This window comes from Ambystoma mexicanum, chromosome 5p (genome assembly GCF_040938575.1).
Source record: "Ambystoma mexicanum isolate Mex_15411 chromosome 5p, UKY_AmexF1_1, whole genome shotgun sequence".
In the NCBI taxonomy this organism is placed as follows: domain Eukaryota; kingdom Metazoa; phylum Chordata; class Amphibia; order Caudata; family Ambystomatidae; genus Ambystoma; species Ambystoma mexicanum.
The window spans coordinates 198,406,619-198,550,797 of record NC_090930.1 but is presented as its reverse complement, the minus strand read 5'-3'; positions in this window follow the sequence as shown (position 1 = coordinate 198,550,797).

Genomic DNA, 144,179 nt, shown 5'->3' with positions numbered 1-144,179 from the left:
AGACCATCAAAAAGGGGCTTGGTGAAGATGTTGTACAAGGTAGGGGACACACAGGAGCCCTGAGGCACACCGCAGGTGATGGGTAAGGGGTCAGCGGCAGCTAAAGGTGAAAAGATGTGCATTGTTCTATTGTCCAGGAAGGATTGGATCCATCCAATTGCTTCTTGTGAGAAATGGGTGGCAGAATCCAAGTGGTTGCATAGGATCTTATGGTCCACTAAGTAGAACGCCGCTGAGAGATCAAGCAGCAACAGTAGTGCTACCTTGCCGTCGTCTCTCAGTGCATCTATTTCTGCCTTAAGATTGATAAGCGCAGTTTCAGTTCTGTGTTGAGGTCTAAAACCTGATTGACGTACTCCTAAGAGGTGGTTACATTCCAAGTATTGTTGGATTTTGATGTAGGTCACCTTGTCTAGAATTCTAAGTAGAAACGGGACTGTGGTGATAGGGCGGTAGTTTGTGGGTATTGACGGATCAAGTGTGTTTTAGATTATTAGGTATGGAACTGGTGGAGAAGGAGGCATTGATAAGTTTGGAGATGAAAGGGGAGAGGTCGCATGCAGCATCTTTTATGATCTGGGCTGGGCAGGGGTCACCGTGTTAGTTGGATGGTTTGAGGGATGAGGATAACTTTTTCAACATCTAGGATGGATACTTTTTTGAAGTTGAAGCAGGTTGTAGGTAAATTAGGAGGTGGCGGATTAGGTTGGGGCTGATGCATATGAATTTTGTTATGTTTAGCAGCAAGAAGGATGGTTTCTTTGTTATTATTGATCTTGGCTTGGAGGGTCGATGTCTTGTTACCTAGGGCACTCTGAATGCTGGTACACCATGTTTTGTCCTTAAGGCAGGTGTCCCGGGCTTGGATGGCTGTTTCTATCCTTTTAAGGATGGTAAAAAGTTCTTTAACGTTTGAGTTAGCTTCAGTGATACGTAGGTTATATGACAATTGTTTAGCAAGGATAATTTCTTTTTTGTAAAGGGTGGATATTTTACTAAGGTTATTTTTGTTGGTGTCAGAGGGATCTTGTCTCTAGGTTTGTTCACTTTTGCGCTTTTCTAGTCTAATTGATTTCAGGTGGGGAGAAAACCAGGTATTCACATGTTTTTTAGGTTTGCTCTTTCTCATTTTCAAGGGTGCTATGGCGTCTAATGAAGATAGCATTATTTTGTTGTAGTCCTCAACCATAGTGAAGGGATCTGTGTGGTCAGGCAGCAAACTCAGAGAGGGCAGAATCAAGGGAATTTGTTTTTCGGCTGTAATATTTCTTTTGTTTCTGGTAGGGATGGCAGGAGTTATGCTTTTGGCAGGTAAGGGATGTGTAGCTTCTAAAGAGAAGGAAATCAGATGGTGATCAGACCAGGGCTGAGGTGTGATGGAGGTAATGGATGCTAGGCAGTTGTGCTCTGCTATCCAATCGAGGGTCCTACCTTTAGTGTAGGTGGCGCCTGTCACTTTTTGAGTAAATCCTAATTCCTCAAGTGAGGCATTGAAATGTAAGGCGTTTTGATCTAGTTGGTCGTTGAAGCCTACGTTGAGATCTCCTAGGAGAAGGCATGTGTTTGAGAAGGGAAAGGGTGGGGGTAAAGTTCCCAAATATCCTACCAGGTCGGATGGGGTAAAGGTGTTACAGGGAGAGGGATACCGTGTCTTGCCATCAAGTGTCCCACTCCCACTCCCCGAAGGCCCCTCACCCAGGTGATCCTCCATCACTGTTCCACCCCCAGTGTCTGGATCCAAAGGCGATGGCCGTGCCCTGGGCACCTGAGGGAGAGAGAGACCCCAGGGTACTAGCGAGTGAGACACCTTCTGGTTTCTCACACTGTGCAAAAACTTTCAATTCTGTATCAAATGTGAGCAGGATAGTAACCATCCAAGCCTGAATGGCCTGATATAAAAAGTGCACAGTGTTAGTATCCCTACTATAGCACACTGATAGTTCCATTATGACCTGGGTGTCGTCAGCATAGTTGATAAACTGGGCACCCAGGTCATTCAGAAGTGCAAGAAGGTGCATGATATATATATTGAACAATGTTGGCCAGATACAGGAACTCTGTGGTAACACGCAGGTGATTAGAGCGGTAGTACAGCAAACATTGTCCACAGCCACTCTGGCATATCTAGGTCCAAGGAAGGATGCAATTCACTGAACCACAACAGGAGAACAGAGCACCTGATCCTCTAACCTAGTGACCAGCCGGGAGTGGTCGTCTAAGTTGAACTCTGCAGACAAGGTGAGCAGCAGAAGAAGTGCTGGTTTACCTTTGTCGGCATTGTCTGCAATTCTCAATTCCAGATCGAGTAACTAGTTTTCGGTACCGTGTTTTGACCTAGTGATGGATTTCCTAGAGCTAAAAAGAGTGTCGCTCTCGAGGAACCCCCTGCAGTTGAAGGTAGGCCACATGGTCCAATATTTTCAGTAGAAACGGGACATTGGTGATAGGTTGATAGTTTTTAGCAGTAAGTAGATCTAGGGTATTTTTTGTTGTTGTAAGGGTGTCATCCATGTCTCTATAAGAGCTTCCGGTACACTTGCTTCCTCGAAGGAGAGATTAACCAGATGAGTCAACCAAGGAGCCAAAGGGCCAATGCAAGCGTTAAAGAGGCTAGCACGACAATTGTCCCCCATACAAGAGGTGGGTTTCATTTTTGCCATAATCTTGCAAATTTGGTCCTTGGAGCAGGGCAGGAAATGAAAAGATGTTTGCAGTTTTTCTTTGTGTCTAGGCGGTGGAGAGATATTCAGAAGAGTGGCCTCGTGAGCTGTAACAGGGGGGGTTTGATTTTAAACGGGCATCAATAGATTTTTTATGACCTAAGATTTTGGAATTAAATTCATCATGTACTAACTGTTAACAGTCAGCATCCTTATGTACCGTGGCTTCAGCGGGGGATTTACCTTCAAAATCCTTTACAATTGAAAAACGTTCATGGATGTTAGATTTGGCAGAGGTGGGATTTAGTGTCCATTATGGCTTGTTTGAGATTAATTACTGATTGTTTGTAGATAGCATGGAGAGTGGGGTTAGGGTTTCTACGCCATTCTCTCTCTGCCTTTCGTTTAAGACAACAAAGACCGACAATCAAGTCATCAAACCAGGTGTTCTTGTTGGTAATAGGTTTAACTAATCTGTTTCTTATGGGTGCGAGTGTGTCCCAAATGTGGGTGAAATTATGGGTAAGATGATGTGCCAGATCATCAGATTTAGTAAAAGTGTGTGCGGGCTCAAGTTCTGACAGCAACTGAGAGGAGAATAATTGGGGTCTTAATGTGGTCAGGTTCCTAGCAGTAAATACTGGTCTGACCACGGACAGTGAGCAATGTTGATGAAAAGAAACAGAAACACGATGAGTCAAGATCCAGTCAAGGGTATGGCCGGCTCTGTGTGTGGGAGCTGATAATTGCTGAGAAAAAACAATGATTTTCAGAGCACAAAGTATAGAGATAGCAGATTTATCATTTGGGTGATTGACCCAAAGATTAAAGTCTGCAAGGACAATAACTGGAGTGTTGGCTTGGGTTATTTTGTTTACCAAACTGATAAGTTGTTCTTCGAAACACAGTGTGTCAGAAGTCAGGCAGTAGATCACTATGGCTGTTAAAGAATAGTTGTCATTGAACTTAATTTTGGCTAACATACTTTCACAACCATCAATAGCATCATGTGTGTTGATGTGTATATTAAGGTGAGCGGAGGCTAGCATGGCAACTCTGCCACCCTTACGAATGGCATGGTCTGCCCTGAAAATTGTGAACTCAGGGGGTATGGCTAGAGTTGCGGACGAGGGAGTGTCATGCATAAACTTGGACTCGGTAATGGCCATGAAATCATAGCAGCCGTGATCTAAAATAGCGTTGTGAAACTCAGTACCATGTTTAAGAAGAGAGCAAGTGTTTAGGAGTGAGAAACGAAGTGACGAATTAGAACACTGTGGTGTCGCCACTTTCTATTGTCATAGGATGAGTCCTGTCTATTGACACTGATCAGTGGGCTGCGACCCACGTGAGTAGGAGGAGGCGGAGTTACCGCCAAAAATGTTGGTTAGAGGTTGATGCAAGTGATTAAAGACGTGTTGCACCCCAGCTCCAGTTGTCTGTGTATCCTTACCTGTGTGAGCGGATAATCAGGTCCACCATCACGACATTACATTGGCGATGTCATGTCTCCCAGCGTTCGTCAGCATCACCCACCAGTCATTCACCACCATCGGAGCTCACGTGACTTTCGTGTCCCTGCACACGAACGGCAGAGATATCCCGCCAAACAAAGGAGACCCGTTCATTACGGCCCGAGGGCTCTTCGCCCCTTTCTTCACTGGCACCTCCCATGGAGGTTCTCGCACGACTGGCGCTACCGCTTGGGCACACACAGGACCATGTGTCACGTTTCGAGGCATCCACAACGGCCTTCGTCATCATCACGGGTCATGTGACACGGACCCTCACGTCCCCCACGTGATGTGGATCAGGTGACCCTCCACACAGTTAAAAGAAGCAGGGAAACACAGAAGCATGTGGTGGTGACAATCACTACAAGGCTGTGTGTTTGATATTCCGCAGCAAGAGGAAAGGGGCAGGAAGAAGTGGAAAACTCATGAACGAACTGGAGCAAAACCCACCCACACAGCATCACCGGGTTACCCACCAATCTCATGAACAAGGACGTCACTGATACCTCGATGAACAACCAGAAAGAAGGCAAGACAAAAGGGACTGGAGAGAGAGCAAAGCCACACCACACAAGACCAGGAGGAGACCCAGGAGGTACGTGCGATGCCTCGTAGAACAGTCACCATCAGAAAGCATGTCAAGTACATCATCGGAAGAGAGAGCCCGCAGACCGGAAAAACACGAGGAAACACCACGAAGAAAGGGATACCTATATGCCCTTGGAAACAACACAGCAAAAGAACATAGCCCAATTTTGAGGATACAAGTCTACCAAGCTACGGCCGAATTCCTGATAGACACAGGAGCAACCGTAAATGTAATCAGTGAGGAAGTCTATGAAAGCATACCCAACACCCCTCATCTACAGCCAGCACGAGCTCTCATCTACCCATACGGCTCAAAAACACCACTGGCATGTAGAGGATTCTTCATGGCATCATGTCGATACAGGGAACATGAGAAAAACATCCCCATGCATGTGCTTGAGGCTGCCACTGAGAGCGGGTGCATTCTAAGCTATCGAGCAGCCATTGAGATGGGACTTATCCACAACTTATATCGCCTCATGGTGCACAAGTACATAGACCCAACGGCAAGCATCGACCAAGTCTTCCCAGCACTGTTTAAAGGCCTCGGAAAACTGAAGGACAGGCAGATTGAACTTCACATCAACGCCAGCGTCCCACCAGTAGCACAACACTACAGGGGCATCCCCATCAACATTCAACAGCAAGTTGAAAACGAACTGACCAAACTGCTTGAGGCGGACATCATTGAGCCCGCAGAAGGCCCCACGCCCTGGGTCTCCCCTATGGTGCCAGTGCCCAAAAAAGACTCCCCCGACATCAGGATATGTGTAGATATGAGAAGACCAAATGAAGCCATCCTGAGAGAACGACATCAATCCCCGTGAATAACAGACATGGTACACCTGTTGAATGGAGCAACTGTGTTCTCCAAGCTGGACTTAAACAAAGGCTACCACCAGCTGGAACTCAGCAAAAACTCCCGATATATAACAACGTTCACCCACCTAGGTCTATTCCGTTACAAACGGTTGAGTTTTGGGGTATCCTCAGCAGCCGAAATCTTCCAAGCGGAAATTCACAATGTCATCAAACACGTGCCCAATTGCTTGAACTATAGCGATGACATCTTGGTTTTCGGCCAAACTCAAGAGCAGCATGATGACACGCTAATGAGGGTCTGCACGGCCCTAGAAGAAGCCCAGCTAACATTAAACAAAGAAAAGTGTGAGTTTCGCAAGAAAACACTCAGGTTCTTTGGACACATATTCTCCGAGAAGGGAATGACACCCGACTCTGAAAAAGTAAGCGCACTCCGTGAAGCTGAACCACCCGCGACAACCTCAGACCTCAGATCCTTCTTAGGGCTTGCAAGCTATTGCACAAGATACATACGGGATTTTGCGTCCATCAGTGAACCTCTCAGAGCCCTCACCAAGCTAAACACCGAATTTGCCTGGTCCCCAAAATGCCAAGAAGCATTCCAGAGTATTAAGGACCGCATCTCTGACGCCCGCAACATGCCATATTTTGACCCCAAGAAGACCGCAGAACTCATCGTTGACGCCAGTCCCGTGTGGTTAGGCGCCATTCTCACGCAATTGGACAACAAAGAGGGAAGTGAGAAGCACATAGTATCCTATGCCAGTCGAAGCCTCTCCAAAACTGAACAAGCCTACTCGCAAGCGGAGAAGGAAGGTTTAGCGGTCGTCTGGGCCTGCAAGCACTTTCATCTTTTCCCATACAGAAAACCGTTCATAGTGGTAACAGACCACCAGGCACTCATCTTCATCTATGGAAATCCTCAGGCAAAAATGCCACCCAGAATAGCCAGATGGGCACTTCGGCTACAGGACTACCAATTCACTATCACACTCAGGCCCGGGAAAGAACAAAATCTGGCAGACTTCCTCTCTCTCCACCCAAGAGAAGAGAGTGGACCAGAACCATCCATCGCGGATCAGTACATAAGATACGTTATCCACAACAGCACGCCCCAAGGGCTTGACATGGAGCATATAACACGGGAATCCAACACCGACCAAGGAATACAAGTCATCCTAAAATGCCTAGAAACAGGGCGATGGAAACACGCAAAGCAGATCCGTGAAATAATGGACGATGACACAAAACAAGACATCGCATGCTTCCTCGCTGTAAAAGAAGAACTAGCCAAGACAGAGGAAGGACTACTGCTAAAAGGGACTAAGCTTGTAATCCCGAGAAGCTTACGACAGAAGGTTCTAGAACTAGCCCATGAGGGCCATAGGGGCATTGTATCCACAAAAAGGATGCTAAGACAAAAACTTTGGTTTCCCCAACTAGACACATCCGTAGAAGGACTGTTACAGAACTGCCCCACCTGTGCCATCATAAAGCTGCACACATTCCCTGAGCCACTAAGCATGACGGCGCTGCCTGAAGGGACATGGGAAGAAATAGCCATCAACCATTTCGGGCCCATGGAAGGGGGTGAGTACACACTGGTAGCCATGGATGAATATTCAAGGTATCCTGACCTACAGATAGTCCCGTCCACCTCCGCACCTCACACCATCCCAGCACTGGATTGGATGTTCGCAATCTACGGCATACCAAAAATAGTCAAGTCCGACAATGGGCCTCCATTCACTGGACAAGACTTCCAGAGATTCGCAGAATACATGGGTTTCCGCCATAGAAAGGTAACGCCTCTATGGCCTCAGGCAAACGGTACAGTGGAACGATTCATGAGTACAATCAAGCGCACGACACAAATTGCACGCCTCACAGGAGAACCCGTCGAAAAACTGCTGTGCCAACTCCTGCGAGATTACAGGAACACACCACACAGCACCACCGGGAAGTCGCTATCAGAAGTGATGTTCGGACGAATGATCAGAACGCGACTACCTCATGTAGCTGCAGAAGAAGACCAATACGTGGATGACGCAGAAATGAGAGTTAGAGACACCCTCATGAAAAAGAACATGAAACAAACTGCCGATGCTACTCGCCGGGCCAAGGGAAGTGACCTGACACCAGGGGACCTGGTAGTGGTCCGACAACCTCAACAGCACAAAAATGTGAAGAACGATTCATCATAGTAAAGAAAAAGGGATCACTTGTCACTGCGGAAGGAGACCACAGGTCCATAACAAGAAACTCATCTCACTTCAGGCGAATGCCTGACACTCATTCCGCAGATGTTGCGCACATGAATAATTTGTTCTCTCACTGGGACGCTCCCTATGAAGGTGATCGAGAAGACTCTGAGAACGACATGGGACCAGAGACAGGGACCGATCTGCCGGCAAGAGTGGACTGTCGACCCCAGAGAGCAAGAAAAAAGCCCCACCGCCTCATTGAGGAGATGAACTGAGGGTACTACTAAATGTTAAGTAACAGGAGGGTGTGGTGTCGCCACTTTCTATTGTCAGAGGATGAGTCCTCTGTCTATTGACACTGATCAGTGGGCTGCGACCCACGTGAGTTGGAGGAGGCGGGGTTACCGCCAAAAGAGTTGGTTAGAGGTTGATGCAAGTGATTAAAGACGTGTTGCACCCCAGCTCCAGTTGTCCGTGTATCCTTACCTGTGTGAGCGGATAATCGTGTGGTAGCGTGAGGAGGTCCACCATCACGACATTACAAACACACTGCTTCATTTCCATGGTTTTGTAACTTAGGCTCTATTTGTAAAGATAGAGGATTAACCGGTTCACTAACCAAACCAGATGAGTCTGTGATTGTGGTTGCACAACCAGAAGACATGATGCAAATTGTGTATTTAATGAAAAGAGAAGGAATACCTGGATGCCTTTAAGAAGGAGACCTGCGTCCACCACGGACACAAACTGGCACTAACTGTCTTGTTTTGAATGCACCGGCGCAAATGCACAAGGGGGCTCACAAAATGTGCACCAGAACTACAAGACAGATGGGAAATGTAGTTCTGTGCTGCGTCAGTGTGAACTAAGCAGGTAAATTTGTAAATGTGCAGGGGGAGAAGAGCAGGTAGAATGAGTCAATATAAAAATGAAATAGTTCCCTAAAACGTTCAACATGACTTTTAAAATATATTAAGGACAAGGTAGCAGCAAAGGTAACTGCAATGTGTGCCAGATGGAAAAGAGCAGTAATGGGAGTACGGAGGAGGCAAGGTCGTAAATACCGGCACTAACTAGCTTGTTGCGAACGCACCAGCACGAATGTGCCAGGGGGCTCACAAAAGGCCCACCAGAAATACAAAACCCTCTCATGAGGAAACCCAAGGAACCTTCTGTGAAAGGTTACCTAGACCAAATAAGTAGCACCCCTTAGGAGTTTTTAAATCCGATGTGATATCCTAATAGTGAGGATTTTGTCTTGTGTGGCAGTCTCTTAGCTCTAATGTGAAGTCACACATCCATTCTATAACATTTCCTAACTATGATAACATCCAGTTCAGTAGTCCCAGAGAAATGAAGGGATATAAAAACCTCAAACCCACTATAGACTCCAATATCAATAATGCCTCTGGTACTGGGACGAGGAAGAAGAACCAGTCAATGAGGATCAGAAATGTCATTGAAAAGAACATGCAGTTTAGTTGTTTGGATGCGAGGCACCTGAGTTGGACCTTTCATACTGACGATGAAACACAGCTGTGGGAAGTAGGAGGTGGAAGCAGAAGGAGCAGGAGAGACTCTGCTCGCCTAGGCTGCAGTTTGGGACCAGAGCATGTGCGGAGCAGAAGGTGTACAGGAGAGTGAGGAAACGGCAGAGACAGTGTCCATGAGGAAACCAGGAGATTGGGAGAGCCACGGTCGTGGGGAGCTGGCCAGCCAAGGCCCCCTTAGAGAGAGACACAGACAGTGCAAGAACCGGAGAGGTCCCAGAGACACTGAAATTCCGCAGAGAAGGGTCACTGTATCATGCAGTACGCAAGAAGGACAGTGAAGCCACCAACAGTAACCAGTGACCCTCAGAAGGACCACAGGGCACCGGGGCACTTCATAACGTTTTCGGTACCCTTGAATAAGTCATGGGGAGTCCGGCAGCGGAATAACAGGAGGGAGAGGCAAGAACACATAAGTGAAGGGCTAACAAATTAATACCCATTATTGGCAAAATATAAAAAGGCAAAAAGGGCATAATTTCCCATTTATGAGAAGTCAAATTGGGGAAACCTGTAACCCACATTGCGGACAATTAAGAGGCTATCTGAAAGAAGTGAGCTTGAAAGAAGGGCGCAATTTCCCATTCATGAGAAGTCAAATTGGGGAAACCTGTAACACACATTGGCAACAGCCAGAAGGCTGTCTAGAAGAAGCAAGAATTCAAAAAGGGAACAATTCTTCATTTATGAGACATCAACTTGGGGAAAACTGTAATCCATATTGCTACTAAAGAAATCAACTGTAGTGGTAGGAGTTCTCTTCCTGGCAGGAGGATGAACCACCAAGAAAGGGACCTGTTAGAGTTAGTCATGGCAGGAGAGTAGATCAGGAGACAAACCGTTGATTGAAATGAATGTGGTTAAGAGCTATGTTCTTTTTACAGCGGTGGTGGGTGTACTATCCTGGCAAAAGATTTTCATTGGAAGAATCATTGTGGTGTGCTAAGATTTACTTTGAAGTCTGAGAAAGATTGTGTGGAGAAAACAATTGCCTTGGTTTTAAACTGCCATTTTGTGAAAGAAACATTTTCTTTGTCAAGACAGACATTGTGGAAGAGAACTATTGCTTTGGTTTCTGAATAAGTGTTTGTAGAGAAGACATTTGCTTTATCAGGTTCAAACGATACAACAGATCGAAAAAACATTTTGTGTTGAACTGAACAGATTTCTGGTGAATCAGAACTTGTTTAAGGTTACTCCTGAATTGATGCCAGGTAATGGAGTCCAACCTCGGTCACAAGGAGTGCTTTAAAAATCATCTAAGTGTGAACTTTTGCGTTGTTTTCATGAATTAAAGTTAGACAACTATTCCTTGTATATTTGTGTTTTATGTATTAGTCTGAGGGTCAGAAACTATAGGGCATTAGATCATCTTTCTTTAGTTTGAGTTTGCTAGGTAGGTTGTAGGTCATATGGTCGAAAACAAAAGGATCGAATGCCTTTTGATCGACAGTAAACTGATCGAAAAAAGGGTTGATTTTTTTTTATTTTTATGGGGGGTTGCCCCCCAACCCCCTGTTTTCTTTATTAAAAACATTGTTCTACCAACCCAAACTAAACAATATATATAAATAAATAAATAAAAAAATTCAACCTTTTTTTTCCGACCATTTGACTGTCGATCAAATGGTCATTCGATCCTTTGTTTTTGACCATTTGACTGGAAACCTGCTAGGTACAGATACTTGCGTTAGGATAGGGAAAGATAGGCGTGTATGGTATGGTATTGTTTATTTATAAAGCACCTATACACAGGCAAGTGTTTAAAAGCGCTCAAGGAGGGTGGGAACATGGGGAAAAACACAGTCGCTCAGAGCCCTTGAAATTCTGAGACAATAAAAGTCTGCACAGGCAGAGTAAGTGCATAAAAACATGTAACAGTTGAGACACAGCAAATAGGCCTGACAGTTTTACCAGTGCAATTAAGGGGTGTGGACAAGGGAGAACAGACAGACAATCTTCAGGCACGGTGCAATCGGATCGTGCAAGTGCACAGAAAGTCACAATGAGGGGGAGGTCCAATTGCACCCGGCCGGTGGAGACTGGGGTAAGTGCAAAGGGAGCAACTCTCTTGGGTTATTTCTCAAGTGCAGTGAAGGTGTGGTGTAGGGCCCTGAGGCAAGTGCGAGAGAGGACTGGCTGGGGTGCCCGGCACCTGTGAGACTCTGAGGTGCACCAGGCGGCCAGTCAGCAAGCTGTAAGGAAGAGGAGGGGGAGAGGGAAAGAGAAGAGTGCTATCTTAGCAGGGAAGTGGAAGAGATAAGGAAGAGGAGTAGGGGATGGTCATTGAGAAGTTTCGAGAACGTAAGTAGATCTGGCTCAGGACAGAGGGCGGCAGGGAGACTATTCCAGAGGGAGGCACCTGCTGAGGATAAGGATCTCCCTCCAAATCTCTGCTTGAAGAACCGGCTCACTCGCAGACGGTTGGAGGTAGATGAGCGGAGGGCTCGTGAGTGACAGTATTTAGGTAGGCAGCGTTACAGGTAGGTGGGTCCCAGGCCCCAAAAAGCCTTGTGAACAATGCAGAGGGTCTCAAAATTGAACCTTGCAGCCACAGGGAGCCAGTGAAGGGAGTTCAGTGCTGGAGAGGTGAAGTCCCTGGGCTTGAGGCCAAGGATAAGTCTTGCGGTTCTTTTCTGGATGAGTTGCAGAGGGCTCGAGGCAGACAAAGGGATGTTGAGGAAGAGGCTCTTGAAATAGTCCAGCCTAGAGAGAGCCAAGGCCCTGGAGACAGCGAGCAGCTGGGGGAAAGTAAGAAAAGGTAGTGTACCTCTGAGGAGGTGTAGCAGATAGTTAGACATTTTAGAGATGTCTGAATGTGAGAGGTGAAGGAGAGAGTGGAGTCGAAGATGACCCCAAGGTTGTTTGCCTTGCAGGTGGGCGCGGGCGCAGGGCCAAGGGAGGGCGGCCAGAGTGAAAGTTGCAAAGCGGTAGCTGTGGTTCCAAATGCGAACTATCTCAGTCTTACTGGTGTTGAGACAAGGGCATTTGCAGCACACCATGACTGAATAGCAGACAGACAATCAGAGATTAGCGAAGAGGAGGAGGCGGCTGAGGGGAGTTTGTGTGTTACCCGCGTAACACTGGAAATTAGAGGTAAAAGTGGCAATCACACGTTCCATATAGATGTTGAAAAACCACGGGGATAGGTTAGACCCCTGGGTTACGCCACAGGTTGAGCGAGCTATAGTTGAGAGAAAGGCTCTGAGTTCTACCTGGGATGGGCGGTTGGAGAGAAAGGAGGTTAACCACACCAGAGCCTGAACCATGATTCCCAGGCTCTCCCTGAGACGTGCGATCAGGATGTTGTGGTTAACAGTGTTAAAGGCAGAAGAGAGGTCAAGGAGAATAAGGACAGAGGGAGTGTTAGTGTCAAGATTTGAGAGCAGGTCTTCACGGGTGTTCAGAAGACCAGTTTCCATGCCTCTGGATGCTCTAAAGCCAGATTGATGGTCATGGAAGCAACCAATAGATTCAGTCTGGAGGGTCAGCTGAGAGATAGCCAACTTCTCCAGGAGTTTGGCAAGGAAGGGAGTGATGGATCGGCAGAGGGTTTCTTGACCACTTTTATTCCTATAAAATGGCAAACATTGCTAAAACCATACCTTTGTGTCCATCTCTCATTTCTGACCCCTCACAGTACATTTGGGCCAGTATTGCAGGCATTCTTTATTCACTTTTTGCACAACATCTTCAGGTTGTTCTAGGGGTACTAATGCCTTGCATCCTATTAAACCTTCACCCCATCCTTCGGCTTTAATTGTGTAGCCCTTTATTTGTAATGTTCCCCTATTCCATCATTCCTTTCCTTCTGCATCGTTACACTTCAGCATTATGTGATCTTATCTCTTTATTCCTTCTCATTTCGTATCTATTGGTAAATATTTTACTACTTTGTGTTGCATTTCAGCTATTTTCATATTATTTTTTAATTTTATGACATTATCCTCCCGTTGGAATTTTGCTTTTATCACCCACTCAATGGAGGCTGTTACGTCTTGAAATTGCCCTTGAGTCATATGCAATGCAGGGTGTGTCATAAAATGGGCTGCCCTTTTGGGAACCTCTGTAGCTACAAATGTTCGGGATGCACTCATGGCATAAGGGATGAGGGAACACACAAAAAAACTCTCTCCGGGCTTCCCTCTCCCCACTCTGCTCATGTGCTGATGCCTGAAATTATTACTAACATAAACAGATTCATGAGCATATTTGCTCATGGACTCTGGATCATCTAATAAACTTTTTTAAGTCTTTTCATCTGTGTGCTTACTTCATGTATTTGTATAGTTGTTATTTAATCTATCATTGTTACATTCCAGTATACTTGTCAAGCCACATTATGAAGGACCAATTCTCTCAGCGTCATGCGCATGATCAAATAAAGGCAAGGCAATGTAAAAAAGGTTGCAAAGAGCATTAAAGCTAGCGTGTCTACCTTTTGCAGATAGCTGGGAGTATTGTTTCTTATAAAAGCTAATATGGTTAAACAACCCCATTCTTTTATCCAAGGGTAATTCATTTGAGTGTTTTAGGAAACATTGGTTACTTATTGTGCTTACCTTAAGTGTCACACCCTGGTTCATGTACGTATAGTTGCAAGAAGGTTCCCTTAATCTCCATATATATATATATATATATATACATATATATATATATATATATATAGGGAAATCTTCTTGCTGCAGAGTATTCCTTATCATTGATCTTGTCTGGACTCTTCTCATTTCTTGTTCTACTTCAGGTTCAGGATGGTCTGGCAGGGGGGTCTCTCCTTTGTAGAGCTTAACATCACCAAAGTGCAACCAGGCCCTTCTTCCGTGTACCTTTATCACTCTTGGGGTAACTGCTTCTATGGTATTGAGGCCGTCAAACCGCTGCTTGTGCCAGTGAAGTGTGAATGTTCTACAAAGAACGGTGTCTCTTGGGAAAAGAGTTAGTGGTTTAAGTACCGCTGCTGGATCAACTTGTTTATTTTCCTCATCAGTCTTCTCTGACTCCCCCCTGCTCCGCTTGAAGCTGTCGAGACTGAGCTTAACTAGCCTACCGCGCGCATCGAACTGCACTACTAACCACACTGTCAATGATCCTCTCCAAAAACACTGACTTGATAGAACAGAATGCATGTCACTGCTCTCCAACTAATTGCTCTCTGGACTGCATTGACCTTTATCTTTGATCCACTCACCCACGACATTACTTCTATTAATATGGCCAGCAACACTAGGAACCGCACACCAAGCATGAAACATATCCCAGTAGAGATATCTAATCTTAGCCAGATTCTGAATCCACCCAGAACAAACATCCTGTGCAACCTTATACACAGAAACACCAGATTTTTATCTAGACTATCCAAGCTATTCAAACCGCCTTCCAGTCATAGCACCAACATCACCCATCAAAGTAAGCACCTTGCTAACAATAAAAATGTTACCTTTAATAAGATGAATCATACCTACCTAATTGCCTCCACTAAACCCAACCCAAGAACACCTAAACAGATTCATTCCTCAATATCAATGGCCGATCTAAATAACAAGACCCAGCCCACACCATAAACGATCCCCGCGCCCCTACTTAAAGGAGCGCTCATCATTGCTAGGTCCCTAGTAGCCCATGCCATAGTAGTCGTTGACTTGATATTGTCAGAAAACTATGACTTCTTGGCCATCACCGAATCCTGGCTACACCAGGCAGCAAGCCCCGCCCTGATGCTTGCAGTACCAGCTAACTATACCATCCTCAGAGAAGATAGAGTTGATACCCGTGGAGGAGGCTTAGCTATTACAGCTAAATCGAGCTTAGCAATGAGTCTAGCAACCCCTTTGCAAATCAAATCTTGCAAATGCCTCACAGCCAAATTACCCATATCTAACTCACAAACCATCACCCTCCATCTAATTTATAGACCTCCAGGCCCCATTGGCTCATTCGAGGAGGACCTATCTATGATCTTTTCGGACAACCTAAAAAATGCATCACAGGCACTCCTATTGGGAGACTTGAATCTAGGCTTCAAAGATCCTAAAGATTCACAAGCTATATCTATGGCTAATGATCTATCAAAATTGGGCTTCTCACAAAAAGTGGCCCAACCTACCCATGAGAAGGGCAGGACGATAGACTGGGTGGCTGCCTATAACTGTGACACTACCATTACAGTCATCAGTCCTCAGATATGGATGAACCACTCATTTATAACTTTCACACTAGATGCCAAATTAACTACCACTCAAAACAACCATATAGCACCCCACACCTTAACAAGGAACAAATAGAATATAACTACTGACAAACTACTACCATTGATACTTCCTACCTTAAATTCACTACCAGACACACTAGACCCCTCAATATTAGTTAACAAATTTAACAAAGTCATGACAGAAGCCTCAGACTCTATTGCCCCCCTAGAAATGAGGAATAGTAAACCCAGAGCACACTTAAATGCCTGGTTTACTCCATATCGAAAAAAAATTTAAGGAAAGAAAAACACAAAAGCAAATCCATCTGGAGGCTAGAGCGATCTGAGGTAAATAAAGCTAACCTCATCACTATCTGCACTAGATATAAAACTGAAAAACAGCAAACTAAAAAGGAAAGTTACGACAATAGGATATCACAAGCAGATTCAAATGCCAAGGAATTGTTCACTATACTAAAAGAACTTGAGAGCCCTATCTCCGTACCTGCTAACTGTGTCAAAGATAAGACCTGGTGCTCTAGCATACAGAAGGCACTCACAGACGAATTTGCCACACTTCAAGTCAAGATTTCCAATAAAACAAAGTACACCTACTACAATTCCCCAAACTGGCATGCCACCCATTCCACCTAAACTAGCACCTTGCTTTAACTTCTCCAAAATCTCAGTTTTAGAGGTTAAAAAAATCATACTCTCGCTCAAACCATCAAATTGTTGTGGAGACAAATGCCCTGCCCAAATCATAAAAGATGCAGCGAGAGACTCAGCACCCTTTATATCCAAGCTGATCAACGCATCTTTTACATCAGGCACTATACCAAATATTCTCAAGGAATCATGGGTCCTCCCTCTCCTGAAGAAACAATCGCTTGACCCTTCCATGCCCACGAACTACAGGCCCATTACTACAGTGCCATTCCTCCTAAAGATCTTAGACAGGGTGGCCTATCTACAAATATACAAATTATTGGAACAGAACCAACTACTGGGCAATCAGCAATCAGGATTCAGGCCACAACATGGTACTGAGACCACGCTCATCAACCTCAAAGCCCAGGTAGACGAGCTGAGAGACAAAGGTGAATCTGCTCTACTTCTACTCCCAGATCTCTCAGCAGCGTTCGACCTGGTTGACCATAAGGTTCTTTGTAATCACCTTGAGTCAGCAGCGCACTTCTTGCAACATGCCATAACCTGGATCCAATCCTTTTTAAGTAGTAGGACAATGAGAGTCTTCTCTGCCTCAGCAGCAGCAGACCCCATCCTCATCACCTGTGGTGTCCTTCGGGGATCCTGCGTGTCCCCTACCATGTTTAATATATTCGCCAAGCCCCTTTTTAATGATCTGGATTGTCTTGGTGTCACCTACACGAACTATGCAGATGACACCCAGATTCTCATTCCACTTACAGGGGACTACCACAAGGATTTGGCCTTGGTGAATAGAATATACCTCATCATCCAGGCATGGATTGCACTCCATGGCCTATGCCTGAATGATGACAAAACAGAACTCATCATCTTGGGGACTACAGCAAACATTAACAAACTGGGTCCCAAATACACTACATTTGATATAGACGGCAACACAATAAAGGTGACTAAGGAGGTAAAAATGCTAGGTTTTTACCTGGATTCCAGCCTCACCCTGGCTAAGCAAGTGAATGCTATAGCATCATCCACAGCCTACACATGTAAGCTGATCGGGTCAGCCAAACCCTTCCTTTCAACAAGCAGCTGCACCACACTGATACGAGCACTTGTGCTGTCCAAACTGGACTACTGCAATGCCTTATACCTTGGATCCAACCAATATATCACCAGGAAAATCCAAACACTCCAAAATAATGCCTTAAGAGTAGCATTAGGAATGACCAAAAGAGAACATATATCGGTGGCAAAGAGACAGTCCAATTGGCTATCCACTATTGATAAAATACAACTAAAAACTACCTCTCTAACATTCAAATGCCTGAACAACACAGCACCATGCTCCCTGACAGACAGAATTGTTAGAAAGCCCACCCTACGTCCCACTAGACCTGCCTACACTAACTGCCTGACACTCCCTACCTTCAAAATGATGAAAATAGGCGGCAACAGCTTCTCTGTCAAAGCTGCACAACGTTGGAATTCTCTGATCCCTTCCCTAAGGGCAGACCAAACTTACTCTAAATTTAGATTAAACATTATCAAATGGTTCAAAGAAAAGGATCTTTAACTTCAGCACGACCACTTAAATACTCATCACCTTTATCATATTTACACCCTCTTATCCAGACATTGTCCATAGCTACAACTGCATTGTACTTCACTTGTCCTAGCTACAGTCGTATCACATGAGTTTGTCACCATGACATGTACTTGGCAACCTACACCTATGTACCTCATAACTTTACCTCTCCTGTCTTGCCTACTTATTCATCACCTATGCTGTATTCTGCATTAATTGTAACCTATGCTGCATTCTGTATTGCATTTTGTAACTATTGTAAGCTTAAAGTATCCTTGTACCTGTGCCCTGATACCCCTGGCTCTAGTGCGCATTATAAATAATAAGACAAACAAACAAACAAACAAACATACATTTAATAGCCTCCGTCATAGCAACCAACTAATCATGCATTTCAGTTTCCAATACATTACCAACATTATGTGCATCAGTTCAAGCTGGAGCTGGAGGAGCAATGGGTATGTCCATACGGCGTCCCGTCACCAGCTCATGTTGAGTCAGGTGATGGTCAGTCTTGTTTCATAATGCTTTTTTTCAGGGTCACTTTTAATTTGCCAGTTTGCTCTTTGAGGAGGCCACTGAGTCATTTGCAAATGCTGTTTGTTTGTGGTTGATAAGCGTAGGAAAATGTGTGTCTAATACCAACAAGAGAGTAATGTGCTCAAATTCTTCATTTACAAATTCTGGTCCATTATCAGATTTGAGCACTTTGCATGCACACTCCTCACCTTGGAAATATCACTCGTACGAGGAACTTTGCAGGACATGTGGCATCTGGATGTGTGCATGGACCTGCTTCAATCCATCGAGAAAAGGGACATATGACTACCAACATGTATCCGTAGACATTACAAATTTGGAGCATATCTACATTGCCGACATGCAAAAGGTAAAATGGTCTGGAAGGACGGGTTATTGCTCCTCTCACTTTTTGTAAAGTGTGTTGTGAGTGGTCAGTAGTGCGAGGCGGACAACTGCTTGTAGGTTTCTCAATATTTGACATTTTATTTCAAACAAAATGTACAAATAAAACCTAACTAAGCCTACTCTACCATGGAATTCCCTAACTAGTCTAGTATCTAAGAGAAAAGCTCCTAGCATTCACAAAACTGGCCCTCACTCTAAACAAAAGAACAATCAAAACAAAGCATAAACAACATAAATAAAAGATTACTTTTTATGGGCGCCAGCTACCTTTTTTTTAAAAAAATGTTGCACGGTACTTGGGGTTGATCAACCTAAGTTACCTGGGGGAGCCCAGATGTGGACCCCCTGCTGACTGTGCTCAGAGTGGCACAGCTCCACCTCACTGATGAGGCCCATGAAGGCTGAAAAACATGTATGGATTCGCTGTAGGTACTCTTGTTCAGAAGGGAATTGCCATAACATTTTGGTGCTGGACTGCCCATGTGGGCGGGACAAAGACTGATTTGCAAATACATATTTCCCATCTGTGAAAGGTACACTGAGCAAAAAGTGATGGCTGCAGACTCTCAAAGTGGGATAAAATCACAGAACAGGTTATCATGCCATGTTCTTTCTAGAGAGGGGCACCTGCTACCATTTTTAAATACTTTTTTGTATTTATTTGTCAGTATTATACAGCTAACAATTAAGTCAACTTTTAACACCCCAAAAAACTAAAAATGTATGAGTCTACATTAAAACAATAAAAATATAAAACGAACAGAAACAAGCTACAATTATCTCCAAAACAGATTAAAATGATAATCGTCAAAGGCTCGGCTCATCAAACCAAAATGTCGATGATAGTTACGATTCTTTTGCAAAGAATAAGAAAATGAATGATACACGCTTCATGATAACCTTTCATGATAAGGGCACATTTTCCTCCATGCTGCTGCTCTAAGGGCCTTCAGTCTAAGCAACTTTAATGATGCACACACAGTGGTATTACCCAAATTGACCTTTTACAATGGACCTTTTGCACAATGGACCTAATTATAGTGGTCCTAATTGACCTTCTGCACAATTGACCTTTACATTATTTTACTCTTTTTATATATGTATTGGGTTGGTTTTGGATTATAAATAATATAAGGGTATTGGGTGGGTGGTTGCGGGGGTTTCCCCCCACATATATGTCCTAATTGACCTTCTGAATTAGGTCAATTCGTACAAGGTCAATTCTCCCGAGGTAAATTGTGAAAAGGTCAATTAGTTTACATCCCACACAGTCAGCAAGTGTTTAACAGATACTAATAACATTTCGGCACATAAGCAGCAGAATCTATCATTCCTCAGAATGTTCAGGCAGGCACCTTTCCTCTCGCATGTCTTCACAGTGTTGCATTTCAGTCTGATGTAGTCCCAGACCAAAGAGTTGCCCAAGAAAATATAGATATAACTTGGGAAAACTACCCAGTCCTGGATGCATTCAATGCATCTTGTGGCATTGGATTTAGAGGCCAAGTTGACGTTCAGTTGCTTCTTGGTCTGCTGTAGTATTAGATCCTTCATAGTTTGTTTAAATTGGTTGAGCGACATTGCCAGTACAATTTCTGGTGCAAACTCAAGCCACCAGTCGAGCAATCTCCCTGATTTTTACAATAAAACTGGCAGGCATTAGGCTTGCTCTGGTCATTAACACCCCAAGTGTCAATTTACTCAAGGAATTTTCTGGTGTGCTACAAATCTTCCAGTACAACACCAGACATCATAAATTAAATTTAGCACAGATTGGTAAAATGTCAGATTCCAAATAGATAATTTCCATTGAGGTGAAAGGAGGCAATCTCAATAATCTCTTCAGGATGGCGATCTGAATATTAATCAGCTTAGCTTTCAGAAGGCTCAGCGAAGACTGCAATCCGCTAGGGGTTAAATCAAGTATCACAATATCGTCTGCATAACCCATCCAATGTAAAGGGAGATGCCCCAGTTTCAGTGGATAGCAGATGGATTAGCAATGGCTATGCCTAAATACGAAAGGTAGTGATTAAACAACATGGGGGCAAGTATGCACCCTTGCTTTAGCCCTTTCATGGTAGGAATCCAAATAGACAGTCCGCCTTGTTGGTCTAAACGGACCTTGACCCTGGTATGTTCATGCAAAAAGATTATTATTTTCAACAGGCCTAGAGGGATATTCCAATTGCGCAGCTTCCTTCACAGTCTACCCCTATCGACAGTGCCAAAAGCTGCGGTGAAATAAAACAAAATAGATATACAGGAATGTTACTTATCTTCCAGGCCTGTTGAGCAACAATAACCAGGGCCAGTCCATTAGTCATAGTGCTGAAAACCAGTTTGGTTAATTGGAATGATAAATAAAATATTACCAAATAAGCAGTCTCTAGGATGACTTCTACTTGTCCTGGGTAGATCTCGTTCCCCCAGGAATGTCCAAAGTCAATTTCTTCTAAGGAAACAAAGTTCTAAATCAGTTTGTGTAAAGTTCCAAAGAAAAAGAAGTTCACCCAAACAAAAATCCACTGGTAACAGTTCCTTCTTTGGTTGCTAAAAAGATTCCCTTTTCAAGTTCCACAAAGAACACAGTACCAGTGGCAATCCTGGATAGCCTCCTTCCAGAATATAATGGATAGAAGTCCAAACAAAAGTACCTCTTCATTTTGAATGACATTTCTTCTTTTGTAACCTCTGCAGCGTTGTGAATACAATTTGTCAAGGTGCTTCTTCTAGGGCGTTTGCTTTTCCTGAGCAACCCCCTTATACAACGGGTAAGCAGGTTCCTTTGCCTCACGGTCTTCTAATGCTGCAACTACATTCAACTGAAAATGTTCTGACAAAATGATAGAAAACCACAGTTGCACTGCTCCTGCGGCAACTTGCTTTAAAAAGGTGTTAGGCAACTTTATACAAGACTCTTTGAGCTCTACAGGTTGGCAAGGTACTCTTATCACTATGTTATAAGAAAGGGTAGCCTCTTTGCTTTTCCCTTCAGTCTTGCAGCTACCACAAAAATATGTCTGAGCTCCCGGACTGCTTCTCTCTCTCTCTCTCTCTGCTTCACCAGTTTCAGCTTCACAGATTTTTAACAAACACCCAGCTCCCTTCCCCAGATATAGATACACCTTTCTGTTTCCAGTAGTTAGCCTTGGATAACCTTACCACCCTTAGATTGGAGGACCCTGGGTTTATAACAGCTTCAGCAACTTCAAATTCACAGTGTTCAGTTCTTAATTTGGCTGGCTGGTTTAACGTTAGGAAGGCTCTGTCTACTGGCTTGGGTGATGCTTCTTCTGTGACTTCAACAACTTCTGCAATTATTAAAAAGGGGGTTCTGAGTATTGCAAGAGTCAAGTTACTCTACAGAAACAGATTTAGGTATACGTGATCTTCCTTTGATGAGGAGCTTCAATTTATAAACATGCTCCCTTTTATAGGCAGCATTCTACACAATAAGTTATAACCAACCTTTCTTTGATGTTGAATGTTCTTGTGACACTTTGAGGAAGTCGACTACTGCTTCTTAAACCATTACCAATACCATTCTCCAACTTAATAGGAGACATGCAACCTCTTCAGTAATGATTGTTGTGCAACAATGGAAAAAGGAAAGACTTCTTCTTACGCAAAAGCAGCCTCAGCCAAATAGGGTTTATGAGCACAGCACCAACTCAGAACCTGCAAGTGAAACCTGCTCTTCCTTCGCACCGGCGTCTCTTCTGTGGTCACACTTTCTAGTGAACTGCCAGCCTCATGCTCTGCTTCTTTTTCTGCTACTGCTGCTGAGCTTCCTGCTCCTGCTTCTTTCTACTGCTCTCTCTCTCTCTCTCTGCAGCCTGTTATGCCCCTCAGGTGGGTTATATGGCTTCAGGTGCAGGCCCTTAGAGCTAAGTGCCTGACCTTGCAAAAAGCTGTTAAGCCTGCCTGCCTGCGCCTGGACTCTTTATGCCTCTTCAGCCTTCATCTTCACAGTTCGTGAGGAACATGTAGTCCATTTTTGATAAATTCAGTTTACTTTCTTCTGTATATGTTTTAAGGATGATTTTTCTTCCCTTGATGTTATTAAAAGAGCGATTATAGGTTTTAACCTTTTTTGAGACAGATGGGACAGGAAAGGTCATATTTCCATCATTCGTTTTGGCATACCTTTGGCCTTGGAGAGGATATGGGATTTTAGGGGTACAAAAGGCTTGTTCTTTGGGTGCAACTCTTTGGTGGATTACGCCTTTAGAGTTATCTACCCGTACTTAGTAGGAGATCAAGATATATCAAAGTGGCAATAGGCCAATTCCTCCACTAATCCCGTGGCAAGTGTATTTCTCTTCAAGGAGAAATATTTTGTTTCACCCTGCAAATTTTCCCCACCGCCCTGGGCCTTGTCTCCACCCAGTTGATCCTTCTGCAGTACAGGCCCCCAGGATTGGGACCAGGAGGCGTCTCCTCTCTCCTGGATGCCTGGGAAGATATTTCTGGTAAGGTTTTAGTGGGGAAGCGGCGGGATTCTCCACAATGTCCAGCAGTGAACAGTGACAGTTTACAATAAATTCTCTGATGTGTTCGGCCAGGTTAGGAACAAACCATTCCTCCTAAATCATGACTGCAAGACAATCTGTCGATGTGTGTGCAATTGATCTAATGCTACTTTGAGAAACACTAGTGGCATGACTGGTTTCCCGGTGCTGTCCTACCACCACATTGCATCTGTGGGGGACAATGAGAACCACCTTTGTTTCAGTAGTTCTGTTCTTCTGGTGGTACCCTTACCTGTAGTTCTGTTATTTGAGCTATGGGCAGTTTATTGTAGACCTCCTACATTACCATATTGCTTAAATGTGTGTGTTTATTTGGTGCGGTCTCAAATTCATATATTTTGAAACCATATGCTGCTCTTTTTGCTTCGAATTCAGCGGCCTCATTGCCGCATTAGATAAAATCTGCACCTCCAGTGTGTGCTGAGCACTTCACTACGGCGATGGCCGATGAGAGCTGAAGTGCGTTTATGAGCCTATCCAATAGTGGCGCGTGCTGCACTGGCATTACGTCTGCATTTAAGAAGCCACGCCTCTTCCAACGTGACAGTCCTGCATGTACTGTTGACGTCACGTAGGCAGAGTTGGAGTACACCGTTACCGCCTCATTTTCTTGCGCTCCAAGTGCCAAAATGAGCGCTACCAATTCTGTTGCTTGTGCTGAGAAATGCAATGGCAATTCCGCAATTACCACTGTCTCAAAGCTGTCATTCAGTTTTGCTTTCACTACTGCTGTCGCAGTATGTTTTCCGCTTGTGTCCTAGCCTACAGATGATGACCCATCAATGAAGAGAATTGTCCGCCCCTTCTGGTATTTTATTTAACATGTGTTATCTCATCAACGTACTCAGTGTACTTTGTGCAATCGTGCACATTGTCTCCCTCCCTCACGGGCTCTGCTATGAATCTCGCTGGGTTCACTATTCTGCACCTGACAATTTTGATCAATGGGTTTGAAATAATTACCTCATAGACAGAGGCTCTCTGTGTAATCAATGTGCTTTTGGGCTTTTCAAGGATAGCAAATAGGGCATGGTCAACAAATAATGTTACTGCACAGCCCATCGTGATGATGGCAGATTTCTCAGTCGTGAAGGCTGTTTCTGTCAACGCTTGATCACATGGATAATGACCTATGTGAAACAGGCCTGTTATCAAAAGATGACACAGACAGATAAATCGATTTTCAAAGCCTTTATTTTCAATGGTAAAGATGGGAAAATGCTTAACTTGCCTACTTTTAAGGTGGGAATGTTACCTAATGAAAGGAAAACTAATGAAAGGCTAAGTCTGTCAGTCAAAATAGAAATATGTCTGCTTCAAAACCTACTCCTGCCCTCACTTCTACAGAGTAACAGGGTGTATGGGATTTGGCCAACTTAATATCATTCAAAGTAAAGTTAATGTGGCAATGGAGCTTTTCCATAGCTCCCTTCCCCAAGTTCAAGGAACTCAGGTAGTGTTCAAAGTAAAGTTCCACAGGTGCTCAGGGTTCACTTTGCAACACAGATTGTCTTTACAAAACTTCACTGTACCTTTTTCTTGTCAGGATGCACCTCTGAAATGGGTCCCTCAAGCTTCAATCACTCCGAGCCAGACCATCTTGATTCTTCTTCAACTCAAAATTGCTCAACTCGTTCAATGTTGCCTCCTGTTAAATAGTAATGTTCAATTCACAGTCCTGCTTGAAAATCTCACTCTTCTCTTGGTTCCTGGTGTGCCTTCCCCACTCTGCACCAAGTCCTTTCAGTTTACAACCTCTGTACTTCATGCAGATCAGTTTCACAGTTTGGGCTCCGCTGGTCGTGGCGCAGTTGTCACACCCTACAGTCCACCCACTACAGGTCACGCAACCAGGTGCCTTACTTTGTATAAGTTGTCATGTTCTCTTTGTGGGGTCTCTGGAACCCCCCTGGATCAACCTCCTTCCTGTTGGCCAGCCCAATGCTTCTTAACAATATTGGTTTAGCAGAAAGTCTCTTTTTCCTTTACTTTCAGGAATTTTGCTCCCAATACATTTTTCATACAGCTGCCCATTTTTGGGTCTCTAATTTCCCTGGTTTTCAGTGCTGCGCACAGCACCCCTTTACTCATAGGAGCCTCCTATTCAGCTATAGAGTCTTTCCATAACGTGTTCTCCTGCACACAACCACTCTGTTACTTTGTATCAGCAGAATCTTCTTTGTCATTTTCACCCGACGCATCTTTCACTATACCCGCTCGAATGATAACAGCTTCTGCAGCAAACTTTATTGTTGCTTCTTTAACAATTTGGGAGTTGGGGCTTCTTTGGGTTCTCTAGATTTGTTTCTCTACACCTGTAGGTAGTAGTTAGGGGTGCTCAACCCCACTCTGCCACTCAATGATCTTCAGAGATATGCCCAGTTCCACTGCCAGGTACCGCCTCAAGCGTCTGACAAGCCTTAATTCATGGGCCGTCTCCCGCTTCTCACATCAAGGTCCACCAATGACACCCCAGGCTGGATCCTCACACTATCTCTGCTTTAGATGGTAGCAGTGGGCACCACACTACCCTACTTGCTCCTCCTCCATCTGGCCCTAGAGGCGACTAGTAATAGTGATTCTCACTCTCTGTCCCATGGCAGTTCCCTAGAGTATTTCCGCTATATGTTGGGGGAGGGGATTGAGGGGGCACAGACCACCCACTAGTCTCTTTTGTTATCTTTTCCCCACACCTTCACCTCCAGTTTCCAGAGTGTCCAAGATTGGTACCACCAGTCTGTGGGGGGGCTCTTCCTCCCTGTACACCTGCCCTGGGGCCTCTCCTCTTCAACATCCTGCTGTATGGACCACAGCAATGATGCCATTCTTCAGTTATGTGAGCAGTGCTCAGCAAATTCTCTCCCACATCCACCTCTGCTATTTGCCTCATCGTCCCCAGTCCGTCGCGCCTCTGATGCAGAAAGCTAAAAAGTCCAAATACTAGCTCGTTTATGGAACTCCCTCCCCTCTCAGACCAGAAACGAGCCATCCCACCAGCGCTTTAAGAAGACATTAAAAACGTGGCTTTTTGACAAATTCTAAAAAAAACATTGGTAGGTCTTCCTGTCCGCCCACCTACACAACCCCCAGCTATGTTTGATGTATTTTCACTTTATACTTTGACCCAACTGTACTGTAACTGTACTTGTGAATTTTCATGCACTAGTAATAACTTGGTACACATTTTAACTATGTGTTAATTGTAACCAGAAACTTAAGCTTCCGGTAAGTCAAGCCGTGGTCCTAAATGCACTGGTGACAAAACTGTATGAAATGTAACTTTTTTCCTCACTGTAACCAGCCTTTCTGTAACCTATGCCGTGATACCCCCGGGTTTGGACGTATAACAAATGCAATAAATAAATACATGAATAAATAAATAGCCCTGCAACAATGGGGATGTGACATGGTACCAATGTAATTCTCCCCTTCCCTTAAAACATGGTGTGAGGGGTCAAGCAAGACCACTGCCCTCTCCGCTCCTGTCAGCTGCTCTGTTGCTGGTGCTCAGTCACTCAATCTCTTTAACTGAATGAGGTGCCACTCAGCTGCGTCCATTATCCGAGGACCGACCTTTCGAGGTGCCCCCTGGATATATAGCTGTCAATCCCGCTGCCCAATCTTTGTCACCAACATTCACCACACGAAGGGGGCTGCTTGACTTAAATTCCTTTGATTGTTTGGTGACACCGTGCAGGAGCTCTCTCCTCACAATGTTCACGTCCCGGTGGCCATCTTTTAAAAGTGGCCTCACGTATGTGCTGTAATCAAAGACCCATGCCCTGCAATAATTACAAACTCTGATAAATGCTCGACGATCTGGTGTCCTTTATACCAACTACGCTGATGACACCCAGGTTGTCCTTGAACTGTCTGGCTCCTACCCCATAGACTCCAAGGCCATCTCTGCCATCTACTCTGTCATCCATTCATGGATGAGTACGAACTTTAAGGCTCTGAATGCCGATAAAACTGAGCTTCTCATTGCAGGCTCAAGCCACATGTTAAAAAATCTTTCTAAGGAATATGACTCATTTACCATTGTTAATGTATCTATTCCAGTGGCATGTAGCGTCAAGACTCTTGGCGTCACTATTGATGCAGAGCTCTCAATGCGCCAACATGTCGCTAAAACTAGGGCATCTTGTAGTGGGATTAACAAGCAACTTTGTGCAATGCGTCCTTTTCTCTCTGTCAGCAATATGCCTCTTCTAGCATCTGCCCTTGTTAATTCCAGGTTAGACTACTGCAACAGTCTCCTATCATGTACCTCTACTGCCAATATCACTGCTCTCCAGACAACCCAAAACGGTGCAGTCCGAGCCGTTCTTGGTCTAGCCAGGCACTCTTCCATCACTGAAGCCAGGAAGAAATTGCACTGGTTGCCCATCAAGCACATGGTATATTTTAAAATACTCACTATCACCTTCAAATGTTTGATTGGTTCTGCACCCATCTATTTGACCCAGTGCATTCATTGCTATGTCCCCGGCCGTTCATTCAGGTCCACCGAGCAAGTCATGCTCACTCAGCCACGATTTCGCTCAGTCAAGTTTGGCAAAACCATCATCAGTGTCTCAGCCCCTACACTCTGGAACACTCTTCCTCTTCACCTTAAGAGCTCCTCCTCACTGATCCAGTTCAAGAAAATCTCAAGACCCATCTTTTCAATGCTCCTTAACTTTTTTGCTATATAGTTCCTCTTGATATGTCCGCCTTTCAATAGTCTTGTTTAGTCTTGTCATGTATGTTTTATGTGCGCCGTGAGGCCTTCGGGCGATTTGGCACGTTATCAAGAATTAAAATAAATAAATAAATAAATAAATAAATAAAATAAATTGCTTTAATCCATTAACGGTATCTGGCCTGGGTGTCTTCTTAATCGGTTCTGCTCTTTCAGGTGTTACTTTCCTTCCTTCCTGTTATATGAGCTGAACTAGGAATAGAACGTCTTCCTGAGAATTTTGCATCTTATCTTTGTCATCCTTATATCCCTTCTCTGCCAATACTGTCTTCAACTATACTGAGACTCTCCTGCACCCGTCTTCTGTCTTGCTGCACACCAAAATGTCATCTACACATTGCATCACTGTATTGTCAAGCTGTATGTTTCCCAGGTCCATCTGAAGTACTGGGTTAAAGACAGATGGGGACTTGCAGTACCCCTCGGGCAATCAAATATGGTTTAGCTTGATTTCGGTAAGGGGGGATAGCTAAGAGGCAACATGTTCATCTTGGAAGCAAGAGAACGCAGCGCAACACAGGTTTTAATCCCGATCCCGCACTTAGGAACCAATCTCTGGTATTAAGCGCGTTATAAAAGAACAATTATAATTATAATCTTGAGATAGGTAAACAAGGTCAAATCTTGTGACTCTTCATGGAGTGGGATGGAAAAGAAGGCATTCTTTAAATCAATCACTGTAAAATATTAAGCTTTGGACGAATGTTACACAATATCGTGGCTGGGTTTGGGACCAATGGGAACTCAGCCTCAACAATATTGTTCAAAGAGTCTACATTTTGAATAATTCTCCATGATCCCCCTGTCGCTTTTTTCACTGTAGCTGTGTTACATGGGGATTCTGGTGGCACCAATATCCCTTGTCGCAGTAGGGCAGCAATGGTGTCATAAATGCCTCTGTCTGCCTCATTTGACATTGGGTACTGTTTTACCCGTGGTAAAATGGCTCCTTGCTCAAATTTTATTTTAACTGCCCCTACTCCTTTCAATAGGCCAAACTCGGTATTGACTGCTGGTCCACAATGTACTTGGTACCTGTGCCAAGTCTTTGTGGAGGAAGGTCGGCAACTTTTTTACTAGTGATATTCTCTGGGGTATTTCTCTGTGCTCAGTTTTGAGCTGGTACGTATGGTTTATATTAAACATTACTTCGTCATCTGAATCATCATATGGAAATAAGTCTTCATCTGTCAAATCAGTCAGTTTGTTGCCCTCATCAAGGGCTATTACTGTACTCAATGTATTCCTTCCTCATCAACTCTATGCAAAATCAACCTGTCTTCTCTCACTATTGCTGCCTCGAGCTCTATTGTGATCACTTGCCTTTCCTCCTTCCTCGTCCATGGGTACTGCTGGCCTGAATAAAAATTCTGTATACAGTTATAATACTCTACCCTGTATTCTTGGAAGCCATGCTAATAGTATGTGTACCCCATAAAGGAATAGGTCTGGGTCAAATGGCATGCCCCTTTGAGCTTTCTGGCCATAGAATGCTGTTATGAATTTGTGTGCATTTACATAATCAATCCCTGGGGTGGAACATATTCTGGCCGGTGAATGATATTGTCCTGTTCAACTTACTCATCAAGTCTCTCCCTAATATGTTAACTGGTGTCTCGTGGGAATTCATTAGTGGCATAGACATATCAAGTTACCCAATAGTGATAAGCAAAGAATCTGTAAAAGAAACCATAGTTGTCGACCCTAGAAAATTCTTGTGCATTCATGGCAATGTCTGACATTGGGAATCTCCTTTCTCTAACACAATATTGAGTCGCCGTCATATGTACAAGGAAGGAAAACGTTTTGTCATCTATGGCTACTCTGACTCTTGTTTCCTCTTGTGGGACTAATGTAACTGAGATGTAACTGAGATGTAACTGAGAGGAAGGAACACATCAATTCAGTAGGCTGTCCTAGTGTGGTTATAAATCCAGTCCTGTGCTGGGGAAATGATTCCCTCCTACTACTCCTGCACCCCTTATCCTAGTTGTGGGTGCCTGTGGTAATGTGTTTGTGTTCCATGGTACTGTTACATTCTATTGTGTAGCTGCTTGTGTCTATATCACTACTTGCTGTGTCTGCATTGGGACTTGCTGTGTTTGCACAGGTGCTTGTTGCGTTTGCATTGGCTTTCCTTGCTGTGTAGATTGCATTTGTGACACCTTTGTCTGATACTGTGTGTGATCTTGGGCCTAATAATGGTTCTGAGCTATTGTTATGAACTCACCTGCATGGAAATCCCCTCACACTCGTTTCCAGCTTATTATGCTGGGGCTCATAGACGTCCATGGAGACTACGGTGTATCTGATCAGGTTTCCATGTTATGCAGCGATCACGTGATCCATATTGCTTGCTATGTCCTTCCCTCTAATGCACCAGAGACACGTGATTCCGCGTCATCAGTCAGAATTGTATTTCAGCCGCTAGGCAGCACCCAAACAGCGTTCTTGCAACAGTTCCAGTTGTTGCTGAATCCTGGACTTCGGATGTGTAAAGTACCTTGATTCTTGTTATTAGTTGTGTGGGTATTTAGTTTGAGTTTGTCCTAGAACTTACATGGTTTATTAATGGATTGTACTGGAGCAACATTTGTGTTTTCTTCATTGCTCTTACTACTAATGTTTCAGGTACTATTGACATGCAAAATTGAACTGTTTTCCTGATAAAAGTCTGTTTACCCTATTAGGTGTTTATTCTATATATGGTGACCCTCTGCAGCTCCTGTATCCATAGACCTACTGATGATAGGAGATGTGTCCAGTAGCACTTCCACCAAGTGGAAAACAATACACTGAGTGGTTAAACCCTGCTGGGGGATTGTATTCTAACTGGTTGGCAGTGTCATTTCTTCATGCTCCTGAGATAACATCAGGCTTGCTGTCATCGCTAACAGCTTTATGGTGGGGGATATGCGTTCCCCCCTCTGGGATTGGCTGCTGGCCAATTCTTCTGCATGCCTCCTCTGCTACTACATACACATGAATTGTTTCCCATCTTACCACTTATTCAACATTGCTGTGTCTGCCCTCCAAATCTATATGCCCTACATTAAATCACCCTCCCTATGGAGCCTGAAATCCGAACCCTCTACCTCTTGGCAGACCACCTCCTGGGAAATAATGATATTCTCTCCTTCTGTCAAATTCCTGTTAGCTGCTTGTTGTACCTGTGGTGCACCTTGTGTAGCAAACACCTCCCCTCCACTTGTCAATGCTGTCCCTTCCACTGATCAATTCAACATTTTATGTCCTCAATTTTCTTTCTGTTTTTCTCTTGTTTTATCCGACAGTGGTAAACTATTGTCAGTTGAATCTCTGCCAATGGCTTTGCTTCCCTTCCCACAATCATTTTCTATTGTCTCTGCACTGCATCAGGCAACCCCAGGCATACTATGAAATCAAAAATACTTATGTTTTTGTCCCACAGTTCTCTTGTTTCTAGCCGCCACTTTTCCTGAATCTCTTGAATATAGGCAGCTGCATCCTCATCGTCATACATCTTGTGTGCCATGATTGTACTCATATCTGACGAATCGGGGTACTGGATCCTGAGGGCCCTCCATACATCAGTTCAGCAATTATTAAAATATGCTCCGTAATGATTGGTGTTCTGGGCTGTCACTTCAGGATAGCCTGCCCGCTTCCAAATGTCAACTGTCCAGTCCTCGAATATGGCTGCAAACAAGGTTTTTATGCCACCCACCACTAACATCTTTCCCTCTGGAATTCTTTCTAATTCATCAATCCATTTACCTGCTCCTGATTTCAACGATGGCAATTTACAAACTAAATTGTTTTTGTACATTTGTGGCCACGGAACATATTGCGGCTCTCACCCTCCTTTCTCTAATAAAGGGAACTGTGTAATTCGCATCCATTGACAAGTGCAGTTCTACGCTTTGTCTTTGTAGCCACGACTGTCATATTAATTTTCTTTCACTCCGATAACTTCCTCAACCTATTCACGTAAAGGGTTCTCTCTTCTAAGCTACTTTATCACATTTTTGTGTGTCTGGGATATTCAATGGCTTCTGGCCTTTTCCTTTCTTGTTCCACCAAATTTAACCATGCTATCTCTTTCCCTGTCCTCATGCTTGTAGAAGAGGCTTGTCCGGCCTCTTCTTCAGCTTCCTCTCTCTCATCATCTATAAACATTGCATTATCACTTTCATCTCCTTCATTGTCCTCCCTGTCCTGAAAATCTAATCTTCTGAGGGGACTTGTTATATATGTCATGAACTCCTGGTTCACTGATGAACTACAGTCCTTATGCTCCCGCAAAAGGGAGGCTCAAAAGAACTGGATAGCACACCCTAGCGATAACATAAAAAACTGCTTCAACCAAATCTCCCACCAGTATAAAAATGCCATTACTAATGCCAAAGCTAAATCCTTCAATGTCCGAATTACTAATGCAAAATCTCAATCCAAAGAAATCTTTGCTATCTTCAAGGAACTCATCTTGCCATCTAACACACCGGATGAGATTATCAAAGACGAAACCTGGTGCACAGGTATCCAAGCTGCCATGCTAAACAAAATTGCACTCGTTCATAACAAAATTCAGGGTCATCACAAAGCATTATCAAAAACTCCAGGACCTACACAACCAGTTACACAACCAGTCCCCTCTCCCCCTTAACTATTAGCAAACCACTTTCGCGTTTAAAGACATCACAGAACAGGAAGTCACTAATCTCCTCAGAAATCTAAAACCCTCTACGTGTAAAGGAGACATCTGTCCTCCTAAACTCATCAAAGACTGTGCTGACATCCTTGCCCCACTCATAACAGCATTTATTAATGCCTCCTTCAGAACAGGAACCATCCCTGACAGCCTCAAAGAAGCATGGGTTTGTCCCCTTCTAAAAAAGCCCACGCTTGACCCTGTCCAGCCAAATAACTACAGGCCCAAAACTACAGTGCCATTCCTCAAAATCCTGACCAAAGCCACTCACTGCCAAATTCAACAATTCCTTGAAAACCACTCCATTCTCGGAGAAAGGCAATTGGGGTTTCGTAAAGGACATGGCACGGGAACAGCACTGGTAGACTTAAAAAAACAGATCACTCAAATCATGGACAAAGGCAAGCCAGCCCTACTGCTACTCCAAGACCTCTCAGCTGCTTTCGATCTTGTAGATCACAAGATGCTTACCTCACACCTTACCCACTCAGCCAACATCTCCAAAGAAGCATCACTTTGGGTCACTTCCTTCTTAGAAGGCAGGGCAATGAAAGTGTTCTCAGACATAGCTAATGCTGCCGCAACCACTATCCACTGCGAAGTCCCACAGGACTCATGCACTGCACCCACCCTCTACAACTTGTTTGTTCACGAAGCCCTTCTTTGACAAGCTTGACGCCCTAGGTATCGCGTACACAAATTACGCTGATGATACCCAAGTACTTCTACCACTCACTGGCTCCTACACCAGAGACGCCAAAGCACTTCACACAATATACTCCACCATCCAGGCTTGGATGTCAGCCTATGGCCTCTGCCTTAATGGGGACAAGACCGAAATCATCATCCTAGGCCTAAAAACTACATTAGCCAAACTAGACAATTTGTACTCTAACTTCACCATTGACAACACCATCATCCCTGTATTCACCTCAGTTAAGACCCTAGGTGTCTACTTAGATTCTACACTGTCCATGTCCAGACAGGTCAGTGCCATCACCCCCTCCTCAGCTCCCACAACCAAACTCATAAATGCAGTAAAACCATACTTATCCAAGCCCAACTGCCTTACCATAGCCAGAGCACCTATTGGGGCCGAATTGGACTACTGCAATGCCCTTCTAGCAGGTACATCTAAAACAACCTCAACAGACTTCAAATTACCCAAAATAATGCTCTCAGAGTCAGACTAAGCCTTCCTAAAAGAGAACACATCTCCAAGGCTAGACAGGCAGTGCACTGCCTCCCTGTTAAAGAACGCATCAGCTTCAAGATCCTCACACTCACACATAAATGTCTTAGCCTTGCAGCACCTTCATATCTTGCGCAAACCATATCCAAACCTGCTCACTCAAGACCTATCAGGACCCATCACACCAACAAACTACTCACTCCCCACATCTACAGATCCAAAGGGGGAGGACTTGGTTTCCCTATTTAGCCCCAAAGCTATGGAACACACTACCTACAGACATCATATCAGAAATCTCTCTTGTCACCTTCCACAAAAAACTCAAAACCTCGCTCTTCATTTGGCCACCTGTATGTTCTGTTACGGCCCCATATATGTTCTGTTATTTCCTCCTCTTTGTAAATACTAATGCACTGCAATTGTTATCACCTATGTAACAAAGTAATCTGGCTGTAACCAGCGCCACGATTCCTCCGGGCAACTGCGCGCTCAACAAATTTGAATAAATAATATGTCCCACTCATTACCTCTTCAAATACGTTCCTTCCACCATCTTGTGGCAACCCTCCTGTGTTCCCTGTTGTACTACTTGCACCATCCTTTCTACTTCTGTATAACGTGTTAATCCTCCTTCGCATGATTCTGCCTCTCCTTCATCTGGAAGTATATTGAAGAGACGGGCCCAATGCCCTCTCTGGGCCTCTGACACCCCTGGACTTGGGAGCAAAGACTGGGCACCAAGCATGGAGGCACGCAGACACTCAGGCTGGACTTCAAAGTCATCTTTTATTGCTTTACAGGATACCAGGAATCAAAAAGCAGACAGTATAACACCAGCCGCACTGAACTCTCTTCTTAACATCAGCTGCTTTTATACAATTTCAAGGTTAATGTAATTTAATAATTTAATACACAATACATTCTAATTGGGTCTGATGACTAAAGACAAAGCCGTCTCTAGTCCAGGGTTGGTTGGCTAGACTGCCACTCACTCGGTCCCTATACCATAACTACGCATGCCTTGAGAAAGAACATCCTTGACATCATCCTCGAGGTAATTGTGGCAGGCGATAGCATGCTTTCTTGCCAAAAAGTCTACAGCTACAGTGGACTCCCCATGAACCCAAAAATTGTTGCTAGCTTTAACAGCTGTCTGTTGTAATTTCTACCTTCCTTGAATACTACCTGGCTGCCGCCGGCTCATCAATGACAACATTGCTGCCAGGAAGTTTGAACCAAATGTTCCAGACATGCCCTCCTTCAATGAACCTTTATGCATGATTTTTGTCTTGGATTTTTTGACGACATTCTCTAGTTAGGATTTTGAAAGTTATTTTGTCATTTTCTGATTTTGAGGATCTCGGTTTGTGTTCTGCTTTATGGAGGTCTCTCCTGGTTAGGCTGAGGTTGAACAATTTTTTTGCATTTTGTTTGGGTGTTTTGGTGCTTCTTTATTGATAGGTGACATGATATCAAGGGTTGTGGTGATTCATGAATTGCCTCTGTGTAGAACTGTTGTTGGCAGGTGATAGATTGGAGGAATTGCAATGTATAAAGTAAACAAACATACATATGCATACATACATATAGGCATCACTTTCATTTATCAGTACCTCGCTAGCTTTATTAGTGTAGTGTGAAGAATCCCACAGAGTCATCACTAAACCCCAGCTTAAAGTCTCCTCACATGTGGCCAGGGGAAGACAGCCGCTACCTGAAGCTGATCCTGGGGTGGTATCATGAGGGAGGATCACATAGGAGGAGATGGCTGAAAAGAGGAAGTGGTGACTTCATTAGGAGGGACGCAGTATTCATCTTCTTCTGAGGATGAGATTCCCTGAATGTCTAAATTTCTAATGGCATGTATCACTGTACGGTTCCCGCTTCCAGAACTACCTAAAGTAGAGAACATTTAGACCATTTTTACAAACATCAAAATAATAATGAGGGATCAGAGAGCTAATATTACAACTTCTAGATGTAATGATTCTGTGTTATATCAAAGTCCTAAACCCAAGGGTAAAATACCAACTCCTTTAACAAACATGAACATGATTGACTTCAAGTCCCATAAAGCCTATAGTACTGAGATGAGGAAGCGGGGCTCAGAGTTAATGAAGTGTTATGAGCGGTCTAGTTATTTATATAGAAAACATCTGAGTGGGACCTTTGAAAACATAAAGGACATTCAGGTGCAGAGCAGCAGCAGCAGGAGGAAGCAGAAACTGAAGGTGTCGATGTGGCAGGAGCAGGACGCTGTGTAGGAGTTGTGGTAGATGTCTGGGAGACGTGACCATGCAGAGAGAGAGCAGCAGGAAGCGGTGTCGAAGCAAGCCATGCCATGTGGGAGAGGATCTCCCAACACGGTGTCAACTGCTCTAGTATTGAATTTACACCGGAGAGTGAGCAGAGCTGTGAGAGCTTCACTGAAGGTAGGTTGGCAGCAGACCAAACAGAGCTGGCAGAAGCAGAGGAAACCCAGAAGAGACCCGCAGCAACACAAGCAGGTCAGAAGGAGATGCCAAGGCATACCGGTGAGTTGGCCTGAAACAGGTGACCCCTGGCGCTCTTTAGGAGACTGGTGGGTGATGATTCTTATTTTGAATACCAAACAATTGAATTGATGTAGGCAAGTTGAGCACAACTCTCCTAATCAGGGATGCCAAATAGGAGACAATTGTAACCTGCCTTGTCAAGCCAATAGAAGAGTGATACAAAGACAAACTGGGCACAACTCTCTCAGACAAAGAAGTCAATTGGGACATAATTGTAACCCACATTTCCAGCAGCCAAGAGGTTGCACAACCAGAAAACAAAGGCCTTAGGAGAAAAGCCCTCCTTGTATGAGAAACAAAGGGGGTGAGAACTGTAACCTGTATTGCCTAAAGCAAAAAGACAAGCAAGAGAACAATTATCCTTTTGTGGAATATCAATTTCGAAAGCAATGTAACACATTTTGTTAAAAGTCAAGGGACTATCAAGAAAAGCAGTTGTTGGTTCAAATCTCCCCACTTATGATCCCAGTGTGGAGAGTTTGGAATAGGCCTTACCACAGAGTACAAATTGTAGTAGTAGAAGTTGTATCCTGGCAGGTGAGTAAACCAGGAAAGGAACAAATTAGTCATGGCAGGCAGGTATACTGTTACGCTCACCTGGCTCCCACAGGGGCGTCGATCGGACCCGGACAGCTGCGACCTCCTCCAACGTGAAGCGTAGTGCAGAGATGACAGACTGGACTGGACCCCCTAATCTCGTCTGCTTGACCCGTAGAAGTATTCGCCTGCAAGTGGAGAAAGGGATTTAGCCACCCGTGGATTTTTGTACCCCGCTGTTCTCCCCACTAATCACCACCGATATGCACTTTCAGTAAGCTCACCTTATGTTTGTAAATGATGAGCTCTCCATCCTGCGTGGAATGCAGGGGCACGTAGATACCAGTTACTTCACTGGTTTGAAGGCATTGGAAGAGTTCCGGATGAATATTGACTCCGAGGTTCCAGGCAAGAACCCGTAAGTATAAAGTTCAAAACGTTCAATATGTCCGATGTTCACTCTTGTACCTGGGTCCAAGGGAAGATTGTCTTGTGGCAGCTGATGGTGTTCAGGTAAGAGTCTGTATTACCCAACACTGTCCGGCAAAAGATGCGTGCGTTTAAATTGCTGGTTTCTCTCTCCTTACAGGTGCGGTTTAAGAAGTTGCGGTTTGTTATGGAATAATGCCTCCGGTTGTTAATCAAGTAAGTCTATGGTGGAGAGGTTGTATTTGTTGGCTCTCTCGGCTCACCTTATGTTTCTTTCGTCCCCTAGATGGTGGAATTCGGCGGAGAAAATGATGGAGGCTGCGCCGGATCGAAAAATGCTGTGCGGACTGGTGAGTATGGCGCGGCGCTCCAGCTGGCGATGCGACGTGTGTAGAATAATGTCCTTTTCAAGTTTGAAGACGTGATGGATCCGGAATTCAGGTAAGGATTGAAATAATATCTGTTTTCTAACCTTTCCTTCTTCTTTCTTCTATTGCTAGGAGCTCTGGATTCGAGACAGACGTGGCTGAAGACTGGATGCTGACTGCAGGCATGGTGAGCGTTACGCTGCTGGATGCAGAATAACGCGAAGCATGTGCTGCTGTTCGGGCGTGGTTTAAATAGCCTCCAAAGTAGTTCCAGGTAAGAAGTCCCTAGAACCACACCCGAGTAAAAAATAGTCCCTGTAGTAAAATAGTCCCATCCAGGCCTCACAATGGCTTGGATTCATTTGCAGCATGGTCTGCACGAGGTAAGTAAAGTCTATGAGCCTGGCGCCTATGGCGCCAGGACTGATTTCTATTATGAGCCTGGTGCCTACGGCGCCAGGACTGAACCCAGACAGCCCCCAGCCGGGGCTGCTGAGGTTTTATTAAATATCTGGATGCCTGCTCCCGGGGCTGATGGGCTTGATCCGGATGCCCGGGGGTAGGCATCATGACATATACCAGGAAGAAGGGGATGATTTAAAGTACTGTGGTTGTGGTAAATGATTGCGGTGGAAATGAAGTGTTAATTCCATCACCTTGTATTGTTGAACTGTGGCATTTCAGAATGTAATTATCAAAGCATCTCAATGTGCTACTAAGTGCTGGCCTTTTGAGAAAAGAACACTTGCATTTGATTTATGGATTTATGTTTGGATGAGAAGCCGGAGGTTGTGGACAAATTAACAATTGCTTTGATTGGTGAACAAGCCTTTGGAAGAGAGATATTCACTTTGCCAAGTGAAGGTATATATTGAATGGAAAAGACTTTGTATACTATATTGAATGGAACTTTGTTATTACCCAGAATGTTCTTAAAACTGAACTTCACATATTCCTGAATTGATCTAGTGGAAGGGAATCCAGCCCTGGTCACAAGGATTACTGTTTATGATTCTTGAGTTTGTCTTGATATGTTATTTTGTGGAATTTAAGACAGCCAAACAAACCTTGTATAATTTTGTTGTGTATATTAGTGTGAGGGTTAGATACTTTTTGGACACTAGGTCATTTTTTCTTTAACATTAGTTTATTTAGGCAGGGTCATCCCTGTTAGGTTAGGGAAAGATAGGCATTTGTCTCACGTCTTTATATTTAATAAAATGGCAACTTGTGAGAAAATTATACCTTTGTATCCGTCTCACATTTCTGACTCCTCAGTGTACCTACTGTGAGGTAGGCATAGTTTCAGAAGGAAGACACAGACACAAATGAACAGTTCCAAAAAACTTTATTTAACTTTAACAGGAGTTGGAGACTTGGTATCTGGCCCTATCTCTATAATGGGAGCAGTCTCGATCATCAAATTAAACTAAAGGATGTCAAAGTCAGTATGTTAAAATAGTAACAGTGTCCGTGTCAAACCTAATCTTGCCCTCACTTATTTCTGCAATGATAATGTGTACAGGGTTAAGTCGAAACAAAAGAGTGAGTCAAACAATATCAGGATGGCAATTGAGTTAATTAACTTTTGTTTTTTTTAATTGATTGGTTTAACTTAAATCTTTCAATGTTAGACAATAATCTTTTTTCGTATCGAGTGGCATCTTTATGGTGCGCATTTACATGAGTAATCATGTTTAGACTTCTTGATGTGTCAGTGTTCACTTCGCGGAGGGTAAGTCCAATTTCCTCCAGGAATTTCACTGTAGCTAAAATCATTGATATGTTTTTCCCCATGAGGAGTAAGTCCCACCATTCTGAGGCGGGAAGAGAAGATGTTTTCTTCAGGATGTCTCCTAGGTGATTTGTTCTATTGTCGTAAAGTTCATACATTCTATTACAATGTGGTATAGGGATTCTATGGAGTTTCCGTTGTGTCACAACCGACACCAGGGTGAGTTGGTTCTGTCTCGGCTTCTGTATTTGAGGACTTCGGCTGTAGGTAATGTGTTCAGCTTGAAGCGTAGGAACAGATCTGTGTAATGACGTGATGGAAAATTAGATATGCATGGGGCAACTGTGTTGAGACATTGGGCCTCATTACGAGTCCGGCGGTAACCGCGGCGGTAAAACCACCTGGTTACCGCCGGACTCGTATTGCCATTCCGCCTCCGTGATTCCCGAAATTACCGGGTCAGTACAACCCCGGTTTTCCGGGAATCACGGAGGTGGAAAGGTGTTAATCCCCATTCCCCTGGAGTCCTATGGGACTCGATGGGAATGGGGAACATGGAAACACCGGCAGCATCTCGTAATGCTGCCGGTGTTTCCTCGTCCACCTGCAGGAGGGTGGTGTTAAACCCGCCAGGTCAGACCTGGCGGGAACATCACCTCCCGCCTGCAGGAGTTGTGATCGCCCGGCATGGAAACAACGGTGGCGGCGGTTTTACCGCCACCATTGTTTCCATACCGGGCGATTTGTAATGAGGCCCATTGTCTTTCGGAGTGGCAAGGTATGTAGAGCTTGTATATGGTCTCTGCTCTTGCGTTGAGATCCAATCATGTTCTTCCAATTTCTTCTTGACTGCATCCGGGTTCATAATTAGTGTATCTAATGTTGGACCTATAGATTAAATCCAGAGTGTGCAGTTCTGTGCCCATTCTTTTATTAGCATGTCTATACTCTGTTTCCCCGAATTTCTAACGCTTTTCATGGCTGGGATATCGTTGGTCATCCTGGTTTTCCTGTAAAGTGAAAGTGTTTTCCATCGCGCACATGAATCAAGTGATTAAAGTCCAAGTTCATACCTGATCAGTGCAATTAGGAAGCTGGTTGGGAGGTTGAGTGCTCTCCTCCAGAATAGCCCTTCAAGAGTATTCCATGTTTGCCAAGGGACGGCTAATGCTGTTTCTGCTCCATGTGTGATGATTCGTAATACCTTTTGTTTGTATTAGATTAATAATGGTGTCGGCGTGCATGCTCCATAGCGCTTCAGTATTGCTTTGGCTTGGGCAAGTAGGCATTTGATCTGGATTCTCAGAATCGTGTTCCAATCTGTGTTGTATCTTGATTTGTTGTAGGATACTCCTAGGTAGGTTTCCGAGTTCACTTTATCTAGTCTTTCAGCATGTAGTGGCCAGACAAAACCTCCCTTCTTTTTGTGTATGCATTTTCCTAAACTCGCGAGGTCCATTATGTTTGTTTTCTGGACATTTATCTTCATATAATTTCTGCCGATGTAATGTAGCAGGCTGGTTAATCCACGTTGTAGGCCTATCAGGGTTTTATTCATAAGGACCAGGTCATCGTCGTAGAGGAGCCACGGAACCCCTTTTTTGGGGATTTTCTCTAGTAGCTTGGGTGGCTAGTTCACACAGTTCAATGAGGCACAGTTCTTCCATGCTTCCCTTGCCTGGCTCAGAATTCACACAGTTCATCGGCATACAGTTCACTCAGACTTCCCTTGCCTGCTTTGGTATCAATTTCTCAAAACACAGTTTTCTAAGGCTTCCCTCGCCTGATTCGGCATCAATTAAAAATGGTTCACAATGGGGTATCAGGCTCTGGATAATCCTCCCTCTGACCCTCCTGACCTGGAATTCAGTAAAGCTGTCCTGGGTCACTGGCTTCTTCTTTCTTCGAAGCTTCTTAGTCTTCTCTTCCTCCTTTTCCTTCCTGTCCTTCTTTTCCTTCTTTCTTTCGTGGATATAAGGGTGGGCTCCCCCAGAGGCCACCTTGACCGAGGTTAGGAAATACAGACAAGGGGAACTCAGAGGAGCCAGCCCCGAACAGGGAAAAAGCCAATAAGGCAGAAAAAACCCTGTGTTGTATGTGTAAAGTATAGCAGGTTCAGCTTGTTCTTGGAGGTCTTGAAAGTGTCCGAGGTGACTGGGAGTAGCACTGCCAGCACTACCATGCGGGTATGTATGGAAAATGGAGAGAGAATGGAGAAAAATGGAGAGCAGAGAGGTGAAGTGTCGCAGAGAGGGGGCGTTGTGAAGAAGAGAGGAACAGCCCCACTGCAACTGCGACAGAAGAGGCACAGAAGAGAACGCAGACTCAGCTGACTTCGGCGATAGAGAAGCAGCCCGAAGTCTACGTGAGAGAGAGAATGCCTGAGAGATATGCTGAACGGTTTGCAGGCACCGTGGGGTAAGTATGCAGAGGTGCCAGCCATGCAATGGGACAGCGAAGGGACAAAGAGAGGAGATGCTTGAGTAGCAGAGTCTGAGTGAGAACCACAGCACGAGCCTAGAAACTACCAGCAAGGTAGAAACCTATGGGGAGACAGACCTGAGAGAGCTGGCTCTGCAGCACGTGGAAGGAGAGTGGGCGAGAGCCGGGGCGAAAACACCACGAGAGCAGGGGAAGAATCACAGAGAAGGCTGCGAAATGGGATGCTGCTTGTAGCGTGGTTAAACAAAGGAAGGCAGAGAGGTAACACAGGCGTAAAGTGTAGCACAAGCTACGAGCGTCCTGACAAAGTTGCAATGCTCAGAGCGGGGGCGTGGCTGGTATTTAAAGTGTAAGAGCAGAATAAAGACTAGACTGCTAGTAACGGAGAAATGTGACGGCCCATCAGTAAAGCTTCCAATGCTGCCATACCTTGCAGGGGCGGAGCGTGACATGGGGTTCCCTTCCCCAACAGTTCAATACTGGTTTCACACTTGGGTTGCATCTCCAACAGTTCAACAATCCTTCAATGGTTTACATGACAGAGACTTTCACTAACGCAAAGTATTCACTAGCCCTGTACGGACCACTCTGTCAGTGAGGTTTTCACACAATCGACCCCTTTGCACCTCTTTACTTCATAGTACAGTAACAGAGACTTTCACTAATGCACAGTATCTTGCTCGGCCCTGTGCGGGACCCCTCTGTTACTAAGGCCATCTATACAGTTCGTGCTCCTCGTATTATATTTCACCTGGTCTGTCTTTTTCAAACTTCACTTCGTGGGTCCCAGACCCCCCTCTTATTTCTCATTACGAGTCCCAGACCCTCTTCTTAATTCTCATTAGGGGTCCCAGACCCACTACTTAATTTCAGAAATATAACAGTTCTCATTGCACTTTCGCTCGCGCTTCGAGCCTTCTGTAATTCACAATCTCAAAAAGTTTCTCTTTACTTGTGTAAACGTACATGCAGCCTCGCCGTCACTTTGTTTCTCATCACACTCTTTCAACAATGGACCGTTGAAGCTTTCATCTTCATTGCGTCTCTCGTCATACGCTTGTCCTCACTTTGTAACATTGTATTTCATTTGCGCCTTTGACAGACTAGGCTCCCTTCTGCTTGGAACTCAACTAGAGGGGCAACTGTTTCTCATTATCACTTGGTGTGTATCGAGGTCACGGCCTTCTCCGTTGCCCCTCTAACATTCCCGAGCCTACTAGCACACCCGGGGGAACGAGCCCCTGTACCAGGCTTTCTCTTTTGGAGTTTGTTTCCTCAAGCGACCCCCTTCTGGCCCCTTGGCGACACAGCTCCTTCGCCACGCTTTCTGCCGTCTTTTCACCTCTCAGGCCCTCAGTGTCTCAGCTCTTCGTTCTCCGCTGACAGATTTCAGTACCGAGGCGACCCAGTTCACCTGCCTGCTCGACCTCCAACTTGTGTGCCTTCTCAGGCTCCAACTCCCTCACTGTGTAATTAATTCCCCCCCCCCCCCCTTAAACTCTAGGTAGCCGTTAATGTGTTTCAGGGGTGTGTGATTATGAATGATTGCCTGACCCTGCCTGGTCTCATTAAAGGGGCAGGACCATTGCATATTACTAGGGGTAATCTTCCTAATCTCAGTCGTCCTCTTCCCCGTCTCAGTAGTTGGGCTGACACAGAAAGGAGGGGAATTATGGGAGTTGTACTATCTCATAAATGTAGAGGGAATATGGGGTAAACAATTGTCGGGAAATGGGGGATACCATGTCTCGCCTTCAGGTGTTTATTCCCACTCTCCAAGGACCCCTTACCCAGGTGATCCTCCCTTGTTTGTCCATCCCCAGGGTCAGGATCCATAGCGATGGCCCTACCCCAGCCACTGTGCCTGTTTGCTTGAAAATCGTTTTTAGATGTGCCTGTTTGCTGCATTGAAAGTGCCTGTTTGCTTGAAAATCGTTTTTAGCTGTGTCTGTTTGCTGTATTGAAAATCTGTGTTTGCTTGAAAATCGTTTTTAGCTGTGCCCCCTTCTTGAATTGAAAATGCCTGTACGTGTGAAAATCGTTTTTGGCTGTGCCTGTTCACTGCAGTGAAAGTTGCCAGTTTTGCTTAAAAGATATTTTTAGCAGTGCCTATTTGCTGCACTTAAAACACCTGTTTGCTTGAAAACCACTCTTAGCTGTGCACCCTTCCTGCATTGAAATTGCCCGTTAGTCTCAAAATCGTTTTTAGCTGTGCCTGTTCGCTGCAGTGAAAGTTGCCTGTTTGCTTAAAAATCGTTTTAGCAGTGCACCCTCCCTGCTTTGAAAGTGCTTCTGTCCCCCACCCCCTGTATTTTTACCATGCATCCCTCCCCCACCTTCCATGTACATCAGCCTGGTAAATGTCCTCCTCACCATTGCAGCTAGCTATGTCACTATCTATCTCTCCTATCTTCTCTAACTGCTTCTTTATTTCCTATCCCTCTCCTATCACTAAATCTGGCTGGAAGAAACTTAAGAAGGATTTATGGGCTCTAACCCAGGTTTCCTATTGCAGACACCTATGTCACGGCTTCCACCAGAGAGACTCACAGACATCCACTTGGGCGTTACCTTATCCGATTGGACCCGGTCGCCTTTCTCTCTCCTATCGCCTCTTCTCCCATTAATGGTGGCACCCACTGGGAGGTCCTCCTTGACTTCGCCATTTCCAGGGTCATCATTAATGTCTATCTGAATGAAACCATCATAGCTCAGGGTCCTCAACCCATCCTTTGTCTCTTTGACAGGCTCCTACCTAGCCTCTCAAATCTTACCTCTCCCACTGAACATGCTCCCTTGCCTGCTGTGCATGTGCATTACTCCTCCTCTGCACAGGCTCCCTTGCCTGCTGTGCCTTCTTCCTCCTCTGCACAGGCTCCCTTACCTGCTGTGCCTTCCTCCTCCTCTGTACAGGCACCCTTGCCCAGCCTCACTGTCCCGGCTCTCTTGTCGGCCTTGGCCCCTCTGCATTCCTCCACTATCCCGCTGGTTCTCTTGCCACCCTTGGGGGGACCACCGTCCCCTGCGTCCCCACGCGGAAGACCTTCATTAATTGGCGAGCTGCTCCATATATGCCATGCTCAACTCTCGCTCTGCTGTCAAACACCCTTCTGATATCTGCAACCTCCTTGAATACATGGATCTTGATGTGCTTGCCATCACAGAGCCATGGTTCAAGGACAGCTCTGTCACAAGCTTTGAGACACTCCTCCCTGAAGGATACAAGATCCAATCTGTGCCCATGCCCAAGGGTTCAGGGGGCGGGGGGAGTGGGGTTGATCTTCCCAGAATAGATACCTGTGTCTATCATCCGCACTCAGGCCTACTACTCCTTGGAATGCCTAGACTGCAGGTTCTCACTCTCTCCTAAATCTTCTCTCCTTTTGGCCACCTTCTATCGGCCACCAGGACAGTCCACTCTCTTCCTCTCGGAATGGGCTGACCTGGCCTCCGCTCAACTCTTCTCCTTCTGTCTGGTGGGTGACCTCAACATCCATCTGGACTCTCCTGACTCCTCAGGACCTTTCCACAACCTATGTGATTCTCTCTCACTCTCTATCTTACCTTCTGGCTTCACACACACAGCGGGCCATACTTTGAATGCTCTCATCTCTACTGACATCCCTCTCTCTATCCCTCTCACTACCTCTCTCTCTTTGAATGACCACTCTCTTCACACTTGAAGCTCTCCTCTGCACTTGCACAGGAACACCCGGCGCAGCCACTCAGTTTCAAAGTCACCATACCCATGAAAAGAGTGACAGCGGCTGCCTTTGCCTCCACCTACTCTCTGCCTCCTACTCCTGCGGCTGACTCCCACCCTGACACAGCCCTCACTAACTTCAATCTCTCTATCGCTAACACTTTTGATACTCTTGCCCCTGTCATGAGGGTCCAACAGAAACCTTCCAAAAAGTGCAACTCTTGGTCAGACTCTGATCTGGCTGCCCTTAAATGCAAGTGTAGGGCAGCTGAGCTGAAATGGAATGCATCCGGCGGACCTTCTGACAAACTGGCCTGCCGCCTCCTTCAAAGGCAATATCGACTCTGCAGCCACACCAACAAAAGAGTCTTTATTCAAGCCTGCATCTCCGTGGAATCAAACAACACGGCCAAACTCTTCAAAGTCTGTAAGGAACTGGCCAATCCTGCAGCAGTCTCCTCTTTGTCACACCCACCCACAACCTTTGCTCGGCCCTTGCTGCACACTTCACCGCAAAAACCCAAGATATCCTTTCCTCTCTCACTTCCACACCACATCATGCACCAACAACTCTGGAGCCTCCCTTGGCTCCTCCACCACTTCTCCTCTCTTCTCTCACTCCTATCAAAACTGATGAGGTCAACAGACAAGTCCGGTCTATGAAGGCCTCATCCAAACAGGTGGACCCCTGCCCCACCAAAATCATTAAGTACAACATTTACTCTCTTGCTTCAGCCTTGGCTGATCTCTGCAATCTCACTTTTTCTTTTGCCACTCGAGTTTTCCCAACTTCTTTTAAGCACTCCCTTGTGCATCCTCTTCTTAAGAAACCCTCTGCCCACCCCTTCATTCCGGCAAACTACTGACCCATCTCTATAACCCATTTCCTGGGCAAACTCTTGGAGAAGCTGGCTATTTCTCACCCTCCACACTGAATCTGCTGGTTGCCCCCACAACTATCAGTCTGGCTTTAGAGAATCCAGAGGCATGGAAACTGCTCTTCTGAACACCCGTGAAGTCCTGCTCTCAAATCTTGACAACACTACTTATGTCATCATTCTTCTTGACCTTTCCTCTGCCTTTGACACGGTAAACCACAACATCCTGATCGCACATCTCCTTGACAACCTGGGAATCACAGGTCAGGCTCTGGCGTGGTCAACCTCCTTCCTTTTCCAACCGCCCATCCCTGTGGAACTTAGGTCCTTTATCTCTACTATCACTCTTTCAACCTGCAACGTTCCCCAGGGTTCTAACCTATCTCCCTGGTTCTTCAATGTCTACATGGCTGACCTGGCAAGTGTGATTACCACTTTCATCTCTACCTTCCAGTGTTAAGCAGATGAAACGCAACTCTCTTTCAGGCTACCCTCAGCCACCTCCTCTACCTCGCTCACATCTGACCATCTGTCTGCAATTCAATCATGGCGTGCTGCAAACAACCTCTGCCTCAACGCCAGTAAGACTGAGATCGTTCGCATTGGGACTCCTGCCTCTGCTTTCCCACTCTCAGTCTGGCCGACCTCCCTTGGCCCTGCGCCCTGATCCACCTTGGGGTCATCTTCGACTCCACTCTCTCCTTCTCTACTCCCATTTTGGACATCTCTAAAAAGTCCAACTACCAACTGCACATCCTCAGAGGTACTCTTCCTTTTCTCACTTTCCCCCAGCTGCTCACTGTTCAAAGAGCCCTGGGTCTCTCTAGGGTGGACTACTGCAACAGCCTCATTTTCAACCTCTCTGACTCTGCTTTGCGCCCTCTGCAACTCATCCAAAAGAGAACCGCAAGACTTATTCTTGGCCTCAAGCCCAGCGACCGCATCTCGCTGAAATCCCTCCACTGGCTCCCGTGGCTGCAAGGATCAAGTTCAAGACCCTCTGCATTGTCCACAAGGCTTTCTGGGGCCTGGCACCTTCCTATTTGTAATAATGCATACCTAAATACTTACTGTCCCTCCCGATCCCTCCGCTTATCTACCTCCAACCTTTTGCCAAGTCAGCCGGTACTCTAAGCAGAGATTTGGAGGGAGAGCTTTATCCTCAGCAGGGGCCTCCCTCTGGAATAGCCTCCCTACTGCCCTCCATCTTGAGCCTGATCTCCTTAAGTTCTGGAAACTCCTTAAGACATTCCTCTTCTCCTCTTCCTTCTCTCTCCCTCTACCCTGCTAAACTCTCTCTCCGTTCTGCTCCATCCCTCTCTCCCTCCTTTTCCACACAGCTTGCTGACTGGCCGCCGGGTGTACCTCAGAGTCTTACAGGTCCCTGGCAAACTCGCCATTCCTCTCGTACTTGCCTCAGAGCCTGCACGTGCCTCATTGCTACTGCTCTTGTTCAATGACCCATGAGAATGGCATCTCTCAGCACTTACCCAGTTTCTGACCGACTGGGTACAGTTAGATTTTCCCCCTTGCACTTGCCCCCCCCTCTCGTGCGCCATCTGTGCACTTGCATGATCTGAACGTACCATGCCATGAAGATCGTCTGTCTATTTTCCCTGTCTTCCCTCCTTGGTGGCACCTCAGTGCACTTGGAAAAACTGCAGAATCATCGTCAGACCTATTTGCTGTTATCTACACTGTTAATTGTATTATATGCACTTACTCTGCCTGTGCAGACTTTTTTTTATTTTTTTATTATTGAATATAGTTGTATTACAGCAACTTTTTCAATTTTATACATGTTACAAAAATCCATTCTTTCATAAGTAAAAGCAATAAATCAATAAAACAAGCATTTACAATTACAATTACAACCATCTTCCAAATCAAATTTCACAATTTAAGAGTGTTGGCTTAACATGATGTATATCAATCATTCCAGGTTTAGAGATTTTAAAAAATTGATGGTAGCAATCCTTATGCCCATACATTCAGTTGCAGCCAGAGCGACCCATCTGTTACTTGGGTCTATTTGTGCAAAATACACAAAATATTTGGCAAAGTGAATGTTTCTTAAACTCGAAAGTTTAGGGGCTGTGCACTCCAATAATAAATGTTGCAAAGTTTCAACAATTGTTGTGTTTTGACAAAACCTGCACCAATTGAAGTCTGATGTGATTTGTCTCCTTCTTACTTTAACTTCCCTAGTAGGCCAGATATTAAACCGCAGCCTCAGGATATCAGATCTAATAGCAGAGGAAGGAGACAAGCACAAATACGAGGCAATGGGCCTCATTACAACCTTGGTGCTAAGTGCACCAACTTTACCACCATGGTGTAAACTCCGTTTACACCATGGTGGATGGCGGATTTACCGCCCCATTCCAAGGTGAGTGGGGCGGTAAATCCCCCATTTCCCATTTTCCCTTCCCCATTCCCATTTTTGCCCCATAGGGCATAATGGGAGTGGGGAAGGCGCTAATTACGCCGCCGTAAATTACGGCGGCGTAATTAGCACCATGGCAGGTTAGCGCCATGGATTTTAACGCCTGCTAAAAGCAGGCGTTAAAATCAGAATCAGGCGTTAAGGGTTAACGGTGGCGTTAACCCTTAACGCCTGAGTTGTAATGAGGCCCAATGTCTTTATAAGCTTTAGGTCCAAATATTGCAGGATCAAAATCTTTATAGGTTAAACACTTTACTCGGGTCTCAATCCAGTCCATCATGTGGACTTTCTTCTTTGCTCTCTCTGGATGATCTAATAAAAGGCTCAGTGAAATATCGGCCTTTACCATAATAGAGAGAACATTTGAGGACCACTGTTTCGGGAACATTTCTGCTGAGTTTAGTATGTAACTGGAGATAGACGACAAGGCAGAATTGTCCTGTGTTGAAAGCAAACATTTACGAAGTAATGTGCATAAGCGCCAATTATGTTGGGTAATTAATGAAATTAAGCCCAATTCATAACGCATCATCACCCCAGGAATGCATTGCGGTAAATGCAGAATGGCTCGCCAAAATTTGGATTCTAAGTGATTAAGAAATCCAGTTGGTAAGATTTGCGTTTCCATACCATAAAGAATAGTTGGGACAACATTTTGATTCCAAAACAGAAGGGCTGCTTTGAGTGAGAATTTGCCATACTTGGATACAATTATTCGGGTCTGACAAATTGCCATAGTTAGCTTCTGTTTAGTTTTATTCAGCTGTGAGTCTAATGTAGGACAACCATCAAAAATAACACCCAAATAAACATAATTTGGAACTATCTTTATGGGAATTGTCTCAATTTGCCACTCTAACAAATGCTTGCGTAAACCTTTAGGGATAAACGTAACAATCTGTGTTTTGGCAGTATTTACAAGTAATTCATTTTCTTTGAAATAGCTGCAAAGTACTGACAGAAGATTACGTAGGCCACTAGGTGTTTTTGACACAAGGACAAGATCATCTGCATACCATAATGCACTAATTTTAACACCATTTAGCATTGGAGCGTCAGCCGCTATTTTAGTAAAGATCCAACGAACATCATTAATAAAAAAGTTAAACAAGGCTGACGCTAAGCTGCATCCTTGTTTTAACCCTCTATACGTATGAACAGGGGATGATAAAAGACCTTCAGCATTTAATCTTACAAAGATCTTAGTTTTTGAATGCAATGCGAAAATGATGTCTATAAGAGTAGAGGGACACTCCGCTTTGATTAACTTGTTAATAAGTTTAGGCCTTGAAACCGAATCAAAGGCGGAATGTAAATCCACAAATGCAAAATATCTAGGCTGTCTCTTACACTGGGCTTGTTGTCGGATAGCATTTAAAGTATGTAAGTTAACACTAGTACCCAGACCAGCCACAAAACCAGTTTGTGCTGGGTCACGTTGACAGGCTGCAGATGCCCAGAGATTGAAATCTCTTAATACTAACTTGGTAAACAACTTCCCAGGAGCGTCCAATAACGCTTTCGGGCGATAGCTTTTAGCGTCCATGCGATCACCCTTCTTATAAATCGGGATAATCACGGACGAGCGCCAAGAGTCTGGTAAACATTTGGTTTGTAAAATGTGATGAAATGCATTGTTAAGAATTAGAGCCCATTCATTTATGTTTTGTTTAAACATCCAGTTGGTAAGTCCGTCAAGGCCTGCTGCTCTTGACGAGGACGCTTTTTTTAATGAGGGACTGGATGATATTTTCAGTACATTGCAGCTCCCAACATCTTGCAGAACTGCCATTATAAATGTAGCTACTCATCTTAGAATCGTCATATAAAGTGTTGAAGTGTTTAATCCACACAGCTTCATGAACACCATTAAGTTGGAAGTACGCTTGTGGAGCTGTGCTACATTTATTTAGCAGTTCCCAGATCAAACCAGAGTTTTTATTACAACATGTTTGTAAAAACCTTTCACTATCTAGTTGGTATAGTGCGGCTTTCCTTGACCGTGCCCAATTTCGATTTTTTTGTGTTAACAGACCTGACCGCTTTAATTTATTCAAGTAGTGGTAATTTTCAAAGTTTTCTGATCTCTTTGCGATGGGCTTTCTTTCTCTCATGGAGAGCCATATCAAACCCATGAACATGACTTTTCGGCGGCCTGTTGTGAACAGGCTGGATATTTGCAAAGGTACTTAGAACATCTATATAGGACGTAGCCCCTTGTGCTCTTTGATTGTTTAGTAAAATTGCTTCATTCAAAGCCAACAATTTATTCGTAGACCACTTAAATCGATTTTTACCATTATTTACTGTCAAGGTTTGTTTATAATAACGTGCGTTTTTTAGGCAATCGGGCGCTGGGACTGACCAAGATAGAGCTAGCAGATGATGGTCGCTAGTTGTTTGTTTTACAACGACAAATTTAGAGGCATTCATAAAGATATTGTTAGATATGAAAACATAGTCAATTGTGGATTTTGAATTACCTCGCTCCCAGGTGTTCATTGAGGGGATATCTCCTATAATTGTGCCATTTGCCATTTTTAAGTCTAGATCTTTCATAAAAGACAACCACCGTACTCCATTGCGATTTTTACTCGTTGGATTATGCTCGACACATGAAAAGTTTAGATCACCCATTACAAGAATTCCAGATATATTGCCCTGAATAGAGATCAATTCAAAAAGAGACGACAGAGCTGTGTAAAAATTTTCATCAGTGATGCCTACAGGGTTTCTGTACACATTAATAAGGGCATATGTGCGCTTCTGAAAGGAAATTTTAACCAATTGTATGTATTTATTTGGCGCTCGCCAGGGGGAGATTTTATAACCCTTGCTTACTTTCACCGCAACTAATAGGCCGGCAGTGGGTCTACCTTTGCCACTATGTTCAGCTGGAAGGAGACTGAGCTCATGGTCATCCCAGACGGGCGGCTTTAGTAACCATGTTTCTTGTAATGCTACAATATCATATATATTCAATTGATTATTTGATGTCCATTGCAAATGGGAGGAGCCTCGGGTATTCCAGCAAGCTAGTGAGATTTCAGTAAGAGGCGAATTTATTAGTGGTTATGAGTTATGATTGACAGAAGCCGACAAGCCTGTGCGTAAGTCATTGGTACAGAAGTTACAACCACATGCTAATTGTGGTTTGAATTTTGAAGAATCTTTGTTGCTTAACTCATTAGAGGGTTGGCGTGCTGGATCTTGAGCTAACAAGAAACCAAGATTGAATAATTCCATTCTTGCATTCCAAAGAGTATTGCGGACTAATCCAGATTTAATCCATAATCTTACTACGGAGAGATTCTTATCACACAAGAACTCTATTTGATTTATGTCAGAAGAAGCAATAGCATCCAAACCTTCAATATCTCCAAAGATATTGAGGACACTAGCCCGACATAAGTCATATTTTGGGTAGGACCCGTCGCGACACTTCAAAATTAAAGTATGAAACAAGCTGAACTTCTTTGACAATGCAGTACTAACATCATCCGTGTGATGGTTGTTAATAGCTTTGCCAGTTTCTGAATTCATTCTAATGTTTTCTTTTGCAATATCTTGTTTACAACAACTATTTCCTGGAAGTGGATTCTGATTTAGACTAGTACCAGATCTATTGTTACAGGAAGGTGCTTCAATAACACTCTCATTAAGTAGCTTATGTATCTGAGAAGGAAGGGCTCTACCACTCGGAATTTCTGGCAGGGCCTCTGAGATTCTTTTTAATAAGTAAGAATCTACCGCAGCTCTTAATGAGGTTAAACGATCGGTACAACCTGCTAATGGGTCAACTGTTTGAGCATGCTTGACTTCCCTACTTAAAGTTGGTTGTAAATGTGCTGAAAAAGACGTCTGCACAACGGGCGAAGGTTGTATCTTGTTGGAAGATGTTAACAATAAATTTACCAACTCATTCAGGGGATCATATTCCACGGGCGGGATTAAAGCCTCCTTAGGGGCCACTTGTGGAATTGAAGAAATACATGACGTAGCATTAATTACCGAGGGTACGCTCGGGGTAGTGTCTAATTCAGACTGTATAGTATCAGCACCACTATCTATAGATATAATCGGTATACAAGAATTAATTTTTTGGGCTTCTGCCAGGGGACACTTTTGAAGCTGTTTTTTAGAGCCAATCTTAGTGGCTACAGCTTTTGATTTTTTGTTGTTCGCCGTTGTGCGACTATTCCTTTGAGGATTAGGCTTATGACAGCCGCGTGAGTTATTGTTAGCAGTATGTTGAACAGCATTCATAGCTGGAGAATCTATGCTAATCCAAGACTCATTATTTTTTGCAGTCCTGTTGTCTTCCGCACACTTGATTGGTCAAATGACATTAGAGAATGTTGGTAGTGCAGAGGTTAAGCTCACGGGTACTGCACTGGCGGCTTCCAAAGTGCGAATACGATGCATAATAGACGCACCAGGATTTTCGAGCAAAACTTGCTGAGATGAGACATATGTTTCAAGAAAAGAGACTCTTTGCTCCAAATTTCCTAAAGGCGAATTTGTATTGGATTTCACTGTACTAACTTTCATCCATTCACTAATGGTGTTTAGCTTATTTGTTTGAGCAATTATTTTCTGCTCCAAAGAATCAAAAAGCTTAAATAGGCTATAAATCGTGGTATTAATTGCCCCCAGAGTGACCTCTAAAAGGGCCGGGTTTGCAGCTGTAGGACTGCCTTGTTTTTTCCTATCAGTAGCTAGACAGCGACGAGGTGTTGGTTGTAAAAAGGACTCCTCGTCCTCTCTAGTTGAGTCCATGGTGCAGGGTTGGGCATAATCGATCTTAATTGAAGCCCTCGAGCTTTCTAAATCCCTGCAGACAATGGGATCAGAGTGAGAGGGTGAAGGAGATTTGACGGGACTAACATGTCCCACGGTTTCAATGATTACAGAAGCCACCGAATCATTCAAGGTTGATGTTTCATGTACTGCAATAAAATTTGAGTTTAATGGGTCTTCACTCTCATGCATTGATTCTTCTACAACTGTGGCAAAAGTTGAAATAGGTTTAGAATTTCTTGTAGGGGAATGTGATGCAGTTAATAGCGTCTGATCTGAGATGGTAGTACTTAAGATGGAAGCAGGAATAGCACTATTTAAAGGAATTACAGATGGATTCACATCAGTTATAACTGATTTAGGTATACCCAATTTTGCCGTTTTGGCCACCGGAAGAGGCAGGTTTATTGGCTCATTCAAAGTTCTCCCACTTTGAACTTTTTCATAAAATGTTCGTATGTCATTGTGGTTAGGGCTATGACTAATTGGTGTCAAGATGATATTTTTTCTTGACACCCGTGTACCACTTTTGGACTTCTCCTGTGTTTTTGGAGTATTCTTATTAGAAGGAGTTTGAAGGGGGGATGCTTGAGCCGATGAACTCTGCATTTCACTAGACCGAAGCACCATAGAGTCTCTAGTACTATCAGAGGGCATACCTGACTTCAAGGTGAACATTTTAAAGTGAACCAACAATTAATATACTACACCTATAAACCACAATATTGTGACATACAAGGGAGATGGTCTAAGATCAATTTAAATTAAAACCTAACAATAATTAAAAAATAAGAATCATCTGAATCTACCAATCGTTAGCAGAATCACCTCGCCACCATCCGCATAACAGCCGCACAACAGCAGCTGGGCTTTACTCCACCGGGCTTAACGCCGCAAGGGTGGCTGCAGTCCGTTTAAATTCACGATCAATGTCACGTGATTGCACACGTGGTCAGGAAAGGACCTGCCTCCTCCAGGAAGCGAGTCCTCGCACAACAAGAGCGTCACGGGCTCGCAGTGTTGTGTGGCGGCGTGTAGATAAATGTATAACAAGGTCCTCCGTGCCTTGTAGAGATGAAACAAAAGCGCCGCTCGGGCGGCTGCAGTCCGTTTAAATTCACGATCAATGTTACGTGATTGCACACGTGGTCAGGAAAGGACCTGCCTCCTCCAGGAAGCGAGTCCTCGCACAACAAGAGCGTCACGGGCTCGCAGTGTTGTGTGGCGGCGTGTAGATAAATGTATAACAAGGTCCTCCGTGCCTTGTAGAGATGAAACAAAAGCGCCGCTCGGGCGGCTGCAGTCCGTTTAAATTCACGATCAATGTCACGTGATTGCACACGTGGTCAGGAAAGGACCTGCCTCCTCCAGGAAGCGAGTCCTCGCACAACAAGAGCGTCACGGGCTCGCAGTGTTGTGTGGCGGCGTGTAGATAAATGTAGAACAAGGTCCTCCGTGCCTTGTAGAGATGAAACAAAAGCGCCGCTCGGGCGGCTGCAGTCCGTTTAAATTCACGATCAATGTCACGTGATTGCACACGTGGTCAGGAAAGGACCTGCCTCCTCCAGGAAGCGAGTCCTCGCACAACAAGAGCGTCACGGGCTCGCAGTGTTGTGTGGCGGCGTGTAGATAAATGTATAACAAAGTCCTCCGTGCCTTGTAGAGATGAAACAAAAGCGCCGCTCGGGCGGCTGCAGTCCGTTTAAGTTCACGATCAATGTCACGTGATTGCACACGTGGTCAGGAAAGGACCTGCCTCCTCCAGGAAGCGAGTCCTCGCACAACAAGAGCGTCACGGGCTCGCAGTGTTGTGTGGCGGCGTGTAGATAAATGTATAACAAGGTCCTCCGTGCCTTGTAGAGATGAAACAAAAGCGCCGCTCGGGCGGCTGCAGTCCGTTTAAATTCACGATCAATGTCACGTGATTGCACACGTGGTCAGGAAAGGACCTGCCTCCTCCAGGAAGCGAGTCCTCGCGCTACAAAAGCGTCACGGGCTCGCAGTGTTGTGTGGCGGCGTGTAGATAAATGTATAACAAGGTCCTCCGTGCCTTGTAGAGATGAAACAAAAGCGCCGCTCGGGCGGCTGCAGTCCGTTTAAATTCACGATCAATGTCACGTGATTGCACACGTGGTCAGGAAAGGACCTGCCTCCTCCAGGAAGCGAGTCCTCGCACAACAAGAGCGTCACGGGCTCGCAGTGTTGTGTGGCGGCGTGTAGATAAATGCATAACAAGGTCCTCCGTGCCTTGTAGAGATGAAACAAAAGCCGTGCAAACTGTGCAGACTTTTTCATTCAGAAATTTAAGGGCTCTGAATGACTGTTGTTTTTTCCCCCTGTTCCCTCCCTCCTGGAGCACTTTGAAACACTTGCCTTGTATATAGACGCTTTACAAATAAACATTACCATACCATACCATACCACCTGAATAAGGGATCCCGGGGCACAGGGTGTTCACTAAACCTGAAGGTGTCTCACCCGCTAGTCCCTGAGGATCTGTCGTCCAGGTGGCCAGGACACAGCTATCGCTTTTGGATCCAGTTTCTGGGGGTGGACCAGTGCGGGAGTATCACCTGGATCAGGGGTTTTCGAGGAGTGAAGGTGGACACCAGACGGCGAGATGCGGTATCCCCTTACCTGTAACACCTTTTCCCCATCCTACCCAGTAGGGTACCTAGGAAGTCCACACACCCTTTCCCGACATGAACACTTTCTCACAGACAGTTCACTGTGAGCGACAACGGATTAACACCAGAGCCATATACCAGACATGTCCCAAAACCATGGTCAGGCAAGGTCAGGTAATTACGGATCCTTACACACACCTGACTTTCATCACACTTCCCCACACATAAAAAGCGGAGCACGAAAGCAAACTTTGGGTGAGGCAAAACACATGAGGAAACAGCAGTTCCAAAACTGCAGTTTAATACAGGAAGAAGACGGCTAAACGGGAGAGGGTTGCAAGAAGGGAAGCACCCTTGACCCATAAAGACCATTACTTTCACAAGCCTTGGAAAGTAAGAAAATGAACACCAGGAACTAAGGCTGATCAAACCTACACAGTGTGTCGGAGATACCCGGGGCTCTCCCGTGTTGATAACCAAGACGGGGAGGAGCGATTACCACCATGGTACTGTCCTTGACTCCTACAACAAAGCGGCATCCGAAGAAGCAACACAGCTGGTGAGTCGGAAAGACTGATACCATACCAACTTGTGTTTTGAACCAAGGTGCATTGTATAAATGGAACATTTTATGAAGCGTTTGGAATGAGCGACGCAACTGTACTTGAAAACCAGAAAGAATAACTTAAACTTCATAATTGAACTCTTTGGGGAAATCAAGAAAAGATACCATACACAGAGTCGTCCGGCACCACGTGGGGCTCATTCAAAAGTCTTTGTTAGGTATCAAACTGATGCTGAGTGTGAAAGAAATATTAAGATCGAAGTGGTCATGGTAAACCCTGTGCACATTCGAAAGTCTTCGACAGTATAAAGTAAATCCAATTGGACTAATTAAAACTTGTTTTGGTGAAGGGATCTGAGCCCGGAAGAGGGGATCCAACTTTGAACAGATCTGAGCCCGGAAGAGGGGGATCCACGTTGAATTTTTTTTTTGAGAAAAGGATCTGAGCCCAGCCGAAGGTGATTCAGGATGAATACCCAAAGTGAATATGGTAAACGCTAAAGAGAACATTTGTGTGTCACTTCTGTTACAGCCGACCCTCTGCTGTCAAGAGACTGGTGAGAAGTAAACAGACTGAACCCAGAAGGTCTTGAGTTTTGTGAACTGTGAAACCAGAACTGTATTCTCGTGGCACAGAAACCAGAGTGTGCGCTTTGCTCGAGTGAACCCCATTACCCTGTGCTGAAAATGTGGGGGAGGGAGGCCAACGGCCTAAGTATCCTGACATATAATTTTGTTAACACTTCTTTCTTTTTCATGAACTGCACCCCACACTATTTGTAACTAGTAGTAAGGACTGGCAATAGGTTTTTTTAGGATATGCCCTTTTTTATGTTGACACAACTCCACTAGGACTGTCTTATTTATTATTTGATGGTAGTAGCTTCCTCTCATCTTTAGATTTAGGTTTAAATATGTATTTATCACACCTCTGCAAAAGTTCAATGAACACCCTTGAACTGTGGTCACTTGTGTCTATCTTACTATTGCCACCATGCATTTCTTACACTACACACTACCCGACAATTATTACTAAACATGCCATTGCGAATTGGCATTAAAAGGAACATAAATTCACAATGATTCGGTGACAACAGTGCTTTGGCAGCAGCCTGGACAATATTCATTGGTGATTACTGAAAGACAAACGTTGCTTCAAACTATGGCAGCAGTGCTCAGGTGCTAAAAGGAGTACAGGGTGTTACTGCTGCCCTGCAAACTATTGTTTGTTGCACCTAGAAAGGGTGGCACCTGTTTGGCAACAGTGATGGCCACAGTTTGTCGTGACACCTGCATTGCATTCTCCAAGGTGTAGGGATGAGATTAACCACCCTCCCAATAAAATCCAGTTGGATATTAAGACTGTCCCAAAAGACTGCAAATAATGGCATCTGAAATACATTATCTGTTTCTCATGAATATTCATGATGAAGACCCTGAAGCCCTGATCAGATTTTACTATCATGTTGGGTGAGAAAGGTTTGCCTACTTTGGTCATTGTAGATATTCTGCAGTGCATGATGGCCAGAACAGCCCGGGCTATGAGCAGGAATAATGGAGGTTGAGAGTGATACACAGCTGTCAACTTGGCAGTTGTGAGGCTTTCATTGCAGATTCATATTTTTCTTCCCAAAATAATCATTTCAGCAGCACCATCCCACACTCTAAAAATTGTTCCAACTCCCCTAGACATTGTCCCTGTCTTTCTACTCCCTCCATCACCCCAATCATCTATAGCCTAAACCGCCTGAAACCCAGACACTTTTCACTTGTCATTCATTCATGCCAGATCCATGGCAGTAGAGCGGATCCTCAAATGCATCCAGCTGTTAAATGTATTTTCACCTTAATGTCAACAATGATTGAAGTTGTGCAGGGTTCCAGAAACTGAACAAAGCCCGAAGCCCTCTTTGAGCCTTGTACAGTGTGCTCAGTTAAATGGTTCTTTGAAGTCTGTGCCACTGTATACCCTTATAAAGTCGGCATACATTGTCTCCAATGCTTAACTGTGTATACACATTCTCTAATTGTCATACATTGGTTGGTAAACACTAATCCCCATACCTGGCAGCAGGTGCACCTCTTGCAGTGAGTGGCTTCTTTTGCAACTATGAGGTGGTAAAACAAATGTATCTCATCCTCGGGCGTGAGGTAGATCATGCTCTGGTTCCTTCATTGTTCAGCCGCACTCATTCGGTCATACAGCATAGGTACATACATTGTAATCTACACGTAAACCTACTGATTTCCCTTCTCACCCTCTCTCTCTCTCTACCCCTGCTAATCTCACTCATTTCACCAACCTCTATTTTAATTTAAATATTTGGCAGAGTTTTTTTTCCATGCAGCTAACTCACCCACACCCAAGACAAAGGCCTTTGTTACAAGTTTCCCGCAGAAATGTTGGTAATTCTGGCGTGCGGTATTACTGTTACCGGCCGGCCGACCACCGTACTCACTGGCATGTTAAAGGTCTGCGGGCTCGTCCACACCCCCTGCCGGAAATGGTAATACTGTTGCACCGGAATTGCTGGTGTCGACATCAAAGTGCCGGTTTTTCTGTCAGAAATGTGCAGCAAATACAGATACCGGCATCCCAAACTGCCGGAATCACCAGTGCTGGAATTACTGGCGCTGGAAATAGCGTCATTGCAGGAACAGTAAGCTTGTTGATGGCCATTTTTACTCAATCCACTTTAAGTCCCCCACTTCCGGCTGCCATCCACCTGATCTGAAAGTGCAGACATACCAGGAAGTGGGAAATCACGAATAACGGATGTCCGGCTTCGCAACTGAGGTTCACAGAGCCGGAGCTGCCTATCCTTGTGGACAATGTGGTCAGCAATGCAGAGGCCGACTTTGGAGCTGGAAATCTTAGGCTGAGCCAGAGGAGGAAGACAGTCATCTGGCAGGAGGTAGCCGACAAGGTCACAGCTGAGGGGACTGTCCCACGCATGCCATGGGACTGCCACAAGTGCTGGGATGACTTGCAGCTGAGGGTCAGGACCATCCTGGCTGCCCATAGGAGGGAATCGGCTGCCACAGGAGGAGTGACGGTGGCACCTCTGACCCTCATGCCCTTGGAGCAGATGTGCAGCTCCATTTTGCACATGGAGGACATTGCCTTGGCAGCAGAGGCAAGAGCTGGGACCCAAGGCAATGGTGGTAAGTACAACAAACATCATGTAAATGCAAATGTTGAGTCCAAATACATGCATCCCTAGGCACCAAATGACCAAGGGGACAGGTCTAGCCACAGCAAATGGGTCAATCACCCACACATGCCAGGGGCTGCAAGCAGATAAATTCATGCACAATCACCGTAGCCAAAATACACTGCCCCACACATGGACACATGACGTGCGCTCATGTGCGCCAAGGGAGAACAGGACAGCATTCATAGAGCCACTGCTCACACACAACACCAAGACACCTTGGCAGACCAACAGTCGATGTGCACGCCCACCACCCACATGTAGAAGCACACATCCGAGCAAACAGACCAAATAAACAGCATGATAACAGCAGGACACACACAATGTAGCACAAGTGTAATGCAAGCCTGCAGATTTGACTCCCAGAAGACTAACTCCATGCTCACCCCAACAGGCACATCGTCTGACAGTGACGCGGCTAAACCGTCGTCAGGCCGAGCACGTGCAGGTGGGAAGGCTGCACCACCACCTCCTGCAGTGCAAGCATCACCACCTCCTGCAGCGCAGGCACCACCACCTCCTGCTGCGCCAGCTGCTCAACCAGCATCACCACCTCCTGCTGTGCCAGCTGTGGAACCGCACCACCACCTACTGTGCCAGCTGCACAACCAGCACCACCACCTCCTGCTGTGCCCGCTGCACAACCACCGCCACCTGCTGGCAACATAACATCTTTGGTCAGTGGCCCCACTGTCCCTCCTGTGCCCTACACAACACCATTGTCACACCAGCCACTGCCCTATCATAGGAGGTCCAGCATGGAGGAGGAGGAGGAAGTAGAAGAAGAGGAAGATGATGACACCCCCTACCCAACCCGGTCATTCAGCCCGGCAAGAATGCACAGGCCCCTTCCTCCACCCATACCCAACATCTGGGACATGGATGTGCAGCTCCTTGCAATGGTGGACCTGCACAGGGTGGTGACAGAACTTTCCCAGCAGTAGCTCAATGAGCAGGGGTGAACTGGGAACCAAAAGAGGCCCTGGAAATAATTTTCAAAGTGGCCCCATATTACACACTTTAAGCAAGCCCAACCCTTTTCCTATGACAGAATGTGAACCTTAAATACAAAAGAGGCACAGGGTGCAGAGGCCCACCGGGAAATCTCCAGAGTACCCTGTAGGCCTGTCCAGCCCTGTCAATGTGCTGCAGCTGTCACAGGAGTTCATCCAGGTTAGCAGGTGCAGGAGCTCACAGGCACAGGGCCGTACCACAGCTCCTCTGCTTATGCTGGCACAAAGTGTCCACATGAGCAGAGGAGGCACATGGCACAAAGTGTCCACAAGGGGAATTAGAGGATCTCTGCTACGGATGAGTCCTTCTCACACACCCTGCAAGACACTCTAGAGCACTTTGTGGCCCAGGGGTCTGACCTGCTATTGACCATCACTGCCCCTGGGAGTTCAAACAGGGCAGCCCAAGGCGCTGCTCCCAGTGGATTTCCTTAGACAACTGGGCCAGCCAAGAGCCCTGTGACAAAGAGCCAACGAAAATAGTGTGACACTTTGGTTCACTTACTGACTATGGGTTGTTTGGAGTATCTGGGGTGGTGGAGGGGAGTGTGTGGGGAACTGGGAGTGTGAGGACGGGGTGTGTGGGGTGTGTGGGGAGGTGGGTACATTGTGCTGCATTTTGAATTTATTTTTCAATACATACTAGTTTTCACTTGAAGAAATTAGTGGACATTACTCATTTTGGTGCAAGTATTTATTGTGTTGGTGCAAGGGGTACTCAGAAAGTTTTCTATGAGTTCTTGACAGGCCATGTTCCAATCCCTGGCCTCGATGTGCACGTGCCTGGGCCTGGCTGGCTCAGCATCATCATCATCATCATCCTCTGGTGGTGGAATGTCCAGATCTGGGGACAGGAGTATGTTGCATCTGAAACGTGCCTTCAAGAGCCCGAAGATTCGTTCGATGGCTACCCTGGTCCTCACATGCACCCTGTTGTATGCCATTTCATCCAGCATCTGGGGATCCCTCAGGTCATCAGTCATGGTAACAACAGGTATCCTGAGTCACCTGCAAGGGGTAAGGACACATGTGTGAGTAATGATGCTCTGCAATGGTTGTACCTGTGACAGCAGAATCTCAAAGGTCAGTTTGTGCATGCATGCCCCATCTCATGGCCCTAGGTGGCCTAGTCCATAGATTCACTGGCATTGGAAGAGGGGTTTTGCATTCTGGTACCGCTAGTGCATTACATATGGATGTCTTTTTGGGTGTGTAATGGCCTGGTCGGTGACTGCTACATCTCCAGTCCTGTGCTACTCCTGTGAACTGTGTCCTGTCAATTGAGGTGTGCGCTGGTTGGTCCTGCATGTGCAATGTGCTTCCCAGACATGCATTTGTGACATAGTCCTCCCGCCCCTTTGCCTGTGACCCATGCTGCAATGTAGGTGTAAATGTACATGTACTCATCCAACATCCTGGTCTTTTGTCCTCCGTGATGCGCCATGTAAGGCAGCAGGGTGCTGTTCCGCAGGACCATGTAGTCGTGGGTTGATCCTGGGATCACAGCATAGAAGTGCGTGATGGTTAGGTCAGCATCACAGGTCACCTGAACATTCAGGGAATGGAACTGCTTCCTGTTCCTGTAGACCTACTCTGAGGCATGGGGGGCACCAGCTCTGCGTGCGCGCAGTCAAATGCTGCAAAAACATAGAAGCGAGTCTTGATGGTGAGTCTTGATGCTGTTTACCAGTGACTGGGTGGTGGAAAGGGTGATGTGCTGATTCACATGGCCCAAGAGGGCCTCCAGTACCTGCACCAGCACTCTGGAAAGGTAGGCTGTGAAATGCCATGCAGCTGGTTCACTGAGTGCAGTGGCCAGGAAGTGCAGGACCGACACAAGCTTCAACAGCAGTAGTATGGTTGTGCTGATGCCATCCTACTTCCGATATCATCCTGGATAAGGGTCAGGAGGTCATGAATGGCCTCCCTGTTTAGGCAGTACAGGGTGTGTATCTGGTTTTCTGTGTGGGCCCAGGGTGTGGCCCTTGTGTGAGGGATCATGGCACACCTCTGCCTCGCCTCCTGCATCACCCTTATCCCCATCCCCATCCTCATCCTCCTCCTCCTTCTTTCCCTGGCCTCCTGTCACCACTGCTGCTGTTTCAGCATTATCCGCTGGACATCAGCATGAAGCACCTCCAGGTCGATGGTAGCGGCTATGAGCGGCAGTATGGTTGTGTTGGAAAGTGTTCTTGGGGAAGGTGTGTCCCTTAAGTACTGTTCCTGTGTGTACTGGGTGTACCTGGGTGGATTGGGTACACCTGTGGCCTTATTTCCCTCACATGTGTCCATTTACCAGCTGCTCTGAGATGTTGTTATCTCTGCCTTGGTTTTGCCGATATTCAATATCTCTGGCAATTATCTGCCAGTATTACTGGCAAAACTCTTCTCGCAATACCTTTGTGCTGGTATTGCTGGAAGTTTTCCTGTGTTGCTGGCATTTACTTTGACATAATAAGCTGCACCGTTGTTTCCGGGTGGGGTGCTATCAGTGCAGGTAATTCCGGCAAATGTGTTCCAGCAAACATGTACTTTTCTGGAACAGTAAAATTGCTAGTAAAAGGTTTTCCATGCACATTTACTATTTTCCAAGAAAGTTGTAATGAGGGCCTCCTAAATGTTTATACTTCAATGATGCTTGAGTAATTTTTTCTCCCAACGTGGACCTCAGATTCTAAGGCAGATTGTAGTTTCCATGGGCATTTTGGACCCTTAACCCAGTATTCCCTGTGAGTTAGTCAAGCCCAATGTTTTAAATTTGACACTTTACTCGAGAGCCAGTATAGGGATTGCAGTGCAGATGTAGTGTGGCAGATGTTTTTCAAACCAAGGATCTCTGTCTGCATTATTTCATACTAATTAAGTGGTCATCTCTGCCGATTAAGTGCAGCCAGAAATCACACATTTAAATTCTGGCAGGGTGGGCTTGACCCTCCGTCCTTCATAACTTGATAAATGGAGTACCTTGAAGATCCTCCTTTTCTCTCCTAACAACCAAGCTGTCTATCTACAAAAGTAGACACCCATCGATCATAAGGCTATGTATTATGTTGGCCGAAGACCAACCGTCTCATGCATTTAGTATTAGAAATATATAGCCATAAGTTTGACTAAGGTGCGGCCATATTGAAGCGACTGAAATCACCATTTTGTTTTTCTCTAACAGTTGATTTTTGCTTCATGTAAAACTGCTTTGCTGAAATGTTATTCTGCTTCACTGGTGCACAATGCAAGGCCGCGAGTGGCATGTTGAAATATAACGCAGTAACTCAGACAGAAATGTCCGGTCCCCTCCCTCGCAAATCCTTGGAGAGTGAGCAGCAAGGCATTCTAATCAGTACAGCAGGTGCCAGCTAGTCTCGGTAAGCACAGTAGAAACGCTGGAGCAAATATTAAATGACTTGAATTATGCTCTTCTTTGCGGCCCCCCTTCCCTGAGCCCGGTACAGCCCTGGAGGAGCAAGTTGACCCCCGGCGCACGAATAGAAACTAGGAGATAGCAAGGCCTGGAATGTGTCTCTCCCTACGCACAGCTTGCTTGCAGAAAACAGAAGCATTGTGTTCTTTAATGGAAATGCAATAGGGGCGGTATAAGTTGTGACACTAATGATTACTAGATGCTTGTTTTGTATATATGTAACTGTTGTATGAATTTTGCTCTCTTGCGTCCCCTGAGGTCTGATAGACACACGTCCGGGGATGTGGGACCAGTTGGCCAACTGAGACTATTTGTTTTGCAATAAACCCTAGATATTGGGAATACAACCTCTTGTCTGGCGTATCAGTTCGTGTGTGGTGATTGTGCCTTGTTTCCACAAATGAGGGTCCGTAAGGGGCCCCTTCAAGATGGCGCCTGAACAGGGACCCTCCCACACTTGTTCCATCGTGTACGTTGAGAGATAAGGAAGGCGGAAAGAACGGCAAGGGCGGAACGATTGAGCCGGGATCAAGAGGTGTTCGGGGAGCCCCTGCGTAAGCGATGAGACTCCTATGCAGATCTGCACACATCTGATCCCTGATCGACGTGCCTGGCCAGAGAACAAGGGGGCGAGGGTCCCGAAACTAGGCAGAGTGAGCCAAGATACGCAGACATGATGTCATTGGTTGCATCAGTATATGGACGAATTGTGTCTTGAAAAGACAACTTGACTGATCAGGTGAGTCGTGCCCCGATTCAAAAGTGATCCTGATATTGGTTGAGAGTTGATTTTGCAAAATCAAACACCCAGAGTAAGGTTGATTTGCCAAGGGTAAGGTTAAAACATGCCTGGGGTATTGTCCACTCTAGCAGGATTTTTCCGCCGCAGCGGACAATCTTTGGAAACTGGTCAGGTCGCGCCACCGGTGAGAATGCCGGCGTATGAGATGTATGTGAAATACGGTGTGGGAGCGATAATGTTTTGTGAGATTTGGCATAAGCAAACCAGAAAGCAGGAAGATCTTCAGTGGCCGAGTCATGGGAGTTTTGAGATGACAAGGATAGATAATTTGGAGAAGGTGTTAATAAAAAAGAAAACACGCCCTGCGGCATTTGATATCCTTAGGGACTGGAGAAGGGAAGCTATGCTTCGTTGGAAAAGTAGAGAGAAACATGCGCGCAGGCATAAATCGAAATCGGAGAGAGCGGAAGAGAGAGAGAGGAGGAGTAGAATAATAGTTTGAGAAAATCAAATAGACGCGACCAGTTGAGTATAGAAAAAATATATCCACAACGAGAATTGCATTCATCAGATGAATTGATAGAAAAAATATTGACTGGTACGAAACAAGGACCAAGACAAGAGGCGAAAAAGACAGTGTTAGTGGCTATAGCTCAACCCCCTCCTGTTGCTCAGCCACAGACTGCACATGCAGCACCTCCTGTTAGCCAATCAACATCGCAACAGATACTGCCCGTTCCCATGATTCCATCTACACCTCCCACCTTAGAGATCGATTCTGTCCCATCTTCCTCTGCCGTAATTGAACTTGAAGTTGTTGAAACAGAAGAAGAGGCTGAACGAAGGGGATGTACAAGAGTAACTCATAGTGCGATTAGCAAGGAGAGGAAGTGAGAGTTGCAAGAACAGGCCGAAATTTATATAGATGGGAATGATGAGACAGCAGCGATGGCTTCCATATTTGACTTCAGGAGGAGCAACGAAAGACAGGTAGTGTTGGAATGCATGGGTGAATATTTAGTGGCTAGATGGAAACAGTTGATTGGGAAGTTACCGCCACAACGATTGTTGGATTTGAATGCATTGGCACGTTGTAGAGGGAGGGATGAAGAGACGAGGGAACATGTAGACCGACTTTAATAATGAGTACGCTGAAATGTTTGCCACACCTGGGTATAGTAGTAGAGATATTAGGAGAGATAGAACTGAAGCGGTAGAGCCATATATACAGCAGCAATATTTGTCGTCATCAAGACAGACAGGTGACCGACTAAGAGTGTGTATACGAGAGGCGTTGAAATGGATTTCAGACCCTAGTATTCCCGCAATGGAGATACATGAGATATTTGATGAATACACCTTGCCCATGAAAAGAAAAGCATTGCAGATAATGGCTGAACATCTGATAGACAAAGATATAAGTGAGAAGAAAGCCAGCCCCCCCCCCGAAATAATAACAGTATATAAGAGGGCATTTGAACGCGGAACAAGAGAATCATCCTTATCACTTGACTTGGGAATATTACTACATATGAGAGAGGGGGGAGGAACAGTGAGTGCAGTATTTCCCATTAGAGAAGTCCCACCTACCTTTGTACCGAAAGTAGAGATTCCTGCAACAGGTACCGTAGCAGCGCAGGTAACGCCAGCCCATCATACCGCCCAATATGTACATGTCCCCTTTTCCAGACAGGAAGTGAACAACATAAAACAGACGATTCCCGATATAAGAAAGAATCCCACAGGATTTTATAAAGAAGTAGAGTCCTGCTTGCAATCATCCGTGCTCACTATGGGTGACATAGATTTAATATTCCCAGTAATATTACCAGCAGATATATGGAAGCAAATAAGGAAAGTGAACGATGCAACGGCCTATGGCGCCACATGGGCGGATTTAGTACTAGAGGATAGGAATAAAGAGGTGGGAGGGAAACCGGGGCCAAATATGGTGGCATTACCAGCACGAATAATGCAGACATTGAAAGGAATTGTTCCAGAGAAAATAATTCAATGGGACAAACTGACTGCATGTGTCCAGGGCAAGGATGAACTAGCCACGGATTATTTTAATAGATTTGAGGAAGTCTTTACAGATTTTAGTGGACAGGATGTAAGTACAGAGGCGGGAAAAATGCTATTTGTTGATAAATATGTGAGAGGGTTAATACTTCCCATTCAAAACTTAATAATGACATTGGAAAGTGCATGGCAAGCAAAAACATTGAGTGAAGTATTACATATGTCTCAATATTACGAGAATAGAGTAAACGCAGAGAAAGAGAAAGAGGCGAAGGATAGAACAAATTTAAAGCATGGGTGCTACTCCAGCAAGTAGCAGGACACAATAGAGGTAGAGGAAACGCCCAAGGCAGAGGTAATTCGAACATGCATGGAGGGCCCCTGGGATTGAATCAGTTTACGTATTGCAGAGAGGAAGGTCACTGGCGAGCACAATGTCCACACTTGCAAAATAGAAATGGGCACGGCCAGAGAAGACAGCATCGGGGGCATCCAGGAGCAAATGGGCATAATAGAAATAACATGCAGCAGCACCAAAATAGTCAAGGGAATGGTGCCCAAAATCAGAACCAAGCTCAAAATCAGACCTCTACTCAGATTCAGAGCCAGCAGAACATGCAAAATGGGAATAGAGGAAGGGTGGGAACATTTTTGATACTCATGCGAATGCGTACTATAATAACAGCAGTGATTACACATCGGATGATATGTTGTTTCCCCAATAGGACAGCAAAAGACAGGGGTCGGAACGAGTGTCTATTCCCGTTAATCATAAAGGACCCTACGTAGAAATGAAAGTCGGGAATGGTGAGCACAGATTCCTCATGGATACGGGGGCACAAAAGTGTTCGATATACCATCACTTGGTTCCAGAAATAGCACTGTCAGGGCATACAAATATTTCAGTAGGGTTTGCAGGTACCCCAGTGATTAATCCAGTGTCCCAACCAGTAGCAGTAACATTAGGCCCATTCACTGAATACTGTCCATTCCTTTTAACAGGGAACTGTGGGAAGAATCTGTTGGGATTGAATTTATTGAAAAAACTAAGTGCAGTTATCCACTGTATGCCAGATGGAGTATTTTTGACCATTTCTCCACAGGATGTGCCAGTATCTGAATTTTTGTCTAAACCTTTGCCAGGGGAATTAAGTGAAGTGCCAACTTGTATATGGGCGGTAAATGACAATGATGCGGGATGCTTGAAGATAGAGCCAGTGAAAATTACGCTAAATGAAGGAGTAACGTTACCACGTATTCCGCAGTACAAAATCTCAGCGGAAGGAGAAAAAGGATTGAAAAGTATTGTGTCTGATTTGGTAAAATTGGGAGTAATTGAAGAAATTACAGGCAGCAGGTGTAACAGTCCCATTCTCCCGATGTATACGAAAGGCGGTAATGAGGTACCGTACCGTTTCATAATTGATTTGCGTGCATTGAACAAAGTAGTAGATCCACAATTTCCATTGGTCCCAGATGTTACCACAATTTTGACAATGATTCCTGCTTCAGCAGAATACTTTAGCGTTATTGATTTGAAGAATGCTTTCTTCAGTATTCCAGTACACCAAGAAAGTAGATATTTGTTTGCCTTCACATTAGGAGGACGATCATTCACATTTACGCGCATTTCACAAGGCTACACAGAGAGTCCGAGTATTTACAGCAGAGCATTGAAAGAACAACTAGACATGCTAGAATTACCAGCAGGTTGTGTATTATTACAATATATATATGACCTATTAATTGCAGCAGATACAGAAGGGATTTGTAAAGAGAGTGCTGTTTTACTATTAACACATTTAGCAGCACATGGCCAGAAGGCAAGCTTAAAGAAGTTTCAGTATTGTCGAAAGGAGGTGTCTTATTTGGGTTACCTACTTTCGAGAGAAGGGAGAAGACTAACGCCAGAGCGAATAGAGAGCATTTCTGGTATGCCTATTCCAAAAACACAAAAAGGAGTCAGAGCTATAATAGGCACGGGTTCTTATTGTCGGCAGTGGATAGTGAATTTCGCTCTAATTGTGAAGCCAATGGTGGAGTTGACAAAGAAGGATGCTGTGATGCCTTTGCAGTGGAGTGAAGAATGTAAGAGAGCATTTGGGTTGCTCAAAACTGCATTGTGTTCCGCTCCAGTTTTGGGCCCACCAAATTATGAAAAATGTTTTAGATTGTTTGTGCATGAGAATGACGGCTGCATGCTGGCTGTTCTAACACAGGAACAAGGTTGAAGAAATAGGCTGTGCGGCTATTTTTCTTCTGCGCTGGACCTTGTAGCGCGCGCATTACCACAATGTTTGCAAGCTGTTGCAGCGGCTGCTGCGTCAGTGAAACAAACGGAAGGGATGGTATTGGGGCACACCTTAATTTTGATGGTGCCACATGCCATAGACGTTCTATTAAATAGAACACAGACGCAACACCTCACCTCTGCTAGATTGACTAGATATGAAATTGTCCTGTTCGTGCCACACATCCAAATTATGAAGTATAGCGCTTTGAATCCTGCTGAATTAATGCCACTGCCCATGGAAAAACTTGATGGAAATGAATCACCTCCCCATGATTGCTTAATGGTTACTGAGGAAGAAACAAAGGGGAGAATTGATTTGACAGACACCCCACAAAAAGAGCCAGATGGATAGTTGTTTTGTGACGGCTCCTGTTTTAAATTGCCGGATGGCACATCAACTGCTGCCTATGCTATCACCACATTAAAAAATATTGTGGAGAGTAAAAGAAACCCCTACAACTCTGCACAAGCGGCGGAGATAATAGCATTGACCAGAGCTTGTGAGATTTCTGAAAATCTTAGTGTAAACATTTATACTGACAGCCAATACGCCTTTGGCGTGGTTCATAACTTTGGCCGACTTTGGGCTGAGAGAGGGTTCTTAACATCACATGGGGCTAGAATACAACATGGCCCACAACATGGCCCTTTGATTGTACGATTGTTGTCTGCACTTACGTGTCCGAAGCACCTGGCAATAATAAAATGCGAGGCGCATAAAAAAGTAACATGCAAAGTGGGAGAGGGAAACACATTTGCAGACAGGATTGCGAAACAAACTGCCACTGACCTGAATGCCAGAATGTTCACAGTACAGTAAGAGGAAGTGCCCTGCATGATAGAGAATGGAATTGCCACTGTCAAAGAAATGCAGGCAGAAGCCACTGCAGATGAAATACAAGGGTGGGTTGAGGGCTCTGCTGAATTAGATCTGGAGGGTTGCTGGGTAGACAAGAAGAATAGAAATTGGGTGCTGCCCAACTCCTATGTAACTGCAACGGTCAAGATGGCTCACAGCCCTACTCATATTTGTGCCAAAAAGATAGTTCAACACTTAGCCACAGCATGGGAGAATGCGCACATAAAGAAAAATGCTGAGAGGTTGGTGCAAAATTCTATCACGTGTCTACAACACAATGTGGGGAAGGGAACGGTGACTCCAACCGGCAGTTTTGGTCCTCCCTCTATGCCGTTTGAGGTAATCAATTTTGATTTCATAGAAATGGAGAGATGCCAAAACTTAAAGTATGTCCTAGTGGTCATATGTGCATTTAGCAAGTGGGTGGAAGCATATCCATTGAAAGACTGCACTGCTATGAGTACGGCGAAAGTAATGTTAAAATAATACTTTTCCTGTTTTGGCCTGCCCCGTGTCATATGGTCAGACAATGGTCCACATTGTGTGGGAACAGTAGTATTACAGATTTGTGCAGGTCTCCAGATCGATAAGCGATCCCATTGTTCTAGGCACCCCATGTCTGCCGGTCTTATTGAATGCCATAACGGTATCTTAAAATCTAAGATTAGCAAGATATGCGCAGGAAGCAAGTTAAGCTGGGTAGATGCATTACTGCTAGCGTTACTGTGCATGCGCACATCTGTGCAGGCGAGAACTGGGCTCTCCCCGTATGAAATCGTTATGGGGAGACCAGCGAATGTTTGGTGTGCACCTCAGCCAAAGAGGCTGAGGGAACTGGAATATCCTGTACTCAGTATCTATTGTAATCTGTTAATACAAAAATTGCGTTTGATTCATCAGCAGGTGCAGGAGGCATTGCCAATAAGATACACTGGTCCGGGGGACACACTGGACCCAGGAAATTGGGTGCTAATAAAGAAGTTTGAGCAAAAGACATCGTTAGCACCCAGATTGCGTGGACCCTATCTGATCCTCCTGACTACGCAAACGGCAATTCAGGTGGATGGGTGGAAGGTGTGGATACATGCAACGCACGCCAAGAAGGTCCCACCACCGTCTGAAAAACTGACTGATCGAGACGATCAGAAAGAGACAGCGGTGCCAGCAACGGAAGACACGGTTGCCAGTTCTTTGCCTCAAAATCTGCCTGATCCTGAAAGAAAGCCTGAAAAGATTGCTGTGAAAGAGGAAGGGCAAGGAGTGCCCCAACGTTGTCCAGCAGAATCTGCATCACTGCTGGCAAACACAGAACGTGTACCTCTTTGGCGCCCGCCCTCTTCTGTTGTGCCACAGCCTGAAACGAAAGCTGCATCATCACTGTTGCGCTCATTATCATCTGCTATTGCACCACAGGCTGACTCCGAGCTTGAGTCTGGAAGTGCACCTGCACTATTCGTTGATCACACGATACCAGGAGCAAGGCGATACAATTTGCCGCCCAGGAAGAAGGAGTGATCAAACCTGCATTCCTGTTGATTTTCTTTTTTGTTCCCTCTGTTTCCTATTCTCGGATGAAGTAGGAACCGGAGGCCTAGAGGAGAGCGTTGTGAGGGTTGTGCAAATTGGACAGCCCAATAATCGAGACTCCTCGGTGCTAACACAAAATTCATGTGTCCTGAACCCCTACAGACAAACGGGGCGCACATGGTATGAAGGCAATTGATAACTGCTCTGGAGTTCTTTTGAGCAAATGTGCAGACGCACAGAGATCTTGCCCAACGTGTAGCAATCCAGGCTGCTAAGAACTGGCAGGATAGACTGTTGACATTGTCGAACTTATTGACATTCCAACGAGTGCAACAACGAGAGACATTCACGACGAACACTTCAGAGGAAGAAGGACCGCGAGAGAAAATGCCGGAACCAGCTTTTGCCTCCTCCTGCACCACTGCTGATAATGAATTAAACATAGAAACTGAAAGATTACACAAAAAGAGTTATCGAAAAAATTGTATACTAATTCTAACAATAATAATGTGCGTAATGAACATAATAGCCCCAGTAACGACAGCACTGGTATTATGGTACCTGGAAGAAATGCACCCCTTAGAAATTCTCTTGCCCATAAGAAACAACTCCACCACTGAAAGCCCTGTTCATGTAATTACTTACACTCTGTCCCCAATGGAAGAAAGACATAGTGAAGGTTATGGGAATAGCACATTACTGCAAATAATGAATATGACACATTCAATTTTGAAAAAGAATAACTGTTGGGTGTGTGCTCATTTGCCTCAGCATGGTGGCAAAGGAACAGGTTGGTACGTGCGGCCACTAACATTAAGTTCTGCATGCAGTGAATCTCTGAGTACATTATATTATGGAAAATGGAATAAAAGTGAAATGGGTCAATTAGATAGCACAAACATGAATGAATTTGAGGAGATAATCATGAGACCTATAGGTTGCTCTATATTTTATAGAGCACGAATGATAATGTCAAAAGCTACGCCCAAACCAATGCCACAAGATAGATTGTTTGTGCCGGAAAAACCATCAGTAATCATATTTCGTATGAGATCAGAAGGAAATAAAGATGCAGTGCCTCCCTCCTATACAGTAAACTACAGCCCATGTTCTGTTCCTTTTTGTTTAAAGAAGAAGGGCTCTTATTCAGTAGGGACATTCACTAGATGTATGAATACAGCGATTCTTACTAGGGAAGTAGAAACAGTATATGTAGGTGACCCTGTATATTTTATATGTGGAGAAAAAGCGTATCCTTGGTTGCCTAGAAACTGGGGAGGTACTTGTTATTTAGGACTTTTGTTCCCAGGAGTGTTTCTTTTAAAAATAACGGATATAGCCAAACTATCTAGATCTAGGCCACAAAGGAGTAATGAGGAGGGATTAATAGTAGAAGACGTAGCAAAATCATTTGTACCATTTTTGGCCCAAGCAATAAACTCCTATAATATACGACAACTATCCAGAATCTTAGAAAAAACAATAAATGGTACAACAGATATATTATACAACATGACATTAGAGGAGAAAGGGATTAGATTAATGACACTTCAGAACAGAATGGCTCTTGATGTAGTCCTGGTTGATCGTGGCAGTGTTTGCAAAATTGTGGGATCAGCGTGCTGTGTATTTGTAAACGACTCCTCTCCTACGATTTTTGAAGCGATAAGAAAGCTACATGTCTTAAGCTCTGTACTCCATACCCAAGAAGGGGGTTGCGGTATAGGCTCCTGTTTCTGGGAGTTATTATATTCATGGGGATGGAAACTATTTGCGATCCTAGTAGCAGTACCAGGAATATTCATGATATGTTGTTGTTGCATACACTGCTTACCTGTAATATGCACCGAAATTAGTAAGGGTGTGTGCAGATGATAGAAAAAAAGAGCACTATTAAATTGAGTACTCATGGTAATGAGGAAACAAAGACAGCCAAAGAATCCATGTCCATCAACGTAGATGACAATGAGGAGGAAACTAAAAATGCACAAGATTCAGAATCAGAATCTGAATCAGATACTTGGTCAGAAGAGGATGCAATGTACGGATGAGACGTTTGGCATACGGCCAAAAGGAGGGTTTGTCGATGTAGAAAAGTAGACAACCCTTGATCATAAGGCTATGTATTATGTTGGCCGAACACCAACCGTCACATGCATTTAGTATAAAAAATATATAGCCATAAGCTTGACTAAGGTGCAGCCATTTTGAAGCAACTGAAATCACCATTTTGTTTTTCTCTAACATTTGCTTTTTGCTTCATGTGAAACTGCTTTGCCGAAATGTTATTCTGTTTCACTGGTGCACAATGCAAGGCCACGAGTGGCATGTTGAAATATAACGCAGATACTCAGACAGAAATGTCTGGTTCCCTCCCTCGCATATCCTTGGAGAGTGAGCAGCAAGGCATTCTAATCAGTACAGCAGGTGCCAGATAGTCTTGGTAAGCACAGTAGAAACGCTGGAGCAAACATTAAATGACTTGAATTATGCTCTTCTTTGCGGCCCCCTTCCCTGAGCCGGGTACAGCCCTGGAGAGCAAGATGACCCCCCCGGCGCACAAATAGAAACTAGGAGATAGCAAGGCCTGGAATGTGTCTCTCCCTACGCACAGCTTGCTTGCAGAAAACAGAAGCATTGTGTTCTTTAAAACACAGACTTAATGTCTGTGGGCTTACAAAATTGCAAACTGTTACACAATGAATGTTTGAAGGTGTCAAACTCGTCACCATTGTCAATCATCGTGCCTAGTTAAAAGGAAATGCAATAGGGGCGGTATAAGTTGTGACACTACTGATTACTAGATGCTTGTTTTGTATATATGTAACTGCTGTATGATTTTCGCTCTCTTGCGTCCCCCGATGACTGATAGACACACGTCGTGGAACGTGGGACCAGTTGGCCAACTGAGACTATTTGTTTTGCAATAAACCCTAAATTTTGGGAATACAACCTCGTGTCTGGCGTATCAGTTCATGTGTAGTGATTTTGCCTTGTTTCCACAAACAAGGGTCCCTCCGGATCCCCTTCAAGATGGCGCCCAAACAGGGACCCTCCCCCACTTGTTCCATCGTGTACGTTGAGAGATAAGGAAGGCACAAAGAACGGTGAGGACGGAACGATCGAGCCGGGATCAAGAGGTGTTCGGCGCGACCCTGCATAAGCGATGAGACTCATGCAGATCTGCACACATCTGATCCCTGATCGACGTGCCTGGCCAGAGAACAAGGGGGCGAGGGTCCCGAAACGAGGCATAGTGAGCCAAGATACACAGACACAACGTCATTGGTTGCGTCAGTATACGGATGAAGTGTGTCTTCAAAAGACAACTTGACTGATCAGGTGAGTCGTGCCCCAATTCAAAAGTGATCCTGATATTGGTTGAGAGTTGATTTTGCAAAATCAAACACCCAGAGTAAGGTTGATTAGCCAAGGGTAAGGTTAAAACATGCCTGGGGTATTGTCCACTCTAGCGGACAATCTTTGGAAACTGGCCAGGCCGCGCCACCGGTGGGAACGCCGGCATATGAGGTGTATGTGAAATACGGTGTGGGAGCGATAATGTTTTGTGAGATTTGGCATAAGCAAACCAGAAAGCAGGAAGATCTTCAGTGCCCGAGTCATGGGAGTTTTGAGATAATGAGGACAGATCATTTGGAGAAGGTGTTAATAAAAAAGAAAACACGCCCTGCGGCATTTGATATCCTTAGGGACTGGAGAAGGGAAGCTATGCTTCGTTGGAAAAGTAGAGAAAAACATGCGCGCAGGCATAAATCGAAATCGGAGAGAGCGGAAGAGAGAGAGGAGGAGGAGTGGAATAATAGTTTGAGAAAATCAAATAGACGCGACCAGTTGAGTATAGAAAAAATATATCCACAACGAGAATTGCATTCATCAGATGAATTGATAGAAAAAATATTGACTGATACGAAACAAGGCCCAAGACAAGAGGCTAAAAAGACAGTGGCCCTCATTACGACCCAGGCGGTAAGGGGTTTACGCTGGCGTAAACATCGCCGACCCTTACCGCCCGAGTACGAGTTCCCTTAGCGCCATGGCGGATTTAACACCTGCTTTTAGCAGGTGTTAAAATCCATGGCGCTAAGGGATCTTGTTGTTAATTACGCCACCGTAATTTACGGTGGCGTAATTAACGCCTTCCCCACTCCCATTATGCCCTATGGGGCAAAAATGGGAATGGGGAAGGGTAAATGGGGATTGGGGACTTACCGCCCCGCCAAGGTCGGAATGGGGCGGTAAGTCCGCCAACCACCATGGCGGAGTTGGCAACTTAGCGCCATGGACCATGGTGCTAATGGCACCATGGTTCTCCGCCAAGGTCGTAATGAGGGCCAGTGTTAGTGGCTATAGCTCAACTCCCTCCTGTTGCTCAGCCCCTCCCGACTGTTCAGATCCTAGCACAGCCACAGACTGCAGATGCAGCGCCTCCTGTTAGCCAATCAACATCGCAACAGATGCTGCCGTTCCCATGATTCCATCTGCACCTCCCACCTTAGAGATAGTTTCTGTGCCATCTGCCCCTCCAGTAATTGAACTTGAAGTTGTTGAAACAGAAGAAGAGGCTGAACGAAGGGGATGTACGAGAGTAACTCGTAGTGCGATTAGCAAGGAGAGGAAGTGAGAGTTGCAAGAACAGGCCGAAATGTATATAGATGGGAATGATGACACGGCAGCGATGGTTTCCATATTTGACTTCAGGAGGAGCAACGAAAGACAGGTAGTGTTGGAATGAATGGGTGAATATTTAGTGGCTAGATGGAAACAGTTGATTGGGAAGTTACCGCCACAACGATTGTTGGATTTGAATGCATTGGCACCTTGTAGAGGGAGGGATGAAGAGATGAGGGAACATGTAGACCGACTTTTTGAACTCAAGAATGAACTTGATAATGAGCCCAGGTGACTCCACACAGACGACGATCATTTAGTCTTCTGAAAATCTCTCACAACATGGGTATTCACAAGACTGCAAAATACAGACCTGCACAGCACCCTGCAAAGAATGGATCAAGAAGTACTTTCAACCTCCAACCACCCCCAAGCTGGGGTTCAATGTGCCTCCAGAACCTCTCAGATGGACCAACATGAACCTGCGGCTCCTAAGGGATGGACCCAGGGGTGTGCCTAGGTCTGGAAAATATCTGGGGCTACGCTAACGTCAGGACTGTCAGGACCCGGGGCTAGCTAGCCTTTTGGTTGTAGCCCCCAAGCGTCTATCCGGGGCTAGAACCAATAGACCCGGGGCTATAGCCCCCTCAGCCGCCCCCTAGCAATGCCTCTGGATGGACCACTTTAATTTTACCAACGTAACAGCAATCACAAATCTGGACACAAAGACTGCTACGTGTATTACTCTCACAAACCAGATAAAATAGAGACAGACCCATTCTGGTCAGCCTCGCTGTCAAGTGTAATACACCTGTGTGCAACACTTAAATTAAGAACGCCCTGTAGATCAGGACCCAGTTAGGTCAGTCACCCCAACCTTTTCTCCACAACAAACGTAAGACACTGCCACCACTGCACAATCATCATAAGAGGGAACCCAGAACAACACCACATAAAAATGGCTAACAGCAACACTTAAACTCCACTGATTCGGTTGGTCGCTAAAACGTTAATAGGACTCATCAGGAGCCACAAATCACCGCCCCTTTACCCAACCTTTCAATCTACTAGCACCTTTAAACTACACACCCCACCCCTTCAACACATACAGCACATTCATGCCTTCTAGCACCATTCCAACCACAGGAACCTAGGAGAACAGCTCAGAGCTAACCATGCCGCCTGCTACATCTTTATCTATACAGCACACTGTGCTCTGCCAGGGACTCTCGCAGTGTCCTGGTGCTGTCATCAGGGAAATCTTGTATCTTTCCTTGTCAAGTGTCATTGCCACAAGCAACAAAAAACCATATCAGCACGCCGGACTCTGGTACTTCTGGATAGCACTCATCAACACCACAGGTTTAGTATCTGCCTCTCCCTAATAACTACTCCCTTTTTTGCTTTGGCAAAACCACATGCCACAATGCCACCATGCATTTCAGCGATGCACTTTGCAAGGCCACATTACATTTCACTACATTACCATTAATTTGGATAATAATACCACTTATTACAGTGCTCACAAGAGAGATATCTGTAAAGAAGCACTAGATAGAATTGTGATATTATCATTACTGTTAAACTGAGTAGGGAAATATGCTCTGCATCTTCTACTTTAGCTTTGCTAAATTCTGTTCCCTTGGGCTATGAAGTTTTCTGGCTTTTTCAACACATCTTTTGACAGGTTTCTTTTTGTGCAGATGTGTGGCTTTTCACTGAAATTTCAGGTTTTATGGGGGGGGGTTGGGGTCGGAACACACACATAGGAAAAATGAATTCTAAGGAGGCAAAGCACCCGAAATTTCATTTTTCAGAACAATTACATTTTGTAAAACGGGATTTTGGGTGGGTAAAGGCTACAAACTGCCAATTCCGCTTTGCAGGTGAAACAGGAAGGTCATGTGAATTCTGACCGGAATCCACACAATTCCCTGCATAAAAAATTGAGCAATTTCACTCCCCTTCTCCCTACTTATGTGCACGTCAAAATAATTGTGTACATGCATATTCATGACATTTTCTTAAATGGTCCATTATATCATGGAGAGTCTTTAAATATGTTTCACTTGCAAAGTATTGTGGGTATGAGACTATCCCACGGCTGCAATCTCTCACTTTTTACAGATCCCTGTCAACACGTATTGGAGGCTAGCACAAGAGCTGGGAACCGGTAGGGAGGAAATGTCATGATGCCTACCCCCGGGGACCCAGACCAAGCCCAGCAACCCCGGAAGCCGGCATCAAGTCATCCCAAGCAAGCCCAACAACCCCTGCTAGGGGCTATTTGGGTGCAGTCCTGGCGCCTATGGTGCCAAGCTCATATGGAGAGTCAGTACTGGCGCCATAGGTGTCAGGCTCATAGATTAAAACTTACCTGATGCAGACCATGCTGCAAACTACCTGATGCAGACCATGCTGCAAGAGCTCCAAGCCAAAAGAGGCTTGGAAGGGACTACTTTACCTAGGGACTATTTTTTTTACTCGGGTGGGGCTGGGGAGGAATACTTACCTGGGACTACTTTGGGGCTATTTAAACCACGCCCGAAGAGCAGCAGGCGCTTCGTGTTATTCTGCATCCAGCATCGTAACTCTCACCGTGCCTGCAAGTTTGCATCCAGTCTTCTGCCACGCCCGCCTTGAGTTTGGAGCTCCTATAAAAAGGGAGAAAGAAGGAGAAAAGGTTAGAACAAGAGCAACACCTTTGATCCTTACCTGAATTCCCGATCCATCGCGCCTTCGAGCTGGAAGAAAGAAGTTATTTTATGCGCGTCGCCTCGCCTGCTGCAGCGCAGCGCTGAACCCACCGGCCTTCGCAGCATCTTCACATTCCAGTGCATCCTCCTGCATGTTCCCACCGCACTGTGGCACCTAAGGAGAAGACAAGAACAGCAAGGTGAGCCAAGGGAACACACAGAGGAATATTAGTTACCCCCCCATAGACTTACCTGATTTTACCACCGGGGGTACTATTTCTCTTCACGGGTCGGCGCAGCTTCCACTGCATCTTCGCCGAACCCCAGCCCCTAAGGGGAAACAAAAGGACAGCAAGGTGAAACAAGGGACTAACAAGGGGAACCCTCCTCACCACAATAGACTTACCTGATTTTGCCACCGGAGGCATTATTCCCAGAGACTTCATACTTTCTCTCAGCGCCTGAATAAGGGAGAAAGCAACAGGTTACATATTGACAATATTTTATTGACCTGTGTTGGATAATACAAATCCTTACTAGAATATTACCGGTTGCCATGAGGAACTCTGCACTAGGGTCAAGCAGCAACCTGCAAGGAATCAGACAAGAGTGAAAGTCAGGCATTTGAACTCTTACTTACGGCGTCTTGCCGGGAGTCTCGGAGTCAATATTGTTCTAGAACTCACCAATTCCTTCGAGCCAGTGAAGCAACTGCTTAATCTACGCGCCCCTGCGCTCAATGCAGGATGGAGAGTTCATCTTTACAAACCATCAGGTGAGACTATAAGAGGGGACATCAAAGGTGATCAGTGGGGAGAACAGCGGGGGTGGGGGGATTTATGCTCAACTCCACGGGTGGTTAATTCCCTTTCTCCATTTGCAGAAGAATATTCCTACGGGCCAAGCAAATGAAGTTAGGTGGGCCAGTCCAGTCCGTCATCTCGGCCCTACGCGTCACATTGGTGGAGACCGCAGCTGTCCAGTTCAGATTGACGCCTCTGTGGGAGCCAGGTGAGCATAACAGGAAAAGGCAGGAGAACACTCCTTGGGGCTGAAGAAAGAATCATCAATTTTGACAAACCAGGTGAGACCTTTCGTCATTATAGTACAGTGAAAGAAATAATGTTGTTTGTTTGCTAAAGGATAGGAAACTCTAGTAACCATATAGGAAACTGCATTTTCTATTTTCTTCTTGGCCCAGCTGCTGAGGGCTTTTCAATATAATCATGTGTTCTGTGTGTTGCGCCGTTAGCATCCCCATATACCCATATATCTTGTTTAACTAATAACAGTGAATTGCAGAAGGGGGGTCCACAGTTACAGGAGAAGACACTCAACCTGTTGTACCTCTCAGCATTGCTGCTATTACCTTAAAAGGCAAAGATATGTGATTTTTTTCAAAGGGGCTCCATAAGAAACCTCAGTAAGGCTCTTGTTGAATTTCGTCTAGGCTGTGGTGAGGAAGTTGGGCAAAACTATTTATTTTTTATTTTATTTTTTTACATTTGTAGAGCGCACTACAGCCCAACGGCATCTAGGTGCTGACTACAGGCTATATTATGTGCCCTGTCATTTCACATCCTATGTCAGGATTACAAGCATGTCTCTGATAAGATTTTACTCCCTACTTGGAATGAAATGATTTTCCAGGGAGTGAAAAAAATAATTAGCTTTGCTAATGGGGTTACCTTATGCTTATTAAAAGATGTTCCTTCCCTCGTAAAATTCCTCTTGAGATGGTGCAGTAATATTGGAGCTCTTTCCTATGCCCATCCTCTGCGGGTCACTGATTCAGAAATAACAGTGGACCTTTGTAGTTATACTCAGTGGGTATGCTCCAATACGTACATTGCTTCTCGTTTTTGTTTGGCATATTTTCCTATTTTTATGGAGCCAAAGTGTGTGGTGTGCATGCTCTTAGCTGTAAGGCTGGTTTTGGGTAAGTGTTGTCACAGCTCTGTTGAAGGGACACTGAAGTGTGGATCGTGAGCAGAGGCACAGGAATGGATGATCATAGTCTGTGGTGCTGTTTTCTGGTGCAATTATACGCACCCAAATGATGGGAGGCATGTTCTGCTGGTCCTTGATTTACTCATAGTATGCATGTGAACTCCTATTGGCATGTTTTCTAACACATTGCATTTGGTTGCCATTATTCCATCTGCAAATACTGTATTCTGGCTGAATTATTTTTCAGTTTTCGGTTATGAAAAGCGATATTTGTTTATTGTAATACATATGAGTGTTTTTTCCAATAGCCTAAACACTTTCTGCATTGTCTCTGAGCAGTCTCAACAAATGAATAGCCAAAACTGAACGTTTTGTTTATACTGAGAATACAATGCTTTTTTGTGCATATACATATGCCCAGGAGAACCATTGCCAGGTACTGTGGCAGAGCTTCAAGTTTTGGACTGGTTGATGAGCTCTCTTTATAATCACACATGAAATATTTCTTTTTTCAGCCTATATCTTTGGAAAAAAGTGCTGTAAAATCCAGCTTTTGAACCGATTTATACATAATTGCAGTGGTTGGGAAGGTTGAATTCCCTTCCAAACTCTTTGGCGATAGTTCACTAGCTACGCATACTCCCAAAGTGGCTTATCTCGTTAGTCAGTGCACGAAAGCCCAACATTTCCGCACACAGAGAAAAATGACTAGAGAGAACTTTCAGCATCACCCACTGTTCTTTTCTCCTGCAAAAACCCTGATTTCCACATTTATTTTCTCTTGTCTCTACCACTGCTGCTCTTTACTCCTCTGCTTTCACTGCTGACCAGCGCGCCCCCTCCCCCCGTTTTATTTATCAGCTCTCGAGCTGCACTCTTCCCTCCCTCCATTCTTGCCCTTCTATTTTCTCATCCCTTCACTCCCTCGACTGGATTTCTTCTGAAGCTCCTCTCCTTTTTAATTGTGTCTGTATCGTTCTCAAGTGTCTTCTTGGCCTCTCTCTGCCTTATCGCTCATCTCTAATATCATTATGTTCTCCTCCTATCTGCTCACAAACTCTCTTTCTTCGAGCCGCGCCAAAATCACACTGCGTCCCATCTCCATTTCCTTTTTGCTTCTTGCACCTAAGTACTAGATCTCTCTTCCTCTTTTAATCTGCTTTTCCTCTTCTTTCCTCGCACACTCGGTCCAAAGCAGTCCTTCTTTCTTTTCCTTCCTAACTGTCTTTGTAATTAACCATCCACCATCTTCATGTAATTATCCCGATCCAGTGTGTCCAGTGCTTAGGCGCAAGCGCTTTGAAAATAAATAAATAAACACAAATCATGTTGCAATACAGCTGGCCAAATAACATTAATATCACTGAATAGTATGTATGGTTATTTGGTCTGCCTGGCTGATCCCAAAGGATGTAGAGTTGGTCGAATGATCCCATGACCCAGAGTTGACACAAGCCCTGCAATGAATGTGTTATGCCGATGACTTTTGTAATGGCTGTTGCGATTCTGGATGTGCTCTTGGTTCAAACCAGAGAAAATACACAAGTGCTGTTGCATTGCAATATCTGCAGACAATGTGGACATTGTCTGGGATTAAAGTACTGGTCTCTGGCATTCCTTTGCAGGGCCTACTTACACTTTCATTCTTCCTGGGTAGCATTAAAAGGGGTAATAATAACAGCAATATTTAAAGTGTTTAGAAGTGGTATGAATTTGAAATGAAGTGCTATGTAAGAACACAAATTGTTATTACGGAAGGTGACCCACAAATCTATATTAAATGCATCAAGCAGAGAAAGGTATTAGAGACAATACATGACTCAGACGGTCTGCAGAGGGGCATCTAAGATTGCTTGTGGCAGCAGTCAAGAGCAACTAAAGCATCTGGGCGGCAGGAACTCAAGGGAACTACGCATTAGATGCGGGTGCTATTTGGAAGGCCCCCAAATTGGGGGATCTAGCATTTAAGATTCTTGATCTCAAAGTGATGAAACAAAGTGACAGTGTGAGCTTGACAAGTCAAGTGACACCCCAATGCAGATAAAAGGCTTTTCGGATGCACTGCACCAGATAGGTAGAAAGGGGAGGGAGCCTCAGATGCGGCACTAAAGATTTGCAGCAATCCCTTAACCCGCCCAGGTTTCATTATTTCTTCCAATGATTCTGTGGCAAATACTGCAGCGTGCAAATATCTCAGTGCAGAGTTAGTGTTGTCAGTCACATACATCTGGACAAATATGCTTTACCCATTATTTGAATATATATGTTTAGGGGGACACCCTAACCTGCCCCTCCCTCCCCTGACCTACACTAGAGGGGGCTGGGTTCTAGCTGCGCACTTGCTCAGTGTAATGTGCGGCCACTATGACAAATCATTCTAGGGCCACATTTGATTCCCAGTTCACTCGCGTGCCTACCTTCTCTCCCCAGGGTCCCTTTGTGGTGGGTAGAATGGCTTCTGGCCTCCGGATATATGGGTGGCTTACCATTACCAAGCCTGATGATTCAACGATGGCACCATCTGCCAGTATGGCCACTGGGAATCAACAGACAACCAGGCTCAAACATAAAGTACCACACGACTTTATTTGGGATTAGTGTACATGTCGGAGACAAAAGGACAAACAAATTGATGAAGGTAAAAAAATCCCTATCTCATTACATCTCCGGTGGTCACTCCTTGGGTTTTCCCAGTTCACACTTAAAAAAAGGTGCTCTCGAACCCCAGTTAGTGAAAGTCAAAACAGTTGTTTCTGTGGCGCTTGAAGGAAGCGTCACAATTTCTCGTGCAGAGGGAGATGGTACAGGCTGACCTTCCTATCAGCATTCCCAAGATTTTCCTGATTTCACAAATCCCTGTTGCAGGCTCCTCTCTAGGACATGATCCATCCTTGCTGCTTTGCCACTGGCCTGTTCCTCCTCCCACCTCCAATGTCTGCTAGGGAGAGTCCAACCGGAGTAGCTGACTTTCCCTACAGCATCCTTCCACTATATGGCTCTCCCAGTCTCAGCACTCTCCCACGTCTTCCTCTGGTCTCTTTAATGTGCTTAGTTTCTAGTTCAGTCAAACATCTAATCTCCCAGCCCTCTCTCTGGAGCTACTTCCACCCCTTAATCTTATACTCTCCAGGGTCGGATTGGGACAAGAAATACACCCGGACACCCCAAAACAAGAGTGCCGCCCCTCGCCTCAAAAAAGTGACCCAACCCTTGCCTCAAAAAAGTGACCCTCCCCTGGCCCTCAAACCATCAACCATGAATCGAGTCAATTCACGACTTTACAGAAAATGCTACTTATGGAGGGTTCATTTGTCTGTTACATTACAACACAACTAGACTAGAGTGGATACTTGAACAGCGACCTGCCTATATATATATATATATATATATATCACATAAATACAGTGCAGGGCTTGTAACAAAGATTTGATGGCCACCGAAGCATCCCCATAGTTAGGGGCTACACCATAGATAGTCTGTCATAAAAAAGGAGTATCCAGGACCATAAAAGCTGTATACAAACTGTATACAAATTGAGCTAAAAAAAACAATAGATATTGATTTGTGAATTGTTGATGTATTCCTTGGTCCATTTGGAGGATGCAAATTGCTAAAGAATTTCCAGATAGTAACGTGGTAGTGCAGGGAACTGGGATTGCAGTAAACTGGTAAATGTCATCCGTGTATAAGCTTTCAAATAGACAGCAAGGGGTTGTAAAAAACAATGTGTGTGTGTGTGTGAGAGAGAGAGAAACAATGGGGCCGCTTTGAAACACAGTTTACTTGATGTATAAGCACCTTACAAATGCACAATAAATAAATAAAATACAGGGAATGAGGGCGCAAGAGAGAGTAGTGAGGGGGCAACAACCCATGTTATCTTCTCCATTCCTTCATTTTTGGGTTGGACAACTTAACTGATTACTTGCAAAGAGAAGGGGGCCTGGGCTTATGTGACCAATAGCTGTCTTTGTAGACAAAGAGGAGGCAGTAATGTTTAATAGCAAGGCCACCTCAGTCTTTCATCTTTCTGAGGTTCATGCATGAGTACCAACACAGGTTGGATGATAGTGCATGTACATTTGGAGCAGCTGTCAAAACTAAACCCGCATTCAACTGCAGTGGAAGTTAAACATTGGATAAGTCAACGTTCCCTTTCTATGAATTTCCTCCTATGCCTTGTACCTTGAGTTGGATGTCCTATCTTCATCACCACTGTTCCTCTCTCCTCCACTCTCTCTCGCTCCCTCACTCTTTCTCAATCCCTGTATGTATAGCTGCCTACATTTCTGCCTCGCTGCCTTCAATCAAGTGTACATTCCACGTGCTAGATAAACTACATGTTCAGGTGGTACAGGTGGATGAAAGCTTCAGAAGTATGCATAGGTCGCACTCTGTGTGCTTACTTTTCTGTGATAAGCTGGAAGGACAAGAGGCGTCTTGGGTAGTTAGAGGTGCAATATGAGCACTGATGCGAGGAAGCCCGGTAGAGATTGGGGTGGCGTTCTGTAAACCCGCCACCTTGTCCCCTCCCCTGTGAGGTAACCAGAGGACAGCAGCAGCCATGGCGTAATAGCGCAAGACAGACAGTTCACAGTCACAACAGACACACATTAACACAATTCGGAACTGAGTAAAAATTGACTTTTGAAATGGTGGTCCGACACCGACGCCTTCGGTCCCGGGGGAGTCCTGTGCATTTACAGACAGTGAAGTCAAAAGGTGCAATTGTGTTAAAGCTGTTAAACCAAATGAGTGTCTGTTACAGTGTATTAATCACATTTTGTATTATGTTGTGCTGGGCTTGCGAACGTTTCGGTTCCCTGCATTCTTTCCTTCGAGAGTGCAGGAGAGCGGAACGGGAGCGGAGGCAGCGCTGAGGCTGGACTGCGGTAGCCCGCCGGAGACTTAACAATAAACCTCCTAAGAAATCATAATTGTGTCCAGATACATATTTTGTAACAATGGCGACGAGGAACGTTCCCTAGCGTGTGTGGAAGGAGTCTCCGACTGGATGCGCACATTATCCGATGTTTACGGTGTTTCCCCGCGAATCCAAACGTGAAGCTTGACATCGGACACCTCGTGATGACGAAAATGATATGAAGAGGTACGGAGGGACAGAAGGAAGTATACAGAGTCATCCGGTACCTTACTAATGAGGGGGCATTTTTTAAGTGTGCGCGCGGGCTGCCAACGGCTATCTGAACAAGCCGTGCTTGGATTATTAGAGTAAAGGACCTAACGACGTGAGTGGACGTGCCTCCATATTAAGTGATTTCAGTAGAAACACCATGGCAACCATACGTACAAATGCATACAAACGCCTCCGTGAAAATGTAATGATCGACGGTTGTGCATAAAGTGGTTTCAGCAAGGGTGACATTGCTAAAGGCTTTAGCAGCAAGAAAAAGGGTCATAAGTAGACATTTGCCATAATCAGCTGAAGTGTGTCCAATGTTCTGGCTATATGAGTTCGCAATAGTGGTCATAAAGGAGTAATGGAGACTGCACAATGAACTTGAAAATTGTTTTTAAAAAAAAAAAAAAAAAAAGAGAGAAGCAAACAAATAGAGAAAATAAAAACAGAAGACAAATTTGAAAAGAAACCTGTAGATATTTAACATCAGCAGCCATGCAGAGTGTGGTGGCTCCAATGAAATTCCTACCCTTGCCTGGTAATCCAACGAGTCCCTGGGAACAATGGCTAGACAGCTTTCAAGTTTATCTAAGAGCAGTAGGTGGTGCAAAATACAATGACGATGTAAAAGAAGCCACTCTGCTGAACTGCATAGGGGCAGAAGCCTTAAGAATTTTCAGGACTTTGCCGGAACCTAGTTTTGATGAACTAGGGGCTGGGGACTCTGCCTCCACTTCAAGGAAATACGAGATTGCTTTGTTAAAATTGAACAAACATTTTGGCAATAAGACGAACATTGTTCTAGAAAGATATAGGTTTCTGTCCAGGAAACAAGGCAAAAGTGAATCTGTTGATGATTATATTGCAGCCCTTAGAGGACTCATTTCGACATGTGAATTCACTGGTGTGGCTGATGAGTACATGAGGGACCAATTAGTACTACATGTGGCCGACAACCGTATACAACAACGTCTTTGGCAAGCTAAGAACCCATCTTTAGAGCAAGCCATTGAAATAGCGTGGACTTTCGAACTGGGAGAAAAGTGTATGAAGGAGATTCAGAACAAGAATGACAGTGTTGATGTCAAATCTGTACATGTCACCAGTGAAGGGAAATACGATGGTGATGAAGAAACATTTGTTGCCGCGGTGAAAAGGGTAGTAAAGTCAGATGTTAACTCAAATTGGAGACAAAACAGAGAGTAATTTCAAAGATCACAGAACAAGTGCTTTAAATGTGGTTGGGCGAAACATGTGAACATTGAGAAAGAATGCCCGGCTCATTCCATGGAGTGTTACAAATGTGGATATGTGGGCCATTTTAGTAAAGTTTGCCGCAATGTGAGAGGTAGAGGTAGATTCAATTCACGTTATAATAACATGAGAAGCAACGGCCAATGGAACAGAGGGACTATGGCATCAGTGGGGAGAATAGAAGAAACCTCTATGTCAAATGATCTTGTCGCGATTACCAGTGGACTGGAAGATAGAGTGCATATACTTACCATTGCCACAACTGGAAATGCTATGGGCTCATGGGTGTCAATGACAATAGATGATACTATGTTGCAAGTGATGGTTGACACAGGATCACCTTATACCATGGTTGATGCAAACACTTTTAGGAATGTGTTGAATATGGACATAAGAAAGCTTCATATGCCTACTGTCAAAGCCACAGGCTATGGGAAAACACCCATAGACATAATTGGATACGCCTGGGTGAAATTGTGTTTCAAGGGGAGGAAGACCTTTTGTAAACTTTATGTTGCCAAAGAGGGTTACTCAATAGTTGGTTGGTGGGAGCAAGCGTCACTAGGAATTAGAATACATCCTGGAGAAGAAGAACCAATAATGAGTGTAATGAGTACCACTTGTGATTCTGCTGAAGATTTAGTGAAAAGCTTTCCCAAAGTTTTCAATGACAGCATAGGAGCTTTGAAAGGTTTTAAGCATCGTATAATATTGAAGAGAGGAGCTAAGCCAGTTGTGCATAGGGTACGAAATATTCCCATTGGTACAAGGGAGGCCCTTCAGAAGGAATTAGATAAATTGTGCTCTCATAATATCATTGAACCGATTGAAAGCTCAGAGTGGCTTTCTCCAATTGTCATCGTGAGAAAACCTGATGGGACAATTAGGATGTGCGTAGACTTAAGAGATCTCAACAACAACATATGGGTTGACCGACATCCGCTACCCAACATTGGAGAGATGTTAACAACAATGGAACCAGCAAAATTTTTCTCTACTCTAGACCTGTCATCAGCATATCATCAGATTGTATTAGATGATGAATCTAGGCACCTTACATCATTTATAACACCGTTGGGGGCTTTTCGATATAAAAGGATGCCATTTGGTTTAGCTTCAGCGGCCGCCGTATTCCAGAGACTGATGCAGCACCTGTTTGCTGGTCTAAAAGGTGTACATTATTTTCAGGATGACATTTTAATATCAGCCATGAGTGAAGAAGATCATGATGCCAAACTGTTAGGAGTCCTGCAGATAATTCAACAAAGGGGTCTAACTCTAAAAATAGAGAAATGCAAAATTAAAAAGAAGGAAGTTACATATTTAGGCCACTGTATCAGTGAAGAGGGCATAAGTCCCAAGGAAGCTCTGATAAACACTATCCTTAAGATCCCTGATCCTACAAATAAAGATCAGCTTAGAAGTCTACTTGGTCTCACTGAATATTATTCTAAGTTCGTTGACCATTATGCAGAAAAAACTGTTCACATGAGGAATATGATGACCAAAGGCACGAGATTTGATTGGTCAGTGGAATGTAAGAAGGAATTAGACAATATAAAGAATGTGATCAATAAGGCACCCACACTCAAGATGTTCAACCCTGGGGCCAGAACTGTGTTGTCGGTTGATGCAAGTAATGTTGGTTTGGGTGGAGCTCTGGAACAATTCCATGATGGTTTACTTGTCCCGATAGCTTTTGCTTCGAGAACTTTAAAGGGAGCAGAGAAAAATTATTCTACTATTGAAAAAGAAGCACTAGGCGTCAAATGGATCTTAGAACATTTCAAAGGGCTCATTTGGGGAGTTCCCATTGAATTGAAAACAGATCACAAACCTCTCATCCATGTGCTCAATCCCAAGAACTCTCACTTAACATCACCTCGCATTAGGAGATGGATTTTGATCATTATGCAGTACAATGTGGTTATAAAATATACCCCAGGCAGATCTAACAAAGTTGCTGACTGTTTTTCCCGGTTGCCTTGTACTGATGAATACCTTGATATGCCAAATGACGAGAGTTTAAGTGAGGATCAGGATATGGATTCCATTATTGCACAGATTCATCCTGGTTTTGATAAAGGAGAATGGGTGGCAGCTGCTAATTCAGATCCAGAACAAGAGATGTTAAAAAAAGCTGTAGCGGATGGATGGAAGAATGTACAAGATGGTATTAAGCTATGGGAAAAGATCAAAGATGAAATATCATATGATGACCTATATGTCTATCGTGGTGACCGTATTGTGCCACCAGTTACGTTGAGGAGAAAAATCATGGACATTGCTCATGAAGGACATATTGGCAGAGATTTGACGAAAAGGAGAGTCAGAGGAACATATTGGTGGCCCAGTATGTGGGGTGATGTAGAGTCACTGGTCAAGGAATGTTCTGCTTGCGCAGCCAGTGATAAAAGCAAATTAGTAAGAGTCACACCCCTTCAACCAGTAAATGTGCCCAATGCAGTATGGTCTAAACTAGCTATTGACATCGCTGGCCCATATGAAGTGTTAGAACCCATGAAGATATATTTGATAGTTTTAGTTGATTACACATCAAAGTGGGTCGAATGTGGAATTTTGGAAGAATCTGTGTCGACAGATAAGGTTACAAGATTTTTGGAAGAAATCTTTAGTAGAGAAGGTGATCCACAAGAGTTGATTTCAGACAATGGCACTCAGTTTGTGTCGCAGGAGATGCAAAAGTTTTTAAATGATAGAGCCATCAAGCATAATACCACAGCTTTGTACCATCCAATGAGCAATGGTCTTGTAGAAAGGATGAATCGCTTTATGAAAGGAACTATTCAACTGGCAATAGCAAATAACCTACCATGGAAAGATACTCTTAAAGAAGCATTAAATACATATAAGGTTACACCTCACTCTGTCACTGGTATAGAACCTTTCACGTTGATGAGAGGTAGAATGGCTAACAATAGACTCAAACCGGCTTGGATGTCTACAGGGAAGGATGCTAACGTTAACATGGATGAGATCATGGAGAGGGTCAGGAAAAGACAAGACCAATACAAAAAGTACTATGACCAGCATAACTGTGTGAAGGAAAATGATACCAAAGCTGGAGATTGGATTAGGGTAAAAGAACCGAAAAAGGTTTTGAAGGGAGAGTCTAAGTTTAGGGCTCCTCAGAAAGTTATCAAGCGTCTCAAAAAATCTGTAGTTTTGGAAAATGGAGACAAGTGGTCGTGTGATGACATCACGGTAGCAGGAAAAAATGAATTAAAGTGTAATGGCAATAACTCTGTTAAATGCAGGCAAAGTGTGGATGAGAGAGGAAGAGAAAGGAAATGTGGAAAAGAACTAAACGGAGAGAACCAAGGGGTTTCAAGTGGTAACGGCAAAAAGTGTTCAAGATCCAGGAGAGTTGTACCCAATTATAAGGAAGGGTTCATCTATTATTGACTGTTGTCCACATATCAGGGACATTTACGTGAACCGGAACGCTATGCTGATGTCATAAGCAGCCAGGGTGTATCAGCTAGGGTGTATCCTTTATTTCAGCAATGGTTTTCATAAATATTAGAAGGGATAAGTATATCACTATGTATAGTTTCTGCTTTAGAAATTGTTTGCTATTTATCTTCAGGTACATGGTTTTAATTAATGTTTAATTTTAAATCTTTGGTTTCTTTCTTTCTTTCTTTCTTTCCCCTTTTCTTCAATTTCCTCAGTTGTGTATTAGGAAGGGAGATGTTACAGTGTATTAATCACATTTTGTATTATGTTGTGCTGGGCTTGCGAACGTTTCGGTTCCCTGCATTCTTTCCTTCGAGAGTGCAGGAGAGCGGAACGGGAGCGGAGGCAGCGCTGAGGCTGGACTGCGGTAGCCCGCCGGAGACTTAACAATAAACCTCCTAAGAAATCATAATTGTGTCCAGATACATATTTTGTAACAGTGTCCAAGGGGCTGGTGGTTTTGCAGAGAGGCGAGCAGTCAAAATGCCAGTGCTGTTTTCAGTGTTTGGAGTGGCAGCATATTTCCAGAGAAAGAGGGATGGGCTGTCTCTGTATTTTCCAGGCAAGAGACACAACAGTGGTGGAAGGATAGCACAGGGGCAATGCGTTTAAGCAAAACAATGCAGTGCAAAGCAGGTCCGATAGTTGAAATCCGATCTTGCGCTTAGAAACCACTCCTGGTATTAAGCACATTATAAACTGACAATTATAATTACAGTTATAACATGGTGGCACGTTGATGCACCGTGGGGCGCTTGTGTACTTGGATTGATCAGAAGTTGCTCTCTGTTACTCTGAATCTTGCACTCACTTCCTGCCCCCCTTACCAGTCTTGCAGAGCACCCGCCTCTCCAGCAAAGGTGAACCAAGGCCGCTATAGGAAGCTTTAGATGCCCTGCCTTTGAGCAGTGGTTTGGACGGCAGGTCAAATAGTGCCTAGAAGTAACTACCAAGTGCTCCCTTGCAGCCTCACCCCCATGTTCGGATTGGCCATCATGCAATCTCAATGCACAAAGTGCAGGTGCAACATACTCATTTGGGCCCGTTTTTTGGCCAAAACGGGCCAGTTGTGTGAGTTACTTTACTGGGTAGTAGTTTTGACCAGTGTTAAAATGACAAATATTTTTTTATAATGCACAATTTTCAACACATTTTACCAAAAAGTACACCTTTGGGTACTACTTTTGCACGCCGTGCATCTCATTTAAATTGAAGTGTACCGAATTGTTTGAATTGCCTGACTCTGGCAGATTCTTCCGCCTGACTTCAAAATGGCGGGCGCATTGCGGCACCAGAGTGAGGGTCTGGCCGCGTGACCTCGTTGCTGAGCAACCGAAGCTCTTTTCACCGATCCACATCCGCCGGCAGGCGGAAACGCCGGCCACATGACCGAGGCCCATACAAAGGCCCCTGTTTGCCCCCTGTTTGCGACATGGAGCGTCAAGGAGCAGATTAGGAGTCCCCCCTCGCCTGCTACTGGTGCCTCTGCCTTCCCGCCTATGAGCCCGCCAGTGCCACGCTCTACCAGTAAGACTCTGTATAACTGTGAATATTCAAGCTCAAACCCGTACTACTGTATGTGTGCTCTTCTATAAGTAGCTCAAACGAACTCTTGCCTTTTTCAATCTGCATTCGGCGCATGCATCAGCTCCCTGAAACTGCACCCCACACTATCAGGCAGTCATCCCTTACCCGCCGCGACCCTGGTCATGTTACTACCCTACCCCTCGTTGCACCGTCATTGCTGATGGCCATTCATACGCCTGATATTTAGATGTATGTCTTGTATTTTTGCACCACCTGCATCCATGACCCTATTTGGCCCATTGTGACGCCATCAACCCGCAGGCACCTAATGTGCTAATGTAACTAATGTGCCGCCATTGCACCTGTGACACCATTTTGCTTACAATTTAGGCTGCCTATCTGTAATTACTCCCTGCAGCCTAACCCCGAAATCTAGGGGCTCACACGAGGATACTGTCTATCATTGACACTCTAGCTCAGTACTCTAACATGCCAGCCTATGCCTTAAAGACTTGCGCTCCGACACACCTCTACTGTCCATGCACATGACACTTTAGCTTTGTAGCTCTAGGTATTCAGTTGCCGCCCTACGGCTTATTGGCCTAAGTGTCCTACCCGAACCTAGGCGTTACCTAATTCAGCCGATGTACTATTTTGGACCTAGATGCTGCCACACTGCATCATGTGCTGCACTTCATTTGTGTGGTGCCTTATGGTCGCTAATAGTCCACATTTGATTTGTGTTGTGCCTCTTGGTCACTAATAGACCACATTTGATTTGTGTTGTGCCTTATGGTCGCTAATAGACCACATTTGATTTGTGTGGTGCCTTATGGTCGCTAATAGACCACATTTGATTTGTGTGGTGCCTTATGGTCGCTAATAGACTACATTTGATTTGTGTGGTGCCTTATGGTCGCTAATATACCACATTTGATTCGTGTTGTGCCGTATGGTCGCTAATAGACCTCATTTGATTTGTGTTGTACCTCATGGTCACTAATAGACCACATTTGATCTGTGTCGTGCCCTATGGCCGCGAATAGACCTCATTTGATTTGTGTGGTGCCTTATGGTCGCTAATAGACCACATTTGATTTATGTGGTGCCTTATGGTCGCTAATAGACCACATTTGATTTGTGTTGTGCCCTATGGTTGCGAATAGACCTCATTTGATTTGTGTTGTGCCTTATCTGTAGTTACTACTGCACTCTTGCTAATAACCTATGAACTTCACTGCCTCCATCATCAGAGCCAAACCACCCACAATGGCCACATTTAGAGGTGCCACTCTAACTATGGCTACCCTCCTCTCGTTGCTCCGCGCCTACACAACCACACCACTTTACCCAGACCTACTATTGCCAATAGAATGGATAAACAGATTCACTCGCCCACCTTCACCATGCATACCCTGTCCCACACCCCTTAGAAACACAAGACTAGGTTCTCGCCTTGTTGCACCCACTAGGACATGCCTGAACGCAGCCCCACCGACCATGTCTAGAAACGATAGACTCAGCTATCGTACTAATCTTCTTACAAAGCTCACCAGAATGCTCACCAATCAGACTAAGAACCCCAAGCAGCCTATCTCACTTACTGAATTCCCACCGAGTCACAACCCTACTATACCTCACTCACCACCACACACGAAAACTAACCCTCCACAGACCTCTATCAAGGGAGCCCTCATCAACGCTCGCTCACTGGTTGCCCACGCGACTGATGTCGCCGACATTATTTCCACTAACCACCTAGACTTTATCGCCATCACGGAGACATGGCTCCACCCAGCAGCCGGTCCCACAATAGCTCTAGCCACTCCAGACAACTACAACATCATTCGAGCTGACAGGAAAAATGGAATAGGAGGAGGAATAGCAATTATTGCGAAATCCACCCTAAACCTCAGAGAAGTAACCAGCACAACCCTACCTTCAGCCGAACTTTTATCCGTCAAACTCCCATTATCTGACACACAAACCATCCAGCTCCATATTATATACAGACCCCCAATACCCCCCTCCACCTTTGAAGAGGATATCTCTCTCCTACTCACTACCAATTTGAAACCGAAATCCCAAATCATCATTCTGGGGGATTTCAACTTGGGACTCAATGACCCCAATGACAACCAAGCCACTTCCCTTAATGACACGATTACTCACCTAGGCTTCACCCAACACATTAATCAACCTACACATACAAAAGGAAGATCCTTGGATTGGCTTGCAGATGCCAATTGCAACCTCTCACTGACTGACATCACTCCCTGTGCTTGGACTGACCATCATCTTATTACCTTCTCTTTACCTAGATCCTTACCATCTACCACACGACCCACAAAGTTACCTCAAATAATCTCCAGAAATATCCGCAACATCACTATAGAGAACCTCGAACCTCTTCTCGCGCCTATCAGTAAAGCTAATCTACCCACGCAAAAAAACAACCCAGCAGCCATAGTAGACCTATATAACAATACTTTAGAACCAGCCCTTAACCAGATAGCTCCTCTCAAACAACGAAAAGCCAAACCTATTGCCCACTCCAACAAATGGTTCTCAGCAGAATTAAAAGCTCTCCGTAATATTAAAAGAACTGCAGAAACCAGCTGGAGAAAAGCCCCTTCTCTCTCCACTAAAGACACATTTGCTTCAGCTGCCTCCACCTACAAATCCGCCATCTTAAATGCTAAGAAAGAGACCTATAACTTGAGAATACAAAATGCCAAATCTGGCACCAAAGAACTCTTCTCTATACTAAGAGAACTTGAATCACCATTGCCTGCTACAGAGGACTGCATCAAAGACAAGGCCTGGTGTAATAATATCCAGCTCGCCCTCGCTAACAAATTGCCCTCCTACAAACTAAGATAGAAGCAAAAAAAGCTAGCCTTGCCTCCAAGCAGAACCCCAGCAGCAAAATTAACCACACTATCCCTATCTGCCAATCCTTCCACTTCTCACCAGTCACAGAAGAGGAAGTAATCAAGATAATTGCCAGCCTCAAACCATCCAACTGCAAAGGTGACATTTGCCCAGCATCTGTTATCAAAGATGGTGCTAATGAGTTAGCCCCTCTCATCACCTCGCCGATCAACTCCTCTTTCAAAAACTCAGTGGTCCCCAACAACCTTAAAGAAGCGTGGGTCCTACCCCTGCTCAAAAAACCCAACCTAGATCCCAACATCCCCACAAATTACAGACCCATCACCACAGTCCCATTTCTTCTCAAAATCTTGGACAGGGTAGCCTATCTCCAAATACAACAACATTTGGAAGACAACAACCTCCTAGGCCTGCGACAATCCAGCTTCAGACCAAGGCACAGGACTGAAACTGCCCTCTTGAATCTAAAAATCCAAATGGATGACGCCAAAGACAAGGGAAAACTGGCCATCCTGCTCTTGTTGGATCTCTCTGCTGCCTTTGATCTGGTTGACCACCAGATCCTCACTCAACACCTCTCCTCGGCTGCTGCATTCTCTCAGAATGCCACTAAGTGGATCCAGTCATTTCTGTCTGACAGGTCGACTAGAGTCTTCGCCCCCACTGCGGCTGCGGACCCTATCCCAATCACATGTGGAGTGCCGCAAGGCTCCTGCATTTCTCCCAAACTTTACAACATCTTCACGAAGCTCCTATTTGACCGTCTTGACGATCTGGGTGTCAGCTACACTAATTATGCAGACGACACCCAGGTCCTCATCACGCTCACTGGTAGCTATGAAGAAGATGTTGCAAAGCTTAATGATATCTATTTAGAAATCCAAGCCTGGATGGCCACACACAGTCTTTGCCTTAACAACGATAAAACAGAATTGCTTATCGTAGGCTCCCAGGCTCGCCTCAACAAACTGGACCAAAGGTACCAATCCTTTACCATTGATGGCAACATCATAAAAGTTTCCAAAGAGGTTAAAACATTAGGTGTATACCTCGACTCTACCTTATCACTAAAGAAACAAATAAACTCTACCAGCTCAGCTGCCTCATACACCAATAAATTGATCAATGCCTGTAGGCCTTTCCTCTCCACCTCTAGCTGCCTCGCCCTATCCAGAGCGCTGATATTGTCTAAATTAGACTATTGCAACACACTCTACTTAGGCACTACCACTAAGAACTTGAATAGACTCCAGATCCTGCAAAATAATGCACTTAGATCTGCCCTCAACCTCCCGCGCGAGGCACACATATCCACGGTTAGAAAAGAAGTCCACTGGCTCCCGATCCGTGACAGAATTAAGCTAAGAACACTGGTCATCACCCACAAGTGCCTATCACCTACTGCCCCACGTTACCTTTCTGACAAATTCTCTAGACACTGCCCCATTAGACCCACCAGAACACCTTACCTGCACCAACTAAAGATCCCTAATTATAACCTAAAAACAGCAGGAGGCTCCAGTTTTCCAGTGCTCGCAGCACAATGTTGGAACACCCTCCCCACTACAATTAGATCGGAAGCCGCATTCTGGCCATTCAGAGCCATGGTAAAATCATGGCTACTAGCCTAAACATCCAGACTCTCACTGACATGACCGGTCAGCCGCCGCTCTCTACCTGTAGTAATGTTTACTCTATCTACAGCCTATTCAGGAACAACCTGTAACTCGGTCCGCATTAGCCACTGTAACTTTTTTGTGCCTATTCTCTGTACATACTTTTCTCGGTATATTCTACTCTTGTATGTAAACATTCAGAGCTTGGACTAATGTATGCTCTGTCTGTTGTATAATGATGTTCGTGTAACGATATGTAACCCTGCTATGCACATGATTATGCGCCCAGCTACCTGAGGGTTCAGACGCGCTTTATAAATAAACAAACTAAACTAAACTAAACTAAATTAAACTAAACTACTTAAACAGCGTGTCACAAAATGAACGGATTGCCATTGGGGCAATTTTTAATTGGTGCCCGAGACAATTTTATGCCCCATTCTGGCCCTACCACTCTACGCTATGCACATCCCCTCCCCCCTCTTAGAGCTACATGTTCGGAAAGGCTGCCCGCAGCCCGCCCCTGCCATAGAAATTAGAAAAATATAAGCAGCTTCTGTAGATTTTCCCTCGCAATCCCGAGGCAAGAGTTGCCTGAACAGCGACAACATATAAAAGTGCAAAGGGCCCAGTGCTGAGCAATGTGTTTAAGCTCTTTCGCCATGCACCGCGCACTAATGTAACGCTCACCTGATTCCCGTATAGGCGCCGGTCTTGACTGGGCGTATACCGTATCTTCAAAGGTGATGTGTAACACACGGCTGGCTCTTTGGGCTGGACCTCTGTGCACTGTATGTCTGACTCGAAGGGTAAGATGTCTGCAGATAGAAAATATGGGATTAAGGAACTGGGTTATTGAATGTCTCTCTCTTCTTCCCTTTCTCTTCTCCTGTAGAACCCCAAAGGTTAACGCTCTCACCTTAGGTAAGTGAACGCCGTGCTCTCCATCTGCCTCGGGGCAGGGTGCTGTAACCAGTTTCTTCACTGGATAAGGGGAGCAGGCCTCTTGACTTCAGAGGACTGCTGTCCGTCGTTTACTGCACGAACGGTAAGTTTTGAGTAATTCTAATGTCTTTAAAGTCTTTAGTAATGATGTTTCTTGTTTTGCAGGGTTCCGGCGATGGCGGATGACGGGCTGAAGTGAGTTGAAGATGGAGCCCGTGTGATGAATAGAAGCGCCTGGAAGCACGTAAGTAAGCGCTTGTTGCCTGCTTCACGATGCGCTCTAACTGTCTTTTTATTTTGCAGGTACAAGTTCGGAGCGGCTGCAGGGTGCCGGAATACCCACTGGGTTAGATGTGGAAAGGAGTAATGGCACAAGAGTATTAAAGTTCCCCAATGTCTTTAAACGCACCTTGTTTTGTCATTCAGATGCGGGATGCAGCGCCGAAGGCCTCCGGAGCATGCGAAGAGTTGGTAAGCTTTTGTCTTTCAGATGCCGGAATGCAGTGTGAAGACCTCCGGAGCGCACGAAGAGTAGGTAAGCCTTTGTCTTTCAGATGCCGGAATGCAGCGCGAGGCGTTGGTGACAGCCGATGGACCAGGTAAGTGAAGAGCTGTCACTGAAGACTGTAATGCTAACCTGTTCTTTCTTGTCTTTATAGGTGTTGCTGAAGACTGGATTCAGGATGGTAAGCCTTTTTCCTTAGGCCCAGGATCAGATGCAGAAGACACGATGAGCGTTCTGCTGCAGAGGATGCAGAATAACGCAAAGCAAGATTCATCCATCGGGTGTGGTTTAAATAGCCTCCTGTAGTGCTTAGGTGTCTCCTTCCACAGCCACGCCTAGGTAAGAAAAGAGTTCCTGCTTTCCAGAAGAGTTCCAGTGTTCTGAATCTAGGGAGTGGCTCCTGCCCCACCCAACAGGAAAAGTAGTTCCAAACAGAAGAGGATCAGAGGCTCAACTGGCAGGCAAGTAAGCAGCATGGTCTGCTGCAGGTAAGTCCACCCAAGCATTATGAGCCCGGCGCTTCCAGCGCTGGGACTGGGCATATTTATGAGCCTGGTGCCACTGGCGCCAGGACTGGGTCCAAAAGGTCCCAATTGGGACTGGTTGGCACTCGGAACCTGGGTTATGGATCTGCTTCCAAGGGAGTTGGGAAAACCCTGACCTTTTGGAAGCAGAGATCATGACAGTACCCCCCCTCAAGGTCCCTCCCAAACCGGGCTTCTCCGGGGGTTTTGGCTTGTCAGGAAATGTTCGGTGAAATCTTTTGATTAGGCGAGGAGCGTGGACATATTCAGCAGGTTCCCGGGATCTCTCTTGGGGGCCGTAGCCTTTCCAGTCAATTAGGTAAAATAGTTTAGATTTGGAGATCTTGGAGTCCAGAATGCTTTTGACTTCAAACTCGAGTTCTCCATCAACTAGGATAGGTTTTGGAGATTTAGTAAGTCGGGTTTGAGGTTGCACGGGTTTTAATAGAGAGACGTGGAAGACCGGATGTATCTTCATGTGCGGGGGCAAGTCCAACTTGACCGCTACTGGGTTTACTATGGTAGTGATGGAATAGGGACCAAGGTATCTTGGGTTGAATGTGCGTGGCCCTTTTAGAGGTAGATATTTGGTGGATAACCAGACTTGATCCCCTACTTGATATTGAGGGGCTTCCTTCCGATGTTGATCTGCTCCTTTCTTGTATTGTTCTTTAGCCCTTTGAAGGTGAGAAACAGCTTCCTTAAAGGCTTGGGTGATTGTAGAATGCAGGTAGTCTACTGCTGGTGTTTCAAGATCTTGGAGGGGATCCAACTCCGAGGTTCGAGGGTGACTGCCGTACAAAAGAAAAAACAGGGTTTTCCCAGTTCCCGAATGGACAGAGTTATTGTAGGCATATTCGGCTATCCAAAGGATGTCTTTCCAAGTTTTTTCAGTTTGTTGCAGCATGCAGCGTAAATACTGTTCCAGAGTTTGATTGGTCCTCTCGGTTTGTCCGTCGGTCTGAGGGTGGTGACTGGTCGATAGTTTCACATCAATTTGAGCCGACCGACAGCAACTTCGCCAAAAATGAGAAATAAATTGACTACCTCGATCCGAAATTAGAACCGAAGGAAAACCGTGCAGTCGGACGATGTTTTTGAGAAATTCTCGGGCCAGAGTTGCTGCTGTTGGCAAGCCTTTGAGCGGAATGAAATGCGCCATCTTGGAGAATAAGTCCACGATTACTAGAATCGTATTGTATCCGGAGCATGGAGGTAGATCGGTGATGAAGTCCATAGAAAGCGTATGCCAAGGGCGAGGTGGGATGTCAATAGGGCGTAAGAGGCCTGCTGGTCTTTCCTTTTGACTCTTGTTTTGGGCGCATACTCCACAGGACATTATAAAGTCTCTGATATCTTTTTTCCAAGACGGCCACCAGAAGTAGCGCTTGATCTTTTCTGATGTCTTGGCCATACCGGGATGTCCTTCCATTAAAGAATCGTGATAACAAGAGATTACTTTTTTCTGTAAATCTGTGCTGGGTAGGTATAATCGTTCTTGGAAATACAATAAGTTGTCCTTTACTGCAAAGTCCTTTCCCTGCAGATGCCAATTCTGTATGTCTGCTGGAGTTACAAGTTGCCTGGCTTTATCCTTAACTTCCTCTATGGATTCTGTGGCGATTACACCCAGAATTCTTTGTTCGGGAATGATTGGTACAGGTTTAGGGTTGATCAAGTGTTCTTCCACTCCCATCCGAGAAAGGGCATCAGCTTTACCGTTCTTTGTACCAGGTCGATAGGTAATTATGAAGTCAAACTCAGCAAAGAATAATGCCCAACGGAGTTGTCTAGAGGATTGGGCTTTTGCGGTTTTCAAATATTGCAGGTTTCGGTGATCCGTAATCACAGTAACGGTGTGTCGGGCCCCCAGCAGATAATGCCACCAAGCCTTAAAGGCAGACTTGATAGCCAGAAGTTCCTTGTCAGTAATCGTGTAATTGATTTCAGGAGGCGAGAATTTGCGGGACCAAAATGCCACGGGATGCAACTGATTGGTTAGCGGGTCCTTTTGTGATAGAACTGCCCCCATGGCAAGGCTTGAAGCATCAGTTTCCACGATGTAGGGGAGTTCGGGGCGAGGGTGTTTTAAGATTGGTGCAGAGATAAATTTAGTCTTCAAATCCTGGAAAGCTTGTTCCGCCTCGGTAGACCATTCAAAACGTTTGTTTTTCTTTAACAAGGCAGTGATGGGCTGGACTATTCGAGAGAATTCGGGGATAAACCTGCGGTAAAAGTTAGCGAAGTCTAACATGCTTTGCACACCTTTTACGGAGGATGGTGATGGCCATTTGAGAACTGCATCGACCTTCTTTGAATCCATACGCACTCCGCCAGGTGATAATATGAATCCCAAGAATTCAACTTCAGTCACGTTGAAAATACATTTTTCCAACTTAGCGAAAAGTTTGTGTTGACGCAATCTTTCGAGGACCATTTTCACGTGTTTCCGATGTTCAGATTCCGATGAAGAATAAACGAGGATGTAGTCAATGTAAACAACAACACACACATCTATGAGCTTTCTGAGGACATCGTTCATAAAATATTGAAAGGCAGCCGGGGCATTGCAAAGTCCGAAGGGCATGACCTGATATTCAAATAGCCCATACTTGGTGCGGAAGGCCGTCTTCCATTCATCGCCCTCTTTTACTCGTACCAAGTGGTAAGCTCCTCTAAGATCCAGCTTTGTATATATGCATGCTTTTCTGACTTGGTCCAGGAGTTCAGGGATCAAAGGTAACGGATATCTATTCTTAACGGTGATCTGGTTCAGGGAGCGATAATCTATACAAGTTCTAAGGTCTCCTTCCTTTTTTGGAACGAAGAACAAAGCTGAAGAAGCAGGGGACTTGGAAGGACGAATAAACCCATTTGCCAGGTATTGATCCAGGTATTGTCGAAGGTGAAGGTTCTCAGGCTCGGTGAGGGCATAAATTCTACTACAAGGAGGAGTAGATCCAGGTATCAGGTCTATCTGGCAGTCATAAGACCTATGAGGAGGTAGAGAGTTAGCCTGATCCTTCCGGAAAACATCTTGGTATTCTAGGTATTCGGGAGGTAACTGGGGAGTCTCTGAAGAAATTGCTGCCAGTGCAACACCAGGTGGAGGGTGACAAGTAGAGACACATTCTGGAAACTGGACCGTTCTTGCTCGCCAATCGATCAGAGGATTGTGTTTCTCTAACCAAGGTATTCCTAGAATAATCTGAAACGGAGGGGCCTTGATCACATCGAACACGATCTTCTCATGGTGTCCATCGTTGACTTACTAGCGTCACCTCTTGAGTGGTATGCGTTACTGGCCCGGAGGCTATCTCCGTACCATCCACCGTAGTAATGACGTCCTTTACAGCCTTGGGACAAAGAGTTAGATTCATCCTCAAAACCATTTCATGATCCACATAATTGCCGATGGCACCGCTGTCGACGTAAGCTTCAATTGCATGTAATCGATCCGGATTATCAGGGCTAATGAGGACCATAGGTATCACGAAATGCGAGGTCACGGAACTGGTTTTCACGCTCGGCAAGAGGACCTCTATTCTTGACGGGCGAGGTCGTTTCCCTGCTCAGAGTTTGTAACTTTGGTAACTGCAGCTCCTACTGCCTTCTTGGCAGGTTTCACCGGACAGTCTCGAAGAAAGTGCCCTGAGTTTCCGCAATAGAGGCATAATTGCAACTGTTTTCTCCTTTCCCGCTCCTTTTGTGTTAGAGGACCTTTCAGACCCCCTATTTGCATGGGTTCCCCGGAGTCTACTCCTTTGGAAGGAGTTGGCGGTTTGGAAAATACTCGAGCATCAAACTTGGAACGATCGGCCTTCCTGTTCTGCAGTCTGTGATCTATTTGAACGACTAAGTCTATATAGTCCGAACAATCTTGTGGGGGATTCACTACTTGGGCTAACACATCTTTGAGCTCTCCACGTAGACCTCTATAAAACAGCGTAATCCTTTTGTCCTCAGGCCATTGAGTTTCCACTATCAGTCTGTTGAAAGACGCAATATAAGCCAAAAGGTCTTGATTACCTTGTCGCAACGAAAGAAGCTCATTGTCCAAGGCCTGCCCCAGTGAATGTCTTGCGAACAGTTTTTCCATACTGAGCTGAAAAGCTTGAAAATCATGGAGGACCGGATCATCTTGATTTACTAGAGGGATCGACCAGTCTGCCGCATTGCCACTAAGGTACGAAAGCACGAAAGCTACTTTAGCTTGATCAGTTGGAAAGGCTGCTGGCCGGCATAAGAAATGCAACCGGCACTGATTGATAAATACTGCAAACCTCTTTGGGTCACCAGAAAATCGTTCGGGCGGAGCCAGAGGTACATTCCCAGGTAGGTTGATCTGCACTGGATTCATAGAGGATGTAGAAGGAAGATTTCCCCCAGATGCGGGTAACGGGGTCTGTCCGGCTTGTGACTGTAGCAATTGTCTAGCGAGATCATCTGTTTGCTCCTTGGAAATAATCAGTTCCCTTCTTAGAGCGTTCGTTTCCTGACCGGCTGCATGCACTTCTGCCCTTAGTTCCCCAAGTAACTGGGCTAGCTGGTCGGTATCCGAGGTTTCCATAGCGCCTGGACGGGAGTTTTGTGGTAGGCTTTGCGTTCTGTAACGCTCACCTGATTCCCGTAGAGGCGCCGGTCTTGACTGGGCGTATGCCGTATCTTCAAAGGTGATGTGTAACACACGGCTGGCTCTTTGGGCTGGACCTCTGTGCACTGTATGTCTGACTCGAAGGGTAAAATGTCTGCAGATAGAAAATATGGGATTAAGGAACTGGGTTATTGAATGTCTCTCTCTTCTTCCCTTTCTCTTCTCCTGTAGAACCCCAAAGGTTAACGCTCTCACCTTAGGTAAGTGAACGCCGTGCTCTCCATCTGCCTCGGGGCAGGGTGCTGTAACCAGTTTCTTCACTGGATAAGGGGAGCAGGCCTCTTGACTTCAGAGGACTGCTGTCCGTCGTTTACTGCACGAACGGTAAGTTTCGAGTAATTCTAATGTCTTTAAAGTCTTTAGTAATGATGTTTCTTGTTTTGCAGGGTTCCGGCGATGGCGGATGACGGGCTGAAGTGAGTTGAAGATGGAGCCCGTGTGATGAATAGAAGCGCCTGGAAGCACGTAAGTAAGCGCTTGTTGCCTGCTTCACGATGCGCTCTAACTGTCTTTTTATTTTGCAGGTACAAGTTCGGAGCGGCTGCAGGGTGCCGGAATACCCACTGGGTTAGATGTGGAAACGAGTAATGGCACGTGAGTATTAAAGTTCCCCAATGTCTTTAAACGCATCTTGTTTTGTCTTTCAGATACGGGATGCAGCACCGAAGGCCTCCGGAGCGTGCGAAGAGTTGGTAAGCTTTTGTCTTTCAGATGCCGGAATGCAGTGTGAAGACCTCCGGAGCGCACGAAGAGTAGGTAAGCCTTTGTCTTTCAGATGCCGGAATGCAGCGCGAGGCGTTGGTGACAGCCGATGGACCAGGTAAGTGAAGAGCTGTCACTGAAGACCGTAATGCTAACCTGTTCTTTCTTGTCTTTATAGGTGTTGCTGAAGACTGGATTCAGGATGGTAAGCCTTTTTCCTTAGGCCCAGGATCAGATGCAGAAGACACGATGAGCGTTCTGCTGCAGAGGATGCAGAATAACGCAAAGCAAGATTCATCCATCGGGTGTGGTTTAAATAGCCTCCTGTAGTGCTTAGGTGTCTCCTTCCACAGCCACGCCTAGGTAAGAAAAGAGTTCCTGCTTTCCAGAAGAGTTCCAGTGTTCTGAATCTAGGGAGTGGCTCCTGCCCCACCCAACAGGAAAAGTAGTTCCAAACAGAAGAGGATCAGAGGCTCAACTGGCAGGCAAGTAAGCAGCATGGTCTGCTGCAGGAAAGTCCACCCAAGCATTATGAGCCCGGCGCTTCCAGCGCTGGGACTGGGCATATTTATGAGCCTGGTGCCACTGGCGCCAGGACTGGGTCCAAAAGGTCCCAATTGGGACTGGTTGGCACTCGGAACCTGGGTTATGGATCTGCTTCCAAGGGAGTTGGGAAAACCCTGACCTTTTGGAAGCAGAGATCATGACAACTAATAGGGCTGCGTGCAGCGCTACTTCCGCCAGCGCATCGATGGATTAGGCCAATGGAATTTACCATGGAAACAGGAGTTATTTTAAGTATTAAAAATCCTAGCCGGGTGAAACATTTTACATCAGAACATCACCACCACACTCATTAGTACTACTGCCCATCATCCCAGAACCCAAAGAACAGTACTTGGGGCGTGAAGAGACTTGTGTGACCACCGGACGTGCGATGACACCCCAGTGCTATTCTCCAGTCCGCTGTGCGATTACTGGTTAAACCCTGTTCAGTGAGCGCCAGTCAGACAAGACTGCCTCAGTGCTTCACCATAAAACTCTGACCATTGGCCCTCAACTCGGAGGATCATCTCTCCACCCGAATGCCAAAATGCTTGGGACCAGTATAAAGCATGTCCTAAACTACTACCTCCACCGTGGCCCTAGCGGTTAGGGGTACTGCGTCAGTCTGCTGTCCTCCTTTAATATCTTCACTGGATGTGACACTCTGATCCTCCTCATTGGCCGGCGCCGCGTCTAGATGGGAATATGAAGGGCCAACAGGCGTCCCACTCAGACTGAACTACGAATGTTAGCATGGTAAAGGTCAGGTAACCCACTAACCAATGTAAGCTCAAACTCTGCATACTTATCTAGCTCAAAAACTCACACAACCATCTCTCGCACAACAAGCCGCACGCACTTCACAACACTGCAACAACACATAAGCCGGAACAACAGCCCACGCGGACTGACTCCGATCCGATACCCGCGCCAAAGCTCAGCACCCGGTGTATACTGAGTTGAAGCTGCCAACAGAACACCCCTCCTCTCACTATCCTACTCCCTTCTTCACCTTACTAACCCATCCCACCTTTATCGTTTACAGATCCGCCTGAGCGCCTGGGGACCAATTCCGTTGCTGACGGTGCGCGGTCGGTACAAATACCTTTAACATTTAACATTTAACATTTAACACCCATGGATTAGATCAAAGTGGCGTTGCCCGCAGTCACATCTGAATTCAATTCATAAACAACTCCTGCATCAATATAGCAAATTCAAAGACGCCACTGAAGTTCCGTCTAGTGCCCCCTGCCTTTAAAAGTGGTGATAGGCACTCTGATCCTCCTCTGCCTTCACCCCTTGTTGGCTCAAACGGCATAGTGTGGTATACTATATGTTGTGAGTGATGGCTGTGTTCTCTCCTACTTTACTACCTATACTATGGAACATAAGAAGAAATAAACATGTTTCCGTTTCCACTTACCTGGGTCAGCCTGGTTCCTGCTCCTTGTGATTACTGTCCCTGGTACATCCTGCAGGAGGCAGGATACATCACATAGCCCAGCAGTCACCATAGCAACAAAGTACTGCATCAATGTGCTGCTATTTAAAAGCGCTGCTTCAGTCTGGTGCCCTCTTTTCATACCATCAATGGGCTAGCAGCAGCTCAAAGGGGCATAGCCCTGACTTTTATTCAGTCTCCTTCTCAAACAGCAACAAACTCTTGCCTCGAGACGGCAAAGAAAGTAATGATGGGTTTGGTGTTTGGAGTGTTTTTCGTCAAAACGTGTTCTATTTGCAATTTATTTAAATACAGACAAAACAAAGTGACGAATGCAGTCACTTGAATTGTGTTGTTCAATGCCTGGGCTTTCCATTTTCGCCATCAAAATCATACTTTTGAAGGAATTATAATTAAAATCATAATAAACCAACATTGTGGGACTAGAGCAGTTTGAGATTATTTAATGAGCCACTATCTTTAAAATGATTACACTACGCATGTCATGTGTCGGAATAATGGAGAGTGTCAAACACGAGTCAATGAATTAATGATGCCTTTTTGAGTCAAAGAGAGCTCATCGTTATGTTCAATCAATTACCAATATCCCTTTAAATAGCGCATGTTTCTTTAGCGGGGGGGGGGGGGGCTCCGATATGTGGAGGCATTGATACTTCCAAGGACATCAACTTGTCATCAAAAGCATTTCCATGACTGAAACTTTCGAGAAGACAGGAAGGCTTTCATGGATTTCCTGAAAGAAAGCAAAACTGGAAAGCACCAAGTAATGGCTGAAATGATGACCCCCCCTACCCCGTTAACATGCACCATTCCATTCCCTTGCCGGTCAGGAGCTTGAGCCTCTAATTGAAAACTGTTGCCTTCCAACAGAAGGGCGCTTCTTTTCAGTGTAAAACGTTTTGCGACAATGCATAATATGATATGATATGGCATTTATAACGCACCTATACACAAGTGTTTCAAGGCGTTTCATGGTTTCATGACAATGCAATGAACAGAAAAAGTGCTACGCTGAGCAACTTTAAACAGAGAGATGAGAGGAGGCCGGCCTCCGGCTCCGAGTCTGATGTAAACTTAGTTGTAACTTGTTGTTGTTGTGTGGTCCACCATCCCTGGTCCAGATCCAGAAGAATCCGAAGATAGATCTCACAGGCAGCAGCAGGTGCCGTGACGGTAGGTGTCTCACTCAGTCTCTCTGCTGCTGGCCTGCTGCTGCTGCACGGTGCCTGCCTGCACCTCGCTCTGTGCGTACTGTGCATGCACAACAGACTGTCTGCCTGCCAGGCCCAGTGAGTGCCACACTGCCTGCTGCTGCAGTGCTACCTCAGACGGTGTGAGAGTGTGCGGCTGGGACTCACGGTCTCTGACTTGACTCGTACATTGTGCAAAATTCATGCACATTAAAATTAGCAGCAAGCTGAAAGCTGCCTGCAAGCATAAGCAGCATAGCACACATAGGTAGCACTTTTGTCAATTGCCAGGCGACAATTGACAAAAGTGCTACCTATAGTCTGACTGCTCGCTCGCATGCAAAGCCGCGGCCGCCTGGCCCAGGCTGACTGGCACCAACCAGCCAGGCTGGCCCAGGCCCCGGCATCACGTTGCCTGGCAATTACCAGAGCCTGCGCTGTGGCAAGCGAGGCTCAGGTGAGCACGTAACACCATGCACGGTGGCCCAGCCCCTATGATGCTGCCTGCATGATGCATGATGACATTTTCAAAATAATTCAATCAAAGCAAGGTAAGAATGTGTAAACACACAGGTTGTTACCTTGCTTTTACGCTGCAAAACTATTTCAAATTACAAGTACAACTACAACAAACAAAAAACAGCCCAGAGGTGGCTTCAATGAAAACCGGCCCCCAGGTCCTCAAGGTCATTCGGCAAGCGGCCAGTCCGACCCTGTACTCTTCTTCCTCCTTAAAATATCGTGCACCTTTTTCCTCCTCAAACCCTGAAATAATCTCCACTTCATTCCCTCCCTCTTCTCTGGTAGGTCTTCTTTGCCTACTCTGTACCACTCTTCTTCTCAACCTCCTGGGTAGCTCCCGCAACTACCTCCTCAATCTCTTCTTCTATTTCTTTCATCAGTTGGCTGTCAAACACTTTATCTGTCTCTTCCAGGGATCTTTTTCCACACATACCATGTATCTCCTCCTATCTACTCCTCCTCAGCGGGCTCTGCCTCTCCTTCGACCCTCTGAGCCTCAGCCCCCTCCTGCCTGTACTGGATCTCTTTAGTGACTTCAGTCTTTACCTGAAAAATTGCCTCCACAACCTCCTCAAGTTCTTCTACAACCACCTACTTAGTACTCTCTTCCTCCACCTCCACTATACCCTCATGTATCCCTCCACCAAAAACCTGCTCTAGCAAATCTCCTACCCTTTCCACCAGGTCTCTGATCACCTTCTGGTGCTTTTCCCCCAACCTCCACCTTCGACTTACCAACCTCCTCCCACAACCTCCCGACCTTCTTCCTGACTCTGCTTACCCCCTATTTAAATATTACCACTGCCTCCTTAAATTCTCCAACCTCCTCCAACAACAACAAACCTTTGGTCTCCTGCTTTATATCTCTCCCACAATCCTCCTGACATGCCTTGCCTCCTCCTTGAATTTTACTGACACCTATCCTTGCTGTTTACTCACCTCCTCCAATGTAACTTTACCTTCCACCTCCTTACCCTCACCAAACTCCACCAGGGCCCCCTCCCCCGTAGACATCCAGCACCATGTCTGTCTCCTTCCCCACCCATCTTCCATCCTCCTTTCTCCAGCTCTCTTCAAACTCCTTCTTTCTTCCTGCTCTTGCTGCAGCTGCCATCCTCCTATCTCCCAAACTGACAGAGTGGAAGCCTGGATTCATCTAGTGCTTTGGCTCCACATTGAAGCCTCTCTTTGGGGTAAGGGAATTCAGGTGGGCAAACTTGCTGTAGAATGGTTGGGTGTTGTAGTTCCCTGGGTCTGGGTTGGACTCCAGTAAAAGCTGGATCACAGCATCAGGAACTACATCTGCCATATTTGAGTCCCCAACTCCCTCTTCCTGTCTAAGCGAGGTATTTGTACCCAGGCAAAGGCAGCTGATCGTTCAGGTGATACCAGCTCTACAGGACCACTGATCATCAGTTCCCTGCTGGTCCCATTAGTTCTAAGGAGGCCTGTATTGTGGTTGCTAATATATTTAGTGATCCCTTGAAGGGACCTGCACCCATTATAGCTTGGAGGTTTTGTAATCAATCACAGACACATGGTGAAATAATTAACTGATTGGCTCATGGCTATAAGGAAGGCATGGTATCAACAGTAAGACAGACACAAGTGACCACAGTTCAAGGACGTTTATTGAACTTCAACAATGGTGTGATAAACACCTATCTAACGCCAAATCAGATGGGAGCAAGTTACGACCATCAAATAATAATAATGCAGTCCTAGTGGAGTCTCGTCAAAGTAAAAAGGCCTATACTGAAAAAAACTATTGCCAATCCTTACCGCTAAATACAAGTAGAGTAGGGTAATGTTCATAAAAAAGAAAAAAATTGTTCACAAAATATGTTAGGATGTTCAGGCCGTTGTCCTTCCTTCCCCACTTTTTCAGCAGGGGACAGGGCGGTTTGCTCTAGCAAAGCACACACCCTAGCTTCTTCAGCATGAGGATACAGTTCTGATACCAGCATCAGGGCCTTCTGTGCCCAAGTCTCTTTACTTGAAAGTCTCCTGATTTAGAGGACCTGATGTACCAAAACAAAAACACAAAGTTCCTTTCCTCTTATAAGTACTCAATTTAGTTGATTCACCCTGTATCCCACTCAGCAGGGCTCAGAGCCCTTGTATGTGCCAATTGTTCCTGTGGATCCCCCTCTTCTGGGCTCAGATCCCTCTTTTAGATCCTCCTTTTAACAATGCCCATAGAATATTCTTTCTTGGGTGACTAACGGTTCAACCCGGATTTCCCTCAGCTGTGCTCAGATCCTTCCTCTTACACAATTAGTCTCGCTCAGCAGGGCTCAGACCAATTTCAGTTAGCATTAAACTATTGATGACTTTAGAATGTGCACAGGGTTTAACTTGGCCCATTGCAGGACCACTCTGATCTCCAATTTACCTTTTCACAGTTGCCAACCCGTTCGATATCTAACAGTGACCTTCGAATGATTACCCATGGGCGCCAGACCACTCTGTCTACAGTATCTTTCGTGGCTTCCAAAAGTTGAGTCACTTCTCCGGTTTTCAATTATACTTGTGCTGCTTGTTACATACTTTTCACACACAGTTCTCTTTAGATTTCTTCATACAATGTTGCCGCTTGTAACCTTGGTTCTAACAAAGGCTGGTCTAGTATCATTCTCTCTGCTGCTTTGTTGTAGGAGGCAAGCACAGTACCACGGTGGCAATCATTCCTTCCCGCCTTCGTTATCAACATGGGAGAGGCCCGGGTAACTCCGACACACAATGCAGGTTTCTTCAGCTTTAGTCCCGTGACATGAAAGCTTTCCAAGATTCACAAAAGTAATGGTTGAAAATGTCAAGGGCACTTCCCTCCTTGCAACCCTCTCCGGTCTCGCCGTCTTTCTCCTTGTATTAAACTGCCATCTTGGAACTGCTGCTTCCTCATGTGGTTTGCCTTGCTCAGAGTGTGTTTTCGTGCTACGCCTTTTATCCGTGTGTGGAAGTGTGATGGAAGTCAGGTGTGTGCAATGATCAGTAATTGCCTGACCTTGCCTGACCATTTTATTGGGACATATCAATGTCAGGTGTACTGCTCTGGTGTTAGTCTGTTTTCGCTCACGGTGAGCTGTGTGTGAGAAAGTGTTTGCGTCGGGAAGGTGGGGTGAGTTCCTAAGTATCCTACTTGGTAGGATGGGGAAAAGGTGTTACAGGGAAGGGGATACGGCATCTCACCATCCGGTGTCTCACTCCCACTCCCCGAATACTGCTCATCCGGGTTATTCTTCTGCACTGGTCCACCCCTAGGAACTGGATCCAAAAGCGATGGCTGTGTCCTGGCCACCTAAATGACAGATCCCCAGGGACTAGCGGGTGAGACACCTTCAGGTTTCTCACACAGCCTTTTTCTAAACCAGCTGCATACCTTGTGGCAATCAGGGATATCCGTGCCGTTACCTGACTCGCGTGACTTCTGGAGCCGGCCAAAGCACCTCCAGTTGACAAGCACACAATATAACCTGGACTATCTCTGCCCCTTCCAGTATTCATGGCAGGCAGATGACTAGACCCTGTATGTAAGGGATGAGTGCGTGGAACCGACACAGCACCCACTGCGGCAGTGACTAATGCATTGTTCCACACCTGCAGTGAGGGTAGTCTATAAAGAGGTTGTGACGGGTGCTGCTGCTTAACCTCTTTCCAGGGTGTTCTATTTTAAAAAAAAGAGATCCTTTAGTCATTATACTCACCTGAGGGACTTTTAAGAGCAAAGTGCCCATCTGAGACACTCGGTGTTGAGTTAAGTGCAAGCCTTTAACCGTCTAAAGAGTTGGGGGTGGAGTCACAAGAGGAGAAACATGTCTTATTTTTAAAACAAGGGGTTACCTTTCTCTCTCTCTTGAGGGTGTGGTTCACCTCTTCTATGAGGACTGGGATGAGGGAGCAATTCCCATTGCTTACTGGTAGTTTTCAAAACTCTGATTTCCTTTCCTTGGCAGAGACCTTAATGCATTTGTCCCCACCCACTGGAATCCAAAATATCTTAAGGTGCACCCCTACATCTTAGAAGGTATTGAACACGAAGATGTGTGGTTAAGCAGGGCTTAGGGGCCACAGGACAGGTTTAGGAGGTGAAGCCTATGTTGCCTCTTGAATTATTTTGTATGAAAGGAGGTCTGTGGGGGGCCTAAACCTGATGATTTATAAACAGGGGGGGTGGGCGGGGAACCAAATGCAGCCCTATGACAGGTTTTCGGCGTGGCCCCATATTGCACTGATTAAGCATAATTTGCAAGCTCAAACCCTTCAACCGGCATTTGGGGTGGTTCTCCTCTCAGGAAATGTTTTTAAAAATGTGTCAGAACTTGGCTTAATGTTTGCGTGTCCCACTGGGATGGGGTACTGGATTTCCACAGCTTTCTGAGTACCCACAAAGATTGGCAGCTGGAACGCGGAAGCAACAGGCATTACGCCATGTTTGGAAAGAACATCATGAAGTTGCCCGGGTATCAATCAAGTTCTTGCAACTGATTCCAACAATGTAATGACACTGGATGAATTAAGCACTACTAGTCTATACCAGTTTGCCAAGAGAACATAGTCCTTCTTGGCCATATTTTTACATTTGGAAAGTAGCATTGTCGAACGTGTTGGCCTATTAACATTCAAATCTGTTTGATTGTATCCACACCAGTGCACAACTCAGACTCAGGACCGCCACAGCTTTTAGAGTCCATGAGGCAAAAATGGATGGTTTCTTTCCCAGATAATCTGCAGCTGATTATAACACGAATCTCTCGTAGGAGACACGGAAATCACATCGTGTTACCAAGGCAAAGGGTCCCCCCACCCTGTTACTACATTGGGCCCGGTCTGCTCCACACTTCAATCTTTGCTTCAGAGAGCACCAGGGACAGCATCCTTCCACTGTAACAGACACAGCTTTATTGTTACACAGACACGCAAACCTGCAGGTATGTGGAAAGCATAGAGCAGATACAGTGCACCCCCACCCACCCCAAACTGTACAGATTGCAATACAGCACTCACAGATGAGATACGTAATTGCATTGGGTTATTTATAACGCGCTTAATACCCTGAGGTTTCTAAGTGGGACCGGAATCGGGAAGCGAACCCTGGCGTCGTCTTGCTGCCAGGACTAGCGCGTTGCCCCCTAAGCTATCCTCCCGAGGTCAGTGCTGATCAACATTCAGCCAATGCCTGGAGACTACAGCGTGGTGCTGAATCCCTATCGGAAGCTGGAGTAGGTTCTGCTAACACTAAGCAACAATCTCTCGCAACTGCCAACCTCCCCCTGATTTTTGGAAAACTTGTCAAGTTGGTATCTCAGGTTAAATGCTTAGAAGTTAGAGTTGATAAAAGTCCAGTGGCTACATGGGATTTGCCCCCTCATGACAGTGAACAGGTGTGCAGTGATAGTACGAGCATTAGTGACTAGCCACTTGCACTACTCTGACTCTGTCACACCAGGGGAGATACGAGATTTTCAACTTGGGATCTAGGCTTTGTAATAAATCACCACATTCTTTTCATGACAGCACACACCTTTGTAGTGGCAGGCCCCTGTTGAGGCAGGTCCTGTTCAGTTAGATGTTAATTATGGGTTTCAGCAGAGTTACGAGCAGCGAGTAGAGGCGATTGCTTTCACAAGGCCCTATATAAATGCTCAAACAGAGAGAAATGAATGAAAAACAATACAGAGGAGCTCCTTCTTTTACCAGTTCCACCCACTTGGCTGTCATCCTCGCCCATCCACAACCCCTTGAACCCTGTGTTTCACCTTGCTCCATCCCACCTACACAGTCCCCTGTCCAGAGTCACATGTCCACTACTTTATCTGGCATACATCTACCTGTGGCTAAGGGGTGTATATTGCAGACACTCTGCTGAGAACAGAACAAGAGGAAGGAGAAGGAAGTGTACCCCTGCTGAGGACTACATCTCAGACAGGGTCCAAGACCAGCTCCAAGGAAGGAAATGAGATGCAAACTTGCCCTGGACGGTACATCATGCCGGGGCAAAAAATACAAGTCAAAAAGAAGTGCCAAGATACTTTTAAGGGCTAGCTGCTTTCATCTTGAAGGATGACCTCGTATGGTGAGCTGTAATAGAAGGAATTGTACAATCAGAACAAAAAAAAGGTCCGAACGTACAAAAAGTCGAACCTTTGGTGATAGCATTGTAGGTAAGTATAAAAATTTTAAAAAAAGACTGCGTGGGCTGCGGTGGTGTCCCCGCAACAGCCCGCTCACTATACTATGTGGTATAGTGAGCAGAGGTTGCGGGGGGTCACCCCTGCAGCTCACGAACAAACAAAAAATCCCCAAAAAAACAAAAAAGAAAAGGAAGTGAAAGGGAACTGGCGCCGCAGGGACTCAGTATGTAAAAAAGGTAAGTAGGGTTTGTTTATGTTGGGGGTGTGGGTGTGGGTGTGTTGAGGGTGTGGGTCGGGGAGTGCTATGGGTATGTTGTGGGTGTGGGTGGGGTGGGGGTATGTAGGGGTTTTGAATGCGTGTTTGCATGGGAAATGGCCAAACCTTTTGTGGTTCGCAAATTTCTCATGCAAACATTTCCATCGCTGACTTTTCGCGACGGAAAAATCATGCAGATCCGTAATAGAATAGCCTGACAATCACCCGAAATGTGGGTGGGAGAAATACTTGCTAATACAAGTCCGACACACTAATACCTTGATACCAGGGTGGAAGAAATACTTGCTGGCAGGGCCCTGCCATGGTAATACCCAACAACAAGGGGGTAAGAAATACTTTCTGTTAGGGGTAGGACATGGTAATACCCCAAAGCAATGAGGGGAAGAAATACTTACTGGTATAGTGGGACATGGTAAAATCCCAAAGTAAGGGGGAGGAAATACTTGCTGGTAGTGGTGGAACATGGTCATATCTTAAAGCAAGGGGGGAGGAAATACTTGGTGGAAGAGGTTGGACAGGGTCATATCCTAAAGCAAGGTGGGGAGGAAATACTTGGAGGTAGAGGTTGTACATGGTCATATCCTAAAGCAAGGGGGAGGAAATACTTGCTTGTAGAGGTTGGACATGGTTTGTTTGTTTGTTTATTTATTTATCAAGAGCGCCGGACCCTTTGTTAACTGGGTGCCACAGCATACAAGGTTACTTAAGCTTGGTTACAGAGTGAGGATAGATACAAATATAGAGGAAATACATAGTGAACGAGTCCAGCTAATGGATGTGCAGAAAGAGTGTATAAATATACATAATCAGCAAATCTAGCTAATGGATATACAGACATACATATGCATAGGGTTCAGAAGGGAGCAGGAATCAGAAGATCACATGTGCAATATGTATTGTCAAGCAAGGCAGTCGTTAGAGCATACCCAAATGAGGATGTTACATCTGAAGTTGTAGTAAGATTGATCTTTTCTGAGGTCTAGTGGGATTGTGTCTCAGTACCGGGCAGCCTTGACCGGGAAGCTCCTTCAACCTGATTTTCTTAGTCTAAATCTAGGTATCAGAAGGCATTAAGAGTTGGCAGATCTGGTAGGGCAAGTTGATGTTCTTCTGACTATTCTTTCCATCAGATAAGGCGGGGCTGCATTATTAAGGCACTTGAAGGTAAGTGAGGCTGTTTTGAGTGCAATTCTATCACTGATTTTAAGCCATTGATATTTGTTTTTCTCATATCAGATATATGTTCTCCAGTGGGAAGTTTCAAGGCCATTCTCAAGGCGTTATTCTGTAGTATCTGAATTTTATCAGTGATATATTTATTAGCTCCTAAGTAGAGGGAATTGCAGTAATCTAATCTGGAAAGTGTAAGGGCTTTAGCGGAGATAATACAGCTAGCTTGAGTTAGGAAAGCTCTACATGCTCTAATAAGTTTGCATGTGTAAGCGGTTGATGACGCTAGAGAGTTTACCTGTTTCTTCAATGTTAAAGTGGAGTCAAGGTAAAAACCTAGCATCTTTACTTCTTTTGCTACTGTAATTGTATTGCCGTCAATGTTAAAGGCAGAATAGCTCGGGTTGAGTTTTTTTAGGTTGGTGGCGGATCCGAGGAGCAAGATCTCTGTTTTCTCATCATTCAGGCAGAGGCCATGGGTTGCCATCCATGCCTGAATGATAAGGTATATTTTGTTTACCAAGGCCGTATCCGAAGCAGAATTGCCCGAAAAGGGGAATGAGGATCTGAGTGTCATCTGCATAGTTAGTGTAGGTGACATCCAGTCTGTCCAATTTGTCAAATAGGGGCTTGGTAAAGATATTATACATGGTTGGCGAGACGCAAGAACCCTGGGGCACACCGCATGCTGTTTTAATAGGATCCGCTGCTGCTAAAGTGGAGCAAACTCTCATTGTTCTATTGTCTAGAAATGACTGGACCCAGGCTGTGGCCTCTCTTGTGAAGTTGGCTGCCGATACCAGGTGTTCGCACAGGACTGCGTGGTCCACCAGGTCGAAGGCCGCCGACAAGTCTAGGAGGAGCAGCATGGCAGTATTTCCCTTGTCGTTAAGCTCATCAATTTGTGTTTTAAGATCTATTAAGGCCGTCTCTGTACCGTGTTGTGGTGTAAAACCAGATTGACGGGAGACTAGGAGATGATTGGTTTTGAGATAATGCTGGATTTGTGAATAGGCCACTTTATCTATTATCTTGAGGAGGAAGGGTACCATAGTGATAGACCTGTAGTTGGTAGGGATAGAAGGGTCAAGGGTTTGTTTCTTAAGAAGAGGCAGAACCCATGACTCTTTTAGGATACTTGGTACAGTGTTAGTAGAGAAGGACGCGTTGATTAGTTTTGTGATGAAGGGAGCTAAGTCCCTTGCAGCGTCTTTAATAAGTTGGGCTGGGCAACTGTCTCCCTTGCAGTTGGATGGCTTTAGGGATGCAATTGTGTTTTCCGTTTCCTGGACGGATACTTTGGTAAATTTAAAAGGAGCAGGGCGTGGCGTGTTTTCAGTGGGGCTGAGAGGTAGTGTCTCACTAGGAGGTAGGGTAGCTTTTTTCGGCAATTTTAAGTTTGACAGTTATTATTTTGTTAGCTAAGGCATTCTGAATGGTAGTACACCATTGTTTGTTTTGGAGATGTTGTCTGTGGGAGGTATCGGGATTCCAATTCCCTAAGGATTGTAAACAGTTCCTTTGTATTAGAGCTGGCATTCGATATTCTTTCGTTGTATAGATTCTTTTTTGTACGTAGGATTTCTTTTTTGTAGTTATTGGCAAATTGTTTAAGTTGTATTTTGTTTTCGTTGGATGGGGAGTGTCACCAACGGGATTCCAATTTCCTTTTTTGTAATCTTAGTTCTTTAAGGTGAGGGGTGAACCAGGCGCTGAGGTGTGTCTGTTGTTTGCTCTTGTGTAGCTTAATAGGGGCAATGGAGTCCAGGACATTGGTCATAGTTTTAGTATAGGTCTCCACCCGGAGATCTGGGTCGGTGTTATTAGGGAGAGCATTGATGGATGGTAGGAAGGAGGAGTGGTAAAGGATTATCCGCTGTGATGTTATTTTTGGCTCTAGTAGGGAGAGGGTGTGCCATAACTTTGTCTTTAGATACTTGTTTATCGAAGGTTAAGGAGAAGTTGATTAAGTGGTGGTCTGTCCATAGTTGTGGGGTGTTATTGGTGATATTGGTAGGCCAATTAAAACTGGCAACCCAATCTAGGGTCTGTCCTTTGTCGTGTGTTGGGTGAGGACTTTTTGGGTTAGGCCATGTTCCTCAAGCATGGTTGTTATGGTTTGGGCATGTTTGTCCTCTGGATCATTAAGACCTAAGTTGAAGTCACCTAGTATTAGTAGTTGAGATGAGTCTTTTATATTATTAGCTAACAGGCTGGATAGGTCCTCCTCAAAGGTACCGATGGGGCCTGGTGGCCTGTATATTAGGTATATGGATAGGGTGCAACAGTTAGAAATAGGCAATTTGGCAGTGAGTAGTTCACAAGATTTTAGAGGGGATACAATTGTAAGTCTTAGAGCAAGGTTAGCTTTAGCTATAATGGCTAGCCCACCTCCTCTGCCGCTAGCTCTGTCGGCTCTGATTAGTTGGTAATTATTAGGTATGGCTAATGAAAGCGCTGGGCCTGCTGCTTCGTGCAGCCAGGACTCCTTGACAGCTAGGAAGTCAAGGTCGTTAGTCAGTGGGATGTCAGCTATTTCTGTAGCGTGGGCCACTATGGATCTGGCGTTAATCAGGGTTCCAGATGTAATAGTGCAGATAGATTTTTTCTGGGGTTGAGTAGGATAGGGTTTAAGGTTATCCGTGTTATTGTGGGCTGTAGTTGGCCTAGGGATTATTTCTGGAAGTAAGGTAGTTTTTTTAATTTGAGCATTAATGACCTCGTAGCTCTGAGCTTTAGGTTTGTAAAGGCGTGGCAATCTAGCGCGAAGTCTGGTGTTTCTGTCCACAGTAGAGCATAGTACATGTTTGGACAGGGACATGGTTAGATAGATTAGTGGTAGTGTGAAGCACAGCAAGGCAGTTGCCAATGACTTTCTAGGGCACATAATGGTAGTAGGTATTAGCTAGGCTAAGGTGAGCATAGCAGGAGTGGGACAAATAGGTAAGTCTGACATGTGCAAGTAAGCAATAGGATAAGCTAGTGAAGCATATGCATGTAAAGAACAGAAGAGGCTAAGTAACAGTTAATGTAAGGTCTAGGAATGTATGCAAGAACAGTTTTAAAGGCTAACAAACAGGTAAATGGCAATGGTAACTATTAATGTAAGGACTAGGAATGCAAGAACAGTTCTAAAGGCTAACAAAATAAATGAGTAGCAGTGGATACAATCAATGTAGGGTCTGGGGGTGCAAGCATGGTATTTGGAGAGTGGATTGAGCTGTGAAACGTTGCTGAGCAAGCACTAAATTAGAGTTGGCAGTACATGAGAGGGACCTGCTAGGGATAGTTGGCAGCTCTAGGCTGGCCTATCAAGGTACTGTGGCGTTAGGCTGAACAAGTGAATGAGAGAGTGATAAGGCTGGCAGTGCAAGTAGGAGTGGTACTGCAAGCAAAATGGTCAGATACAGCAGTCGTGCCGTCTAGGCTAGTTACAAGGCGCGATACATATCTGTGATACGCATACAGTAAAATAGCTAGTGATGCAAAAATAGTTAAGGAAGCAGTTGTGCCATGATGGCAGGTACACATACAAAGGGTTGGCTTGTCTGGAAACATACATTAGCACATACAGATGCAAAGGATTAACTTAATTGTATACAAGGACATTTGCGCATATGGCACCGGATTCATAGGGTAGATGGTAGATGGCTAGCTAAGGACATTCACAAGGGGGTGCGAGTTACGTGCTCCTCACGCACTGGTCGGGGCCATGGTGTTGTGCAGTTTTTTAATGTTCAGAGAAGCAGGTTCATTGCGGGTGGATTGCAGTCCAGTGAGAGGCGTCGGTAGTACTATGGTGGTGGTGGCACGGAGTTGGAAGATTAGTATATGCGCCCGTGGAGAGGACAAACGGGCAACGTGACTGGCCGGCGGTCACACACGGCCAAGACAGGCACAGACAGGCCCTTTGGCTAGCCCTTCGGCATTGGGCTTCCGGGCATCGGCTACCGCCTGTCGGTGATGGTGGGGGTTGGATGTGGAAACAGGTGGCCAATCACGTCTCAGGACAGGTGTGGGCCGGTGTATCTATTGGAGTGCACAATGCAAACAAATTTCACGGCAGCCATTAACGCTTTGCCAGTAATGGTGACCCTATGGTGGCCCTGAGTCAGGAGGGGTTGGTGCAGGTCAGGTCGCACAATTTTAGCAATGGAAAAGATCCATATGCGCGCTCCAGGCCCAAAAGCAATATTGGGCCTCCAATGCTGGTAGGTTTTGTGGATTTCTTCTCTTACCTCAGTTGCAGGGATAATTCCGGTGTGATGCACCAAGGTGAAGGAAGGGGGAGAGGGGACTCTTGCCCGCTTCTCTCGAGTGCCGTCGCAGCAGAGAAGTAAAGAAGGGCACAGACAGGCCCTTTCGCTAGCCCTTCGGTGTTGGGCTTCCAGGCGGCGGCTTTCGCCTGGCGGCGGCTTCCGCCTGGTTGGTGACAGTGGGGGCTGGATGTGGAAACAGATGGCCACTCACGTCTCAGGACAGGCGTGGGCCAGTGCATCCATTGGAGTGCACAATGCAAACGAATTTCACGGCGGCCATTACCGTGTTCCCAGTAATGGTAACCCTATGGTGGCCCTGAGTCAGGAGGGGTCAGTGCAGGTCAGGTCGCATGGTCCTATCTTAAAGCAAGGGGGGAGGAAATACTTGCTGGTAGATCTTGGACATGGTCAGATCCTTAATCAAGGGAGGGAAGTAATACTTGCTGGTAGAGGTTGGACATGGTCATATTCTAAAGCAAGGGGGAGTAAATACTTGCTGGTAGAGGTTGGACATGTTCATATCCTAAAGCAAGGGGGGAGGAAATACTTGCTGGTAGAGGTTAGACATGGTCATATCCGAAAGCAAGGGGTGAGGAAATACTTGGTGGTAGAGGTTGGACATGGTCATATCCGAAAGCAAGGGGCAGAAATACTTGCTGGTAGAGGTTGGACATGGTCATATCCTAAAGCAAGGGGGGAGGAAATACTTGGTGGTAGAGGTTGTACATGGTCATATTCTAAAACAAGGGCGGAGGAAATACTTGCTGGTAGAGGTTAGACATGGTCATATCCGAAAGCAAGGGGGGAGGATATACTTGGTGGTAGAGGTTGGACATGGTCATATCTGAAAGCAAGGGGAGGAAATACTTTCTGGTAGAGGTTGGACATGGTCATATCCTAAAGCAAGGGCTGATGGAAATACTGCTGGTAGAGGTTGGACATGGTCATATTCTAAAGCAAGGGCGGAGGAAATACTTGCTGGTAGAGGTGGGACATACTAATACCCTCACCCAAGGGGGAATTTCATACTTGCTGCTAGGAGAAGTGACGAAGGGAGCTGGGAAATATATATCCCTGTATTTGTGAATGCTGTGTCGGGGAACCCGCTGGGCGCTATATCCCTGGGGTTGTGTTTTAGGACATCCTGACAAGGACAGGTGGTCCTATAGATATGCCCAGTTCACCACCCTGACACATTTTAAAGCACCCTTTGAGTGCAGCCTGAACCCCTACTCTATGGGCGATGAGCCAACCCAACTCTTTGCGAACATTAGCGTTGAACCTATCTCTCTCTTGTGGTCTGTTTACCTCTGTCGCACAGTGGATAAAGGACAAGGGGATAGGTTTACTTTCAGCACGAGATTCACAAGGCTTCCTTGGACCTTTTAATGGAGGAATGCCCATTTGAATTTCATTTTTTTTTGCGTGATAATATGACTAGTATTTTAGACACCTCTTAAAACGTGTGCTCCAAATCGACCCTTTACATATACATTTATGGGTGTATGTAAATATGCATGTGGGGCTAGGGGAGTGGTGGGTGTGGGAGGGCAAAGGGTGGGAGGAGGGTGGTGGGGAGGACCGCCATCTTTTATAAAAACTGGTTGAAATCATTTCAACCAAAGGCGCATGAACAAAGTGCACACCTTTAAAAAGATGTCTACGAATAGAAGTAGAATCGTTTTTTTTGTGAAAATATAATTTGAGTCAATGGTGTACATGTATTCATTTGTGGGCATCATGTGGTGCTCAAAGACACGGCAAAACAGTTGATGAACTATGAGGTGAAATATAGGAATGAAAAACATATTTATAGCGCTTGCTGTTTTATAGAGCTGTACATGACATATGTTACAATTACCCAATGTCGTGATAATCAGTGTACTCTCCTCAGAAGGAAAAACCAGTGAGCAAATCCTCAATGGATTTGAAATTGTGACCTGAAGGATGAATACAGACGTCAGGAGCAAGCACTGAACTCCCTGAGCTATCAGACCACGTGACCTGTAATACGTGCACGTCACATGTAATGAAAAGTATAACTATCTGAGTATTCACAGAATAAATGTCTTGTGCTGTCAATTACCTCAGCTAAGCCAGATGCTGGAGCCTCTTCAAAGAATGCTGGAGCTATTTACGGCTCTATTGCTCTGTGCAAAGGAAGGGCTCAGCGTGTTCCCAGCGCAGCCTTTCGATCTTAGAACACAGCATCCCCTTATGTGCCTTGTAAAGACGTTGCGTCACTTGATGAATGCGGTTACATAAAGATAACTAACCCTGAATTCTCCTAATTCCCACTCTGAAGTGAAGGCAGGAGAATCCTAAGGGTTAGGGCGATCGATGCAGACCAGCGATAATAGAATACTGAGAAAATAAAACGATTATATTCATAGAGTGCATCTTTAATGTCTGGGTCAGATGTTCCAACAATTGCAGCAGTCTTTGGACCTTACCTCAGAGGGACAATCCATCCAATGTTTGATGCAGGGTTAATAAAACATAGAGCATAGGCCCCATCCTTGCGCTATTGAGAATTCATCGTGGCAATGATACATTGGCCTTTCAAGGTTTGAAAGGGGAGCGTAATTTGCATATTATCTCACCCGACCCAATAGTGATGACCACCTTTGGATTCTGATGGTGGTCTTCTTCCAAGCTGTGTTCTTTTGTGTCATGCAGGGTTGGATTTACAAGGCACCACTATGCAATCAAGGCAATTCTCTTAAATGGAGTCCCTGGAATGCCATTGGGGCCCCTGGTCAATTTGTCAGTTTTGCTGAACCACCATCCAATCAGCACTCTCGGTCCGTCTGCAGCTTTGAGCACTTTCGTTTGCGCAGAGTAGATACAATCCTAGGTCATGATGCAGTGACTGATGGACCTCAGCTGGGGAAGCTTCTGGCACCTTCTCTCATGAAGCCCCATCAAGTGTTTTTCAGATCTGACTTCCAGGGATCGAAAAGCAGAAGAGACCATGCCCATGCCTTGCAATCGGCTAGTCCAGACGAGGAGCAACCGACTTGGCAGAGACTGATGCCTGAAATCACAGCGACCCCGGAATGATGAGTAACAAGAATGGAGAAATTGACACCATTCACGAAATAAGAAAAGGAAAGGGGAGCGAACTGACAGGGAAAGAAGGGGTGGGATGGATCTGTACACTTGGGGATAGAGGACAAGGTGTAAGGATAGCAGATGAAAAGATAAGACATTCCCTAGAAAGAAAGGGGTAAGAAGGACAGGTTTAGGTTTAGAGTAGGGTTAGAGTACAAGGAATGAAGGTACCTTGGGCCTCATTACACGGTAGGCGGTGGACCAAGGTGCTATTAGCACCTTGGTCCATGCCGGTAAAATACCGGCACCGCCTTGGCGGAAAGGGGATTTACCGCCCCATTCCAAGGTTGGAGGGGCGGTAAATCCCCTTTCCACCATTGCCCTTCCCCATTCCCATTTCTGCCCCATAGGGCTCTATGGAAATGGGGAAGGCGCTAATTACGGCACCGCAATTTTGCGGTGCCGTAATTAGCTCCGAGGTCCCTTAGCGGGTTGGATATTAACGCCTGCAAGAAGCAGGCGTTAAATCCTCCAACCCGCAAAGGGACCTCGTAGTACGGCGGTAAGGGTTAACGGTCACCGTTGCCATTAACGGTGACCGTTAACCCTTACCGCCGTCCGTGTAATGAGGCCCCTTGTGTTAATATCCTTATTAAGCCATGTAATCTGCGGGGGACACCCCCTGTAATTTTTTTAATGGAGCGGGGACACCCCTGCATCCCCCGGACTCAATAACCCTATAAATTAACCCCACTAATAATATTGCCTATGGCCTTACCCCACGATCACATATATGGGGATATTATTGCTGGGGATAATATTACCTGATACCGGAATGAGCTGGTCCAGAAAAAATAGTACATAAAGGGTTAATTGCTGAGGGTAAAATGAGAAAGATGTAAGGGGACACACGGTTTCCCCAATGTAAAATGTTATTAACATATTACAATAAATAGGGTATATGGATAGAATGCTTCTAGGTATATACTGGGCTTTATTTAGCAGAATCCTATTCATGAATCAACAGAGAGTTCTGTAGGGGATATAGAAAAAGGGCACAGTAATAGGGATATCATTTAAGGGATAGGTTATGAAGTTAGAAGGATATTGAGATAGGGATACAGAGGGTTATAGGCAGTGGGTGCAGGCTAGGGAGGGAAAAGCGGCACCCAGACTGGGTCGAGGTTGGCACGCTGTATTGGACTGTGAGATGATGCTCTGTGAATGTATGCTTCTGTATTTGACTGCGAGATGATGCTCTGTGAATGGATGCTTCTGTATTGGACTGTGAGATGATGCTCTGTGAACGGATGCTTCTGTATTGGACTGTGAGATGATGCTCTGTGAACGGATGCTTCTGTATTGCACTGCGAGATGATGGTCTGTAAATGGATGCTTCTGTATTGGACTGCGAGACGATGCTATGTGAAGGAATGCTTCTGTATTGGATTGCGAGATGATGCTCTGTGAATGGATGCTTCTGTATTGCACTGCAAGATGATGCTCTGTGAAAGGGTACTTATTGGACTGCGAGATGATGCTCTGTGAATGGATGCTTCTGTATTGGACTGTGAGATGATGCTCTGTGAATGGATGCTTCTGTATTGGACTGCGAGATGATGCTCTATGAATGGATGCTTCTGTATTGGACTACGAGATGATGCTCTGTGAATGGATGCTTCTGTATTGGACTGCGAGATGATGCTCTGTGAATGGATGCTATTGGACTGCGAGATGATGCTCTGTGAATGGATGCTTCTGTATTGGACTGTGAAATGATGCTCTGTGAATGGATGCTTCTGTATTGCACTGCGAGATGATGCTCTGTGAATGGATGTTTATTGGACTGCGAGATGATGCTCTGTGAAGGAATGCTTCTGTATTGGACTGCGAGATGATGCTCTGTGAAAGGGTACTTATTGGACTGCGAGATGATGCTCTGTGAATGGATGCTTCTGTATTGGACTGTGAGATGATGCTCTGTGAATGGATGCTTCTGTATTGGACTGTGAGATGATGCTCTGTGAACGGATGCTTCTGTATTGGACTGTGAGATGATGCTCTGTGAATGGATGCTTCTGTATTGCACTGCGAGATGATGTTCTGTAAATGGATGCTTCTGTATTGGACTGCGAGATGATGCTATGTGAAGGAATGCTTCTGTATTGGACTGCGAGATGATGCTCTGTGAATGGATGGTTCTGTATTGGACTGTGAGATGATGTTCTGTGAATGGATGGTTCTGTGTTGTACTGCGAGATGATGCTCTGTGAATGGATGCTTCTGTATTGCACTGCGAGATGATGCTCTGTGAATGGATGCCTATTGGACTGCGAGATGATGCTCTGTGAAGGAATGCTTCTGTATTGGACTGCGAGATGATGCTCTGTGAAAGGGTACTTATTGGACTGCGAGATGATGCTCTGTGAATGGATGCTTCTGTATTGGACTGTGAGATGATGCTCTGTGAATGGATGCTTCTGTATTGAACTGCGAGATGATGCTCTGTGAATGGATGCTTCTGTATTGGACTGTGAGATGATACTCTGTGAACGGATGCTTCTGTATTGGACTGTGAGATGATGCTCTGTGAATGGATGCTTCTGTATTGCACTGCGAGATGATGCTCTGTGAATGGATGCCTATTGGACTGCGAGATGATGCTCTGTGAAGGAATGCTTCTGTATTGGACTGCGAGATGATGCTCTGTAAAGGGTACTTATTGGACTGCGAGATGATGCTCTGTGAATGGATGCTTCTGTATTGGACTATGAGATTATGCTCTGTGAATGGATGCTTCTGTATTGAACTGCGAGATGATGCTCTATGAATGGATGCTTCTGTATTGGACTACGAGATGATGCTCTGTGAATGGATGCTTCTGTATTAGACTGCGAGATGATGCTCTGTGAATGGATGCTTATTGGACTGCGAGATGATGCTCTGTGAATGGATGCTCCTGTATTGGACTGTGAGATGATGCTCTGTGAAAGGATGCTTCTGTATTGAACTGTGAGATGATGCTCTGTGAATGGATGCTTCTGTATTGGACAGTGAGATGATGCTCTGTGAATGGATGCTTCTGTATTGGACTGCGAGATGATGGATGCTTCTGTATTGGACTGCGAGATGATGCTCTGTGAAGGGATGCTTCTGTATTGGACTGCGAGATCATGCTCTGTGAAGGAATGCTTCTGTATTGGACTGTGAGATGATGCTCTGTGAATGGATGCTTCTGTATTGCACTGCGAGATGATGCTCTGTGAATGATGCCTATTGGACTGCGAGATGATGCTCTGTGAATGGATGCTTCTGTATTGGACTGTGAGATGATGCTCTGTGAATGGATGCTTCTGTATTGAACTGTGAGATGATGCTCTGTGAATGGATGCTTCTGTATTGGACTGTGAGATGATGATGCTCTGTGAATGGATGCTTCTGTATTGGACTGTGAGATGATGCTCTGTGAACGGATGCTTCTGTATTGGACTGTGAGATGATGCTCTGTGAATGGATGCTTCTGTATTGCACTGCGAGATGATGGTCTGTAAATGGATGCTTCTGTATTGGACTGCGAGATGATGTTATGTGAAGGAATGCTTCTGTACTGGACTGCGAGATGATGCTCTGTGAATGGATGCTTCTGTATTGGACTGCGAGATGATGGATGCTTCTGTATTGGACTGCGAGATGATGCTCTGTGAAGGGATGCTTCTGTATTGGACTGCGAGATGATGCTCTGTGAATGGATGCTTCTGTATTGAACTGTGAGATGATGCTCTGTGAATGGATGCTTCTGTATTGGACTGTGGGATGATGATGCTCTGTGAATGGATGCTTCTGTATTGGACTGTGAGATGATGCTCTGTGAACGGATGCTTCTGTATTGGACTGTGAGATGATGCTCTGTGAATGGATGCTTCTGTATTGCACTGCGAGATGATGGTCTGTAAATGGATGCTTCTGTATTGGACTGCGAGATGATGCTATGTGAAGGAATGCTTCTGTATTGGACTGCGAGATGATGCTCTGTGAATGGATGCTTCTGTATTGGACTGTGAGATGATGTTCTGTGAATGGATGGTTCTGTGTTGTACTATGAGATGATGCTCTGTGAATGGATGCTTCTGTATTGGACTGCGAGATGATGCTCTGTGAATGGATGCTTCTGTATTAGACTGCGAGATGATGCTCTGTGAAGGGATACTTCTGTATTGGACTGCGAGATGATGCTCTGTCTAGGAATGCTTCTGTATTGGACTGTGAGATGATGCTCTGTGAATGGATGCTTCTGTATTGGACTGCCAGATGATGCTCTGTGAATGGATGCTTCTGTATTGGACTGCCAGTTGATGCTCTGTGGATGGATGCTTCTGTGTTGGACTGTGAGATGATGCTCTGTGAATGGATGCTTCTGTATTGGACTGCCAGATGATGCTCTGTTAATGGATGCTTCTGTATTGGACTGCCAGATGATGCTCTGTGAATGGATGCTTCTGTATTGGACTGTGAGGGGGGCTCCGCTGTAAGGCAGAATGTTGTCCCATGTTCTTGGTTCGTAACTAGAGAAGTCTTGCTTCCTGATCTTTTGCTTTTTGTAGTTTTTTGTCTGAAATACGGTTATATCTAGTCTTAATGGTGGTTTATTGGACTCCAGCGATGTTAAGTGAGGCCATTGATGGCTATTCCCTAGTAAGTGATGCATTCTGTCTTGAAAATAGATGGCGGTCTGGATGGCCAGCCAGTTTAGCCCCCTCAGGTACAGGCAATATGGTTGGATGCCCTCAGTCCTTTGAGGAGATGAGCTACTGCATGCCAATCCTCAGTGGGTCTGAGTGGTGTTAGGACACCGGAGAGTGGGACATTGCTGCCACCCAGATGAGCGATGACTATTACTTGGATAACAATCCTGAGGTCTGCTCCAGAAGGTAGGGCCTCATTTCCTGTAGACTGCCAAATAAGTCATCCACATTAGACACAAAAAAGAAAAACCATATATGAAGTCCTTTACTTTACTTTTCCTTGCTAGAAAGATTTTTTTTTCTCCATGAACAACTGCCCATTGAGTGTATGAGATGGGCTAGTGGCGGAACCTGCTAGCCAATTTGGTTCCATTGAAAGGTTCCCATGCATATTGCTACTAACCTGCAAGTGGCCCCCTGCTGGGCTATCTTGTGCTGCATCCTTTAGTATACATCTATCTGTCTCAGCAGAATTATCTCAGGACCCCTGTTCTTTTCGATAGATTTCTGTTGTTGTTTTATTCTGTAAACTGCAGAATGGATTTGTATATTTTCTGGGGGCAAAGGGGTCTCGTTGTCGCCCATGTTTTCCTTAAAGTTAGAAGGATTGGGATGCAATTTCTCTTTTCCCTTATTCCTTGACTAGCTACTTGTGAATCCAATAATTCCCAACACGAGGGTCCCTTTTGCTTTTCCACACTTTTTTCCTCCTATACTATTAATAACCTTTTCTTCTCAGATTCATTTTATACACTGTTTAACAGACATCTGTCCTCGCACTACCGCTTATAATCATAATCTCCACTAGGCAATATGGTACTTTAGCTTCAATTTTCAACAGCACGTGTCTGCCTTTTCCCACTTTTACACAACTCATCTAGAAACGTTCATTCCTTGACTCCAGTTGCCAATATTTGGTGCCTTTCTGTCTTCCCTTGTCACAGCTCATTTCTACATTCCGGCAATGTCATAAAACCTCACTGTTTGAATAAATTCCCCCAGGGTGTTTCATTGTCCTCTGTCCTGTGTTCCTGCAGAAATGTCCTTGTGTATATGTGCATCCTGATGCCTGTGGCGCAATAGAAATAAATAAATACATAAATCTTTGCCAATTCTTACAGGAGAAGAAGAAGAAAAAAAGCAGAGAGCAGGAAACAGGAGAAAGCAAAGGAAGTCCAGGAAAAAGTTGTCAAAATTAGCCATAGAGGGAGCGGTATTGACGAGTAATGAAGGAGTGGTGACACACGAGATGCGACCAGCACAGCAAAACAACGTAGCATATCCCTTGGACCAGAGTGCTACAATTTCCGGTCAAGGAGAAGAGGGAATGGGTCTAGAGGAGGAGGACGAAGTGTATTTCAGAACCCTCATGGAGGAGGAGGATTTAATGGCAGACAACAGCAACAATGCCGGAATTGCGGAAGACTAGGACACATAGCCAGAACATGTAGCAGCAGAAGGGGCATGCAGCAGAATTGGCAGTCTCCAAGAGGGGGACGGGCTATGCTCCGCAATTTAATACAGAACCACAGGAATATTATGCCCAAGGTCACACGTAGGTCCAAAAATGTGTGCCGCAATCAGAGCAGACACAGCAAGACCCAGTGAAATGAAAGCGCTACAATTGCAACTACAGCAAATGCCTATGCAAGCACAACAGATACAAACCCAGCAAGCGCAGACCCAACAGGCCATGGGTACACAATGGAATATGAATACATGAGCCACGCAAGCACCTGAGCCCAAATTAGGGAGTGTGACTGTGGTAGGTGGACATCCTTTCACAGGTTCAGGGATGAAGTTATATCCACAATAAGACAGCCCACTGTTAGGGTTGGTCTTCCTTCCTGTATGTGTGAGGTGTGCCAGGCCTGATTTCATCTGTGGAATGTAAGCTGTGAGCGTGGAATGGTGAGGATGGAATGTTTGTGGTTGAAGATGTTCCAGCCCAGGCAGTTTAGACATGAAGCCTGGGTGGTGGGAGCCAGTGGGCTCTTGTCCTGATTCCTCTTAATCTCCTGTTAGACTGATGACCTCTGATTGTAACTGAAGATACAATTAAAGTAACCATGAGGAGTACCTGACAGTGTATCCAGTGTATCCTTTTATCAACCTAATGACTGAGAGGCAGTCATAAAAAGTGGCAACGAGGTATGGTCTTGAGGAGGACCTTGCAGTAAGCAGGAAGTACCTGTGTTATGTTTTTGAGAAAGGAGAGAAGAGAGACACTGCTGCAGAAGTGGTGGGGGGGCAGCCAAGAGGAACTATAGCGACTGATGGGAGAGAGAGGGAGAGCCCTCTGCCCCACATGGTATGTGTAGTGCCGACCACCCAGGACTGAGTAAGGCAGCTTGTCCCAGGGGTATGTTGAGAGATGTGTGTCCTGCCGGGTGACAGGCAGGATCAGAAGAGGCTTGCAGGAGTTTAAAGAGTGACACCCAGGGCGGATTGAAGGAAGCTGCCCATCAGAGGGGGCTGTTTTGGTAGACTATCCGCTGCCAGCAATCTTCCAGGGACAAAGAAAGCAGCCTGGTAGACAACCAGGGAAGATCAAAAGTGACATGAGAGTTGTGCAGCAGTGAAGAGAGGCAGCCTAAGTGTGGCAGCCTGTTATACGTACTGAGGAACTCTGACGGAACGTGAGAGTGTGTCAACTTTGCCCAAGGGTGATTGGAAATGACATGCTAAGTGGATATTTGGCTTCAGTGTTGTGGGAAAGTGCTTGAAGCTGTTGGGTAAAGAAATGATCTGACTGGGCGCATATTGCAAATGCTCCCATTGCATGTATGGACACGGTACAGTGAGTGCAGCCAGCTGCTGTGACGGTTGTCCAGGAGAGCTCCGAGAGTCTTGGTGCTCAAGTTGGTGTGGTGACGTCAGGACTTTTTCTTAGGGTGATGGTGATTGTCTGGAACTTTAAGAGTATTCTAATTCTTACTGGAGTAAGAATTTTCCAGTTCTGCTTTGTTGCGGGTGATTATGGCAGAGTGGAAGTCCTTAGAGTAAAGCACCACACTACTCTGCAAGGCGTGATGATGCTATTATTAAACGCCGAAGGATAAGGCAGTTAAGAAAAGGGAGTGAATCTCTGTGTTCGCGGTTGGCACATAAGCATGGACGTTGCTGTGCTGGTTGTGGCGAAGAGTACCAGCAGCCAGGACCGTGTTTGTGAGGCACTAACGTGACATTCAGTGAAGTAAATTCAGAGCTGTGGATTAGATGAATTGTCATTGTCACGCAGTGCGGCAGGTGTCATTTTTCTGCGTGTCATTTGTTTTAAGTCATTTGCCTGGAAGTCGTCGAGCAGACCCATTGACTTTATCAAGAACTTTGTGAAGGGCGGTAGTCCCTTATGGGGTGTTTCTGATAAAGAGCTGTATCGTCAGGGTACGCTATGTATGACTGAAATGTAGGGCATTGAATTTTAGAGTCTAGTGTTAGCAATAAGTGAGCTGCAGGCTTGGGGATATGTACTGTTAGATATTGTGTTGCATGTTAGAATTAACGTTTTGAGGAATTGCAGCAAGGTGTGTTGCAACAATGCAACAGAGACTCTTAGCATTGGACAAAGAAGTTTATGTATCTTGAAGTTCCATATTGTAGGGTCCATCTGTTTTGGGTGGTGTTGAGAGTAGTTCAGAGTGAGTGAGATTTGAGTAACATGCTTAGTGGTAACAAGATATGGAAGAATTACAGATTCTAACATTGCATCCTTCCTGGGCAACATGGACTTATAGAACTTTGACCTGCAATTGAAATGTTGTAATGAAATTCATAAATTGTTTAGTGTACCAGGCAATGGGATAGTGACCACGTCCTGGTGCCTGACCTTTGAACAGGCACTTATCATGCACACATTGGAGAATGGGTAGACCGAAGCCCCCTTAAGATGGCTCGTCTCACACACAAAGCAAACCACTTCAGTTTTTCAAGGTACCTTACCAAGGATATATCCTGTCACAGGAGTAATCTGTTCGGTGAGCACTATATGAGAGCCACCGGGCTGGATAAAACGAAGTTCAGGTAACAGCACACTTTGCAATAATCCTTCTTGGAGCCTGCACCAGGAATTTGCAAGCATCATCCTCTCCATCTTCCCCTGGTTCCTTACCGCTTTCGTTTACAGAAAGAACTGAAAAACATCTCTTGAAGTGGTATCTCCTCACCAAATACAAACCTTAACTGAAAACTGAACAGTGGGGAACTACTTCACAACATAATAGCAAACCCCACAACCAACCATACTTTGCATGCAAGGCCAAGTCAGCAAACACTTCCTGGTCACTCCACCCCTTAACATTTATTGTTTTTGGAAGTGGACTCAATGGTGAACCTTAACAGTATGAAACTTGACAGTACGCAAATGTTTTTGGTACTGTTAGTACGTAGACACCACACCATAGCTTTGTCGTCCATCGAGAGATGGTGGGTTACCAAACAGTATTATTTCTGTGTTTATGTACGTGCTCATATTGACTTGATTGCAGTTTCTATGCTTCTATGCTTGAATGAAGTTCTGAAGCCCAACAGTGTGTGGTTGGCGCTATATATCACTTCATCACTACATTAGAGTAAAATGGCCCAAATGCCACAGACATGTACAACAGATTATCTTGCAGCTCCTGATTGCAGCAAAGTTAAAACCTGCAGCCAAAGTGAAAGTTTCATCAGTGTTAAAAGTGGGTCAATTAACCACTAGTTTTGCTGCGCGTGAAATTGGCAAGGGGGAAATATGTTTTTCTCCAATCCATATGAAAGTAATAGGCCAATTCTCAAGACCTTTACAATCTACTAGGGCATCTGAATGTGTTTAAAACTGTAGCAAGCATAAAATCGCTGGCATAAACTCTTGTAGTCCAACACATTTTGAGCGTCAAAGATTTCAGACCCCCCTGCCTTAATTTAACACCCAAAAACCGTGCAACTTTTTTCACATAATCCTAACCCAATAACCAACCCAATACTAACGAATAAAAGGGGGCTGGCTAACACAGACCACGTGAGAGAAGGAAGAGCAGAGAGCAGTAGACAGCTTGACTTGACCGTGAATGTTGGGGAAAATAGACTGCCAAAATGTTAAAGGAGCAGCCATTTACTCAGTGGTAGAAGTGCACCGAAAAAAGTAATAGAACTGTGGTCGCGGCTGGGGAGTGGGTATGTGGAAGCATAGTGAACATGTGACAAGGTGTTGCGGCCGGGGAATTGCAATAGTCTAAGTGACTAGTAACTAAGGCTCCCTATTACAACTTTACACTTACACAGGGACATGAATGGACAAGTCCTCTATACTGAATGGTTAATATAGTTGTAAAAAGTGGAGGAATGGTAAATGGATAAAAATAAAAGTAGTGGAACACCGCTCCCTACTGTTCCCGCGTAATTCGATCACTGCTTTTACTAAATAGAAAGTAGCGTCAGCCACCCCGCTGAGTGATTTAGAATCAATCTGCATTCCGGAAAGTTTCAGAGATTTGGGATTTGGAGAAATCCAAATATATTTGGAGCAATCCGGGCACTACCCATAACCACGCGTTCGATCAGGTTCGATCATGAAACATGGGTACAGAAAAAAGAACTATGAAGGAATATCAGAGCTCTCACAAGGGAAACTTATCTCGAAAGAAATTTCTATCAGCTAAGAAGAAAGGAATTGTACAATCGGACCAAATAAAAGGTCCGACCGTACAAATAGTCCGAAAAATGCTACCACCAAAGGTTCGAACACCAAAGATTCGAACCTTTGGTGGTAGCATTGTAGGTAAGTATTAAAAAAAAAAGATTGCAGGGGTGTCCCCCACAACACCCCGCTCACTATACTGTGTGGTATTGGGAGCGGGAGTTGCGGGGGACACCCCTGCAGCTCCCGAAAAAAAGAAAAGAAAAATAAAAAAAAAGAAAAGGACGCTGCGGCGCCGGTTCCCGATCACGGATGTGAAAGGGAACTGGCACCGCAGGGTCTCAGCCTGTAAAAAAGTAGGGTTTGTTTATGTTGGGGGTGTTGGTGGGGGTGTGGTGAGGGTGTGGGTGGAGGAGTGTTGTGGGTATGCTGTGGGTGTTGGTGGGTATGTAGGGGTTTTGAATGCGTGTTCGCATGGGAAATGTGCAAACCTTTCGTGGTTCGCACATTCCTCATGCAAACCTTTCAGTCGCAGACTTTTCCGCGATGGAAAAATCACGCAGATCCAAGAAGAAACTGACAGCAGATTATAGAAACTGGTCCAGAGCACATAGACAGGGAGAATTAATGCTGAGTAGGCAAGTCTCAAACAACGCATGTCATTTTTGGTCTTTAATAAACCAGGAAAATGGGACGCAAGTGCAACGGCAGTTATATGTTGATGGAGGATACTTGGTCAAACCATTTTATGGACCTGTATAAAAATCCCATGGTGGAGAAAGAGCAAAGAACTATTAATGAGACCTGGCCACTAAGAGTGACAAGGGATACTATAGAACAGTTAATAAATAAGTCCTCTTCGTTCCGAGCCTCTGGGCTGAATGGCCTGACTAATACAATCTTAAAATCCAACATTCCCCTCTAGTCCCTTGTACCTCTGACTCTGTTTAACAAAATAGTCTGTCTGAAATGTAGTCCACCGAGTGTTACACTTCAGACTTCCCTGTCGGCATCCTTGCAGAATACATCTTCTTTACAGACTCCTCTATGGTCCAGGTACAAGCTACCATGGCGTCTGTACAAACGTCGACGTACTCCAGGTCACCTGACACGCCTTGTACGTGGAAGACGTACAGCAAACCACGCCCCTCTTACGACTATAAAACCACCGTCTTCCAAGGGGCTCGTTGCTGCTAATTAGCGTTACCAGCTACACGTAGTTTCATCCGTTTCTTTTTCGTGTATCCCTACACGAATCCTTATCTGAACTCCTGGTTTTGACTTTTTGCCTGAAATTGGATTGCTTCGTCTCCTCCCTTGTTCTTGTTGTGATCGTCTGGTTGTTGGACTCGGAACGCTTCTGGATACGGCTCTCTTAAGTGTCTTGCGGTTCTTTCTTGGTTGCCGCTCTGCACATCAATTTTGGCTGTTTTCATCCGGATCATCTCAGCAACTACTCAACCATATTCGTGTTCTCAGGTACATATCTATTGTCTTCCATGGACATTGTTTTCTGTTGGATTTTGGGACATTGAGTGACTTTCCTGTGAGATTACTCTTCAGTGCATATGAACGCTTTCCTGATCTGCACCAACCCGACCCTAGTGCGTCCCTCGTGCCGTCCGGGGTTACTTACCTATACTAACTTCCCTGTTTGTTATTTTCTCCTGTCGTTGTCTTCAGAATTCTGAACTCCTGTTTCAATCCAGGACTCCTTCTACTCCATTTATCTTTACTCAGGTCAGTTGTTATCAATTATATAGCTAAAGTGGGAAACGTTACTGATTTAGATTTATTCCACTCATTCGTGTTATTCTTTGTAGATTCCCCCGGGGAAACTCTATTCCACTCCAATATCCATATAGGTAGTTGTCCAATCATTCACTGTTCTAATCATTTGTTTAACATCAACACATCAACACTGTCTAATATCTTGGTATTCTTTTGCAGCATTGGTATTGGCGGTGTGTGTTCTCCCCGCTCTTTTATTCAATTGACATCTCTGTCTGTTCTACTGAAACAGCAGAGAGGTACATTGAGGAAAAGAGCCCCTCTTTGAGGAAGCCTGAGTCTTGTACTCACGGGAGCTGGGATGGAAGGCTGAATTCGGAATTCTATGCTACCAACATCTCCAAGGTCGTGTTCTCCGTATCTTTGACCTATTCGGAGTGGTGAGTAACACCGAATTGGAGGACTGCAATTATCCCAATCTACAAGAAGGGCGACCAGGCAGATCCTGTTAACTATCACCCGATTGCCTTTCTAGATGCTGACAGCAAACTGTTCGCAGGAGCAGTCCTACGGGAGTTAGAGCAGTGGGCAGACACCAAGCGAATATTGGACAAAGGCCAGATAGGTTTTTGGAAAAACATGTCCACGTCCATGAATGGCTTAATCGTGACCATCATATGTGATAAAGCATGGACAGCAGGTAACCTACCCCTTTACCGCGCATTAGTCAATCTTCCAAAAGCATTCGACACCGTTAACAGAAGGCGCTTATGGAATACATTTAAATCTTGGCATATACCAGCTGGTCTGTTAACACTAATTGTCCATCTCCATGAGAAATCAACTATACAGGTCTAATTAGATGGACTGGACCATTTATCGAGTTCTATAGAAACGGAGAGAGGTGTGAGGCAGGGATGCATTCTTGCTCCCTGCCTCTTCAACCTCTATCTGGCAGAGCTCAACAGAAGCCCTCAGAGATCATTCTATGGAATTTTTCTATAGTGTCATCATGCCCGCAGGCCTCGGGGTGCTCACAAGACATACAACAAAACACTTGTAACCCTACAATGAAATCAGTCTTGGTGCATTTAATCAGTTCCTTGGTCAAACAAATAGGTTTTCAAGCCATTTTTAAATTGTGATGTTGAAGGAATGGATCAAAGTGCCCATGGTAATGCATTCCAGGCAGTGGGGGCCCATGAATCAAAACTGGATCCTCCAATCCTCTTCAATGAGAAACGAGGTTGAAACAAAAGATTATCCTTATTTGAGTGCAACATACGCCCAATAGGAGCTTTCTTAATCCTCTAGCAAAGATAGGGTGGGCAGTCATTCGACAGACATTTATAGACCAAACTAGAGGTCTTAACTTGTATTCTCTGTGAGACGGGGAGCCAGTGCAGTTTCCAACGGGCTGTCGATACATGGGCCCTTCGGTCAAGTCCACTTTCTGCACAAACTGCTCCGTTCTGAATCACTTGTAGCTTCTTTAGGTTGGCTTGAGAGGTGCCCGCTCGAAGACTATTACAGTAGTCAAGTTTGGTGTTTATTATTGCTGGCTATAGGGCAATTAGGGCCCTATTTTTCTCCGAGAAATAAGGACGACTTTGCCATAGCAAATGCGTCATATAGGTGCATGATGAATTCATATATGCAACATGTTTTGTAAAAGTTAGTTGAGGATCGAAAAAGACTCCAAGTGTTGGCATGTGAAATGTTTATAAACAGTGATGCTATTATCTGGTTCCATGTGTTAAAATCGCGGCACAAAATGCCAGTGGACACAAAATATTGCGTCAAAAAGGCTGTTGTTTTGCCGCCGCAATCCATGTAAAGGACACCCCTGCAACCCCTGGATCCATTATACCATTTAAGGGGAGCGGGGGACACCCCCGCAACCCTAGCTCCCCTTAAATGGTGCAATGGGGTACACCATAAACGGGTCAAACCACGATTGCTGCGATTTTTTGCAGAGGCGACATTTTTGCTGTGATTTTATCACTGCATACCTATTACCTTCGATCAGAAAGCTGTCATACTGGGAGATCGTTGTTTTTAATTTAGCATCTCTACCGAGAATCAGGATTTCAGTTTTTGTATCGTTCAATGCCAGTGAGTTTTTTGATGGCACCATAAACCTCATTTACCCTTACTAAGTCCATAGAAAAGGACCTGCATAATTCTAGGATGATCTGGGTGTCCGCATAATTTGCGAACTGCACACCCAGACCATCCAGGAGGTCACACAGAGGTCTTGAGTAGATATTAAACAAGAGAGGTGACAAGCACGAGCCTTGGGGGACCACACAGTTTAGAGGAGTCTGTTTCTGTTGTGATTGACATTTATCCTTTGCTACTCGTGCCATCCTTGGGCCAGACAGGTTGTAAACCACTCTGCAGCTTTATTTGAACATTTTCCAACTTTAATCAGCCTGCCTGTCATCAGCTCCTGATTTACCAAATCAAACGCGGCTGACAGATTGGGGAGTAATAATAAGACTTGGCCTCCCTTATCGATAACTCCAGCAATATTCAACTTAGAGTCCAAAAGCGCTGTCTCAGTGCCATGTTTCAAACGGAAGCCTGATTGTCTTGTAGCAAGAATTCCCTGTTGTTCAAAAAAATCCTGATATTGTAGATACGCCATTTTATCAAGAATCTTCAACAAAAAAGGGACATTTGTTATTGGCCTATAGCTTGCCGGGTCACCAGGATCCATGTTCTCCTTTTGCAACCGGGGCGTAATCCACCCCTCCTTTAGACAGTCTGGTACCTGGCCTTCACTGAACTAATCCGTTAATTAAGTTTAATCTCTTTTTCCTTAAAGTGTTTTGCTGCAGACTTATGCATTCTCAATGTAGAGTCAGAGGTTTTTTTTTCTCCAGCTACATACAGCAATTCGTTTTATTTTTTTTGCTTCTAACACCTCATCTGAAAGCCACTGATTAGCATTTGTTTCTTATTGCGCATCATGCGTAAAGGTGCCAAGGTGTTAAAGGCATCGTTGGTAATAGACCTACAAGAATTTACCACTTGAGCAAAAGGTACATTATTATTCAAAAGTGGAAGCTGAGGCACCACTATGTCCTCAAAAGCCTCTCGAGTAACATTGCAGCGGCTCCTGGATAAGATTGGTTTCAGCCCTGACAGGCCATTTTTTATTGGCCGATATGCTAGTGGAATATCAAACTGTAGCAGGAGGTGGTCTGACCAAATACATTTCGATACTTCTATGGGAGAGAGATCCTGATTTTTAGTCAAAATCCAATGCCGGATATTCCTCCCACTGTGCGTGGCTCTTTGTAGAAGTTGTTTAAAACCAAGACCCTCTACAAGATTCAACAATGATAGAGCCACTTGATCAAGGCAATCATGGGCCCATACATTGAAATCTCCAAGAAACAGGAAAGGAGAGGAGGGTTTAACACTAAATCTCAAAACTGCTAGTAATTGTTCTTCAAATACCAGAGTTAGAATAGGGGGTCGATAAATTATAACAAATATTAAAAGTAGTTCTTGTATTTAAAACTAGTTTAACAAACGTAGACTCACAGTGCTCTAAGATAGGAGTGCTGGATTTAAAAATATGTAAAGGTTCTCTAAAGATCACAGCAACACCACCACCTCTTATGCCAATGCGATTAGAATGCAGGATTGTATATCCTGCCGGTGTTGCTATCTGGGCAGCATGTAGACTAGTATCCTGTAGCCATGTTTCAGTTAAGAAAATCACATCTACCTTGGGTTCAATTATATAATCAGCTAACTAGGCTGTATGGCATACTAGTGAGCGTGTATTAAGAAGTACTGCTTTTACTAATGGGCAGGGATGTATTACGGCGGACTGTGTCTGGGCTAAGTCCACCTTTTGCTCACGCTTGCAAGGAATGTTTATATGAGGTATAACGGCTGGTTCACTAACAGCTAACGTACTTGTAACCTGGCTAATTCTCCTTAACATTCGGGTTTTGAAACACTCCCCACGTCGTGCTTGTCTTATCTCGTGCATTATGGTCATATGAGGCTGTGGCTAGTCTTGCCTGCCTGTTGTTTTGGATCTGCGTGATGAGAGCTACATGGGACACCATCGTGATGGAATAGGGGGGCTTAACAGTAGAATACATTACACCCCTACAGACCCAAAGGAACAGAGTACTCGCCACACACCACCAGACACGAAACAGCACAAACCGGCTCTGACGCGCCGGCTCTGACGTGCCTGACACTGCCAATTAAAGGTTGTGGAAACTATAAAGAGCCTGGGAAATGTAGTTCCACGCAAGAGAATGTGTAGGTTTAACAAGTTACACAGCCACAGTCACAGAACAGCATTTGCCCTCGAACATTCTTGCCACAGTAAATTTATCAGCAGATAAAAATGAAATGCAACTAAATTAAGGCTAAAAGAAATCAAATTTAATCTACAAAACAAGATTTTTAAATTAAATGTTCTAAAATATCTTTCCGGAAGCGCTACAACTCCACTAGCTGTGCAAAATAACAATCATGTACTAGCGAGTCCGATGGTGGGTAGACGAGCGGTTGGCTGGATAGCATACACTGATGAGATCATGTAAATGGACTACACAGTGCATGGTCTCCAGCTCTTATTGACTGCATTGAGGTTCTATGCAGAAGAAAATAACGTACTTATTTATCCTGAAAGATCTAACATTCTGCATTTCATTAATCCCACTAGGAAAAAAGCACACGCTAAATGGTTTCTTAATGCTCAACCAATTAACCAGATCAAAGATGTTGTGTATTTGTTTTTTTTGTTTTTTTTATATAAAGTTTTATTGGCATTTTTAGGTTATTACATCATGCCTGCAGTTTCAACAATATGCATTTCCAAAGAACATTTTAACAATAACCCTTATCCGCCTTACCCCCACACCCACCACAGCCAATCATCGAGCGTTGGTTTCTGATTTGTCCAACAGGCCCGCAGAGATCGTTCCCAGACTCAGACTATCAAATGGTCTTGTGCACACATGTCTTAGGCTCGGCTTGTTGGTGCCCCATTGGAAAGATCATCTGTTCATTAACTCAGGTCTATGTGGCATCATTCCCATTGTTCCCTGATGACTGGGTAGGTCCTCGGGTTTGGATTTCTCCCTTTAGGTCGGGCGCTCGTACTTTTCAAAAAAGGGGAGCCAGAGTTTTTCGATATTGGACCTAGATTCATTGAGGACATGCGTTAGAAACTCCATGTCATTTATGGCCCGAAACTTAGAGACCCGTTCCTTCTCCTCCGGCATATGTGGGTTCTTCCATCTTTGGGCTAAGCAACACCTGGCCGCCACCAACATGACCTGTAACATGTGGCCCTCGGTGTCCTCGTGGTCATCACCTACCTCAATCCCAAATAGGAGCAGCCAAGGGCACAGGGGCCTGCTCACTCCGTCAACCCCCCTGATCCAGGATAGGACCTCTCCCCAGTATGACTGTACCCTGGGGCATGTACACCACATGTGGCTCATTCTGGCGATCCTCTGTGGAGGGTAGTGCCACCTGTGTAATACTTTTAAGGCTTGGTGTCGATATTGAGGCGAGGTCGTTGAGCGATGGGCTTGGATGCACATCTTTGTCCACCTTTTATCGTCTATTGCCTCTCCCAAGTCTTTTTCCCATTGTGTCTGTGCTGCTGGGGGTTCCCCCGGGATTGAGAATAGGAGGAGTTTGTATAGGCGGGATATGACCCCCTTAGAGCCCTGGGTAGAGATGATCATTTTCTCAAAGTCCGTTAGGTCCCTCCTGAGGGTGTCACCCCATGTGGGCTCAGTAAGGACTCCCTTGAGCTGGAGGGAATGGAACGGTGACAGTTTTCCCAACCCCAGGGCCTCCTCAAGGTCCAGTAGGGACCCCCCCACCCACAGATGGCCCGCCCTGGTGAGACTCGCCATGTACCACTGCTGATAGGCAGCTGGTTCAGCCACTTTGTCTATGAACGGGGGGCCCAAATGCAGCTCAATGGGGAGGGTCAGGTGGTAAGTCATCTGTAGTAACCTCCTTCCTTTCAGATAGACCACAAAACTCCGAGCACCGGCTGGTTTAGGACCCGTCGGGGACCCGTGATCTTGGGACCCATAACCACTCATCCAGCATAACCGGGGCGAGTACCCTATTGTCAAATGCCACCCACTGCTTTTCTGTCCCTGGGTTAAAGCGGTCTATAAGGATCCTCAACTGGGCCGCCTTGTAGTATGTTTCAAGATCTGGGAACCCCACCCCTCCGTCTTCCTTGGATCTCGTTAGTACGTCATATGAGATCCTATGTTTCTTGCCCGCCCAGAGGAACCTGAGCAGGGTGCATTTTATTGCAATTAAGAAGGTCTTGGGCACCTGGACGGGGAGCATCTGGAAGAGAAACAGGAATTTGGGGAGGACTACCATTTTAATCAGATTGAGGCGTGCCATCCAAGAAAAACCTGAGCCCGCCCACCTCTCTATGTCTCTCTTGACATCTGTCCATACTGGGGTGAAGTTATTAGGGAAAAGGTCAATCGAGTTGGCTGTTATCTGGACTCCCAGGTGTCGGAACCCATCTCTCTGAAGCCGGAAGGGGAGCTCCTCCACATATTTTGTCTCGGTTTCTGATAAGCGACCCCCTATAAATGCCACCGATTTGCCCAGATTAACCTTGAACCCTGAAAGATCCCTGTAGCGCGCCAGACCCCGCAACACATGGGGGACCGTTTGTGAAGGTTTAGTCATTTCGCACAGAGATCGCCCAGGGCTCCATGACCAGTGCGTATATCAGGGGGGATAGTGGGCAGCCCTTTCTTGTACCTCTCCCCAGTGGGAAGGCCTTGATTCCGTCCCATTGGCAACTACCTTGGCCAGGGGGCGGAGTACAATGCCGACATCCATCCCAGCCATCTCTGACCCAGCCCTACCGCCGAGAAGACATCCCCCATGAATGCCGAACTAACCCTATCGAAGGCCTTCTCTGCATCAAGAGCCAGCAGTAGAGCCCCTTCGTCTCGGGTCACTCTTGAGTTTAACACGTGGAAAGTTTTGCGCATGTTGTCAGAGGCTTGACTGTTAAGTATGAAGCGCGCCTGATCCGGGTGGACCAGACGGGGTAGGTATTTCTCTAAGCGGGTTGCCAGAACTCTGGCAAAAATCTTGGCATCAAGGTTCAGGAGTGAAATGGGTCTATATGAGCCGCACTCTGCCAGATCTCTACCTGGTTTAGGGATTACCGTGATGAGGGCCTGTAGGAAAGTGGGCGGGATTGTGTCTTGATTTCTGATTTGGTTGAGAATTTTGGCTAGGGGCTCCATTAGTGTGGGCTGGAATTGTTTGTAAAAGTCAGCCGTGTAGCCATCTCCCCCCCCCGGGACCTTTCCCACTTTTAATCTCTTGATTACTACCTCGACATCCTCCACTGCTATATCTCCCTCCAGCTCCTGCAGTTCCAACTCAGTCAGTCGGGGTAGCGGGTGTTCCTCCAAGTATGCCTGCATCTCCTCCACTGATTCCCCCCCTACTTTGTGTAAAGTTCCCTAAAGGAGTCTACTATGTCTTCCTTTTTGTTGCACACATTGCCCCCCTATCCCTGGTAGGCCCAACCCTCCTCTCCATTCTACATCCCCTGGCTCTGCACGCCAGTAGCATCCCCACCCTGTCCCACTTTTCGTAATATCTCTGCCGCGTGTATCTTAATTTCTTAACCACTTCCCCTATGAGGACTGTGTGCAGTGCTTGTCTCTTCTCTCGCATTTCCGCCAGAAGGGAGTCCCTGTCTTCCCCATCCCGGTTGAGCCTAGCACGCTGGGCCTTTAACTCTGCTCGTATCTTGTTTTCAATGAGCCCTCTCTCCCATTTACACCTGGATCCCTCAGCTATGAGGAGACCCCGGAAGGTGGCCTTTGCTGCCTCCCACACTGTCACCATATCTGTTTCCCCGTTGTCGTTTGTTTCGAAGTATGCCACCATTTCATTTCTTAAGAAGTCCCTGAACACTGGGTCCCTCAAGAGTGTGTCATTACAACGTCAGCGTGATGATCTCGGGGACAGGGGCAGCGACCAACTTGCCACCAACAACTCGTGGTCGGACCATGTTATTGCTTCCACCTTTGGGATTGTAGCCACCCTACCCCCCTCCTCTGAGGTCAAGAGCAAGTCAATTCTTGTGTAGGTGTAGTGCGGGGGAGAGAAGAAGGTGTATCCCCCCGGGCCCGGATATGCCGCACGCCAGACGTATACCCAATAATGTTCTTTTAGGAGGGTCTGCAGTGCTAGGTTATCTTTGGTGAACCCATTTGACTCCACCGCTCTCGCTGTCCACCAGTCTAATTTGGGTTCCATAATGAGATTAAAATCACCACCCAGTATCAGGGCTCCCTCTGCCCACTCGTCCATTACCCCGAAGATCTGGGTCAGAAACCGTATCTGGCCTGAGTTAGATGCGTATAGGGTGGCCAGAGTGACACGTTCGCCTTCGCAGGTGCCCTTGATCCCCAGGAATCGCCCCCCAAAGCCTCTCTTGGTTTCTATGTTTGTGAGATAGAATGTCTTATTCAGGAGGATACCCACCCCTTCCTTCTTTGAGCTTCTATGGGAGGCCCAGAAGTTGGACCCGATTTCCTTTCCTCTGATGGGTGATTCTTTCCCCTATTTATAGTGAGTTTCCTGTCGGAAGAGCACCATCAGCTGTTGTTTGCGGAATATATTGCTAGTCAGTGATCTCTTGTTTTGGGAGTTTAGGCCCTTGACATTTAGTGTGCCTATCCTGCCTTCAACCATTGTCGTCTTTGGAGTCTTTCTCTTTCTGCTCCTTGGTATAGTTCTGGTGTGAGGCCCGTTGCAAAACATGGAGCTCCGGCTCGATCAGGCTGGTCCCCCCCCCCATTGACCCCCGGCTGGGGGCTGTTTGGGTTCAGTCCTGGCACCTTAGGCGCCA